The sequence below is a fragment of the Ursus americanus genome, chromosome 21 (assembly GCF_024610735.1).
Source record: "Ursus americanus isolate L20-20 chromosome 21, mUrsAme1.1.p, whole genome shotgun sequence".
Lineage (NCBI taxonomy): Eukaryota > Metazoa > Chordata > Mammalia > Carnivora > Ursidae > Ursus > Ursus americanus.
The window spans coordinates 42,035,670-42,146,096 of NC_142147.1; the positions used below are offsets into that span (position 1 = coordinate 42,035,670).

General features: G+C 40.3%; 3 protein-coding genes across 10 annotated transcripts; 2 read left to right on the forward strand and 1 right to left on the reverse strand.

Moving 5' to 3' along the window:
* The first annotated feature begins 1,186 nt into the window (after nucleotides 1-1,186).
* On the forward strand, nucleotides 1,187-25,283 carry ZFP82 (ZFP82 zinc finger protein). Its single transcript, XM_045805248.2, has 5 exons — nucleotides 1,187-1,307; nucleotides 7,824-7,908; nucleotides 9,225-9,351; nucleotides 10,610-10,702; nucleotides 22,263-25,283. The coding sequence occupies exons 2-5, from the start codon at nucleotides 7,900-7,902 to the stop codon at nucleotides 23,618-23,620; spliced, it is 1,587 nt and encodes a 528-aa protein (XP_045661204.1). The 5' UTR covers nucleotides 1,187-1,307; nucleotides 7,824-7,899; the 3' UTR covers nucleotides 23,621-25,283.
* Nucleotides 25,284-46,717: 21,434 nt separating this feature from the next.
* Nucleotides 46,718-66,526, forward strand: ZFP14 (ZFP14 zinc finger protein). 6 transcript variants are annotated; one of them, XM_045805242.2, is made up of 6 exons: nucleotides 46,718-46,745; nucleotides 51,753-51,839; nucleotides 53,834-53,912; nucleotides 55,110-55,236; nucleotides 56,347-56,445; nucleotides 61,169-66,526. In XM_045805242.2, exons 3-6 carry the CDS (start codon nucleotides 53,883-53,885, stop codon nucleotides 62,533-62,535), a joined length of 1,623 nt encoding a protein of 540 aa, XP_045661198.1. In that variant the 5' UTR covers nucleotides 46,718-46,745; nucleotides 51,753-51,839; nucleotides 53,834-53,882; the 3' UTR covers nucleotides 62,536-66,526. The 6 variants fall into 6 exon arrangements, with proteins under 6 accessions (XP_045661198.1, XP_045661200.1, XP_045661202.1 ...); XM_045805244.2 differs by having other exon boundaries at nucleotides 56,350-56,445; XM_045805243.2 differs by lacking the exon at nucleotides 46,718-46,745 and adding an exon at nucleotides 48,773-49,413.
* A 9,265-nt stretch (nucleotides 66,527-75,791) lies between these two features.
* Nucleotides 75,792-98,463, reverse strand: LOC123797379 (uncharacterized). Of its 3 annotated transcripts, none has more exons than XM_045805239.2 (5): nucleotides 97,928-98,463; nucleotides 96,567-96,615; nucleotides 88,632-88,755; nucleotides 87,994-88,089; nucleotides 75,792-82,875 (listed from the first exon to the last, which is right to left on the reverse strand). In XM_045805239.2, exons 2-5 carry the CDS (start codon nucleotides 96,573-96,575, stop codon nucleotides 81,437-81,439), a joined length of 1,668 nt encoding a protein of 555 aa, XP_045661195.1. In that variant the 5' UTR covers nucleotides 96,576-96,615; nucleotides 97,928-98,463; the 3' UTR covers nucleotides 75,792-81,436. The 3 variants fall into 3 exon arrangements, with proteins under 3 accessions (XP_045661195.1, XP_087727217.1, XP_045661194.1); XM_087871091.1 differs by lacking the exon at nucleotides 97,928-98,463 and adding an exon at nucleotides 97,866-97,918; XM_045805238.2 differs by lacking the exon at nucleotides 97,928-98,463 and adding an exon at nucleotides 97,753-97,903.
* Nucleotides 98,464-110,427: the final 11,964 nt, after the last annotated feature.

A 110,427-nucleotide genomic window follows, 5' to 3' on the forward strand; every position in this document is an offset into this window, starting at 1 on the left:
CCTTAGTCCTGGGTTGTCTGCTCTAGCCATACCGCTTCTCTTTTCTGTAAAGATCTATTTTCTTGGGCGCTTGCGTGGCTCAGTTAGTTAAGGCTTGCCTTCAGCTCAGGTCATGATCTCAAGTTCCTCAGATCCAGTCCCACATCAGGCTCCCTGCTCAGGAAGGAGTCTGCTTCTCCCTTTCCCTCTGCCCACCCCCCTGCTCCTTCTCTCTCTCTCAAATAAATAAATAAAATCTTTTTTTTAAAAAAAAGTTTTTTCTTAGCCTAGGTCTTATTAAATCTTCCCAACAAAGTCCCCTTAACACTAAAAGGAACAGCGTACTCTACTAATCTGGAGAAGCAGCATATAAATTACTCCTTGACAGGAATTTCCTTTGAAATCTTATTTTAAAAGTTATGCTTATTTACATTCTTCTCCATAATAAACTTGTGATTAAATGTAAATACATAATTCTCCAGAAAAATCAGGGTGGTGTTTTTTGGGGTTTTTTTGGGTTTTTTTTCCCACCAAATCCTTCAGTAAAGGTGATGCTCCTTGAAGATGCAACATTCATCTCTCTATTTCAGGACTGAGGAGAGTGAGTATCCTGGTCACATCCAATCAACCTACCTCGTCACACACACCAGAAACACACACTCTTGCCACAAAAGCAGCGCAAACTGAGTGACTCCTATCCACGGTCTGTAGCGAAGGTCTAGGGGGAAAAAAAAAACAACTATCAAAACCGCGCCACCTAAATGTTCAATTACAGACGCGTTCACAGAAACTGTCAAACCCATCATCTCACAGGCTACCACCACATTCTCGGTCCTACACAGTCTGACACACAATTCCAGTCAAAATCTCCTTCAGAAACCACATTCCTGTCCGCGAAGTAGCACCTCTCAAACACAAACCCGCCACACCCAATACAAAAATCGCACCCAGAACCACTCCAAAGACAGACACACAGAGCCATCCGAAGTAGGTCCTACGTAGAGTCACGTTAATGCACATCCCTCTTTAGTTCGCCCGTCGTTCGCCCGCGCGGCGCTCCTGACCTGCGGGGACTCCTCGGGACAAAGGGCTGGGAGCCCCGCCCCCGCTGAAGGCCGCCCAGACCTCCGCCCCGCTCAGCTAGCGGGCGGGTTAGATGCTTGGCTCCCTGGGGCTGGCCGCGCCGGCGCACTCTGTATCGACAGAGCAAGCTCCCAGCAGCCTCTGCGCGCGGCCCGTTAAGCCCCGGGGGCTGTGTATGGACTTGCAGGTTCCGTCCTATTCTCGCTAACGCGGAGCAACACCGTGAGGCAGGCGCGGCACCTCAGGTGAGCAGTCTTGGTTCGCAGCGTTGGTTCCGGCCATCCGTAGGAAAGGTGTTGCGGGCTGGGATTAGGAGAGGGAAGGGAAGCACTGCAGCACCGCAGAGCGTTGCGAACCGCTCACCTCAGGCCCGAGTGTGCGTGAGAACGGCGGTGGTGTAGTTATGTATCTGGGTGACTGTGGGCGTGACGGGGCCCGGGTGTGACATCAGGACTATGTGCAGTTTTGAGGTCGGGACTAATGGGTGATGGCGTTTGTGTGACTGCATTGGGTACGGAGCCTGGACTGTGTGACTCCGACCCTAGCGTCACGGCTGAATCTTCTGCCCTCCAGCCGCTCGCGCCCCCTCCGACCCTCCTCCCCCCAGTCGGATATCTGAGCGCCAGAGAAAAGACTCCCAGCAAAAAGCCTCAGATCCCATCTTGGGAAAGAATGTTAGAACTGAATGTGCCTCCCAGGCTGGCTCCTGGGAGTAACCCCACTGCACTACAGCGTCGGACGCGCGCGCAAACGCAGGCACTAGCACACACACAGCTCTCAGAGGTCCAACTGCAGGTTTCAGAACCACGGAGTTTTCCTCCAAGAAACTGCTCTGAGGTCCGATTCCCGTCCCCCACATCCGTGACCCTGGCCTTTCTTTAATACTAGGAAGGGTCAATAATATTCTCCCTCTTACTCGGTTTATGTGTGGGTGGTTGGTGGGGACAGATGGGGTCGTGGTGTGCCCTAATTTAGCCAGGCTGGGCTGGGCTCCAAGAAAGGCCTGTTGTCCTTAGATTCCCTTCTTCCTCAGTCTTGTCAAACTCTAAGGAAAGGGCTCTGAGAAGGAGGAATGAATTGCTCTTGCCCATTTTAAAAAGTCAAGGTCAAGGGAGTGGGTATTTCCTATTATAATGTGAAATGCATTTTTATTTTTTAGGACATAGGGAGATTTGCTTCCTTCTCCTTAAATGCTCTGTCCACTTAACACTTAGGTTGCCTATCAAGTGCTTATATGCACATATCCGTATGACAGATACTTCCCATTGCTTATATGAGTTTTTTGTTTGTTTTGTTTTTGTTTTAATGTGTAAATCTCTTAGAACAGGGCGCCTGGGTGGCTAGTCAGTTAGGCATCTGCCTTCGGCTGGGGTCGTGATTCCGGAGTCCTGGGGTCATGATTCCGGAGTCCTGGGATCGAGCCGCGGATCGGGCTCCCTGCTCATTGGGGAGCCTGCTTCTCCTGCTTCCTCTGCCTCCTGCTCTCCTTATTTGTGCGCTGTCAAATAAATAAAAATCTTTAAAAAAAAAATCTTAGAACAGCTCCTGATACTTGATAAGTACTTAATAAACATTAGCTATTTATTATGTAATCTGGGGCAATTCCCCATCCACCTTCAATAGATCAGGAAAAATGGAAATACCAAGCTAATTGTGATGGGCATTTCCGAGTTAAAAAAAAAAAAAAGCTGCTCAAGTGGTCTAAAACAGAAATACCTTTTTTAAAAAGATTATATATATATATATATATATATATATTTGATAGAGAGAGAGCCCAAGCAGGAGGAGCGGCAGGCAGAGGCAGAAGGAGAAGCAGGCTCCCCGCTGAGCAGGGAGCCAGATGCCAGCTCCATCCTGGGATCATGACCTGAGCTGAAGGCAGATGGTTAACCGACTGAGCCACCCAGGCGCCCCTACAACAGAAATTCTTACTCAGAGGTAATTTAAATCCATTTGGGGCTTTCAGAGAACCAGAAACCCCTTGAAATTGTATTTAAATTGTTGTAGATACTTGTTAATATGCCATTTTTCTGGGGAGGAAATCCATAATTTAATGAGATTATCAAACATGATCCTAAAAAGATTTAGATCCACTGGCCTAGAATCAAAGACTGTAATATCTGAGAATGTTCTTTGAGATAACAAAATTAGTGTCTAACAATGGGAAATTATTAAATAAGTCACACTCCATCTATGTGATGCAATTTTATGTCATTAAACATGTGAATCCTGAGAAGGAAAAAAAAGTAAATGATAAATTTTAAGCAAAGTCATATTTTTGAGCAAGATGACTCAGGAAAATTTTAATTTTGTATGAATCCCTTTTAGTAAACCAGGGATTTGTAAGACATTCTGCAAGAATTATATCTAATGTGAAACTTTAATTAGTTATGCAGTGGAGAAAGGCAGAGATAAAGCCTCTATTGTGTACCAAATCCTGTTCTGTCTGCTATGGTATATTCTTATTAAATTTAAGAATGCTGCTTACGTTGATTGTGTTCAGTCACAGAAGAAAGTGAAGGCAGCTGATTGTTTTGGTGAATAACTATTTTGATGTTTGTTTTTCCAAATCTTTTTTCTGTGCGCTTGTGTACATTTGTTTCTTTTGTAAAATAGAATCACAAAGATTGATTATTTAAGGAGATAAAGACTCTCCAACACTTTGAAAAGAAATCCAGTACAGTCAGAAGATTTATTACATTGCTATCTGTACAGAGTAAAGAAGAGTACAATGTTCCCCTCTAATTTGAAAAACTTGTACAAACTTTTAAAGACTAGGATTATGAAAACATTTACTAGGGTAACAAATTATCAAGTAAGATATCTTTTCAGAATCAGAGACTTTTTTTTTTTTTAAGTGATTCAAGGTTGCTCCTAAGTGGAGATTTATAATAACGGGGGGGAGAAAGTGGAAGTAACGATAAATATTCAGACATGTTACACAGAAGAACTTGATCAAATGTTTTTAATGTGTTCAGAATGATACCTTATTAGATCAAATTTCCTGAGTTTTATGATGCCAAATGTTGTCTCTTTGGAGCTGCTAGGAATGGGGAGCAAAAGGGGACTTGCTCTACTTTTGGTTTTTTATGAATCTTTTTTGCTAATATTATTAAGAAGAAGTACATTCTCAAACTTAGTTCTAAAATTTAGTGATGTAAGAAACAGTGGTCCTGAAAATCTCAAAAAAGTTTACTATAAGAAGAGGGTGCCTGGGTGGTTCAGTTGGTTAAGCTCTGACTCTTGGTTTTGGCTCAGGTCATCATCTCAGTGTCATGAGATCGAGCCTCACACTGGGCTCATGCTCAGCACAGAGTCTACTTGAGATTCTTTTCTCTACTCTCTCCCATCCCCTCTGCTCCTCCCCCTGCTCTCATTCTCTCTCTTTCTAAAATAAATAGGTAAATAAAATCTTTAAAAAAAAAAAAACTTTAGAAAGGGCATCCTAGTATTAAAAAATTATTAAAGATAATTTATCAAAGAATTAAAGTTTTTTATTCAAGATACTTTTTTAGTACATGGACTATGGGGCATGTAATGTTTTCATTTTATTCATTGCTTATAATAAGGTATTTTAAGTGCTTTATATGTATTATGTTACTTAACTTTCATAACAACTTTATAAAGTAGATACTGCTATTCTCCAGTTTATCTATAAGGAAACAGTGGCACTGAAAACTAACATGTCTGAAATCTCCTAGTTGATAACTGTCAAACCTTAGATTCATATCCTGGATCCTGACAACAAAGCCTGTGTTCTTCATACATGAGAGTCAGTCACCTCCCAACATTGTGGATATTCTTTTTAGTCTGCCTTCTGTACTTGGCAATTTATCATGGATATTTTCTTTCATGAATTAATATGAACTAGTACCGTCATTGTCAATAATTGTGCAATATGCTATCATATTGTGGAACCTATTTTATTTAGCTGGTTGTCTTACTGTTAGGTACGCTGACTTTTGGTTATAAAATATTCTTTGATGAACTTCCTTGCATATATCTCTTTGTGTACTTTTATAAAAATTTTCTAAGGATAAATTCCTAGAAATCGAATTTCTAGGTTGAATTATCAGACATTTTATAAAGTATTCATAATATGCCTGATCCCATGCTAGTACTTGGGGAATCTAGAGTGACTAAAATGACATGGTTGTGATTCTTAAGTTGCTTATTATCTATCAAGGTAGATAACCTTTAGAGAAATAAGACTAAGTATAATATCTGAAGAAGTCAGATAGCACATCTTGGGAGTTCCTGTGAAGAGACATTATCTAATTATAGCAAACACTGTCAGGCTGTGCCAAAAAATAACCAAATCTAGAGGATTTCTGTGTAGGTAAATGGATTTTATGTAATAAGTATTATGCCTTATGGTTTTTATTCTCATGATGTTGATGCAAAATGAGACCAACAGGACAAGAAGATTCAGCAGCTCTTTGGAGGGCATCATAGCTAAAATGACTGGTTCAGAAGCAACATAAATGTATCAGTCAAGAAGTTAAGAAAGACAGCAGCAGTGAAACAAAGCATTAGTTGGGGATGTTTAACCATTCTGTCTAGGCAAAACTCTGACATACATGAACAAACTTACAAATCATAGAGTTGGACAGATATTGGGAACTAGGAGAAAAAAATACAGCAGTTTTTTTCGTCCAAGCTTAAGAGATGACTGCTTTAGAAGTGAGTTTCTTTCACCTATTTGAAGAAAAGCTTCCTATTTACAAAGTTTTAAAAATATATTTCAAGAGTATATATTGGCACATAAAGTTATAAAGTAAATATAAGCAAAAAGAAGAAAATTAAGACCATGATGGGGAAATGAACAATCTTTGCAGATTTTTTTCTGTTGATGCCTCTTAGTGCCTATTTTTGTTGATATATATGAATACTTTACAAATGTATTCATAATGTTCATTTTATTTTTCTGAAGACTACATATCTTGAATATTTTGTATGTCCTTATATATTTTTAAAAGCTTAGCATTTAGTGATTACTAGGCGCATACAAAATATATATGTGTGTATATATATGTGTGTATATATATATGTGTATATATATACACATATAGGTCTTTTTGCCCTGCTATAACAGTATCACAGGTCTCACAACTGTTATTACCTACATTCTCCATTCAGCAACATGTAGTAAACATATTTCCATCTTTCCAATTAAAGATCTATATGATCATTTTTTAAGTGACAAGCTTTTTCACTTGTACTTTATAATTTATTTAATCTGTTTCCTACTGCAGGATATTTAGGTTCTTTCCAGCTTTTTTTCCATTATGATTAATGTCTGTCAGCACACTCTTATATCTTGTGCGCATATTCAGAGTAGAATTAATCCCCACAGCAGAATTTCTGAGTCAGAAGATGTGCATGGTTCAAATGCTGTTTGGACATACTTTTAAATTTACACAGTCTGCAGGTTAGAATATTTGTTTCCTTACAAACTTGTTAATATGGGTATCAGTACTCTTAAAGCGAGATTTAATGTCTTTGGGGGTTTCATGTGTTATTTCTGCTTTTTTAATGAGTCATGCATGCTCATGGAACAAGAGATTCTGGGTAACAGAAACAAGAATTAGAGTTGATTGAGAGCTGACTTTGGTTAGAAAAATAAGGATTACAAATTTAGCTTTGCCACTTAACTGAATTTCTGCAAGTGGTTTTACTTCTTTTAGTGTGAATATTCTAATTATCTATCACATAGATAATTATTATACTACATAGCAATCCTGAAGATCCACTTAATGTATATAAAATACCCATCCTATGAGAGTCTTTGATAAATAGATATGTGTTGTCTACCTGTTGAAAGCATGTATCCACATCTTTTCAGCCTAGGTTATAAGAAAGAATGGCAGGCGCGCCTGGGTGGCTCAGTCGTTAAGCGTCTGCCTTCGGCTCAGGGCGTGATCCCGGAGTTCTGGGATCGAGCCCCGCATCAGGCTCCTCCGCTGGGAGCCGGCTTCTTCCTCTCCCACTCCCCCTGCCTGTGTTCCCTCTCTCACTGGCTGTCTCTCTCTCTGTCAAATACATAAATAAAATCTAAAAAAAAAGAAAAGAAAGAAAGAAAGAAAGAAAGAAAGAAAGAAAGAAAGAAAGAAAGAAAGAAAGAAAAAGAGAAAGAAAGAAAGAAAGAAAGAAAGAAAGAAAGAAAGAAAGAAAGGCAAATAAGGTATGCAGGAAAGCAGTGCGGTTGATTCAGACTGAAAAGAGTGATGAGCCCAGAAGATTCTGGAAGTTATTGTCCTGGCTGCAGGCTGGCAGGCCAGCAGGGCTGCCAGTGCAGCAGTTTGACAGTGGTTAGTGACTGCCAGGGTTGGTTCTAATGAATTTCTCTCTTTGTATCAGATGAATCCAAGCACGTCTATGAGGCTTTGAAAGATATTCTTGTTTAGATGATGTGGCCCTTTAGCAGTCCTGGAATTTATTTTTTATTTTCTAAGACTTTATTTTTTTAAGTAATCTGTGCATATAATGTGGGGCTCAAACTTAAAACCAGAGATCAAGAGTTGCACACTCTACTGACTGAGCCAGCCAGGAGCCCCTAGCCCTGGAATTTCTGAGGAGGGATGTGATTTGTCCAGACTCCCTCAAATCTCCTTCAGTGTGTGTGTGTGTGTGTGTGTGTGTGTGTGTGTGTGTGTGTGTGTGTTGGGAAGGTCAAGGGAGGGGAAAGAACATATGGACTCCAGCCATTTTGGGAGTTCTGAGGCCTGTCTGATCTCATGACCTCCTTTTCCTCTCCCTAGCTCTGGCCTCTGTGAACTCTGCTTCTCCAGACAACTATACCCAAGGAGGACTGACCAGTTCTTGAATTTCTAAACCATGGCCCATGTAAGTTACTGTTTCTTTCTCCTTCTGAAAATACTTTCATGTTAATGTCCTATGAACATTTTTTTTTATCCTGAAACTTCCTACCTGTCAGAGCCTAGGAATCTTCTCCCAGTCCTCCAAATCCAGTGAGGGATGATGCTATTTAGTACAACACCTATCCTATGAGTCCTCTTTCCCCCAGTCATTATTCATGTACTCATTGAAAAAAATTGTTCAGCATCTCCTATATGTGCTCAGTCTTCTGCTAAGAGCTGTAATGGCGAAGTGAAATCACTCGAGGGAGATGTTTGGCCATCTCTTGTGAGTTGATGAAAGAGGATGGGCCCATTTCGCTACTCATGGGGAAACTGGTTGTTTCTGGATTTGAGTTTTCCAAGTATGTAAGATAAGATTTGCTGTTGGTTCGCCTCAGCCTCAATATATGGTGAAATCTCATGTTTTTTAACACTTTTAGGACTGGGCAGAGATGTTGAGTCTTGCATGCAGAGAGATCAAGGATCTCTGGGAATCCCTAAGAGTTGTACACTAGGAACAGGGTTCCATTTGTAGTTGGACAGGATATGCTGCTCTAGAATGATAACTTTGTGATTCTGGGTCACCAGTATCAAGGATCTACGTCCATATCCTCTAAGTCAGGAACAAGACATGCATACAGTGAAGGATGGAAAATGATAACAAGTAGGAAGATCATGCAGATATATAAGTAGTTGTGGACTTTCAGAACTGAGGAGTACCTTAAATATTGTGTATAGACCAAAATGGAAGAATGATTAAGTCATATATATCCCTCACATAGACTATTATACAATTTTTTTAAAGTTCATTAAAGAATCTGTCATAAATGGAAAAATGCTTACAATATGATCTGATTCAATGATGAATTTGGAAGAACTCCTTTAACTGCATTCAGATCCTTTTCTAACAAATATTGTAAGAAAACTTTTTAAAAATCTGTTCTTTAAGGGGAAAGGGTGGAAGAACTCACATTTCTTAAGAATTTATGAGAAGACATATAACAGGCAGAGGCTTATCTACAATATTTTATTTAATTGGAAAACTGATTTTTTTCTTTCCCAGACATGTTTGGATGATCAAGATATGCCAGAGTATTCAAGAGGCTGCACCTGTAGCAACAGGATTCTTCAAGAGCACATAGGCATGCTGCTTCAGGCACACTCATTTCCTAACTCACTATCTTAAAGGCTTCTCATCTAAGCCTTTTTGTTTTCCATAGGGTCCATTTCCTGCAGTATCTCTTCCATCTTAAAAACAAATTTTCTTTAATTTCAAATGTATTATATGGTTTGTCATTGCAGGGATCAGTAATGTTCAATGATGTGTCCATAGTCTTCTCTCAGGAGGAGTGGGAATATCTGGACTTGGAACAGAGGGACTTGTACAGAGATGTAATGTTGGAGAATTACAGCAACTTGGTCTCACTGGGTAAGGTTATCTGCCTCTAGTAACTTAGACCTGTTTGCCGTAATATCTGCTTTTTTTTTTGGAAATTTCAGGAATATCTTTCAAGAAACAAATTTCTGCTCCCTGTTCTCAGTAAATGGTTTGAGCTTTCTTTCTTTGGAAGTGAATACCTTCAGTTAAGCATATTCATCTTCCTCATCCTTAGGTGGGCTTCAGGCCTTCCTTAATGATGAAAAAGGGCTGGATTTGAATATGGCCTTACTTGTGTCAAAGAAATCAGGTTTCACTTGGTGTGTGAACTCAGAATTGCTATAGGTGTTTTATTCGTTGGTATACATGTAAGGAAAATAGCTAGACCCTGGATATCGGTTTTTCGTCTATCAAAAGAACACATAATATTTGCAGTGATAAGTTGGATCAACAGGAATTATTTATAATTCAAGAGAACTCATTCCTTTTGTTAATAAACTTACTCACTTTTACCTGCTTTTATGATTGAAAGTTAAAAATCCAAAAACTTTGCACTTAACATTGTGTGAATATCCTAAGAAATAACAATAACTGCTTCTGGAAGCTTTTTGTTTTCCTCTCAGCAAAATAACAATGACAATAAATAATAGCTAATAAAATACATTCAACCCTTGAACAACATAGGGGTTAGGGACACAACCCCCTATGTAGTCAAAAAGCTGCATGTAACTTTTGACTCCCCCAAAACTTAACTACTAATAGCTTACTGATAACATAAACAGCTGATTAACACATATTTTGTATGTTATATGTATTATACTGTATTCCTACAATAAAGTGAGCTAGAAAAGAGAAAATGTAAAAAAAAATCCACATATATGTGTATCCATGCAGTTCGGTCTTGCATAGTTCAAGGGTCAACTTTATACATAGTGCTGAGTACATATTCTAGGCAATGTTTAGATATGGATATATGTTAATATAACTGTCACAACAATTGTGTATGATAGGTGCTATTACTCGTCTTACAATTGGGATGTGGCAGACACAGGATTTGAACTCAGGCAGTCTGTGCTCTCAACCACTGTTCCTCTCAAGAAGGATTACTTGTATGAATATAAATTAATCTATTTATTATGTAACCTTAATGTGAATATTTTTTAACCATCTTGCCCTTCTTTGTTCTAAAGGCTTTATCAATTACCATCTGACCTATAGTTAATTAAAAATTTAACCAAGACTGAATCAAAGTAATTTTGAATTTATTTTTTATTTCCATATTACCTTACATTTCTTTGCTTCTAACCAGGATGCTTCATTTCTAAGCCAGATGTGATTTCCTTATTGGAGCAAGGAAAAGAGCCCTGGAAAGTTGTGAGGAAAGGAAGGAGGCAATATCCAGGTGAGTGAGAGCCAATGGAGCAGGGGGAAGTCATCACAGAGGAAACCACCCAACTAGTTAGGGAAGAGGCACATTCTCCTGATATTGCTGAGAAAGTCCTCTTTAAAGGTCCAAGGCCTGGGGCACCTGGCTGGCTCAGCTGGTGAAGCGTGCAAATCTTGATCTTGGATTTGTAAGTTCAAGCCCCACATTGGATATAGAGATTATTTAAAAATAAAATCTTTGTTTTAAAGATTTTATTTATTTGAGAGAGAGAGAGAGAGAGTGTGTGTGCGCACAAGGGGGGTGAGGGGCAGAGGGAGAAAGAGACTCCCTGCTGAGCAGGGAGCTCGAAGGGGGGAGAGGATCAATCCCAGGACTCCCCGATCATGACCTTAACTGACTGAGCCACCCAGATGCCCTTAAAAAAAAATTAAAAATAAAGGTCCAAGGCCTAATGAGAAAAGGTCTAAGACCTGAGGAGCAAATAAAGGTCTTAGTTAGGGATACAAATAAAACTATTTCTTTATCCCATTTACCATTCTTGTTGTTATTTCAAATTTTCCTCCCCTTTGAAGGGGGCATGGGTGGAGAGGTGCTCTCTTTCCTTATCAACAACCATTCTATATATCTTTTTTGATTTAGCTGCTTTCTTTTGGATTTATAAATAGTACATAAATATATTGACTGACTGACTTATCTACCTATCTCTGATCTGGCCTATCAATATAGTGGTAAACAAAACCAATGAAGTCTCTGTCCCCATGGAATTTACCTTGTAATAAGAGACACATAGTAATTATAAAAAAAATAGAAAATATAATTTCAGGTAATTGAGTTCTATGAAGTAAAATAAGGGAAGAGAAAATGGTGTGGGATGAAAGGCTATTTTAGGTATGGTCTGAAAAACCTTTTTTTGGGAAATAAAAGACTATAAAGAAAAATATGCTTGACATTGTATAATACATGTTTTATCAGCAAAGTTTCATGTGAATTACTCTAGAAAATAGATCCTTAGATCACAGAATATCATTCTTTGCTTTTTTCCACGTGTATATATATATATATATATTTTTTTTTTTTTTTTCATATCAGAAAGAAACATGACTGTAATAGACTATAGGGAGAATGATCCCTTGGTTTAGCTTCTACCTCTGTGCTATTTTCATCTCTCTTTGAACATCTTCCTAAAAAAAGATCCTAGGGGCACCTGGGTGGCTCAGTCAGTTACGCGTCTGACTCTTGATTCTCACTCAGGTCTGGATCTCAGGATTGTGAGTTTAAGCTCCACGCTGGGCTCCATGCTGAGCATAAAGCCTACTTAAAAAAATAATTCCTCAAAATTCTCTATATAGAGACATATGTTGTCATTTTGTATTTTGCTCTCTGTACATACAGGTCTGGCTGAGGAGACTCATTTTAGGCTAATAGTTCTTGTTTTCTAACAGGGCCATTTCAGTGCCCACACTGTCTATAATGTTATATCTTCTGACTCACTTTCTACCACAGGAAGGAAAAACACACTTTTTGTCCCAATCCTAACTTACTTTCTTTTTTACATTTAGGTAATTAAATGACATTTACTCTTTTTTTGGGGGTGGGGGTTATGCCTACTTCTTTTTTTTTTTTCTTTTTTAATGATTTTTTATTATATTATGTTAGTCACCATACAGTACATCCCCGGTTTCCGATGTAAGGCTCGATGATTCATCAGTTGCGTATAACACCCAGTGCACCATGCAATACGTGCCCTCCTTACTACCCATCACCGGTCTATCCCATTCCCCCACCCCCCTCCCCTCTGAGGCCCTCAGTTTGTTTCTCATAGTCCATAGTCTCTCATGCTTCATTCCCGCTTCTGATTACCCCCCCTTTCTTTATCACTTTTTTCCCCTACTGATCATCCTAGTTCTTATGTTCCATAGATGAGAGAAATCATATGATAGTTATCTTTCTCTGCTTGACTTATTTCACTAAGCATTATCTCCTCCAGTGCCGTCCATTTGCAGCAAATGTTGAGAATTCATTCTTTCTGATAGCTGAGTAATATTCCATTGTATATATGGACCACAACTTCTTAATCCAGTCATCTGTTGAAGGGCATCTCGGCTCCTTCCACGATTTAGCTATTGTGGACATTGCTGCTATGAACATTGGGGTGCATATGGCCCTTCTCTTCACTACGTCTGTATCTTTGGGGTAAACACCCAGTAGCGCAATGGCTGGATCATAGGGTAGCTCAATTTTTAACTTTTTAAGGGACCTCCACAGTGTTTTCCAGAGTGGCTGTACCAACTTGCATTCCCACCAACAATATAGGAGGGATCCCCTTTCTCCACATTCTCTCCAACAATTGTCTCTGGCCTTGTCTATTTTTGCCATTCTAACTGGCGTGAGGTGGTATCTCAGTGTGGTTTTGATTTGAATTTCCCTGATGGCTAATGATTTTGAACATTTTTTCATGTGTCTGTTAGCCATTTGTATGTCTTCATTGTAAAAGTGTCTGTTCATATCTTCTGCCCATTTTTTGATGTGTTTATTTGTTTCTCGTGTATTGAGTTTGAGAAGTTCTTTGTAGATCTTGGATACCAGTCCTTTATCTGTAGTGTCATTTGCAAATATTTTCTCCCATTCTGTGGGCTGCCTCTTAGTTTTTTTGACTGTTTCCTTGGCTGTGCAGAAGCTTTTTATCTTGATGAAGCCCCACAAGTTCATTTTATCTTTTGTTTCTCTTGCCTTTGGGGATGTGTCATGAAAAAGGTTGCTTTGGCCGATGTCGTAGAGGTTGCTGCCTATGTTCTCCTCTAGAATTTTGATGGATTCCTGTCTCACATCGAGGTCTTTCATCCATTCGGAGTTTATTTGTGTGTATGGTGTGAGAGAGTGGTCAAGTTTCATTCTTTTGCATGTAGCTATCCGATTTTCCCAGCACCATTTATTGAAGAGACTGTCTTTTTCCACCGGATGTTTTTTCCTGCTTTATCAAAGATTAGTTGCCCAAAGAGCCGAGGGTCCATTTCTGGGTTCTCTATTCTGTTCCACTGGTCTGTGTGTCTGTTTTTGTGCCAGTACCATGCTGTCTTTGTGATCACAGCTTTGTAGTACAGCTCGAAATCCAGCATTGTGATGCCCCCATCTTTGCTTTTCCTTTTCAACAGTTCCTTGGAGATTCGGGGCCTTTTCTGTTTCCATACAAATTTAAGGATTATTTGTTCCAGTCTTTTGAAAAATGTCCTCGGTATTTTGATCGGGATAGCATTGAAAGTGTAGATTGCTCTGGGTAGCATGGACATTTTAACTATGTTGATTCTTCTGATCCATGAGCATGGAATATCTTTCCATCTTTTTATGTCTTCCTCAATGTCTTTCAAGAGTGATTTATAGTTTCTAGAATATAGGTCCTTTACGTCTCTGGTTAAGTTAATTCCAAGGTAACATATGGTTTTTGGTGCTATTGTAAATGGGATGGATTCCCTAATTTCTCTTTCTTTGGTCTTGTTATTCGTGTATAGAAATGCAACTGATTTCTGAGCATTGATTTTGTATCCCGCCACGTTACTGAATTGCTCTATAACTTCTAATAGTTTGGGAGTGGCTTCTTTTGGGTTTTCCATATAGAGTATCATGTCATCTGCGAAGAGAGAGACATTTTGACTTCTTCTTTGCCAATTTGGATACCTTTGATCCCTTTTTGTCGTCTGATTGCTGTTGCAAGGACTTCTAGTACTATGTTGAATAATAGTGGTGAGAGTGGGCATCCTTGTCGTGTTCCTGATCTTAAGGGAAAGGCTTCCAGCTTTTCCCCATTGAGAATAATATTTGCAGTAGGCTTTTCATAGATGGCTTTTATGAGATTGAGAAATGTACCCTCTATTCCTACACTCTGAAGGGTTTTAATCAGGAAAGGATGCTGTATTTTGTCAAATGCTTTTTCGGCATCGATTGAGAGGATCATATGGTTCCTGAGTCTTTTCTTGTTGATATGATGTATCACACTGATAGATTTGCGAATATTGAACCACGCTTGCATCCCAGGTATGAATCCCACTTGATCATGATGGATAATCTTTTTAATGTACTGTTGGATTCTATTAGCAAGTATCTTGTTGAGGATTTTGGCGTCCATATTCATTAGGGAAATCGGTCTGTAATTCTCCTTTTTGAGGGGGTCTTTGCCTGGTTTGGGGATCAAGGTAATATTGGCCTCATAGAATGAATTTGGTAGCTTTCCTTCATTTCTATTTTTTGAAATAGCTTTAGGAGAATAGGTATTATTTCTTCTTTGAATGTTTGGTAGAATTCCCCAGGTAAACCGTCCGGGCCTGGAGTTTTGTTATTTGGAAGGTTGTTTATCACTGACTCAATCTCTTCATAATTAATTGGCCTGTTTAAGAAATCAATTTCTTCCTGTTTCAATCTTGGTAGTTTATAGGTTTCCAGGAAGGATTCCATCTCTTCCAGATTGCTTAGTTTATTGGCATATAGCTGTTGATAAAAATTTCTAATAATCCTTCCAATTTCAATGGTGTTGGTCGTGACCTCTCCTTTTTCATTCATAATTTTAATAATCTGGGTCCTTTCTCTTTTCTTTTGGATGAGTGTTGCCAGTGGTCTGTCAATTTTATTGATTCTCTCAAAGAACCAGCTTCTAGTCCTATTGATCTGCTCTACTGTACTTCTGGTTTCTGATTGATTGATTTCTGCTCTCATTTTGATCAACTGCTTCCTCATGCGTGGATTAGGCCTGTTCCTCTGTTGCTGTTCTAGCTTCTTGAGGTGAGAATATAAAAACTGCATTTTAGATTTTTCTGTTCTTTTGAGTGAGGTTTGGATGGCTATGTATTTCCCCCTTAGGACTGCCTTTGCAGTATCCCATAGGTTTTGGACCGTTGTGTTTTCATTCTCGTTGGTCTCCATAAATTGTTTAAGTTGATTTTTGATTTCCTGGTTTATCGAGTCATTCGTGAGCAGGATGGTTCTTAGTCTCCAAGTGTTTGAGTTTCTTCCAAATTTTTCCTTGTGGTTGAGTTCCAATTTCAGAGCGTTGTGGTCTGAGAATATGCAGGGGATAATTTCAATCTTTTGGTATCGGTTGAGACCTGTTTTGTGTCCCAGAACATGGTCTATTCTTGAGAATGTTCCATGGGCATTAGAATAGAATGAGTATTCTTTGGTTTTGGGGTGTAGTGTTCTATATATATCTATGAGGTCCAACTCGTCGAGTATGGCATTCAAAGCCTTTGATTCTTTGCTTAGTTTTTGCCAGGGTGTTCTGTCTATTTCTGATAGTGGAATGTTGAGGTCCCCTACTATTAATGTATTTTTATCTATATGTGTCTTTATTCTGGTTAAGAGTTGGCTTGTGTATATTGCTGCTCCCCTGTTGGGGGCATATATATTTATAATTGTCATATCCACTTGTTGAATACTTCAAGAATAATATAGTGCCCTTCTGCGTCTCTATCTATAGTCTCTAGTTTAAAATCCAATCTATCTGATATGAGAATTGCTACCCCAGCTTTCTTTTGAGGTCCATTTGTATGAAAGATGGTACTCCATCCCCTTACTCTCAGTCTGAATGCATCTTTGGGTTCGAAATGAGTCTCTTGTAGACAGCAAATGGATGGGTCATTTCTTTTTATCCAATCTGCAACCCTGTGGCGTTTATGGGATCATTTAAACCATTTACATTGACTCTAAGAACTGAGAGATAGAATTTTAATGATGCCATGTTGCCAGTAAAGTCTTTGTTTGTATTGGTTGTGACTTTCTTTTCTGTATCACTCTTGGGGCCTTTTTACCTTTATAGAACCCCCCTTAATATCTCCTGTAGGGCTGGTTTTGTGGTTACGAAATTGGTTAATGACCTGTGATTCTGAAATATCTTTATTTCTCCATCAATTCTGAATGATAGCCTTGCTGGATAAAGGATCCTTGGCTGCATGTTTTTCTCTGAAAGAGCTTTAAAAATGCCCCCCCAACTCTTTCTCTCATTCCAGGTCTGTGTAGACAGGTCTGACGTAATTCTGATGCCTTTGCCTTGGTATGTGAGAAATTTCTTTGCCCTGGCTGCTTTCAATACTGTATCCTTGGATCTAATATTTGCGAATTGCACTATGATGTGACGTGGCGTAGGTCTGTCATGGTTGAGCTTGGGAGGGGTCCTCTCTGCCTCTTGGACACAAATGTTTGTTTCCCTCACTAGATTAGGGAAGTTTTCAGCTACAATTTGTTCAAATATCTCTTCTAGACCTCTGTTTTTCTCCACCCCCTCGGGGATGCCGATGATTCTGACATTGGATCGTTTCATTGAGTCAGTAATCTCCCGTAACCTACATTCGTGGGCTTGGATTTTTTTTAAGACCAGCTTCTATTTTCGTTTTTTCCTCTATTAACGCATCCTCCAATTCACTAATACGTTCCTCTGTTTCGGTGACCTTGGCCCGTCAGAGCCTCTAGTTTTGCCTGCATTTGGCTCATAGAATTTTTAATTTCTGTCAGATTCGCTCTCATTTCTGTCCTTAGGGATTCTATATGCTCAGTAACCTTTTCGTTAATACTTTTTTCAATTCTACTCATCATTTTGACCATCGTTACTCTGAATTCCATTTCTGATAATTTGGTTACATCGATATCCATTATTTCTGTGGCAGAGGCCACAGACTCACTGTCTTTTCTTTGCTGGGGCGGGGGGGGGCTTCTCCCTCTTGTCATTCTGATGAGGAGAGGTTGCGGGGTTGTCCAGAGCCCAAATTATTGACTGGGTCCCAGGCCATGCCACTTGTTTTATAGGGATCTTGGGGATGTGGGCTTCTTCTTTAAAGATTTTATTTATTTATATGTGGCAGAGAGGCAACCAGCGAAAGAGGGAACACAAGCAGGGGAGTGGGAAAGGAAGAAGCAGGCTCCCAGCGGAGAAGCCCAATGAGGGACTCCTTTCCTGAACGCCGGGATCACGACCTAAGCCGAAGATAGGCGCTCAATGACTGCGCCACCCAGGCGCCCCGGATTGTGGGCTTCTTGATTTTTCAGCCTGCCTTCTGTATTCTGGGGGAGGGGCCTGCCGCGCCGATAGTCAGGCAACCCTGTTTGGGTAGAATCTCTGTGTCCTCTGCGAGGGGGGTGGGGATGGGCACGCTGTGAGCCGGTATTTCCAGGCTTTTGTTCTCTGGCGGCTTTCCCTGGCGGTTTGCTGTGCCTCTTCTGAGAGTCAGAGCAGCAGCAGCTGAATTTCAGCCTCTGTCACAGAACAGAGGGATTGAGGCCCGTTCTCCACTGGTGTTCTGGCCACTTTAACTCCCTTACTGTTGGTGCTGCTCAACCCTGCAGCGTCCCAGGATGTGCGCACCACACCCGGCATCCCAGCCCTCACTTCCAGGGCCGGCGTGTCTCTGTCCTTTTTTTTCTAATGCCGTCAGCTGCCAGCCGCCAGCAGCCCCTGTGCGCTCCCGGATCTCCGGGTCTCAGTCTATTTCCGGTGAGCACACCGGGATTCCGGAGTTCCATGAGAAGCCTGGTGGCGCGCGCTCCCCGCTCAGGGTCTCAGTCTGCTGTTTGGCGGGTGCCGTCTGGGAGTCCGCCCGCTCCCCCCCCGTGCAGGTGGTACCGCTTCCTGGTGCCCGAACGCGGCGGCTCCCTCCCCCTTCCGTTTATCTTCCGATATCTGTGCGCGGTTTCACGGCTCCCCGCTTCGTACCTCAATACTCAGCGCTGGAGATGTTCATTTGTAGAGATCCAGATGTATCTTCCTGCGTCTCAGGCTGATTCCGTGGTTGTTTAAGCTGGTCTGGTACCTATCCAGCTCCACTCGGGACCGGCTGAAAAAGGGGTCCCCTACTCCTCCGCCATCTTAACTCCTCCCCAACTTTTACCACTCTTAATGCTGAAAAAACAATGAAATGCAGAGGTTCCAAATGAATAAGATAATATCAGTTTAATCAGGAAATATTTAGCCAAAATGACAACTGTTGACTCAAAGTTAGACATCTTAAACAAGATCATTTTTTTCTTTCATTTTCTTTCTTCCTTTGTTTCCTTCTTCCTTTAAGTAATTTTTAGTGAAGTATAACATGCATACAAATGAGGGAAGTCTTTTTGAGGAGGTGATATTTGAGGAGAGATATGAAGGCTCAAGCCATGTGATTCTCTAGGGCAAGAGCCCTCTGAGCCAATAGAAGAGACCTAAGGAGGAAGTTAGCTTTGCATGTTTGAGGAGTAAAAAGAAGGCTCAGGTCATGGTCTCAGGGTCTTGACATCAAGCCCGGCTTCCCATCCCGCTCAGCAGGGAATCTTCTTCTCTCCCTCTCCCTCTGCCCCTCTCCAGGCTCTCTCTCTCTCCCTAAAATAAATAAATAGGGGCGTCTGGGTGGCTCAGTCAGTTAAGCGTCTGCCTTCAGCTTGGGTTGTCTTGGGATCCTGGGATCAAGCCCTGCATCTGGCTCCCTGCTCAGCTGGGGGTCTGCTTTGCCCTCTCCCTTTGAGGCTCCTCCCCTGCCTGTGCTCTCTCTCTGTTGCTCTTTCTCAAATAAATAAATAAATTCTTTAAAAAATCTTTTAAAAAATGTTGATTTATTTTAATAGATTTCTCCATATTGGATCACTCTAAAATTCTTTGAATAAACAACACTGGGTCTTTCAATGTGCTATTTTATTAGATGTTTCGAATTTTTATATCAGTTTTCAGAAAATTGGTATATAGTTTTCTTTTTATGAGTGATCTTTATTTAGTACAATATTACTCTATGAAAATAGTTTGGAGGTCCTCCTTTTTCTTAGTTCTCAGTCTAAATAGAATTTGGATGGCCTGTTCTTTAAAGCTTCTTTCCTAGGAGAAGGAGATGGTAAGCCTGACCACATTCTGTATTTCCTCTATGGAAATGAATGTTTAAACATTGTATCTCTTCTGTGGCCAGTTTTGGTAAATTATATTTTCCTAGAAAATTATTCATTTTAGCTATGTTTTAAAATTTTTTGGCAAAGTAATCTTTTTTTCAGCTGTCCTCTGTATTCATGGTTATTTTCACTTTGCCATTTCTTATTTGTGTGCTTTCTTGCTGTTTTCCTTATATTAACTAATGCTTTATCTGTTTTACTGATTTTTTTAAAAGAATGTTTTTGTTTTATGTATTCTTTTTTTCTGTTTTCTGACTAATTCTGCATTTATATTGATTAATTTCTTCTGCTTTGCTTTAGTTTACTTTATTCTTTTTTTGATTTCTTTGGTTTTTAGTTAATTTTTTCTCTCGTGTTTATTGCTGTAAATATTTAAGTTTTTAAACTTTCTTCTGAGGACTATGCTTAGATTTTGTAGATACTAATTTAACGTGGATTTTAAAATTATTATTACTTCTGTTTTCTAAAAAACAAAAATACTGCTTTGGAATTTATTTCCCTATTGATCTAAAAGTTATTTAATATACTCTTCTATAATTTCAAGTGGATTTACTTTTGGATTTTTAAAATTTTATTATTTCCAGCTTTATTAGAAGATATCTATATTATTTCAACCTTTTTATACAGGCCATATAATAATTGAAAACATCCTCCTTTTTCTCTCTCAAACATAACTCATTCAGCACTTAAATGTTTCTCTGGCTATTTCTCCTACTGGTTTACCATCTTCTCTCTAAATCCAGCATGACCTTTGTTAGCAAATTCTTCACACTCAAGTGACTGCAAGACCCTTTGACCCTATTAGTGAGTTCCTTACATATCGCATCTTTTTTTTTGCTGAAAATTTCATAAGAACTTCAGTAAAGTATAAACATGTTTTGCTATATGGAAAATCACTGGCACACATTTCTAGGAAATATAGGAATGGCCTTGCCTCTTAAGGAATGGAAAAGAGACCTGAGCAAGATGAGGGAACAAAACCAGTTGAGCGGTATAAAATGGATGAGTAATAGAATTCTCTTAAAGAGAGATTAACGAATAGAACTCCTTAGTACTTTTATTGTGATGTGGAGACAAAGAAAAAGTAGCTCATAGTTATATGAAGATAGATAAGGGGTTTAAGCAATGACAGGATATATAAGAGTATATAACCACCATTTTCCATTTATATATTTAGCTGGACTAGCTTGGATGAATAAAGGGAATATTTAATCATTGTTGTAATATGTGAGAGATTCGAGACAGAAATATATTCAGAATAAGTATATAACCGTGGAAATTAAATGAGTGAAACTCATTTTGTGCTATGCATGTATTATTTTTCTTAAAAAGATTTTATTGAGAGAGAGAGAGAGCACAAGCAGGGGGAGGGGCAGAAGGAGAAGGAGAAGCAGACTCCTCACTGAGCAGGGAGCCCAACATGGGGCTCCATCCCAGGCAAGACCTAATCCAAAGGCAGATGCTTAACCCTTAACCCACTGAGCCACCCAGGCACCCCTGCATGTATTATTTAATGGAGAGTAAAGTAGAGATTGTTTCTGCCATTGAAGAGGTCTAGGGGTAAGGAAAGGAGAGCAACACTTGGAAACATTTATAAATATATAATTTCAACACACACATATGTTGATATGTAATACATATATAAGAACATAGGTTTAGATACTGACAGCAGAGTCAGCCTTAAAGGAAGTGACTTTTAACCTAAGACCTCAGGATGAGAAGTAGCCAGCAGTGCAAAGAACCCAAGCAGAAGATCTGAGGGGATAGAGCAGACTGAGATGATGTGTTATAGGTAAGCAAAGGCCTTTTAACCACAGCAAGTTTTAGTTTAGTCTAAGAATAAAGAGAAATTATTGAAAAAAAAAAGTTAAGTATGAATTCTTTTTTTTTTTTTAAAGATTTTATTTATTTATTTGACAGAGATAGAGACAGCCAGCGAGAGAGGGAACACAAGCAGGGGAAGTGGGAGAGGAAGAAGCAGGCTCATAGCGGAGGAGCCTGATGTGGGGCTCGATCCCATAATGCCGGGATCACGCCCTGAGCCGAAGGCAGACGCTTAACCGCTGTGCCACCGAGGCGCCCCTTAAGTATGAATTCTTAACCTTTCATCTCCATCAGAATTGTGTGAAGAATATTAAATATGGGACTGGCCAGGACTGTAGAATCTGATCCATGTAGTTTAGGTGGTATTTAAACCTCAGTATTTAGGGGCACGTAGGTGGCTCAGTCAGTCAAGAGTCCAACTCTTGGTTTCAGTTCAGGTCATGATCTTGGAGTCATGGGATCAAGCCCCTGGTCAAGCTCTGTGCTCAGAGGGGAGTCTGCTTGGGATTCTCTCTCTCCCTCTTCCCCTGCTTGAGCGTGTGTGTGTGTGTGTGTGTGCGCTCTCTCTCACATAGATCTTTAAAAAATAAATAAACATCAATATTTATAACAATTTCCCTTTGATTCCACTCTGCATCTCAATTTGAGACCCAGTGCCTTAAAATATTTACTAATCACCAATCTCACTTTCTTAACATGAACTTTCATTTTTCCTGGTGTTACCTTATGTTTTTTTTTTTTCAAATTGTATAACTGACTTTTAGAATTTCATTGAGTTTTACTTTAGTTGTCTTATTTCTACTGTAGAAATTTTACTTCTTTTATAAAAAGGAAATCATATATTTGCTCTCTTACTTTCTTTTAGACTTAGAGACCAGGTATGAGACCAAGAAGTTCTCTTTGGAAAATGACATTTATGAAATAAACTCACCCCAGTGGAAGATAATGGAAAGAATTAAAAAACATGGCCTTAAGGGCCTAATTTTAAAAAGTGATTGGGAGTCCAAAAGAAAATTTGAAGGACAGGAGGAATATTTCAGTCAAATAAAGACTGCATCTCAAAAAGTGTCCTCCTACCAAAAACGCACATCTGTAACTCCACATCAGAGAATTCATTTTGTGGAGAAACCCTATGAATGTAAAGAATGTGGGAAAACCTTTAGAGTACGCCAGCAGCTTACTTTCCATCACAGAATTCATACTGGTGAAAAACCTTATGAATGCAAGGAATGCGGCATGGCCTTTAGACAGACTGCACATCTTACTCGACATCAGAGACTTCATTCTGGTGAAAAGCTCTATGAATGTAAGGAATGTGGAGAATCTTTCATATGTGGCCCAGACCTCAGAGTACATCAGAAAATTCATATTGGTGAGAAGCCCTATGAATGTAAAGAATGTGGGAAGGCCTTCAGAGTACGCGGACAACTTACTCTCCATCAGAGGATTCATACTGGTGAGAAACCCTATGTATGTACAGAATGTGGAAAGGCCTTTAGACAGTATGCACATCTTACTCGACATCAGAAGCTTAATATTGCCGACAAACTCTATGAATGTAAAGAATGTGGGAAGGCCTTTTTGTGTGGCTCTGGCCTTAGAGTACATCACAAACTTCATACTGGTGAGAAACCCTATGAATGTAAGGAATGTGGGAAGGCATTTAGAGTAAGACAACAACTAACACTCCATCAGAGAATTCATACTGGTGAGAAACCCTATGAATGTAAGGAATGTGGAAAGACCTTTAGTCGTGGCTATCATCTTATTCTTCATCACAGAATTCACACTGGTGAGAAACCTTACGAATGTAAGGAATGTTGGAAGGCCTTTAGTCGTTATTCACAACTTATTTCACACCAAAGTATCCATATTGGCGTTAAACCCTATGACTGCAAGGAATGCGGGAAGGCCTTTAGGTTACTCTCACAACTTACACAACATCAGAGTATTCATATTGGTGAGAAGCCCTATAAATGTAAGGAATGTGGGAAGGCCTTTAGATTGCGCCAAAAACTTACTCTACATCAGAGTATTCATACTGGTGAAAAACCTTTTGAATGTAAGGAATGTAGGAAGGCTTTTAGGCTTAATTCATCCCTTATTCAGCATCTGAGGATTCATTCTGGTGAGAAACCCTATGAATGTAAGGAATGTAAGAAGGCCTTTAGACAACATTCACACCTTACCCATCATCTGAAAATTCATAATGTGAAAATATAAGATAGTTTTTCAATCCTGTGTTGTAGAACACTCTATGAATGTAGTAATTAATCCCTTTTGCTTCCTTCATACAGGCAACTGACTTGGCATGAGAGGTTTTATATCATTAAAAGAATATGTTAATTTAATGTATTCCACCAGCACTTAAACCTGATAAACTTCACATTTATTCTAAAAATTAATTCTGTCAATGTAACATGTGGGAGACACTTATCATCTCTTTCCTGTCCCTTTCCTATTTGTATTATGTTGATAAGATGTTTAACTGCTCTGTGCTATTATTTTTTCATTTATAAAATGGTAATATAATACTGTGGCAGAATAAAGATTGCTGTAAATTCTTTGACATTTCTCCCCCACCGTCAAGAGCTGGAATCTACAACCCTTCCCCCTGAGGCTGGGCACACTGTGACTGCTTTGACTAGTAAAAGTACTGCTGTGTCAGTTTCTGGATCCAGCCTTTACTGGTAGATTTTACTTCATCTCTTGAAATGTTCTCTTAAGCTTAGGCCCTAAATTATGTTAAAATGTCTGGGCTGGTCTGCTGAAGAGACCACATGGAGAAGCCCTAAGACTACACAGAAAGGAAGAGCACCCTTTTTAGCCCAGTCTTCCAAACATGCCTACCAAGACACCAGACATTTGAGTAAAATAGTGTTGGATCCTTCAGACAAGCCAGCAACTGAATGCCAGACAGACTTCAGTTGATGCCATATAAAACAGACGAATCTACCAACTGAGCCTCTGCCCAAATTCCTGACCCATAAGATCATGAGATATAATAAAATGATTGTTTTAAGCCACTAAATTTGTTTTATTATTATTAATATTACTCCTTTGAAAATTCATATGAAAGACTATGGGTGCAACAAATACAGAAATGCCTTCCACCAACACTTACACTTATTGAACCTCAGGTAACTTACTCTTTAAAACAGTGGAAGTGAGAAATTCGTTTTCAATTTGTTCATTAAAAAAGTAGATATTCTGGGGCACCTGGGTGGCTCAGGCTCAGGTCATGATCCCAGGCTCCTGGGATTGAGCCCCATGCCAGGCTCCTTGCTTAGTGGGGAGTCTGTTCTCCCTCTCACTCTGCCTGCCACTCCCCCTGCTTGTGCTCTCTCTCTTTCTGTCAAATAAATAAATCTTAAAAAAAAAAAAAAAAAAACATATTCTGCGGCACCTGGGTGGCTTAGTCTGTTAAGTGTCTGACTTCAGCTCAGTTTCATGATCCCAGAGACCTGGGATCGAGTTCCACATCGGGCTCCAGAGCAGGGAGCCTGCTTCTCCCTCTGCCTCTCTCCCTCTCTCATGAATAAATAAAATCTTAAAAAAAAAAAAAAAGCAGATATTCTAAATCTACATTATCTGGCCCAGGTCTAAATTTAATTTAAAATTAATAAAGAGTAATGTAAAAAGAAACTATTTGGAAATTAAAAATCACTTGTATAACTCCTGTGTTGATTTTTTAAAATACATTGTAGTCTTTTTATGCTCAGATTATCCTCTTTGGCCAGTGGGAACCCCTCAAATTGGTTCCTGTGTCCTTTTGTCATGACCGCTGTAGCCTTGATAGCTTCCTTTTTTCCTGACCAAATGCACTGGTCAGGTATGAAGCATATTAGCGCACTTACTGATAAATAAAAGGGAAAATTGGAGCATTTATTTTGTCTTTCCTTTATTACCTATATTTTAAGACAACCAAAAGTTGAAGAAAAGTTCTTTATTATTAGAGAAGTCTAACTAATAAAGGTCAAAGGAATGATGATTTGAAAAATCACTTTTTAATTTATGAAATAATGGATCTTGGTGGTGATATTGTTGGATGCAAAGATTATTAGGTGAAAAAGACTGATAGGAAGTTTTTAATGGAGCAGAATGACAGAACCCACTAATCTACATTAACATCTCAATACATCAGCCAGGCTGTGTGCATCTTGATGTTATGCAATGGCTAAATGTAGCATCATTTGTTAAGTGTTCTTGCCTCAAATGTTGACCCAAATATATGTTAGTCTCTAAATCTAATTACCATGTTACAGGAAACTTGGGGAATAAAGGAACAAATTAATGACATGAAGCAAACAACCAAACACAGAATATACAAAATTTCATAGAATAAATGGTCTTTTAACCAATACATGTTAAGACAAAATAAAAACAGAATGTTGCAAGTTAAAAGACTTAAGAGACCTATCCATTAAATGCAGTGTATGGAATGTATTGGGATCCTCATGTTAAAATGTACCCAGGATTTGTTTTAATCAAGTACGGTAGAATATGCAGACATGGAAATGATTGTCATGAAGGAAGAAGTTTATACTCAAAGATCTCTAAAAATAGGAGGCACAGCATGCCTACAGAGCCATGTGGGAAAGTACCCAGTTCTGTTAGGAGGCAGAAGTTAGGAGAGGGCAGAGTGTAGCACAGAGCCTTTACTGAAGTTTTCCCCAGGAATGGGTAACACTGGTGGGTACACTGAGAAAGTTTGGGATTCAATAGTTTTAATACTTTTGGTAGGCTGAATTATAGAGGTGGTCCCTAGTGGTCTGGTACCTGGCCTTGGGGTGATTTGGGCAGGAGGAATATTGGCTTGGTTTGTGAGTTTGATAAAGGAAACACTTGGGGATTTGGATTGGTTGGTTTGTAAATCAAAGGCACAATCTCAGAAGAGTTGTTTGGGGCACCTGGGTGGATCAGTCAGTTAAGCAACTGACTCTTGATTTTGGCTCAGGTCATGATCTTGGGATTGTGAGACAGCCCCTTTTCTGGCTCTGCACGGGGCATAGAGGCTGCTTAAGATTCTCTCTCTCTCCCTCTGTCCCCACCCTCACTGTCCCCACCTCCTCTCCCTTAAAACAACAACAAAAAAAAAAAAAAAACATTGTCGTCTAACTGTTGGTGGGAATGCAAGTTGGTACAGCCACTTTGGAAAACAGTGTGGAGGTTCCTCAAAAAGTTAAAAATAGAGCTACCTTATGACCCAGCAATTGCACTACTGGGTATTTACCCCAAAGATACAGATGTGGTGAAGAGAAGGGCCATATGCACCCCAATGTTCATAGCAGCATTGTCCACAATAGCTAACCTGTGGAAGGAGCCGAGATGCCCTTCAACAGACGAATGGATAAAGAAGATGTGGTTCATATATACAATGGAATATTACTCAGACATCAGAAAGAACGATTACCCAACATTTGCAGCAACACGGATGGGACTGGAGGAGATTTTGCTAAGTGAAATAAGTCAAGCAGAGAAAGACATCATATGATTTCACTCATTTGTGGAACATAAGGAATAGCAGGGAGATCGGTAGGAGAAGGAAGGCAAGAATGAAGGGGGGGTAAACAGAAGGGGGAATGAACCACAAGAGACTATGGACTGTGGGAAACAAACTGAGGGCTTCCGAGGGGAGGTGGGGGGGGGATGGGCTAGCCTGGTGATTGGTATTAAGGAGGGCATGTATTGCGTGGAGCACCGGGTGTTATACGCAAACAATGAATCATGGAACATTACATCAAAAGCTAATGATGTACTGTATGGTGACAAACATAATAAAAGATTAAAAACAAAACAAAACAAAACATTGTTGTCTAGGAATTTGCTACCCCTGGGAAGGGTAGTCTCTCCAGGATCAAGTCCCCAAATGCCAGAGCATAAGTTTACAGAAAACAAGAAAATACAGTCAATACAATCCTGATTTGGACAAATGAAAAATTTTTTAGATTGTTGTGAAAACATAAACCTTGGGGCGCCTGGGTGGCTTAGTCGTTAAGCGTCTGCCTTCGGCTCAGGGCGTGATCCTGGATCCCTGGGATCGAGCCCTGCATCAGGCTCCTCCACTGGGAGCCTGCTTCTTCCTCTCCCACTCCCCCTGCTTGTGTTCCCTCTCTTGCTGGCTGTCTTTCTCTCTGTCAAATAAATAAATAAAATCTTAAAAAAAAAAAAACATAAAACTAGAGTGCATATTACATTAAGCAATTTATTGTTCATTTTTTAGGCATGATGATGACATGGGTGTGGGGGTGTAGATGTGGATGTAAGTCTTTATACATTAGAGATCCATATTGAAGTATTCAAGTGTGAAATTACATCATGTCTATGATTTGCTTTAAAATACTTCAGAAAAAAAAGGTCGGAGGGAGGAACAGATGTAACAAGATTGGTAAATTTTGCTGGATTAGTGTCGAAGCTGGATAATGGGTACATAGAGCTCACTGCTATTCTTACTACCTATGCATGTATTTGAAATTTTCCATAATAAAGCTTAAGTTGAAACCAAATCTGAGGGGAGCCTGGGTGGCTCAGTTGTTAAGCGTCTGCCTTCAGCTCAGGGCGTGATCCCAGCTTTCTGGGATTGAGCCCCACATCAGGCTCCTCCACTGGAAGCCTGCGTCTTCCTCTCCCTCTCCCCTGCTGTGTTCCCTCTCTCTCTGGCTGTCTCTATATCTGTCAAATAAATTAAAAAATCTTAAAAAAAAATCAAATCTGAAATTTTAGACCACTTAGTGATAAATGATAATGGGATGCCTACAAATTAAAATTTGTGTGAAATCACCAAAGGTCTACATGTTAGGAAATTATTAACCAGGGTGCCTGGGTGGCTCAGTCAGTTAAGTGTCTGCCCTGGGCTCAGGATCCTGGGATCCAGCCCCAAATTGGGCTCCCTACTCAGCAAGTTGTCTGCTTCTCCCTCTGCCCCTCCTCCACTCATGCTCGCACTCACTCACTCTCTCTCTCTGAAATAAATAAAATCTTAAGAAAAAAGAAATAACCTTAATGCATTTAGAAAACTTAGATTGAGGAATTAGTGTTTGTCTTGTTTACCACTCTGTCCCTGCACTTACAGTACCTGTTGTATAACAGGCAGTTGACTTTAAAAACTGGAAAAAAACAAAAAACAAAAAACATTAGCTTGAGCCAGAAAATAATTTCTTAGTAAATTTTTTAAAAAAACTAAGCTAAATACCAGGAAGCAATTCATACAATAAAAGTAGAAATTAATGAAATAGTTAATAAAATAGAGTTTATCCAGGGATGTTCTCTTTGAAAAGGCCATTAGTATAGAAATGGCAGTTATGGAGGAAAAAAAAGATGCAGTTGCAGCTTTATATGTGAGAAAGGTAAAATAGCTACATATCAAAGAGAATTAAAAATTTTAAAATATGTATTACTATATACATATATTTCAATATGTATAAAAATATAGAGAATAAATTGTCTAGAGAAACCTAAATCATCAAAGTTGACTCAAGATACTGTACAAAACCTGAACAGATCTATAAGCAAAGGAAAATATTGTGGTTATGATTTTTAAAAATAGCATCAATAGTTTTGCAGGCAAAAAGTTTTAAAGAATAGAGAGCCTCTAACAAAATTTTTTAAAAAGATTTTATTTATTTGAGAGGGAGAGAGAGAGAGCACAAATGGGGGTAAAGGGCAGAGGGAGAGGGAGAAGCAGACCCCCGCTGAGCAGGGAGCCTGATGTGGGGCTCAATCCGAGGACCCTGAGATCATAAGCGGAACTGAAGACAGATGCTTAACTGACTGAGCCACCCAGGCGCCCCACCTCTAACAAAATTTTGCTAGATCATTTTATAAGACAAACACCCCAATTATAAAATTAAATGAGGATAGCCCCTAGAAAGCAAAATCTGTACACACAAACATTCCAAATAAAGTTCAATAAATTGAACTCAACAGTCTATTAAAACAATTATAAAACATAAAACAATTATCCAGGGACCTGATTTGTTGTGATTTAATTAGGTATCTAGATTTTAGCTTAAGCAATGTAACCATGTTGGAAAAAATGGCATTATTCACCTTAATATCTTTAAGGTTGTTTCTCTTATTCTCATTTATCTTAGCTTCATCAGCTTTTAAAAAGGAGTAAACAAAAACAGATTGAAAAGTTGGCATTAAACATAAAAATTATTACCTTCAGGGCATCTAGGTGGCTCAGTCAGTTAAATGACTGCCTTTGGCTCTGGTCATGATCCTAGTGTGCTGGGATCAAGGCCCACATCTGGCTCCTTGCTCAGCAGGAGCTTGCTTCTCCCTCTCCATTTGCCTGCTGCTCCCCCGGCTCGTACTCTCTCTATCTCTGTCAAATAAATAAATAAAATCTTTAAGAAAATTTTTAGCTTCCACAAAATAAAAATGAATATTATTATAAACCTCTGTAATGTCACCTTGGCCATACATTAAGACTTGTACTTCCGATTCCATTTTGCTCAGGTTGGGCAGATGTCATTGAATAGTAATTCATCTAGAATAACAGACCCACTCATTTCAAATTTTTAATTTGTAAACAGTACACACAATGTTTATACAAAAATGTAAATAGTACAATAAAATTAGTTTTCACCAATCAGTCAATATGTTTCTCCTGGGGCAACTGGGTGGTTTAGTTGTTAAGCGTCTGCCTTTGGCTCAGGGAGTGATCCCAGGGTCCTGGGATTAAGCCCTACATCGGGCTCCCTGTTCCACTGGGAGTCTGCTTCTTCCTCTCCCACTCCCCCTGCTTGTGTTCCCTCTCTCGCTGGCTGTCTCTCTCTCTCTCTGTCAAATAAATAAATAAAATCTTAAAAATATATATATATGTTTCTCCTGCCTGGTATCATTTTCATGTTAACAGAGTTCTTCTGGAGACAGTACATTAACTCAAAATTTCTGGAAGTCTGTTCCACAAAACATTAGTACTTTAAGATTTTTTCTTTAAGCAAACTCCACACTCAATGTAGGGCTTAAACTCACAACCCTGAGATCAAGAGTCACATGCTCTGGAGGAGGAGTTAAGATGGCGGAGGAGTAGGAGACACCTTTTTCAGCCGGTCCCCGGATTCGAGCTGGATAGGTACCAGACCAGCCTAAACAACCACGGAACCAGCCTGAGACGCAGGAAGACGCATCTGGATCTCTACAAATGAACATCTCCAGTGCTGAGTATTGAGGTACGAAGCGGGGAGCCATGAAACAGTGCACAGATATCAGAAGATAAACGGAAGGGGGAGGGAGCCGCCGCGTTCGGGTGCCGGGAAGCGGTAGCCACTTGCAGGGTGGAGCGGGCGGGGCTTGCGGACGGAACCCACAAAACAGCAGACTGAGACCGTGAGCCGGGTGCGCGCGCCACCAGGCATCTCGCAGAACACTGGAATCACGGTGCTCTCACTGGATCCAGACTGAGACCCGGAGCTTCCGGAGCGCGCGGGGCAGCTGATGGCTGGCGGCGTTAGAAACACAAAGGACAGAGACGCACCGTCCCTGGAAGTGAAGGCTGGGACGCCGGGTGTGGGGCGCACATCCCGGGACGCTGCAGGGTTGAGCAGCGCCAACAGTAACAGAGTTAAAGTGGCCAGAACATCAGTGGAGAACGGGCCGCAATCCCTCTGTTCTGTGACAGAGGCTGAAATTCGGCGCTGCTGCTCTGACTCTCAGAAGAGGCACAGCAAACCGCCAGAGAAAGCCGCCAGAGAACAAAAGCCTGGAAATACCGGCTCAGAGAGTGCCCATCCCCATCCTCCCTCGCAGGGGACACGGAGACTCTACCCAAACAGGGTTGCCCGAGTATCGGTGTGGCAGGCCCCTCCCCCAGAAGGCAGGCTGAAAAATCAAGAAGCCCACAACCCAGGCGCCTGGGTGGCGCAGTCATTGAGCGCCTGTATTCGGCTTAGGGCGTGATCCCAGCGTTCTGGAAAGGAGCCCTCATCAGGCTCCTCCGCTGGGAGCCTGCTTCTTCCTCTCCCACTCCCCTGCTTCTGTTCCCTCTCTCGCTGGTTGGCTGCCACATAAATAAATAAATAAAATCTTTAAAGAAGAAGCCCATATCCCTAAGATCCCTATAAAACAAGGGGCACGGCCTGGGACCCAGTCAATAATTTGGGCTCTGGACAACCCCGCAACCTCTCCTCATCAGAATGACAAGAGGGAGAAACCCCCCACCCCCGTCCCAGCAAAGAAAAGACAGTGAGCCTGTGGCCTCTGCCACAGAAATAATGGATATCGATGTAACCAAATTATCAGAAATGGAATTCAGAGTAACGATGGTCAAAATGATGAGTAGAATTGAAAAAAGTATTAACGAAAAGGTTACTGAGAATATAGAATCCCTAAGGACAGAAATGAGAGCGAATCTGACAGAAATTAAAAATTCTATGAGCCAAATGCAGGCAAAACTAGAGGCTCTGACGGCCAGGGTCACAGAAGCAGAGGAACGGGTTAGTGAATTGGAGGATGGGTTACTAGAGGAAAAAACCGAAATAGAAGCTGCTCTTAAAAAAATCCAAGCCCACGAATTTAGGTTACGGGAGATTACTAACTCAATGAAACGATCCACTGTTAGAATCATCGGCATACCCGAGGGGGTGGAGAAAAACAGAGGTCTAGAAGAGATATTTGAACAAATTGTAGCTGAAAACTTCCCTAATCTAGCAAGGGAAACAAACATTCGTGTCTAAGAGGCAGAGAGGACCCCTCCCAAGCTCAACCACGACAAACCTACACCACGTCAAGTCATAGTGCAATTTGCAAATATGAGATCCAAGGATACAGTATTGAAAGCGGCCAGGGCTAAGAAATTTCTCATGTACCAAGGCAAAGGCATCAGAATTACGTCTGACCTGTCTACACAGACCTGGAATGAGAGAAAGGGTTGGGGGAGCATATTTAAAGCTCTTTCAGAGAAAAACATGCAGCCAAGGATCCTTTATCCAGCAAGGCTGTCATTCAGAATTGATGGAGAAATAAAGATATTTCAGAATCGCCAGTCATTAACCAATTTCATAACCACAAAACCAGCCCTACAGGAGATATTACGGGGGGTTCTATAAAAGTAAAAAGGCCCCGGGATGCCTGGGTGGCACAGCAGTTAAGCATCTGCCTTCAGCTCAGGGCGTGATCCTGGCGTTATGGGATCGAGTCCCACATCAGGCTACTCTGCTATGAGCCTGCTTCTTCCTCTCCCACTCCCCCTGTTGTGTTCCCTCTCTCGCTGGCTATCTCTATCTCTGTCAAATAAATAAATAAAATCTTTAAAAAAAAAAAAAAGTAAAAAGGCCCCAAGAGTGATACAGAACAGAAAGTCACAGCCAATACAAACAAAGACTTTACTGGCATCATGGCATCATTAAAATTCTATCTCTCAGTACTCAGTCTTAATGTTAATGGCTTAAATGCTCCCATAAACGCCACAGGGTTGCAGATTGGATAAAAAGAATGACCCATCCATTTGCTGTCTACAAAGACTCATTTCGAACCCAAAGATGCATTCAGACTGAGAGTAAGGGGATGGAGTACCATCTTTCACGCAAATGGACCTCAAAAGAAAGCTGGGGTAGCAATTCTCATATCAGATAAACTGGATTTTAAACTACAGACTATAGTTAGAGACGCAGAAGTGCACTATATTATTCTTAAAGGAAGTATTCAACAAGTGGATATGCGAATTATAAATATATATGCCCCCAACAGGGGAGCAGCAAGATACACAAGCCAACTCTTAACCAGAATAAAGGGACATATAGATAAAAATACATTAATGGTAGGGGACCTCAACACTCCACTCTCAGAAATAGAACACCCTGGCAAAAACTAAGCAAAGAATCAAAGGCTTTGAATGCCATACTCGACGAGTTGGACCTCATAGATATATATATAAAACTACACCCCACACCAAAGAATACACATTCTATTCTAATGCCCATGGAACATTCTCAAGAATAGACCATGTTCTGGGACACAAAACAGGTCTCAGCCGATACCAAAAGATTGAAATTATCCCCTGCATATTCTCAGACCACAACGCTCTGAAATTGGAACTCAACCACAAGGAAAAATTTGGAAGAAACTCAGACACTTGGAGACTAAGAACCATCCTGCTCAGGAATGACTCGATAAACCAGGAAATCAAAAATCAAATTAAACAATATATGGAGACCAACGAGAATGAAAACACAACGGTCCAAAACCTATGGGATACTGCAAAGGCAGTCCTAAGGGGGAAATACATAGCCATCCAAGCCTCACTCAAAAGAATAGAAAAATCTAAAATGCAGTTTTTATATTCTCACCTCAAGAAGCTGGAACAGCAACAGAGGGACAGGCCTAATCCACACACGAGGAAGCAGTTGACAAAAATTAGAGCTGAAATCAATCAAGCAGAAACCAGAAGTACAGTAGAACAGATCAACAGGACTAGAAGCTGGTTCTTTGAATCAATAAAATTGACAGACCACTGGCAAGACTTATCCAAGAGAAAAGAGAAAGGACCCAGATTATTAAAATTATGAATGAAAAAGGAGAGGTCACGACCAACACCATTGAAATTGGAAGGATTATTAGAAATTTTTATCAACAGCTATATGCCAATAAACTAAGCAATCTGGAAGAGATGGAATCCTTCCTGGAAACCTATAAACTACCAAGAATGAAACAGGAAGAAATTGATTTCTTAAACAGGCCAATTAATTATGAAGAAATTGAGTCAGTGATAAACAACCTTCCAAATAACAAAACTCCAGGCCCGGACGGTTTTCCTGGGGAATTCTACCAAACATTCAAAGAAGAAATAATACCTATTCTCCCAAAGCTATTTCAAAAAATAGAAACAGAAGGAAAGCTACCAAACTCATTCTTTGAGGCCAATATTACCTTGATCCCCAAACCAGGCAAAGACCCCCTCAAAAAGGAGAATTACAGACCGATTTCCCTAATGAATATGGACGCCAAAATCCTCAACAAGATACTTGCTAATAGAATCCAACAGTACATTAAAAGGATTATCCATCATGATCAAGTGGGATTCATACCTGGGATGCAAGCGTGGTTCAATATTCGCAAATCAATCAGCGTGATACATCATATCAACAAGAAAAGACTCAGGAACCATATGATCCTCTCAATGGATGCCGAAAAAGCATTTGACAAAATACAGCATCCTTTCCTGATTAAAACCCTTCAGAGTGTAGGAATAGAGGGTACATTTCTCAATCTCATAAAAGCCATCTATGAAAAGCCTACGGCAAATATTATTCTCAATGGGGAAAAGCTGGAAGCCTTTCCCTTAAGATCAGGAACACGACAAGGATGCCCACTCTCGCCACTATTATTCAACATAGTACTAGAAGTCCTTGCAACAGCAATCAGACGACAAAAAGGGATCAAAAGTATCCAAACTGGCAAAGAAGAAGTCAAACTGTCTCTCTTCGCAGATGACATGATACTCTATATGGAAAACCCAAAAGAAGCCACTCCCAAACTATTAGAAGTTATAGAGCAATTCAGTAACGTGGCAGGATACAAAATCAATGCTCAGAAATCAGTTGCGTTTCTGTACATGAATAACGAGAACGAAGAAAGAGAAATTAGGGAATCCATCCCATTTACAATAGCACCAAAAACCATACGTTACCTTGGAATTAACTTAACCAGAGACATAAAGGACCTATATTCTAGAAACTATAAATCACTCTTGAAAGACATTGAGGAAGACACAAAAAAATGGAAAGATATTCCATGCTCATGGATCGGAAGAATTAACATAGTTAAAATGTCCATGCTACCCAGAGCAATCTACACTTTCAATGCTATACCGATCAAAATACCGAGGACATTTTCAAAGAGCTAGAACAAATAGTCCTTAAATTTGTATGGAAACAGAAAAGGCCCTGAATCACGAAGGAACTGTTGAAAAGGAAAAACAAAGCTGGGGGCATCACAATGCTGGATTTCGAGCTGTACTACAAAGCTGTGATCACAAAGACAGCATGGTACTGGCACAAAAACAGACACATAGACCAATGGAACAGAATAGAGAGCCCAGAAATGGACCCTCGGTTCTTTGGGCAACTAATCTTTGATAAAGCAGGAAAAAACATCCGGTGGGAAAAAGACAGTCTCTTCAATAAATGGTGCTGGGAAAATTGGACAGCTACATGCAAAAGAATGAAACTTGACCACTATTTCACACCATACACAAAAATAAACTCCAAATGGATGAAAGACCTCGAGGTGAGACAGGAATCCATCAAAATTCTAGAGGAGAACATAGGCAGCAACCTCTACGACATCAGCCAAAGCAACCTTTTTCATGACACATCCCCAAAGGCAAGAGAAACAAAAGATAAAATGAATTTATGGGACTTCATCAAGATTAAAAGTTTCTGCACAGCCAAGGAAACAGTCAGAAAAACTAAGAGGCAGCCCACGGAATGGGAGAAGATATTTGCAAATGACACTACAGATAAAGGACTGGTATCCAAGATCTACAAAGAACTTCTCAAACTCAATACAGGAGAAACAAATAAACAAATCAAAAAAATGGGCAGAAGATATGAACAGACACTTTTCCAATGAAAACATACAAATGGCTAACAGACACATGAAAAAATGTTCAAAATCATTAGCCATCAAGGAAATTCAAATCAAAACCACACTGAGATACCACCTCACGCCAGTTAGAATGGCAAAAATAGACAAGGCAAGAAACAACAATCGTTGGAGGGGATGTGGAGAAAGGGGATCCCTCCTACATTGTTGGTGGGAATGCAAGTTGGTACAGCCACTCTGGAAAACAGTGTGGAGGTCCCTTAAAAAATTAAAAATTGAGCTACCCTATGATCCAGCCATTGCACTACTGGGTGTTTACCCCAAAGATACAGACGTAGTGAAGAGAAGGGCCATATGCACCCTTATGTTCATAGCAGGAATGTCCACAATAGCTAAATTGTGGAAGGAGCCGAGATGCCCTTCAACAGATGAATGGATTAAGAAGTTGTGGTCCATATATACAATGGAATATTACTCAGCAATCAGAAATAACGAGTTCTCAACATTTGCTACAACATGGACGGCACTGGAGGAGATAATGCTAAGTGAAATAAGTCAAGCAGAGAAAGACAACTATCATATGATTTCTCTCATCTATGGAACATAAGAACTAGGATGCTCGGTAGTGGAAGAAAGGGATAAAGAAAGGGGGGGTAATCAGAAGGGGGAATGAAACATGAGAGACTATGGACTATGAGAAACAAACTGAGGGCCTCAGAGGGGAGGCGGGTGGGGGAATGGGATAGACTGGTTATGGGTAGTAAGGAGGGCATGTGTTGCATGGTGCACTGGGTGTTATACACAACTAATGAATCATCGAGCCTTACATCGGAAACCGGGGATGTACTGTATGGTGACTAACATAATATAATAAAAAATCATTAAAAAAAAAAGAGTCACATGCTCTACCAACTGAGCCTGGCAGGTGCCCCAAAACACTAGTACTTTAATGATAATGGAAGAAAATAATTTTGTGGTCAAACAAGCATGGAAGCTCTGTATACTATATTTCTGGCAGGGAAAATTCACATCAAGTGCCTAAGAAGAGACTATCAAAAAAAAATGTTTCATTTTATCTAACCCACTGTATCTTAGACTTTACCATATAGAACTCCTATTCTGAATACCTACTGCAGATGTGATTCTCCTTTGACAGATGTTGCCATAACCAGAAGGAGTGGCTTCAAGGATGGAAATGTCAGCATTATGACAGGTGTATGGTTATCTGTAAGGCAAGGAAAGCAATTTAAATTATGCTATGCAGTCAGCTGCTTGCTTTTTTTTTAAATTTAAAACGGTACTTTTCAATAGACTAGAAACCCCCTAGCCCTTAATTTTTTATATAAATATACCATATGTATTTAGGTCTTTTACCGATCAATATTTAGACTATATATAATTTCTTGCTGAAAAATATTGCATATCTGTGTTTCTTGCTATCTATAACAAAAGTTTCTCTACATATTTATCAAAAAGTGGGATTGCTCAGTCATAGATTATATTCATGTTCAACTCATTAGAGATAATTGTGGTAGAACTGGAGAACATCATTGTGGTGCCAATCTCCAACCCCTTAACCAATGCAGTGTTATTTCCTTTTTTTTTTTTAATAATAATGATTTTTTATTATATTATGTTAGTCACTATACAGTACATCCCCGGTTTTCGATGTAAGGCTCGATGATTCATTAGTTGTGTATAACACCCAGTGCACCATGCAATATGTGCCCTCCTTTCTACCCATCACCGGTCTATCCCATTCCCCCACCCCCCTCCCCTCTGTAGCCCTCAGTTTGTTTCTCATAGTCCATAGTCTCTCATGTTTCATTCCCGCTTCTGATTACCCCCCTTTCTTTATCCCTTTCTTCCCCTACTGATCATTCTAGTTCTTATGTTCCATAGATGAGAGAAATCATATGATAGTTGTCTTTCTCTGCTTGACTTATTTCACTAAGCATTATCTCCTCCAGTGCCGTCCAAGTTGTAGCAAATGTTGAGAACTCGTTATTTCTGATTGCTGAGTAATATTCCATTGTATATATGGACCACAACTTCTTAATCCATTCATCTGTTGAAGGGCATCTCGGCTCCTTCCACGATTTAGCTATTGTGGACATTGCTGCTATGAACATTGGGGTGCATATGGCCCTTCTCTTCACTACGTCTGTATCTTTGGGGTAAACACCCAGTAGTGCAATGGCTGGATCATAGGGTAGCTCAATTTTTAACTTTTTAAGGGACCTCCACACTGTTTTCCAGAGTGGCTGTACCAACTTGCATTCCCACCAACAATGTAGGAGGGATCCCCTTTCTCCACATCCTCTCCAACAATTGTTGTTTCTTGCCTTGTCTATTTTTGCCATTCTAACTGGCGTAAGGTGGTATCTCAGTGTGCTTTTGATTTGAATTTCCTTGATGGCTAATGATTTTGAACATTTTTTCATGTGTCTGTTAGCCATTTGTATGTCTTCATTGGAAAAGTGTCTGTTCATATCTTCTGCCCATTTTTTGATTTGTTCATTTGTTTCTCGTGTATTGAGTTTGAGAAGTTCTTTGTAGATCCTGGATACCAGTCCTTTATCTGTAGTGTCATTTGCAAATATCTTCTCCCATTCCGTGGGCTGCCTCTTAGTTTTTCTGACTGTTTCCTTGGCTGTGCAGAAACTTTTAATCTTGATGAAGTCCCATAAATTCATTTTATCTTTTGTTTCTCTTGCCTTTGGGGATGTGTCATGAAAAAGGTTGCTTTGGCTGATGTCGTAGAGGTTGCTGCCTATGTTCTCCTCTAGAATTTTGATGGATTCCTGTCTCACCTCGAGGTCTTTCATCCATTTGGAGTTTATTTTTGTGTATGGTGTGAGATAGTGGTCAAGTTTCATTCTTTTGCATGTAGCTGTCCAATTTTCCTAGCACCATTTATTGAAGAGACTGTCTTTTTCCCACCGGATGTTTTTTCCTGCTTTATCAAAGATTAGTTGCCCAAAGAGCTGAGGGTCCATTTCTGGGCTCTCTATTCTGTTCCATTGGTCTATGTGTCTGTTTTTGTGCCAGTACCATGCTGTCTTTGTGATCACAGCTTTGTAGTACAGCTCGAAATCCGGCATTGCGATGCCCCCAGCTTTGTTTTTCCTTTTCAACAGTTCCTTGGAGATTCGGGGCCTTTTCTGGTTCCATACAAATTTAAGGACTATTTGTTCCAGTTCTTTGAAAAACGTTCTCGGTATTTTGATCGGGATAGCATTGAACGTGTAGATTGCTCTGGGTAGCATGGACATTTTAACTATGTTAATTCTTCCGATCCATGAGCATGGAATATCTTTCCATCTTTTTATGTCTTCCTCAATGTCTTTTAAGAGTGATTTATAGTTTCTAGAATAAAGGTCCTTTACGTCTCTGGTTACGTTAATTCCAAGGTAACGTATGGTTTTTGGTGCTATTGTAAATGGTATGGAGTCCCTAATTTCTCTTTCTTCGTTCTCGTTATTCGTGTACAGAAATGCAACTGATTTCTGAGCATTGATTTTGTATCCCGCCACGTTACTGAATTGCTCTATAACTTCTAATAGTTTGGGAGTGGCTTCTTTTGGGTTTTCCATATAGAGTATCATGTCATCTGCGAAGAGAGACATTTTGACTTCTTCTTTGCCGATTTGAATACCTTTGATCCCTTTTTGTTGTCTGATTGCTGTTGCAAGGACTTCTAGTACTATGTTGAATAATAGTGGCGAGAGTGGGCATCCTTGTCGTGTTCCTGATCTTAAGGGAAAGGCTTCCAGCTTTTCCCCATTGAGAATAATATTTGCAGTAGGCTTTTCATAGATGGCTTTTATGAGATTGAGAAATGTACCCTCTATTCCTACACTCTGAAGGGTTTTAATCAGGAAAGGATGCTGTATTTTGTCAAATGCTTTTTCGGCATCCATTGAGAGGAACATATGGTTCTTGAGTCTTTTCTGTTGATATGATGTATCACGCTGATTGATTTGCGAATATTGAACCACGCTTGCATCCCAGGTATGAATCCCACTTGATCGTGGTGGATAATCCTTTTAATGAACTGTTGGATTCTATTAGCAAGTATCTTGTTGAGGATTTTGGCATCCATATTCATTAGGGAATTCGGTCTGTAATTCTCCTTTTTGAGGGGGTCTTTGCCTGGTTTGGGGATCAAGGTTATATTGGCCTCATAGAATGAGTTTGGTAGCTTTCCTTCTGTTTCTATTTTTTGAAATAGCTTTAGGAGAATAGGTATTATTTCTTCTTTGAATGTTTGGTAGAATTCCCCAGGAAAACCGTCCGGGCCTGGAGTTTTGTTATTTGGAAGGTTGTTTATCACTGACTCAATTTCTTCATAATTAATTGGCCTGTTTAAGAAATCAATTTCTTCCTGTTTCATTCTTGGTAGTTTATAGGTTTCCAGGAAGGATTCCATCTCTTCCAGATTGCTTAGTTTATTGGCATATAGCTGTTGATAAAAATTTCTAATAATCCTTCCAATTTCAATGGTGTTGGTCGTGACCTCTCCTTTTTCATTCATAATTTTAATAATCTGGGTCCTTTCTCTTTTCTTTTGGATAAGTCTTGCCAGTGGTCTGTCAATTTTATTGATTCTCTCCAAGAACCAGCTTCTAGTCCTGTTGATCTGCTCTACTGTACTTCTGGTTTCTGCTTGATTGATTTCAGCTTTAATTTTGGTCAACTGCTTCCTTGTGCGTGGATTAGGCCTGTCCCTCTGTTGCTGTTCCAGCTTCTTGAGGTGAGAATATCAAAACTGCATTTTAGATTTTTCTATTCTTTTGAGTGAGGCTTGGATGGCTATGTATTTCCCCCTTAGGACTGCCTTTGCAGTATCCCATAGGTTTTGGACTGTTGTATTTTCATTCTCATTGGTCTCCATAAATTGTTTAATTTGATTTTTGATTTCCTGGTTTATCGAGTCATTCCTGAGCAGGATGGTTCTTAGTCTCCAAGTGTCTGAGTTTCTTCCAAATTTTTCCTTGTGGTTGAGTTCCAATTTCAGAGCGTTGTGGTCTGAGAATATGCAGGGGATAATTTCAATCTTTTGGTATTGGCTGAGACCTGTTTTGTGTCCCAGAACATGGTCTATTCTTGAAAATGTTCCATGGGCATTAGAATAGAATGAGTATTCTTTGGTTCTGGGGTGTAGTGTTCTATATATATCTAAGAGGTCCAACTCATCGAGTATGGCATTCAAAGCCTTTGATTCTTTGCTTAGTTTTTGCCAGGGTGTTCTGTCTATTTCTGAGAGTGGAGTGTTGAGATCCCCTACTATTAATGTATTTTTATCTATATGTGTCTTTATTCTGGTTAAGAGTTGGCTTGTGTATCTTGCTGCTCCCCTGTTGGGGGCATATATATTTATAATTGTCATATCCACTTGTTGAATACTTCCTTTAAGAATAATATAGTGCCCTTCTGCATCTCTAACTATAGTCTGTAGTTTAAAATCCAGTTTATCTGATATGAGAATTGCTACCCCAGCTTTCTTTTGAGGTCCATTTGCGTGAAAGATGGTACTCCATCCCCTTACTCTCAGTCTGAATGCATCTTTGGGTTTGAAATGAGTCTCTTGTAGGCAGCAAATGGATGGGTCATTTCTTTTTATCCAATCTGCAACCCTGTGGCCTTAAAGCAAGAATTTAAACCATTAATGTTCAGGGTGAGTACTGAGAGATATGCTTTTAATTCTGCCATGTTGTCAGTAAAGTCTTTGTTTGTATTGGCTGTGACTTTCTGTTTTGTATCACTCTTGGGGCCTTTTTACTTTTATAGAACCCCCCGTAATACCTCCTGAAGGGCTGGTTTCGTGGTTACGAAATTGGCTAGTGACTGTCGATTCTGAAATGTCTTTATTTCTCCATCAATTCTGAATGACAGCCTTGCTGGATAAAGGATCCTTGGCTGCATGTTTTTCTCTGAAAGAGCTTTAAAAATGCTCCCCCAACCCTTTCTCTCATTCCAGGTCTGTGTAGACAGGTCTGACGTAATTCTGATGCCTTTGCCTTGGTACGTGAGAAATTTCTTTGCCCTGGCCGCTTTCAATACTGTATCCTTGGATCTCATATTTGCGAGTTGCACTATGACGTGACGTGGTGTAGGTCTGTCATGGTTGAGCTTGGGAGGGGTCCTCTCTGCCTCTTGGAGACGAATGTTTGTGTCCCTTGCTAGATTAGGGAAGTTTTCAGCTACAATTTGTTCAAATATCTCTTCTAGACCTCTGTTTTTCTCCACCCCCTCGGGGATGCCGATGATTCTAACATTGGATCGTTTCATTGAGTCAGTAATCTCCAGTAGCCAACATTCGTGGGCGTGGATTTTTTTAAGACCATCTTCTATTTTTATTTTTTCCTCTATTAACCCATCCTCCAATTCACTAACCCTTTCCTCCGCTTTGGTGACCCTGGCCATCAGAGCCTCTAGTTTTGCCTGCATTTTGCTCATAGAATTTTTAATTTCTGTCAAATTCGCTCTCATTTCCGCCCTTAGGGATTCTATATTCTCAGTAACATTTTCCTTAATACTTTTTTCAAGTCTACTCATCATCTTGACCATTGTTACTCTGAATTCCATTTCTGATAATTTGGTTACATCCATATCCGTTACTTCTGTGGCAGAGGCCACTGACTCACTGTCTTTTCTTTGCTGGGGGGGGGGGGCTTCTCCTTCTTGTCATTCTGATGAGGAGAGGTTGCGGGGTTTCCAGAGCCCAAATTATTGACTGGGTCCCAGGCCGTGCCCCTTGTTTTATAGGGATCTTAGAGATGTGGGTTTCTTCTTTAAAGATTTTATTTATTTACTTATCTGAGAGAGGGAGACAGACAGCAAGAAGGGAACAGAAGCAGGGGAGTGGGAGAGGAAGAAGCAGGCTCCCAGCAGAAGAGCCCGATGAGGGACTCCTTTCCGGAACGCTGGGATCACGCCCTAAGCCGGAGACAGGCGCTCAATGACTGCGCCACCCAGGCGCCTCGGGTTGTGGGCTTCTTGATTTTTCAGCCTGCCTTCTGGGGGAGGGGCCTGCCGCGCCGATACTCAGGCAACCCTGTTTGGGTAGAGTCTCCGTGTCCCCTGCGAGGGGGGATGGGGATGGGCACGCTGTGAGCCGGTATTTCCAGGCTTTTGTTCTCTGGCAGCTTTCCCTGGCGGTCTGTTATGCCTCTTCTGAGAGTCAGAGCAGCAGAGGCCGGATTGTCACAGAACAGAGGGATTGCGGCCCATTCTCCACTGATGTTCTGGCCATTTTAAGTCCGTTACTGTTGGTGCTGCTCAACCCTGCAGCGTCCCGGGATGTGCGCACCAACTCGGCATCCCTGCCCTCACTTCCAGGGCCGGCGCGTCTCTGTCCTTTGTGTTTCTAATGCCGCCAGCCACCGGCCGCCCCGCACGCTCCCAGGTGTCCCGGTCTCAGTCTATGCCCGGTGAGCACACCTCGATTCCGGAGTTTCGGGAGAAGCCTGGTGGCGCGCACCAGGTTCAGGGTCTCAGTCTGCTGTTTCGCGGGTGCCGACCGCGAGTCCGCCCGCTCCCCCGTGCAGGTGGCCCGCCAACCGCCAGCCGCCCCGCGCACGCTCCGGGAGCTCCCGGTCTCAGTCTGGATCCCGTGAGCACACCGGGATTCCGGTGTTCCGGGAGATGGCTCACCGGTCTCAGTCCGCTCTCTCGCGGTTGACCTCTGTGAGTCTGCCCGCTCCCCCGTGCAGGTGGCTGCCACTTCCCGGCGCCCAAACGCGGCGGCTCCCTCCCCATTCCGTTTATCTTCCGATATCTGTGCACGGTTTACAGCTCCCCTCTTCGTACCTCAATACTCAGCGCTGGAGATGGTCATTTGTAGATGTCCAGATGCATCATCCTGCGTCTCAGGCTGATTCCGTGGTTATTTAGGCTGGTCTGGTACCTATCCAGCTCGACTCAGGGGACCGGCTGAAAAAGGGGTCCCCTACTCCTCCACCATCTTCAAAATTGTCGAGAATTGACTTTAGATGAAAATATAGTCCCAACAGGAAGGAAAGAAGAACATCAGGTATGGTCAATATGTGGGTAAATATAAAATATGTTTTCTTCTTTAAATGTTATTAATATATATGACTGTTTATGGTTTTTTGTTTTATTAAAGATTTTATTTATTTATTTGAGAGAGAGAGTACAAGCAGGGGGAGCAGCAGGCAGAGGGAGCAAGGAGCCCAATGGAAGACTTGGTCCCAGGACCCTGGGATTGTGACCTGAGCTGAAGTCAGCCGACTAGGGGCGCCTGGGTAGCGCAGTCGTTAAGCGTCTGCCTCGGCTCAGGGGGCTCAGGGCGTGATCCCGGCGTTCCGGGATGGAGTCCCACATCGGGCTCCTCCGCTGGGAGCCTGCTTCTTCCTCTCCCACTCCCCTGCTGTGTTCCCTCTCTCGCTGGCTGTCTCTCTGTCACATAAATAAATAAAATTAAAAAAAAAATGAAGCCAGACGATTAAACCAACTGAGCCACTCAGGTGCCCTATATGACTGTGTAAAGGAAAATAATGCAACACTGTATAGTGCAGTGTACGATGTATGTATGTATGACATATGATGTATGTATGAAATATGTATAACAACAGTAGGACAAAGAATAAGAAGTATAAATGAAATGATATTGTTTACAGGATTCCTGTGCTTTAAACAGAGTGATACAACATTAATTCTAAGTAAACTATGTTTAACAAGGATGCATATTTAAATCCCTACAGCAACATCTAACAAGATGCACGAAGGTATAGCTAAAGTGCCAACAGAAAAATTCAAATATATTAGAAAAAATTGATCAATTCTCCAAAAAAGACAGGAAAGAATAGTTAATAAAAAAATGTGGCAAATAGAAATCAACCAAATAGTAAATATAAATCTAACCAAATTAATAATTACATAAATAAAAATGGACTATTTCAATGAAATGCCAGAGACTGTCACACTGGATAAAAAATGTGAAACACAAATTACATGATATCTACCAGAAATGTATTTTAATATAAAATCACAGGTAGAGTTGAGGAAAAAAAAAATGGAAAAAGATATACCAGCCTAGCAGTAAGCATAAAAAAAACTAGAGCGACTATACTAATACTAGACAAAACAAGACGTTAAGATGAGACATAGAGAAATATTTCATAATAGAAGGGTCAATTCATTGGGAAGACACACAACCATAAATGGGTATATACTATATAATAGCGCTTCAAAATACATGAAGCGAAAACTGAACCAACTAAAGGGAGAAATAGATAAATCCAGAACTGTTGTTTTCATGTATCTCCTACTTCATATATATTCTATTTTCAAAATGAGAATACGATTGGCCTTGACATTTTCAAATAATTTCTAAAGTTTTATATTCTTTTTTTTTTAAGTTTTGTATTCTTGAGAGGAGAATAAATTCTTCCATCTATTAACTACTGTATCAAAACATCTGAGATGGGGAGGATGCCGCAGTGGTGGATAAATCCTGGTAGGCTTATCCCATTCCTTTCCTGAACGAACCTAGGACATGACAAATTCATTGATTACTCAGCTGAGAAAGACTTCTGAAGATACTCTTCCTAGTGTTCACTTGCCAATCCTCTTCATCAGGAAGACAAAAACATTACAAATGTACATACTTAACAGTGCTTGAAAACACTCGAAGCAAAACCTGATGGAACTAAAGGGAAAACATAAATAAACATACTTCTCTCATACCTCTAACTGCCAGATTTTTAAAAATCGGTAAGGATAAAGGACATCTGAATGACAACTCATTAGTCCCCCCTTATCCTCAGAGGACACACTTCAAGACTCTCAGGGGATGCATGGAAGGGTAGATAGTACTGAACCCCATATATACTGTTTTTTTCTATACATACATACCTATAATAAAGTTTAATTTATCAGTTAGGCACAGTAAGAGGTTAACAGAAATAATGAAATAGAACAATTAAAACAATATGCTGTATAGTGCAAAACTTTTGCAATATTTAAAAAAAGTTACGTGAATGTGTCTTTTTCCCAAAATATCTTACTGTGCCGTACTCACCCTTCTTGTGATGTGAGATGATAAAATGCCTAATAATATGAGGAAGTGAGGTGAATGATGTACACATTGTGACACAGCATTAGGCTACTATTAACCTTCTCACCAAACAAGCGGAGTTTCTGCTTGGGGATGGCAGTTGACTAGTTAACTAAAACTGAGGAAAGAGAAATGGCCAATGGGGGGAGGGGGAGAGGAATTTATCGATCACCTTAACATAACAGAATTTATAGAACAATTTGTTCACAATTGCAAGAAGGAGAAAAAAACCGAGAAGAGGAAGGAAGTTCGGAAAGAGGGAGCTCGAGCAAGCACGAACGACTTTTCTGCGTCGTCCGTTACCGGTTCTGCTATGGTTTGCGGATATTTTTATTGAGTACTTGATGTATATCCACGTCCTACTTGGGCAGACATGCTGAGAACTTGCTGTGTGCCTAGTATGTAGTATTATGTGTTTGCTGGTGTCAAGACTTCTTTCTAAGACATATCAGGGCTTCTTCAGCGACAAACACGACGCCAAACTCCCAGAACGCGCTTCCTTCAGTCCTGGGAATCCTTGAAGGCCCTCCCTTGTAACCCACTCAAGCCCAAAGGCCTCCCAGAGCTCTCCTCAGCGCAAGCGAGCACCCGCGCTTGCGCACTCCGCGCACCGATTTGGGGCGGGGCCGGGCCCTCCCTACCGAAGACTACATTTCCCACAAGCCTCTGCTCCTAGTTTCCTTCCGGCTCTCTGGCTGGTGTCTGCTCGGAGAGGTGAGTTGGTCGCGTGCATTGAGGAAATGGGCGCGGGGGTGGCGCGGGGGCGGCGCGGGCCTTTCTGTGAACCGGGTTGCACTGACTGTGGAATTTGTGACGCTTACTGGGCATCGGGTGCCCTGAGGCGTCCTTTCCCTTTCCGCTTAAGGGCTGCACATATCCGTCGGCCCAGAATGGCTCCGAGTTAGATGTATGAACCCCGGAGTGAAGGCCCCCAACAAAAAGACGCAGTCTCGAGAACTGCAGTTCTCAGAACCACAGCTTAATCAGAGCTCCCCACGTTAGGAAACTACCATGACTTCGGAGACAGATTCCAGACCTGGCCTTTGTACCCGGCCTTTCTCTGAGACGAGGAAGGCTGAGGTTTACCCCGGACTCCCTCTTAGTTCCATCGGGTTATGTGCGTGGTGGATGGTGGGAGCAAGTGTGATAGCGGGGGTGTGTTCTGAGTTAGCCAGGCCGGGCTGAGTTCCAAGAAAGGCTCGGTGCCTCAAGATTCCCGTCTCTTTTCCCCAATCCTGCTGATCTTTAGGAAGGAGAGAGAAAGGAGGAGATAACCATTGGTATGTCTATTATCTTCTTTGTTCCGTGAAATGTAACTTTTATTTTTCTGGACATGGAAACATTTGCATCTCCTGGGAAAGAATGAAAATCAGTACGGACTGAAAAGAGAAAAAGCAGCCCTTGCGTTGATCAAGGCTGGGAGAGAAGAGACAGATAAAGCCAGCTACAAAATTAATAGGAAGTATTAGTTCATGCAGCAGTTGTAAAATGCTGTAACAGCTCCCTCTTTGAGAGATTAACAGTGATGCTCCAGACTCGTTTTGCCATTTTTTATTTTATTACTGGAGATACCCAATTGCTAAACTACCCTCCCTTTAAGATAACACTTCATCTCCAGTTAATCCCTGCCTTTCCTAGTCTCACCTCGGAAACTGCAACCATTCTGGAATTGTTCCCTGCTTCCCATACATCCTTCAAAATCCTTCATTTGGAACTCAACCCTTTACAAAAGAGCTTTTCTTCTCCTCCTCCATTGCATTCCAACCCTTCCTGTGGAATTTCCTCCCTCTCTTGAGTCAATAAATTTGATTTTGTTGGACTATACAGGCTTGTTCCAGGTAGTCTTTAGCTTTTAGGCTTTAACGCGGGAAATACCCTATCTATAGACCTGGTGCTTTGCTGTTCTTTCCCGGTGAATGATAGGGGTGTTGAGGTTACCTCCTGCCTCCTCTCCAGTGCTGAACATTTGGCAATCATCTGATTCCTTCTGTGAGCTGTTTCTTTCTAATCATTTAAGTGGCTTGCAAGTAAACCTCCTGAAGGGAGGCCAACTGCAGAGCTTTATTCTAGGCTTTGATTTGTTGAGAGGATTACAGTTTAGTTGGAATCGTAAGGCTAGGTGTCTTTGATCTTCACGACTGCCCTGAATTCAAAAGCAGGCAAAGGTAGGAGATAGTTTGGTGACAGGGTTTTCTGCTTTTGAGGCTTTAAGGAATTGTAACGTGACAGGGTTTTTAATGGAGAGGTCTGTGTTAACAAGGGAAGGGAATGGAAGATGTTAGTTGAAATTTGAGAAATGGTTTGAAGTTTTTGATAGCATGAGTAGTCAGGTCATATATTTATGTGCTCTTGTGAGAGGCAGTTTAGTTATGGAGCTAAATTACCACTGTTCTAGTCCTAAAACTTCCACTTAGAGCTGGGTGAAATTGGGGTAATTTATTTCATCTCTTTGTGCCACAGTTGTTTCATCTGTGAGAGGATAATGATAGAAACTGCTATATAGGATTGCTATGAATAGGTGAATTAATATATATATATATGTATATATATTATATAATATATATATGTGTGTATATATAATATATATATTATATATAATATATATAAAATAATATATATATTATTATATATAATATATATTAATATATATGTGTGTATATATATATATAAAGTGTATATATATATATATATATATACACAAAGTCCTCAGAGAATGTTTGGCACATAATAAGTGCTCAGTAGATTTAATTGTTACTATTATGTTGTAATTCCATCTTTTTTCTCATCACCCAGATCCAAAAATTGTGAGGATTTTCCCACATTGGCTTCAACCATCCACGAACCCCCTTTTGTAAATTGTTGTTAATCAGGAGGAATAGCTTATCAATATGGAGTTTGAAATTTATTAGCTAGCATTATAAGAGCAAGGCTGAGAAGCTTGAATTTTTTATGGAAAAAGAGTATGTAGTATTCTTCATCTTCAGTGATATAACTGACTTCTATTTAACATTTATTTGCTATTTTAAGTGCTTTATTATGTGTGATGTCTTATTTAATCCTCATAATAACCTTTTGAGTTAGAATCTATAATTATCACCATTTTTTTATGGGAGTGACTAAGGCTGAGAAGTTAAGTAACATGTCCAAGATCACAGTTAATAACTGTCAGAGCTAAGATTTGTTTCCTGAAAGTGTCACACCAAAGCCTGTATCAGTAATTAATTATAACAGTATACCAAGTCTCATCATTATGTATGCTTAAAAAAAAATTCTTCCTGCCTTACTCAGTAACCTTTCATGATGGAAGGAAGAGATATTAATCTGATGACAGCAAGTACTATCACGTTATGTCCAGATTATACTGAAGCTGTGCAGTCTGGAGGTAATGAATTTCATACAGTAAGATTTACGTCTCACAGGTTTTTTGCGTGGGTGTGTTTTTTAAAATTTTGTTTTAATTCCAGTATCGTTAACAATGTCTCATGGTTTTTATTTTAATGATGTTTTACCCAAAGTCAGATTAGTAAGACAAGGAGATCCAATAGCCCTTGGAGGCTTCATAGGCATCTTAGCACAGAGCATTGACTCAGAAATAAAATAAATTTATTTCTCAGTAAGATTGAAAGGAAGCAGCCATGAGACTGCCATTGTTACTTAAAAGGCATCATTCAGGGATTTTTTTTTTACCATTCTTTACTAGATAGAACAACATACATGGGCAAATTCAATCATAGACTTGGCTCATGAATTAGAAGTTTAAGTAAATAAAAAAGAAAAAGAAAAGTCACTTGGGGCACCTGGGTGGCTCAGTCAGTTAAGCATTTCCCTTAGGCTTGGGTCATAATCCCAGGGTCCTGGGATTGAGCCCCATGTCAAGCGCTCTGCTCAGCGGGGAGCCTGCTTCTCCCTCTCTCTCCCTCTGCCTGCTGCTCCAGCTGCTTGTGCTCTTGCTCTCTGTCAAATAAATAAATAAAATCTTAAAAAAAAAAAAGTCACTCAGGAAAAACAACAGCTGTTCTTAGAGTATCCTGGGCTTTTTTCTCTGTTCAACAAGAAGACTTAATGAAAACTTTGAAATGGGGAAATTTTTGCCTTATTTGGAGTAGTTGTGTACGTTAGGTTCACACTGTGTTTAATATGGTGGTGAGTGTCGCTGCTATTGTAAACATGTCCTTCTAGGCTTACTTTTTTTTTTCTGTCACAAGAATTTAATGCCACACATGTTGGGATTGATTGATATTTTTATTTAATTGATTTTTTTTTAAGTAGCCTCCACACCTAGTGTGGAGCCCAACTAGGGGCTCAAACTCATGACCCTGAGATCAAGACCTGAGCTAAGATCAAGAGTCTGACGCTTAACCAACTGAGTCCCCCAGGTGCCCCATGGGATTTTTTTTTTTTTTTTAAACACACTGGCTTCACCCATTTCATCAAAATTAGGGCAGTGTCATCACTTTTTAATATGTGCCTGGTTTTCAGTGGTATAGATGCAGTACTATTTAATTATTTCCCCAATTAGATTCTTTTCAGCTTTTATTCATTGTAAACCATACCTGTCAGTATACCTCTGCAGACATCTTTATATACATGTGCAAATAGTTCCTTTAGTCTTAGCAGTGGAGTTCTGGGAACTGGTTCACAGGATTTACGGGTTGTAACACCAGATATAATTTGGACTAACACAGTGTCCATTTCCTCATGACTTTACTAATCTGAGATATCATCAGTCTTTTAGACCTCACAGTCCCATCACTGTAGAGGGTAATTTTTGTGTGTGTTCTACACACATCTCCTTAATTAGTAGTGAGGCTTAGTATCTTTTGAAAGGTTCTTTTCCTTCCTCCCTCCCTTCCTTCCTTCCTTCCTTCCTTCCTTCCTTCCTTCCTTCCTTCCTTCCTTCCTTCCTTTCTCGAATTGCCCTTACTCAGGTTTCTCCCAGTGAAGTAGAAATCTAGTCTTCAGAGGCAAAAACCAAAGTGGAAAGATGACTTTTTAGTTAGAGAAATGTGAACTCAGAACAAAGCTTTGCCACTTAATAACTGAATTTGGGCAAATGATTTCACCCCTGAGCATTGGTTTCCTGATCCACTGAGAGATGAGAAGAAATACATAGCAGAGCAGTGCTGAGGGTCATGGGGTGATGTACACAAAGCACCCATCATGTAACAGTTCTCCGTGAATGTTGTTAACTAACTGCAGTAGTCATGGTATGAGAGGGGGGAGGTGCAAAGGTTGTCACCGTGTGAGAGGTCCTGATTGGAAAGCAGAGTAGTGAGTTGTTCGGGCTGGGAAAAGGCCAGTGGCAGCAGCTGCCAGGCTCAGCCTGTGTGGTTTTCAGGCTTCATATTTAGGAAGCTCAGGCAGGATCCTGGGAGCTCAAGAGGCTATATATGGGTGGTATGGCCCTTTCTCAGCCCTGAAAAGTTGTACTGGAGGGAGGAGTCCAATGCCAGGACCAGATCTGCATTACCAGGTGGGGAATCCTCCGAAGTATTCAGGCTTCTATACCAAATCCGTTATTGTTCAGCTGGATTTTCTCAGGGCTTGGATTTCCTCAGACTTCTTAGAGTCTCCTCTAGTTGTTGTGAGTATGGGATCAGGGTGGGTATAGTGGCGGAGAATAGTTAGGAAGTGGGAAGGGTAAAGAAAAAAACACATTAACATAAGTCATTTTGGGATCTCTGAGTTACATTTGGTTTCATGGCCTCTTTTTTCTTCCAGATCTGGCTTATCTGGGCTCTACAGTTCTCCAACAGGGAAACCTTGAAAAGGACTGACCAGTTCTTGCGTTTCAAAACCATGGCCCATGTAAGTTGATGTTCTTTTGTCCTTTTTGAAATAGTGTTGATCTCTAGGTCATGTGTACATACTCTTTCCTTACCCTGAAACTTCTTATTTAACAGAACTCCTCCCAAGAACTTGCTTTAGTTACTCTCGGTCCTGTGAGGGTTGGAGACAAAGAGCCCAGTGTCCTTTCTACATGCCCTTCCCTCTTCCCAACTAATGTGGACTGTCTTCTAGCTCCAAAATCTGACAAGAGCCATGAGGGAGGAAAAGTGAAATGCCTTGAGAAAAATGCCGGCATTCTCTGCAGAATGTCTCCTTGTTAACATTTTCCAGTAGAACAGCTTTTGATTTTAATATTTAAACTTCAGAGAAAGTACATTTCTCTGAAACAGTGATTTTTAGTCTGGTTTTATGTAGGAAAAATTTGTGTCCCCAGTTTGAAAAAGAGTTTGAAGAACTCTTTTCAAAGTTTTTATTGACATGTAGCATACATAGAGAAAAGTCCATAAGTCCTAAGTGTGTAACTGAATGAATTTTCATAAATTGAGCACATCTGTGCTATCAGCATTCAGGTCAAGAAAGAGAATATTGCTAATGCCTTAGATGCCCCCCTTTCAGTCACTCCCTGTCCACCCAGGCCAGATATAACCACTATCCTGACTTCTTTTTTTTTTTTTTTTAAGATTTTATTTTATTTATATGAGAGAGAGCTCATGAGTTCAGGGAGGGGTGGAGGGAGAAGCAGACTCCTTGCTGAGCAGGGAAGCCCAGCGCAGGGCTCGATCCCAGGACCCCAGGATCATGACCTTAGCCGAAGGCAGCTGCTTAACCAACTGAACCACCCACGTGCCCCCACTATCCTGACTTCTACCATCATAAATGAATTTTGCCTATTTTTAGAACTTTATATAAGTGAAATTGTATACTTCAGTACAACCTTTTTTAACAAAAAATAATGTGCAGGAGAGTCTCGTTCTATTTCACATTGCTAGACTATCAGAACCATCTGCAGATGTTTTGAGATGCATGCAGATATCATTAAAGAGGATGTATCTGGTGCTGCTGATGAGAATGGAGTTATCAGAGCATCACACTGAGTGCGAATCATAACTGAGTGTTACGTTCTTGTTGAAATGCATTTTCATAGTGCTGTTAACGTGTAGCTCTTGTGTAGTATAAAATGAGTTTCTAAAAAGTTGGGGAAGTATTGATGTTGTGGGGAAAGACACAAAGCAAGTGAGAAAAGTGAATTCAGTAAAAGAGACAATGAAAATATTAAAGCTAAAGATACGTGTGCAGTAACTCACCCATGTGTACTGTAAGTCTATACTGGAGGGAGCTGTGAAGCTATTTGGAGGCTTGAAATTGTGGAGTTCTTTGCTTTAAAATGATGGGAAAATAGGTACCTGTTTAATAATGAAGTATTAGAATGTCTGATATTCAGGAATGGGTTATTGATATTAAGTGGGAGATCCTTGTTTTGAAAACTTTCCTTGAAGATCTGTAGTTTGATGAAAGAGAGAATTTGGTCCTATTTGACTGTCTGGAGGTCCTCTTTGACTGCCTGGAAAACTCCAGACTTCTTTGCAGACGTGAGTTTTCCAAGTACATAAGATGAGATTTAGTGTTGGCTCGTCTCAGTCTCTGTATGTGTTGAGATCTTATGATACATATGTAAGGCTTTTAGGATTGGGTGGATTGGGTAGGGATATAATTGGGGCCTTATATTGTGAGGCCTAAAATTTCATACGCTGACTTGATATCTTTGTCAGGGCTCCAATATCCTAATCATGAGTTCCCCTGCTCTTGCCAGATACACTCCCCATCCACCAGAAAAGACTCCCACCTGGCTAGCTTTCCTATCAGACAGATGACCTAAACCCCTCCTGGTCCTCACTCTAAAGGGTTTCACCTGCCTGTCGGCCCACAGAATTATTCAAACCAACCAGTCACATCCTCCTGAGGGAATCAGGGACACCTTACCCTCCTTTTACTACAAAGCCTGCCTCCCACAGACCCTGCTTGTTCACTCCATTCCTGAGTGCAACCCCTGTGTGGCCCTGCATGACGTGTGGTGTTCTCCTCCCCTGGGCTGTGAGTATACATGTCTAATAAATGCTGTCAGTCTCATCTGTCCAGTGTCAGGAATTGAGCCACCTCATACTATTTAGGGCAAGGGATCGCTCCCTCACCAGTGGGGTGATTAGGAGGTTATCAGAACAGAAATGCAAAGAGATCTCTCTCTTGAATCATCTCCAGCAAACCCTGAGAGAAGAATACCAGGAGCAAAGTCCATTGCGTAATTTTACAGGATGTACTGGTTTAGAGCAAGGTTTCTCAGCCTTGGGACTATTAATACTTTGAGCCAGAGAATCTTTTATTGTGGGGACTTGTCCTCTGCATTGCAGGATGTCTAACAGTATCCCTGGCCTTTACCAATTAGATGCCTGTAACACTCACACCCCCTCCCCCCAGTGGTAACAACAAAAATTGTCTCCATACATGGCCAAATGTTTTCTGGGGAGTAAAATCACTCCTTATTGAAAACCACTGGTCCAGAGTGATGTCATCATGGTTCAGTACCCTCTAACTCTGGAATGAGGAAGGGTATTCAGTGAGGGATGATGGATGATAAAGACTAAGAAGGTCAACCAGATGCATAAGGAATAGAAAATGTAGACTGTGAGAGCTGAGGAAGATTTTTGAAATTGAATTGAATTAAAATATCTAAATAGGAAAAGAAAAAGACTGAATCGAATATATATAAAAAATGTGGACTACCATGTAGCAGTTTTTGTAAAGTTGACTAAAGAAGTGGTCTTTATAGGGAAAATGTTTATAAGAAAATCTGACTTTATGGTGAACTTGAGTCTATTTCCTTAAAAAAGATATTGTAGTACATTTAGGAGAAGTTTTTATCAGTATTTTTTCACGATCATTAAAGGGAAAAGAAGGTGGAGGGTGCTTCCCATGAATTTGTGGTGGAGACACATAGCTTGTAGAAGGCTTGTGTGTATGGTCTCATTTAATTGGGACTCTTTTTGGTTATTTTATTCATTTTCAGATATTTTTGGGTAAAAAATTAATCTTATCTGCAGCCACAAGACTATTCAAGACACATAGAACTCTGCTTCAGTGACACTAATTTCTTACTGTCCTGACTCATAAGCCCTACCCCATTTATTTGTTATGTGGCGTCTTCTCTGCATTACAGTCCTCGATCTCCTCCCTTTTCATTTAAAAAATATTTCACGTATTTTCGCAGGTAATACATGAGTTTTATTTTTGCAGGGTTCAGTGACATTCAGGGACGTGGCCATAGACTTCTCACAGGAAGAATGGGAATTCCTGGACTCAGCTCAAAGGGACTTATATAGGGATGTGATGTGGGAGAATTATAGCAATTTCATCTCACTAGGTAAGGCTATCTATCCCAAATTGTGTTGCCTTTCTCTACTGTCAATTTCAGGAAAATGTTTTGAGAAACTAGATAAATTTTTTCTCTCTATTCCAAAGGAATGGTTTTAGCTTCATTAGGTTGGAAATAGGCTCCTTCATCACTTGCATCTGGCTCTGTCCTTCTGAGTTTCTTCAGGCTCTGTAATTTACTTGTTTCACTGGTATCCCAGGGCTGGGCTTGAATTCTGGGTTGCTTACAACAGAAGCATTGTCCAAGAAATGAGATTTTACATTATATTTGAGCCCAGAATTGATGCAGGTACTTAACACTCCTTTCTATTCCACCTGCAAGGAGAGTACCGAAACACAGGGGTTTTGAGTCTTTCTAAAATCAGGGGAGCCTATAGAACTTACACAGTAGGAAATGGCTCCACAAGGTTTATTTAAAACTAAAGTAAACACATTCTGTTTCCTATAATAGACATATTCAGTTCTACCTGCTTTGTGGTTGAAATTTAAAATCCGAGAACTTTGCATTTAACATTGAATGAGTAATCCTAGAAAGAATCAGAAGACATCTCAGGAAGACACTCTCCTGTCAGCAAATTGATAACAATAAAAATAGCTAATACACACACACATATATATGTATATAAATAAATAAATTATATATATATATAAAAACTTCATATATTTGTACTTAGATACTATTCTGAACATTGTGCGTTATTAAGTAATTCTCAAACTCTATAGAAATATGCTATGATTATCCTCATTTCAGATGAGAAAACTTAGGAATAAGAGGTTAATAATTGGCTGAGGTAACACAGCAACAAAGGCAGGGTTTAAACTCAGGCAGTCTGGATGCAGATTCTGTGTGCTCCACCAGTACACAAGACTGCCTCTCAATAGAGCTTGTATGAGTTTAAATTATATTAAGACCTTTTCTTAACCATCTGTTCCTTGTGCTTCTGAAGTTACCCTATAATATGAGTGCCCTTCAGCTCCCTTGCATTCCTTTGCTCTTAGGCTTTGTAAAGTATCATTTTGATCTGTAGTTAATTATAAACTTAACCAAATTTGAACCTGACTTTTATTCTTATGATTTCATGTTGCATTATCTTTTAAGCAGAACCTTCCATTTCTAAACCAGATGTAATTACCTTATTGGATGAAGGGAAGGAGCCTTGGATGGTTGTGAGGGAAGGGACCAGAAGACACTACTCTGGTGAGTGAGGGCTGAGCAGGATGGGGAATTAATTAATGCAGGTAATTAGCCAAGCCTGTTAGCCTTAAGATGTTGTTGGAAATCTCTCTTCAAAAGCCCGTGACTTGTGGAGGAAAGGGCTGAGACCTGGGAAGCAAATTAAAATCTTTTAAACCTGGACACCAATTGCATGTTGACCTTGATTACAACCCTCCGTTTTTCTCATTTTTTTCCTCCTACTTCAAAGAGAGGAGCTGTTCTCAGTGGAAGAAAAAAAGATGACAATAAACATAAGAGCTGAAATCAACAAGATAGAAAAAATAGAGAAAATTAATAAAGCCAAAAGTTGATTTCTTGAAAAGATCAACAAAGTTGGTAAACACCTAGCTTGACTCATCAAGAAAAAAAAAGACAACAATTGCTAATACTAGGAATGAAAGAGTAACTGGGTTATCACTTCACACCCTATAGCCATTAAAAGAATAATGAGAGAATACCATGAGTAATTTTCTGCCAATAAGTTGGACATCTTAAATGAAATGGGAAAACTTGAAAAACACAATTACCAGAACTGACACAAGATAAAAAAGGAAAATATGAATAACCTTATATCTATCAAAATAATTGAATTCATTATCAGAAATCTTTCCACAGAGAAAACACCAGGTTCAAATGGCTTCACTGGTGAATTCTATTAAGTATTTAAGGAAGAACTAGCAGCAGTGTTACACAAGTTCCTTCATAAAAGGAAAGAACAGCTCCCAACTCATTTTCCGGGAATAGTGTCACTTGTATACTATGTCCTGACAAATTACTAAAGGAAAAAAAAATGACAGGCTCCGTATCCTTCATGAACATAGATGTAAAATCCTTGTGAAAATATTAGTAAATTAAATCCAGCAATAAAAATGATGATCAAGTAGGGTTTATTAATCCCTGTCATTCACAGTATTAACAGGAATAAGAGAAGCCATGTGATTGTGTCCATAGATGTAGAAATAGCATATGACAAAATTCAACATCTATTCATGATAAAGTTTTCAGGAAACCAGAAATTGAAGGGGAACTTCCTCAAAAAATACTGCTTAAAAAAAAAATCATAAACTTCATCATACTTGATTGAAGAGTTTTCCCCCTAAGATTGGGAACAAGGCAAGAGTGCACACTCTTCCCATATCTATTTAACATTGTAGTGAAGGTCCTAGCATTGCAATATGGCAAGAAAAATAAGAGACAAAAATCAAAAAGCAAGAAGTTAAACTCTGTTTGGAGATGGCGTGATTGTGTAGATAGAAAATCCTAAGGAATCAAAACAGCAACCACTCAAAGTAATAAATGAAGATCACAGTAAGATTACAGGATACAGAGTTAATATATAAAAATCAATTGTGTTTTTATATACTAGAAGTGGAAAAAATAAGAAATTTAAAGTAAAGTAAATTAAGTCAATTAAAATTAAAGCAAATTAAGTCCATCTACATTAGTGTCAAAAAACAAAAATACTAAGGAATAAATTTAACAAAATGTGCAAGACCTCCATACAAAAAATCATGGAACATTGCCAAGAGAAATTGAAGACCCTAAATAAATGGAAAGAGACTGTTTTGGGGATGGTGATGTTTGGGGATGCTGATGTTCAACTTAGCATTTCTAAGGTAATCTTGGAAAAGGAAGAATATATTATAGGACTTAGACTACATGACTTCAAGATACTTCAAGATTCATTATAAAACTACAGTAATCAGGGGCTCCCGTGTGGCTCAGGTGGTTAAGTGACTGCCTTTGGCTTGGGTCATGCTCCTGGGGTCCTGGGACCAAGCCCTGCATCAGGCTCCCTGGAGCCTGCTTCTCCCTCTCCCCTCTGCCTGCAGCTCCCTCTGCTTGTGCTCTCTCTTTGTCAAATAAATAAATAAAATCTTTAAAAAAATAAAAGTAAAACTACAGTAATCAAGGGGCACCTGGGTGGCTCAGTATGTTGAGTGTCCAACTCTTCGTTTCAGCTCAGGTCATGATCTCAGGGTCATGAGAGCGAGCCCTGCATCAGGCTCCAGACTTGGTGGGGAGTCTGCTTGAGATTCTCTCTCTCTCTCCCTCCCTTTCACATTATCTCTCTAATAAATCGTGATCTTGGGGTTGTGGGGTGTAGAAATTACTAAAAATAATAAAAAAATAAACTTTAAAATATGAAAGCTAAATTTAAAGCTTTTAGAGGAAAACTAGGAGAATTTCTTGCTTTGAATATTATACTATGGTTATGTAAGATGTTAACATTGAGAAGGGCTGGGTGAAGGTTGCATAAGACTTTCCTGTATATTTCTCTGCAACCTTGTAGGAATCTACAGTTTTTTCAAAATAAAAGTAAACAAAACTGTCCTACATTATATGGGTGGTGGGTAAGAAATTTGAACAGAGAGGGCCTACTCTTTTTATGATCAGTGACTGTAATTCATTTATATGTAAATCTGTGTCAGTCAGTTTGAGCGGCCATAACAAAATACCATAGCTTGGGTGACTTACACAACAGAAATTTGTTTTCCTATAGTTCTGGAGAGTGGAAGTCTGAGATTAGCATTTGGGAGCTCTGATGAGGGCTCTCTTCCTGGCTTGATCTTCCCTTCTCACATTGTCCTCACATGGCAGAGAGGGAGAGGGAGAGGAGGAGAAGAGAGAGAGAAAGAGACCTTTTATAAGACCACCAGTCCTATTGGATTAGGAGCCTTATGACTTCATTTAACCTTAATTATCTTCTAGAAGCACTGTTGGCGAATACAGTCAGTGTGGGTGGTCAGGGCTTCAATGTATAATTTTGGGGGGACACAATTCAGTCCATAGCAGTATCTATCTGTATAGGATCCAGTTTCTTTCTGGCTTCTATTTTGATTAGTTTATATGCCTTTTGTTGCCTAAAAATGTATTCATTCATTGAGTGTCCAGTCTGAACCATGCACTGTGCTAGACACCAGTGGAACAATTGTGAACAAGAGTGGTAGGTTCCAGCAGTCATATTTACATTTTAATAGGAATAAGGACATTAAGTAAACAAGTAAATGAATAAATAATATTAGGTGGTGACGAGTATTATTAAGTGAGAAGAGCGAGTGAATAGAAATTGGCAGGTATAGACACATTTGTTTTAGGGTGGTTAGGGCTTTTTAAGGAGGTAATATTTGAGTAGAGACGTGAAGAAAGAGCTCAAGTTATAGGAATATCTAAAGCCAGAGCAGTCCTGATAGAATAGCAAATGCAAAGGCCTTGGGTCAGGAGATCGAAGTTTTGTGTATTTGAGGTACAGCAAGGCGGCCAGGATGATGAGGATGATTATTCAAAGGTAAGGCACGTGACTTTTTAGTGTGATAGAAAGCCATTAGAAACTTTTGAGCAGGGGAATTACATAAGCTGATTTGTCATATAATTATCCCTCTATGGAGAAGAGATTGAATTAGGGGTAAGATGGGAAGAAGGAAGACCAGTTAGGAGGTTATTTCTTTAGTCCCGGTTGAAGATGATGGTGGTTTTGGTTGGAATAGTAGTGATGGGAAGTAATTAGATTCATGGTAGATTTGCCCACTACATGCTGGTTTGCTCCTCTGTCTGGACACTTTCCTCACCTTACTTGGATTTCAACAGCCTGCCTGAGCAGCTTATTATCTATGTTCAGTTATTTATATTTGATTCTAATTATAAAGAGAAATCATTAAAAACATTTAAGTAGAGAGACTCAGATATTGATCAGCATCAGAATCATTTGCTGGAGAATTTAAATAAGTACAAAACAAAAACATGCCCAGGACTTAATCCTGTAGATTATGTTTCAGTCAGTTAAAAATACCTCTGTAGTTTTAAGAAGTCTTCAGGTGCTCTTCTCACTGATGTAACTTGTTTCCCTAATCACCAGCCTTATCTCCAGTCCTGGACTCCATTCTCTGTTTCCTTTGCTTTTTTTTTTTTTTTTTTAATGTATGAGGATAGTCTGTTCCATAATACAATTAATAACTGCAATACAAATAAGCTTAATAGCGATATGGAATAGGGAATGATAGCACTATAATGTGAGAGTTTGTTGGTTTACAGGTCATTTTCCTACCTGAATGAAGCCAGAATAAAAGTAAACTTAAAACATTCAACAGGAAAGGGAAACCATTCAACTTGATGCTTTATTGTTGGTTGCCCTTTCACCTCCATATGAAAAAAAGTAATAATAAGTATCTGCATCCAGGACTCCCTCCCCAGAGGTAGACGCCATCAAGCTTGCATGGCTTCTAGCAGGAGACAGGTTGCATTTTACCCTGTTCCCACCTTAATGGTAGTCTTGCTGGCTCAGGGCTTTTTTTTTTTCATTGCAGCGTCTCAGCACCTAAAATCTAGCATTTCCACTTTTTTTGTGTGCACATTTTAGTATCCATGAAATGGCCTTCAGCCATGTTGAACTGCCTCTTGAGTTATCTCTTGAAATATCAATTATTGTATTTGTTGGTGTTCTGCCAATAAAGTTGGATAGGTTTGAGTGGTCTCCTCCCCCCTGTTGTCTTCATAAACTCTTATTTTTTTGGTATGTAATTTTGCAGGAGATAAGGGGTTTTTTTAGGTACAATACATGGTATTGTAGCAGAAACGCCTGTTTTAGAGGTACCTAATCCATTCACTTATAATAGACATTATTTTAGGTGTCTTTTACTTCTCTATAGAAGTTTTCTTTTTTCTGTCACAGGAAAATAGTGTGTGTTTGCCTTCTGTTTTCTTTCAGATTTGGAGTCCAGATACAGGACCAATACTTTATCTCCAGAAAAGGACATTTATGAAATATATTCATTCCAGTGGGAGATAATGGAAAGAATTAAAAGCTGTAGTCTTCAGGACTCCATTTTTAGAAATGATTGGGAATGCAAAGGCAAGATTGAGGGGCAAAAGGAACCACAAGAGGGATATTTTGGGCAAGTGAAAATCACTTCTGAAAAAATGACCACTTACAAAAAGCATAATTTTCTTGCTGAATATCAGAGAGTTCATAATGGAGAAAAGTTGTATGAATGTAAGGAATGTAGGAAGACCTTTATTCGTCGCTCAACACTCAGTCAGCACCTGAGAATTCATACTGGTGAGAAACCTTATAAATGTAAGGAATGTGGGCAGGCATTTAGACAGCGTGCACACCTTATTCGACATCACAAACTTCATACTGGCGAGAAGCCCTATGAATGTAAGGAATGTGGGAAGGCCTTTACAGTGCTCCAAGAACTTACTCAACATCAGAGACTTCATACCGGTGAAAAGCCCTATGAATGTAAGGAGTGTGGAAAGGCCTTCAGAGTGCATCAGCAACTTGCTCGACATCAGAGAATTCATACTGGTGAGAAACCCTATGAATGTAAGGCATGTGGGAAGACCTTTAGGCAGTGTACACACCTTACTCGACATCAGAGACTTCATACCGCTGAGAAGCTCTATGAATGTAAGGAATGTGGGAAAGCCTTTGTATGTGGTCCAGACCTTAGAGTGCATCAGAAAATTCATTTTGGTGAGAAACCTTATGAATGTAAGGAATGTGGAAAGGCTTTTAGAATATGCCAACAACTTACTGTTCATCAGAGTATTCATACTGGTGAGAAACCCTATGAATGTAAGGAATGTGGGAAGACTTTTAGACTCAGGCAACAACTTGTTCGCCATCAGAGAATCCATACTCGTGAGAAACCCTATGAATGTATGGAATGCTGGAAGACCTTTAGTAGTTACTCACAACTTATTTCACATCAGAGCATTCATATTGGTGAGAGACCTTATGAATGTGAAGAATGTGGGAAGGCCTTTAGATTGCTCTCACAACTTACCCAACATCAGAGTATTCATACTGGCGAGAAACCTTATGAATGTAAGGAATGTAGAAAACCTTTTAGACTGCTCTCACAGCTTACTCAGCATCAGAGTATTCATACTGGTGAGAAACCTTATGAATGTAAGGAATGTGGGAAGGCTTTTAGACTTTATTCATTCCTTACTCAACACCAGAGAATACATACTGGGGAGAAACCCTACAAATGTAAGGAATGTAAGAAGGCCTTTAGACAACATTCACACCTTACTCAACATCAGAAAATTCATAATGGGGTTTAATACAAGAAAGCCTTCAATTGTACATTATGTTGCAGAATATCTGAAAATTCATTTTTTTGAAAGTTGCTTCATGCTTCAACTAAGCATAAGAAATTTTATATTATTGAAAAAAATATGTTGCTTTAAAAGCCTTCTGTCATCATTCAGACATTGTTTATCTTCAGCAAATTCATATGAGGGAATAATATAATGAATGTAGGAAAATCTTTAGCCTTATCTATCATTATCTCCATTTCACTCCTTTGTTACCAGTGTGTTATTGGACAAGGTACTTAAACTTCTGTGCCTCATTTTGCTCACTTGTAAAATGGTGATAGTAGTACCTATGTATATTAGTTATTTATTGCTGTGTAATAAATTACCACAAATTTAGTAGCTTAAAATAATACACATTATCTCACAATTTCTATGGGTCAGGTGTCTGGGCATAACTTTGTTGGGTCCTCTGCTTCAGAGTCTCTCACAAAGCTAAACTAAAGGTTTCAGCCAGGTTTGGGTCTCATCTAAAGGCTCAACAGGGGAAGGGATCCATTTCCAACCTCACATGGTTGTTGGCTGTCCCCAACAGTTTCTAGTTGGCTGAAGGCTGACCTTAGTTCCTTGCCACATGGGCTTCTTCAGCGTAACTGCTTATTAAGTGTGCAAGCCAAGAATGCAGTAGAGTCTACTAACATCATAGAAGCTATAAACCTGTGTGATCTAATCACCAAAATAACACCTGTTTATTAGTCACCTTTGCTGTCTTCTGGTTAGAAGCAAGTTACTGGGTCACCCCACACTCAAGTGTAGAGGATTACACAAGAGTATGAATACTAGGGTGTAGGGACCATTTCAGAGTCAAGCCTGCCACACTGTGTAATAGGATTATCTTAAGGATTAAGTAGTTAATGCTTGGGAAAATAGCACCCACATAGCATGTTTTCTGTAAATATTATCTACAATTGTTGTCATTAGTGTTAGTGAATTCATATGACAGGAATTTACTCTAGAAGTAATAAATGTAGAAATGCCTCATGTCACTGCTCAGCACTTACTAAACTTAAGATAATTTATTCCAGATAAAATCTAGGAGGTTATATTGAATGTGAGAAGTTCATCATTTGAGTTGCATCAGTCATTTCAGGCTGAAAAGAAACTTTACAGATTTCATGAAGGTGAGGTTAAGAGTACAACTGTTGAAGAATCAGAAAAATGTGAAATTATTTTCCTATAATAAATTCCAAAAAATAAATGTTTTATAATCCCTATTGTCTGACCACTGTTAAAGATTAAAAACATCAAAAAGATGGCAGAAAGGAATCTAACCAGTTGGAAATTTAAATGTGTGTGTGTGTGTGTTTGTGTGTGTGTATTTTTTTTGTAAAATTCATATAAAAGAAAGATCATTCCATTACTGGCAGTATATGGTTTGATGTTTAAATTGCCCCATCTTCAACCAGTGGAAGTTAGGTCTTTTGACATGACCCCACTAGTAGTTTGATAGTTTACTTGGTTACAGCTGCACAGTTTGGTCAGCAATGGAAGATGCTTGGGCACAACTCATTCTAAAAATTGATAAGGGAAAAAATAAGCATTTATTTTCCTTTTTTCCCTGAACCAAGTTTCAGGGCCACCAAAAGTTACTCAAATTAAAAGGTTTTTGTTTTGTTTTGCTTTTAAAATATCAGTAAATACAGAAAGAATGATAGGATTAGAAAGATCACCATTTTCTAGTTCCCTAATGGAATAATGGGTCCAGAAAATGATCTTTGGTGGATATTAAAACCATTGCGTGAAATATTTCATAGAACTTTACAGTGGATTTATCAAGCTGACCACCTCTGAGCCCTTTGATCAATTTTAACCTCTATGAAAGTGGGACTCTCAGACAATATCCACATCCTGATAAAATGCAATAGGAAATACCACTGCCTACAAAGCCTTATTGCCAAAATAGCTGAAGGAAACAAATCTTTGAATCAAACTCTTTAAAAACGAGAATTTGGGGGAATAGATGAACAAAGTAAATGGCACCACAAGGAAGTAGCCAAGCAGATCCAGAATGTGTAAAATTCTACGAAACAAGTGACCTGATTTCTTCAACAAATGAGCGGCATGAAAAAGAAAAGGGGAAGGACAACAGTTAACAGATTAAGAGACTTAAGAGACCTATCAACTGAATTCAGCATGTGGGCATTGCTTGGACCTAGTTTGAACAAAATGTAAAAAGACATTTGGGGGACAGTGGGGAAAATGTGGACATGCACTGAGTATTAGATGATATTTAGAAATACTAATTTTGTTAGGGATGATAATATCACTGTGGTTATTAAAAGATAAAAGGTTCTATGTGTTAGAGATACATACTTATATATTTAAGGAATGGTAAAGATACCAGATTTGCATTAGAATACTCCAGCAAAAGAAAAAGAATTGGCCAGGAGAGCTGGGAAGTAGATTGGCAAAATGTTGATAATTACTGATGCAGGGTGATTTGTTTTGGGGGGTTCATTGTTCTAATATTTCTACTTTTTTATGTGTTTGAAAGTTTCAGAAATAAAATGTTTAAAATCAAAACTGAAATTTATAGACTACTTAGAAATGATTGTTAATGAGATGTGTGCACCTAAACTTGTCAGATGTCCCCCAAAGTTCTGTTCAGTGAGAAATTCATCCCCTTTAATGCATTAAGGAAATTTCATTTGTGCACCCAGTCTTCATCATCTTCACTTTATCCACAGCAGTCAACACAGGGCCTGTCACATAAATAAGTGTGTTAAGGGAGTGAATACTTACGTCAAGAAACCAGAAACAGAACAGAATAAAACCTACAAAAGAGAAACAAAACACAACTGAAAATAGAAATTAAGGACTAGACAGTAGTAGATTTAATCCAGTGTTAATAATGATGAGATTTTGGAAGACCTAATCAAGAAAAAGAAAATGAAAGATAATGCACTTAGAACATGGACAGTAATAAAGGTGACATAGCTACAGATTATCCAGAAAATTTTGTTTTAGTTACAACACAATACTATGTATAAGTGCTCTATGTATTCCAATACCTAAAATATAAAGCGGTTATTTTTTTTTTCTGTAGGAATATGTTATGACAATTGACTCAAATAGCCCAACAAGCAAATGTGTGTGTGTGTGTATGAACTCCCCGCTTAAGAAAAAAATCTGATAATTGTACAGGTGAAAGCTTTAATAAATAGATAATCCTTCACCAAATTCTACCAATTCATTCTGCACAGATAAAATAATCTTGATACAAACCTGAATGAAGATAGCTCCCAAAAAGCAAAATCTAGACCAGCTTCATTTATGAAGATTCTATTCGTCTTAATTCTAAATAAGGTATATTTAAAATTTATTACAAAATCAGTCTTCACTCAGAGATCCATGTGTTTGCCTTTCCCAAGTCTCAGATATCTCCAGAAGACCTGTGTTTGTAACAGAGTGTAAGGCCTTAACCCAATGTTCTCTACAAACTTGTTTTGGGGTATTCTAGTCCTTGATGATATTTGGGGGGAAAAAAAGATTTCTCAGGAAAATGTGTAAATGCAGCAAAGCATTTGCTTGTGGGGAAATCCAAGTACACATCCTCAGCTTGTCAAAAGATACAGGAAAGAGATTTTTATTTAACATGGTGTATCTCAAACTTCATTGTGGAATTCTCATTCCCAGTATCTCTTGCCATCTTTAGAGTGTGAACCACTTTGATAGATGCTTCCATGACCACAATGACTGTCTTCAAGAGCATCATTTCAGACATATGGTGAGTGATTGTGTTGGCAGGGGGTGAGGAAAGGCACTTTTCTTTGCAACTCATGTCATATTCTGAAAGCTTCCTGCTTGAATCTTGAGGCCTAGTACTTTTCTATAGAATGTAAAAGATTCTAGCTTGGTCCTTGATATGTATATATTAAATATGCTTAAATATTCTGTTAAATAGTGATTAGGACATAAACGATTTTTCATTATAATAAAAATGCTATATTGAATATCATTTTGTGTATTTTCTGACTTCTTTGAAGAGTTAAGAATCTAAGGTGCATATCTAGAAGTCTCTGTACATACTCTCCACTTTACATGTTGCCAGATGGTTGCTCCATCACTGCTGTACTGACTGAGCCAGCCAGGTGCCCCATTATTGTACATTAAGACACAAAGATGTCAGGGGCGCCTGGGTGGCTCAGTCAGTTAAGCATCTGACTCTTGGTTTCAGCTCCCTAATTTTTTGTGTGGCTCTCTATTGAAACAGGTCTTAAGGTCATATCTCAACTATGGAAAAGATGTTCCTCCTCTCTAAAAATCTTGTCTTATGTCATATTTTTAAAAACAATAGGTTCTTCTAGCTTTCCATTATTCAGATGTATTGTCCTTCAGACTTCTACCTCTTCAGTATCCCAATGTAACTCACGACTTCTCTGCTGTAACCAATACATTCAGACTCTGGGCCCTGTTTGCTTTTTTGAGGTAAGTACTGACATGCAACAAAAACCTTCAGTCTTACTTATTAGATATTTCAAGAAGATGATACAAGAGTGGCCAATATGCGCACAAAAGGATGCTCAACATCATTAGTTATCATGGAAATGCCAATTAAAACCACAATGGGGGGGGGCTGGGTGGCTTAGTGGTTAAGCATCTGACTCTTGGTTTCACCTCAAGTCCTGATCTCATGGGGCATGAGATCCAGTGCCATGTCAGGCTCCGAGCTCAGTCGGGAGTCTGCTTGAAGATTCTCTCCCTCCACCGCCCCCCACCCCACACATGCATGCATGTGCTATTTCTCTCTCTCTCAAATAAATAAATCTTTAAAAAATAAAAAGCCACAATGAGGAGCACCTGGCCCAGTCAGTAGTGCGTCTGACTCTTGATCTCAGGGTCATGAGTTCAAGCCCCATATTGGGCATGTAGCCTATTAAAAAAAAAAAAAAAAACCCACACTGAGACCCTGTAACTCAAGCAATAGCTAAAATTAGAAAGATTGACAATACAGGCTGAGGGTGGGGGAGGGGGAAAAAGATTGACAATAACAAAGTGTTGGTGAGAATATGGAGTAACTAGTACTCTCCAGTACTGTTTGTGGGGTTGTAAAATGAAATGATCTCTGTTGAAGACAGTTTAAACATAACAACTACCTGGGGAATTCCACTTCTGGGAATATACCCAAAAGAAAACCATACGTCCAAAGCACTCTAAATGAAAGAGCCATACACAAATGAATAATACTGTATGATTCCTTTTTGTGAAATTCCAGAAAATGCAAGCTAATCTACAGTGACAGAAAGCAGATCCTGGTTGTCTGCGACCAGGTGTGGTGGGAGAGGTTAACTATAAAGGGCCATGAGGAACTTTCTCAAGCAATGGAAATGTTCTGCATCGTACTTGTCATGGTAGTTACATGGGTATCACCTTTCCAAATTCAACTGTACCCTAAGTGTAATTTATTGTATATGAATTAAATCAATAAAGCTGATAAAATGACATCAAGCTGTACACTTCAGATTTATGCTGTTTGGATGCCTGGGTGGCTCAGTCGGTTAAGTGTCCAACTCTTGGCTTTGGTTCAGGTCCTGATCTCAGGGTCATGAGATGGAGCCCCATCTGGGGCTCTGCTCATTGAGGAATCTGCTTGGGTTTCTCTCCCTCTGCCCCTTCCCCCACTCATGCACACTCTCTTTCCCTCTCTCTTTCTCTGAAATAAATCTTTTTAAAAAAAGGTTTATGCTTTTTATACAGTTGAGAAAGAGAAAAGCTTCCGCTGGCATGTAAGAGCTAGCCTGGTACTGTCAACGAGATCTTATTATGAGTTCACATAACATCAAAGGCAGATAGGCAACTCTGTGACCTCGGTGGATCAAGACAAAAGCAAGATCACCCTGAAATCATATTTAAATACAGATAAAACATGAACATTATTCAAGCCCCAAAATGCTAAACACTCCTGGGTACTATGAATGACCACTACTTTTTTATCAATCACAGTTTTAGCCTTCCTTTAGTCTACCCTCCTTACGGATGAGATTAAGATAGGCAGTTACAGAATTGCCTGATTCCTGACAACATCCAATCCAGAACAAAGCCCCACTTCCTTAAGCCTTCTCTAAATCAATAAACACAACCCAATGTTCTGTGTTCCCCTTTGCTGCAATGAGCAGTAAATCCAACTTGTTTGATTACAAGGAATGTTCCTGGGGGTATTTGGCTGGGAGACACTGACACATTTTACTATATAATACCTCAATAAAAATGTTAGCATGGAAATAAGCAGGGTATTTTTTAGGGTTCATGTTTTGGGGGAAAAACGTTTTGAACTGACTGACCACAAGCTAATGTGGATTTAACACTAAGAAAGTTGTTCATTTATTCACTTAAAGCCTTAAGATCACCTGTGACAATGTCCTTTAGTTCAGTCAGTGAAAACAGGGAATAACTACTTAACTACTTTCCATTTTTGCTGTAAGTCATTATAACAGATTGTTTCAGGCTGAACAGTCAGTCCTTTATTCTCTTTAAAAATTCACCAATTCCCTTAATATAATGTTTCTTCATGCCTGAGTTCTGAAAGAACTCTAAAGATCCTCCCCATCCCAGAAAGCTACCAGGCTCTGTCATAGTGCATTGTGGTTTACAAATGAAAGCAAAACCCATTGTACTAAATAGGCAAATTAGCACAAGTGATATTTCTTTCTTTCTCTTTCTTTCTTTCTTTCTTTTCTTTCTTTCTTTCTTTCTTTCTTTCTTTCTTTCTTTCTTTCTTTCTTTCTCTTTCTTTCTTTTTCTTTTCTTTCTTTCTTTCTTTTTCTTTCACATTCATAGAAGTGATGAATGAGTCATCTCAGGAATCTCCCTAGTTCAATGAACAATGTATTATATAGATGTCAACTGCACTTCAATTTAAAAAGAACATATTACACATTTATAATAGCCAAAAACTGGAAACAAAAGAGGTAAATGGGTAAATAACTGGGAGGTGAAAATCAATGTAATTATTATAGTATCCACCCAGTTTTCTATGTTGTCACTTAAAATTTTAATATGGCCTATCATGTCAATTATTCCTCTTATAGTTTCACTTTTTTTAAAAAGATTTTATTTTTAAGTAATCTCTACACTCAATGTGAGGCTTGAATTTACAGCCCTAAGGTCAAGAGTTGCATGTGCTACCGACTGAGCCAGTGAGGTGCCCCTTTAACAGTTTCACTTTGGTTCAGTTTCATCCACTAGCTTACCTCTTCCATTGGAGTAGGGCATTATCTTGAATTTTTCCTGGATCCTTTTCATATAACTGAATGAAAGACAAGGACTAGGAGTTGGGGGTGGGAGTAGGGAATAAACTGCAATGTAATCAGATTAGTATATCTCCTTGGAAAGGGCTGAACTGCCCTGTGATTAAAATAGTAAAGTCCTGGGGCACCTGGGTGGCTCAGATGGTTGAGCGTCTGCCTTTGGCTCAGGTCATGATCCCAGGACCCTGGGATTGAGCCCAACGTCTGACTCCTGGCTCAGCGGGGAGTCTGCTTCTCCCTCTCCCTCTGCCGCTCCCCCCTCTTTCTGTATCTCTCTGTCTCAAATGAATAAATAAAAGCTTTAAAAACAAAACAAAACAAAAATAGTAAAGTCCTGGGCCACTGTAATTGTGTGAGTGGTAGATGGGGAGAGAAAGCCCTTTTGCCTTAGTACATGTGTATTAATGTTAAGTAAGAACTAATATTAAATGACCCAACTTACCTTTATACTAAAAAAATTAAATTTTTTCTCTTACCTAACAGTTTGTTTTCATTCCTTCATTCCTAACCACAGAATAGTATGTCCTTTAAAAGAGTATAAAACTTATAAAAAATATTAAGAAGGAGAAATCAATCGTATTGCAACTAAACGATTACAACCTTTTATTACTTTCTAATTTGGGGCCATTATCATAAATGTCAGGCATTCACAGCACTGAAATTTTAGTTTTTTCTTATCTGGTGCTGTGGCAAAATAATTGCCACAGTATGACACAATATTGATTTTCCATAATTTTGGAAGTGAAAATTTTATTTATTTTTTATTTATTTTTTTAATTACAAACTGGAGTTTATTTATTTATTTCTATGATGATTTTTTATTATATTATGTTAGTCACCATACAGTACATCCCCAGTTTCCGATGTAAGGCTCGATGATTCATTAGTTGTGTATAACACCCAGTGCACCATGCAATATGTGCCCTCCTTACTACCCATCGCCGGCCTATCCCATTCCCCCACCCCCCTCCCCTCTGAGGCCCTCAGTTTGTTTCTCATAGTCCATAGTCTCTCATGTTTCATTCCCGCTTCTGATTACCCCCCCTTTCTTTATCCCTTTCTTCCCCTACTGATCATTCTGGTTCTTATGTTCCATAGATGAGAGAAATCATATGATAGTTGTCTTTCTCTGCTTGACTTATTTCACTTAGCATTATCTCCTCCAGTGCCGTCCATGTTGTAGCAAATGTTGAGAACTCGTTCTTTCTGATTGCTGAGTAATATTCCATTGTATATATGGACCACAACTTCTTAATCCAGTCATCTGTTGAAGGGCATCTCGGCTCCTTCCACGATTTAGCTATTGTGGACATTGCTGCTATGAACATTGGGGTGCATATGGCCCTTCTCTTCACTACGTCTGTATCTTTGGGGTAAACACCCAGTAGTGCAATGGCTGGATCATACGGTAGCTCAATTTTTAACTTTTTAAGGGACCTCCACAGTGTTTTCCAGAGTGGCTGTACCAACTTGCATTCCCACCAACAATGTAGGAGGGATCCCCTTTCTTCACATCCTCTCCAACAATTGTTGTTTCTTGCCTTGTCTATTTTTGCCATTCTAACTGGCGTAAGGTGGTATCTCAGTGTGTTTTGATTTGAATTTCCTTGATGGCTAATGATTTTGAACATTTTTTCATGTGTCTGTTAGCCATTTGTATGTCTTCATTGGAAAAGTGTCTGTTCATATCTTCTGCCCATTTTTTGATTTGTTTCTCGTGTATTGAGTTTGAGAAGTTCTTTGTAGATCTTGGATACCAGTCCTTTATCTGTAGTGTCATTTGCAAATATATTCTCCCATTCCGTGGGCTGCCTCTTAGTTTTTCTGACTGTTTTCTTGGCTGTGCAGAAACTTTTAATCTTGATGAAGTCCCATAAATTCATTTTATCTTTTGTTTCTCTTGCCTTTGGGGATGTATCATGAAAAAGGTTGCTTTGGCTGATGTCGTAGAGGTTGCTGCCTATGTTCTCCTCTAGAATTTTGATGGATTCCTGTCTCACATCGAGGTCTTTCATCCATTTGGAGTTTATTTTTGTGTATGGTGTGAGATAGTGGTCAAGTTTCATTCTTTTGCACGTAGCTGTCCAATTTTCCCAGCACCATTTATTGAAGAGACTGTCTTTTTCCCACCGGATGTTTTTTCCTGCTTTATCAAATATTAGTTGCCCAAAGACCTGAGGGTCCATTTCTGGGCTCTCTATTCTGTTCCATTGGTCTATGTGTCTGTTTTTGTGCCAGTACCATGCTGTCTTTGTGATCACAGCTTTGTAGTACAGCTCGAAATCCAGCATTGTGATGCCCCCAGCTTTGTTTTTCCTTTTCAACAGTTCCTTGGAGATTCGGGGTCTTTTCTGGTTCCATACAAGTTTAAGGACTATTTGTTCCAGTTCTTTGAAAAATGTCCTCGGTATTTTGATCGGGATAGCATTGAAAATGTAGATTGCTCTGGGTAGCATGGACATTTTAACTATGTTAATTCTTCCGATCCATGAGCATGGAATATTTTTCCATCTTTTTATGTCTTCCTCAATGTCTTTCAAGAGTGATTTGTAGTTTCTAGAATATAGGTCCTTTACGTCTCTGGTTAAGTTAATTCCAAGGTAATGTATGGTTTTTGGTGCTATTGTAAATGGGATGGATTCCCTAATTTCTCTTTCTTCGTTCTCGTTATTCATGTACAGAAATGCAACTGATTTCTGAGCATTGATTTTGTATCTCGCCACGTTACTGAATTGCTCTATAACTTCTAATAGTTTGGGAGTGGCTTCTTTTGGGTTTTCCATATAGAGTATCATGTCATCTGCGAAGAGAGACATTTTGACTTCTTCTTTGTCAATTTGAATACCTTTGATCCCTTTTTGTTGTCTGATTGCTGTTGCAAGGACATCTAGTACTATGTTGAATAATAGTGGCGAGAGTGGGCATCCTTGTCGTGTTCCTGATCTTAAGGGAAAGGCTTCCAGCTTTTCCCCATTAAGAATAATATTTGCAGTAGGCTTTTCATAATGGCTTTTATGGGATTGAGAAATGTACCTTCTATTCCTACACTCTGAAGGGTTTTAATCAGGAAAGGATGCTGTATTTTGTCAAATGCTTTTTCGGCATCGATTGAGAGGATCATATGGTTCTTGAGTCTTTTCTTGTTGATATGATGTATCACGCTGATTGATTTGTGAATATTGAACCACGCTTGCATCCCAGGTATGAATCCCACTTGATTGTGGTGGATAATCCTTTTAATGAACTGTTGGATTCTATTAGCAAGTATCTTGTTGAGGATTTTGGTGTCCATATTCATTAGGGAAATCGTTCTGTAATTCTCCTTTTTGAGGGGGTCTTTGCCTGGTTTGGGGATCAAGGTAATATTGGCCTCATAGAATGAGTTTGGTAGCTTTCCTTCTGTTTCTATTTTTTGAAATAGCTTTAGGAGAATAGGTATTATTTCTTCTTTGAATGTTTGGTAGAATTCCCCAGGAAAGCCGTCCGGGCCTGGAGTTTTGTTATTTGGAAGGTTGTTTATCACTGACTCAATTTCTTCATAATTAATTGGCCTGTTTAAAAAATCAATTTCTTCCTGTTTCAATCTTGGTAGTTTATAGGTTTCCAGGAAGGATTCCATCTCTTCCAGATTGCTTAGTTTATTGGCATATAGCTGTTGATAAAAATTTCTAATAATCCTTCCAATTTCAATGGTGTTGGTCGTGACCTCTCCTTTTTCATTCATAATTTTAATAATCTGGGTCCTTTCTCTTTTCTTTTGGATAAGTCTTGCCAGTGGCCTGTCAATTTTATTGATTCTCTCAAAGAACCAGCTTCTAGTCCTGTTGATCTGCTCTACTGTACTTCTGGTTTCTGATTGATTGATTTCAGCTCTAATTTTGGTCAACTGCTTCCTCGTGCATGGATTAGGCCTGTCCCTCTGTTGCTGTTCCAGCTTCTTGAGGTGAGAATATCAAAACTGCATTTTAGATTTTTCTATTCTTTTGAGTGAGGCATGGATGGCTATGTATTTCCCCCTTAGTACTGCCTTTGCAGTATCCCATAGGTTTTGGACTGTTGTATTTTCATTCTCATTGGTCTCCATAAATTGTTTAATTTGATTTTTGATTTCCTGGTTTATCGAGTCATTCCTGAGCAGGATGGTTCTTGGTCTCCAAGTGTTTGAGTTTCTTCTGAATTTTTCCATGTGGTTGAGTTCCAATTTCAGAGCGTTGTGGTCTGAGAATATGCAGGGGATAATTTCAATCTTTTGGTATCGGCTGAGACCTGTTTGTGTCCCAGAACATGGTCTATTCTTGAGAATGTTCCATGGGCATTAGAATAGAATGAGTATTCTTTAGTTCTGGGGTGTAGTGTTCTATATATATCTGTGAGGTCCAACTCGTCGAGTATGGCATTCAAAGCCTTTGATTCTTTGCTTAGTTTTTGCCAGGGTGTTCTGTCTATTTCTGAGAGTGGAGTGTTCAGGTCCCCTACTCTTAATGTATTTTTATCTATATGTCTCTTTATTCTGGTTAAGAGTTGGCTTGTGTATCTTGCTGCTCCCCTGTTGGGGGCATATATATTTATAATTGTCATATCCACTTGTTGAATACTTCCTTTAAGAATAATATAGTGCCCTTCTGTGTCTCTAACTATAGTCTGTAGTTTAAAATCCAGTTTAACTGATATGAGAATTGCTACCCCAGCTTTCTTTTGAGGTCCATTTGCGTGAAAGATGGTACTCCATCCCCTTACTCTCAGTCTGAATGCATCTTTGGGTTCGAAATGAGTCTCTTGTAGGCAGCAAATGGATGGGTCATTTCTTTTTATCCAATCTGCAACCCTGTGGCGTTTGAAACCAGAATTTAAACCATTAATATTAAGACTGAGTACTGAGAGATATGCTTTTAATGCTGCCATGTTGTCAGTAAAGTCTTTGTTTGTATTGGCTGTGACTTTCTGTTTTGTATCACTCTTGGGGCCTTTTTACTTTTATAGAACCCCCCGTAATACCTCCTGAAGGGCTGGTTTCGTGGTTACGAAATTGGCTAGTGACTGTCGATTCTGAAATGTCTTTATTTCTCCATCAATTCTGAATGACAGCCTTGCTGGATAAAGGATCCTTGGCTGCATGTTTTTCTCTGAAAGAGCTTTAAAAATGCTCCCCCAACCCTTTCTCTCATTCCAGGTCTGTGTAGACAGGTCTGACGTAATTCTGATGCCTTTGCCTTGGTACGTGAGAAATTTCTTTGCCCTGGCCGCTTTCAATACTGTATCCTTGGATCTCATATTTGCGAATGCACTATGACGTGATGTGGCGTAGGTTTGTTGTGGTTGAGCTTGGGAGGGGTCCTCTCTGCCTCTTGGACATGAATGTTTGTGTCCCTTGCTAGATTAGGGAAGTTTTCAGCTACAATTTGTTCAAATATCTCTTCTAGACCTCTGTTTTTCTCCACCCCTTCGGGGATGCCGATGATTCTAACATTGGATCGTTTCGTTGAGTCAGTAATCTCCGGTAGCCAACATTCGTGGGCGTGGATTTTTTTAAGACCATCTTCTATTTTCATTTTTTCCTCTATTAACCCATCCTCCAATTCACTAACCCTTTCCTCTGCTTTGGTGACCCTGGCCGTTAGAGCCTCTAATTTTGCCTGCATTTGGCTCATAGAATTTTTAATTTCTGTCAAATTCGCTCTCATTTCCGCCCTTAGGGATTCTATATTCTCAGTAACATTTTCCTTAATACTTTTTTCAAGTCTACTCATCATCTTGACCATTGTTACTCTGAATTCCATTTCTGATAATTTGGTTACATCCATATCCGTTACTTCTGTGGCAGAGGCCACTGACTCACTGTCTTTTCTTTGCTGGGGGGGGGGGCTTCTCCTTCTTGTCATTCTGATGAGGAGAGGTTGCGGGGTTGTCCAGAGCCCAAATTATTGACTGGGTCCCAGGCCGTGCCCCTTGTTTTACAGGGATCTTAGAGATGTGGCCTTCTTCTTTAAGGATTTTATTTATTTACTTATCTGAGAGAGGGAGACAGACAGCAAGAACGGGAACAGAAGCAGGGGAGTGGGAGAGGAAGAAGCAGGCTCCCAGCGGAGGAGCCCGATGAGGGACTCCTTTCCGGAACGCCGGGATCACGCCCTAAGCCGGAGACAGGCGCTCAATGACTGCGCCACCCAGGTGCCTCGGGTTGTGGGCTTCTTGATTTTTCAGCCTGCCTTCTGTGTTCCGGGGGAGGGGCCTGCCGCGCCGATACTCAGGCAACCCTGTTTGGGTAGAGTCTCCGTGTCCCCTGCGAGGGGGGATGGGGATGGGCACTCTCTGGGCCGGTATTTCCAGGCTTTTGTTCTCTGGCGGCTTTCCCTGGCGGCCGGCTATGCCTCTTCTGAGAGTCAGAGCAGCAGAGGCCGGATTGTCACAGAACAGAGGGATTGCGGCCCGTTCTCCACTGATGTTCTGGCCACTTTAACTCCGTTACTGTTGGTGCTGCTCAACCCTGCAGCATCCCAGGATGTGCGCCCCACACCCTGCGTCCCTGACCTTACTTCCAGGGCCGGCGCGTCTCTGTCCTTTGTGTTTCTAATGCCGCCATCCACCGGCCACCCCGCACGCTCCCGGGTCTCCCGGTCTCAGTCTATGCCCGGTGAGCACACCGCGATTCCGGAGTTTCGGGAGAAGCCTGGTGGCGCGCGCACCCGGTTCAGGGTCTCAGTCTGCTGTTTCGCGGGTGCCGACTCTGAGTCCGCCCGCTCCTCCCTCCCCCGTGCAGGTGGCCCGCCAGCCGCCAGCCGCCCCGTGCGCGCTCCCGGAGCTCCCGGTCTCAGTCTGGATCCCGTGAGCACACCAGGATTCCGGTGTTCCGGGAGATGCCTGGTGGCGCGCGTTCACGGCTCACCGGTCTCAGTCCGCTCTCTCGCTGGTGCCCTCCGTGAGTCCGCCCGCTCCCTCGTGCAGGTGGCTGCTGCTTCCCGGCGCCCAAACGCGGCGGCTCCCTCCCCCTTCCGTTTATCTTCTGATATCTGTGTTCCCGGCGCCCAAACGCGGCAGCTCCCTCCCCCTTCCGTTTATCTTCTGATATCTGTGCGCGGTTTTAGGGCTCCCCTCTTGGTACCTCAATACTCAGCGCTGGAGATGTTCATTTGTAGAGATCCAGATGTATCTTCCTGCGTCTCAGGCTGATTCCGTGGTTATTTAGGCTGGTCTGGTACCTATCCAGCTCGACTCAGGGGACCGGCTGAAAAAGGGGTTCCCTAATCCTCCGCCATCTTAACTCCTCTCTTCGGGAGTCTGCTTCTTACCCCCTGCTAGTGCTCTTGCGCACTCCCTCTCAAACCAAAGGAAAAAAAAAAAAAGAGTGCATGACCTTCAGACTGAGCTGGTCAAGCGCCCCAATAGGTTTTTAAAAAATCTTTACAATATATCCCTGTTTTTTGGTAAAACATGTTATATAAAATTAGAAAATAACTTTCAAGTTTTGAAAAGAGAAATACATATACATGGGCAAAAACTGTAGGAGAATCATCTAACATTTGGTATAACTGAAAAAATGTTAGAAATTATAATGAACTTGTGGGACTTCATCAAGATAAAAAGCTTCTTCACAGCCAAGGAAACAGTCACAAAAACTAAGAGGCAGCCCACGGAATGGGAGAACATATTTGCAAATGACACTACAGATAAAAGACTGGTATCCAAGATCTACAAAGAACTTCTCAAACTCAATACGCGAGAAACAAATAAACAAATCAAAAAATGGGCAGAAGATATAAACACTTTTCCAATGAAGACATACAAATGGCTAACAGACACATGAAAAAATGTTCAAAACCATTAGCCGTCAGGGAAATTCAAATCAAAACCACATTGAGATACCACCTTACGCCAGTTAGAATGGCAAAAATTGACAAGGCAAGAAACAACAAGTGTTAGAAAGGATGTGGAGAAAGGGGATCCCTCTTACACTGTTGATGGGAATGCAATTGGTACAGCCACTTTGGAAAACAGTGTGGCAGTCCCTTAAAAAGTTAAAAATTGAGCTACCCTATGATCCAGCCATTGCACTACTGGGTATTTACCCCAAAGATACAGACGTAGTGAAGAGAAGGGCCATATGCATCCCAATGTTCATAGCAGCATTGTACACAATAGCTAAATCGTGGAAGGAGCCGAGATGCCCTTCAACAGACGAATGGATTAAGATGTGGTCCATATATACAATGGAATATTACTCAGCCATCAGAAAGAACGATTTCTCAACATTTGTAGCAACATGGACGGGACTGGAGGAGATCATGCTAAGTAAAATAAGTCAAGCAGAGAAAGACAATTATCATATGGTTTCACTCATTTATGGAACATAAGAAACAGCAGAGAGATCGGTAGGAGAGGAAGGGAAGAATGAAGGGGGGGTAAAGAGAAGGGGGAATGAACCATGAGAGACTATGGACTCTGGGAAACAAACTGAGGGCTTCAGAGGGGAGGGGGTGGAGGACTGGGATAGGCCGGTGATGGATATTAAGGAGGGCACATATTGCATGGAGCACTGGGTGTTATATGCAAATAATGAATCATGGAACATTACATCAAAAACTAAGGATGTACTGTATGGTGAGTAACACAATAAAAAATTATTATATGAAAAAAAAAATTATAATGAAACCAGTACCATGATCATGCCTAATCTTGCCTACCTTTATTAATCCTTCAATTCCTCCTAAGGGCATATAACTTTTCCTCTTAGGACAGTATGTACAACTTTCAAACAAACTTATGAAATAATTATGCCAGTGCAGATAAGATTTAGCAATCATTTCCACCCTTTAAAAAAATGCTTAGGGGCGCCTGCCTGGCTCAGTGGGCAGAGTATGCAACTCGATTTCAGCATCTTGAGTTCAAGCCCCACATTGGGCATAGAGCTTACTTAAAAAAATAAAAATTAAAAAAAAGCTTGAATTTTTATTTAAATTGTCCTCCAATGGGCTGACATTTTCTATGATCTATTTAATTTGCCACATAATACATGTTTACATTAAACTTATTTGAAGTATGTATCATTTGCTGAAGTGTGAGGCTAAAGTGGAATCCACTGGATGGTGATTATTCCAAATTTGTCTGCAGCCCATGAGGTAGGATTAAGTGGATAACTGCAGTGACTTCACAACAGTTAAGTACACATATGCTATAACAGTTTCTCATTTACTACTTTCCATGGGAAATTGTTATTTTAGGGTCCAGTTTTCAATATGTAAACACTACCTTTATGCATTACATTAAAAAACGATTGGACAGGTAATGAACCATTTTATTCTGTACCCAAACAAAACAAAACAACAACAAAAACACCCAAAACCCTATTTTCTTCAATAGGCCGCTAGATTTGACTTGCTATTTTAATTGGAATATTCTTATACCGTAAGTACAGATTATTTTTATAGCTGATTTGGATGTTGTCCTTCTCCAAATTTCTTAAAACGGTTATGCTATCCTCATAGCTGTGACTCTTTGTATCCTGGAGACTTAGAAGATTTTATCTGTTAGATATTCTGATACTACAGGAATCCTGTATACCTCTTCTTTATTGGTTCTTAACTTTATTCAGGAAAACACTCTTTCAGGATTTCAGCCATGCTTTAAAGAGCTGAATATAAACAGACACACAATACAATGCTGAATGTAAAAAAACATTTCCTATGTCTTACTAAATCAAAGTAGAATCTATGTATACACATAAAATACTTAAGAAAATAATGCTTTTCCATTTCAGATATAGTATAAAAAGCTGAATATAAACTCTTCCTCATCTTACTAAATTAAAGGTGAATAAATATGAATATATACATACAAAAATATTTTTTCCAGGACTCAGGTCTGTCATAAAAAATTGACTATAAACTTAAAACAGATATGCATGAAGTTTCTTATTTTACTCAAAATCCAGGGACAGGGCAGCTCTGCATCGTTTCATCAGTTCAACAATGTCAAGGACGCAGGTAATTCCAATCTATCCCCTGTGCCAATCTCAGCCTCTCACCCCTCTGGCAGCAAAACAGCCACAATCCCAGGTATCACATAGACATGCATCCTGTATATAAGAGGACTATTTCCTCCTATTTTGTTAGGAAAGGAAATTTAACCTAAAGTGTACTTGCAGACTTTTGCTCAGATCTTGTATGGCTAGGACTGTTTTACATATATGCCCTGATGCAAAGCAAACTAGGAGAGCAAGACCTAGACTTTAGATGGGCAGCAGGCAGTCCTGGCAAAGGGAGAATGGCTAACACCAATGGATAAGCAACCAACAGTGCCTGCCGCACAATATTGTCGTATTTCTTTAAAACTCTTTTTGTAGTTACATTTCCTCTCATTCATGATGCCTGAGGGCTTTTTCCCCCCATCTCAGTAAGTTTTCAAAGTTTTTTGTTTTGTTTTGGGCTTTGTTCTTAATTTGTTAAGAGCTTTTCTACACACTAGAGTCAAATGGCTTATTCATTCACTCTCTCATTCCTCAGATTTCAACAAGTGTTTACAGGGAACCTATTAGAACAGGCAGTGCATCGAGTACAGTGAACTGACAATGAATCGTGCCCATTAACTGTCCGCATTTTCTACACATACTAAAAAAAGTTAATTTTCCCAAGGATAGCTCTGTTGCATCCTGTAACTTTCAACATGGAGTTGTCATTCACTCCAAATTGCAACTTGCTTTGATTTCCTTTCCCCGAGCGAGGCAAGAGGGCAAGGTGAATGAAAGCTTCAGTTTTCAATTTTTCTCCAGAAGGAATTACCTGACATTCAATAAAGAGATGATGTAAGATGGCCCTATAGTCATGGCACACATAAGGCCTTCCTCTCATATGATCTCTATCCACAAATATGAAAATAAATAAAAAGCAGCTCTTACTTAACACACTTTCAATATGAGCCAGACAGTATTCGATGGGACATAATCTAATTATTTAATCTTCACAATGCTAACAAGATGGTGTTACTATTACTAATTTATAAGTGAGAAAGTTTAGACCTACTTAGGTAATTTGCCCTATAAGGCAAGTAAAGACTGAGCATTGGTTAAAGCCTTTTCCACTCTGCTTAAGTTCAGGTTAATTTCAGAGGATGAGCTTGCAAATATTCAATTAAGATTTGAGCAGGATGGAAGAGTAACATTACTGTAGCCTTCCTCAAGTATGAATTACAAGATGAATAATTTGTTAGCTAAAGCAAACTGGTCTCCTATATGTAAGACATCTATATTACAGATCCTCTGATTTCCCACAGGGCAAATGATCCTGACGTTGAGAACCATTTGTATGACTGTCTCTGACACATTCACTGCCTTCCAAAGCCTTCCCACTTCCCTTACATTCTTGGAATTTTTTCGCTTTTATATCAATTGAACCCTGATATCTAATAAATTTTGAAACATAGAAACTTCCCAATCCCTAACATTTATAAAGTATCTCAGCAGTAACACATGTCGAATAATTTCTGGCCCTCAAATAAAGGCCCTGTATCCACAGCGTGAGCTCCAATATTATCTTCAAAGGCTTTCCCACATTCTTTAAAATCACAGGGTGTTTTGTGTTTTACTAGTATGACTTTGCAGATGTTAATACGTTGAGCCTTCCCACATGACTTCACTCACTCCTCTTTCCTGTATGAATTCTTTGATGTTTACTAAGGTGTGAGCCACGAATAAAGGCCTTCCCACATTGCTTACATTTATAAGGTTTCTCACCAGTATGAATTTTCAGGTGTCGATTAAGTTCTGAGCCACGACCAAAGGCCTTCCCGCATTCCTTACACTTATAGGGCTTTTCACCACTATGACTTCTCTCATGATGAGTAAGTTCTGACTTTCGAATAAAAGCCTTTCCACATTCCTTACATTTATGGGGTCTCTCACCAGTGTGAACTTTTTGATGTCGAATAAGTTCTGTGCTACAAGTAAAGGCCATTTTACATTCCTTACATTTATAAGGTTTCTCACCAGTGTGAGCTCTCTGATGTCGAGTAAGTTCTGAGCCACGACGAAAGGCCTTCCCACATTCCTTACATTTATATGGTTTCTCACCAGTATGAACACTCTGATGTCGAATAAGATGTGAATCAGAGATAAAAGCTTTCCCACATTCTTTACATTTATGGGGTTTCTCACCAGTATGGATTCTTTGATGTAGACTCAGTTGTGAGGCACAGCTATATACCTTCCCACATTCCTTACATTCATAGCGTCTTTCACCAGTATGAATTATCTGATGAAGACTTAGTTGTGTATCGTAACGGAAAGCTTTCCCACATTCTTTACATTTATGGGGTTTCTCACCAGTATGGATTCTCTGATGTCGAAGAAGGTGTGAGGGACGGGTAAAGGCTTTCCCACATTCCTTACATTCATAGTATTTCTCATCAGTATGAATTCTCTGATGTAAATTAAGCTGTGAGGTAGATGGAAAGGCCTTCCCACACTCCTTACATTTATAGGGTTTCTCACCTATGTGGATCTTTTGATGTTTACTAAGTTGTGAGTTAGAATGAAAGGCTTTCCCACATTCCTTACATTTATGAGGTTTCTCACTAGTATTAATGCTCTGAGGTTTAGTTTCAGAGCCATGGATAAAGGCACATTTCCTATTTTCTTTACTTTTTTTGCTTTCATGAATTCTCTGATGCTTAATCAAGTCTGACCTACTACTAAAGGCTTTCCCACATTCTCCACATTTACAGTCTTTTTCCTTATTATGACCTATTTCATGTTGAATATTGTGTGATTGGCACCTGAAAGCTTCCTTACATCCCTTGCATTCGTAGGTTTTCACTCTGGGATGAACTATCTGAGGCACTCTATGAACTGTGCACTGAATAGAAGTGGACCTTTCTTCAGAGGTTATTACGGCTTGTCTGAAATGTCCCTCCTCTTGTCTCTCCAAGTGGCATTTGATTTCTCTGTTATTTCTGACCCTAGTGCACTCAAGGTCAGAGCTCGTGAGTCTTTTTATCTCCAGGTGCAATGATTTAATTTCATAACTGTGCTCCTTTGGAAATAAATTCTTGGTTTCTCTTCTGGACTCCCAATCTGTAAGGTAACGAGAAAGAAAACTGGAGGTATTTTCATGTGGCAGGAGAAAGGAAAGTTCTAAGGTAGAAATGACAAACTAAAAATAGTGAATAATTTAAATAGCTCTTAACGCAGCACTGAAATTTTGGGGGAAAAAAAAGCCCAGGGTAGGGGGTGGGAGAAGGAGATGAGAATAGAGAAAATGAGGGGAGCTCATAAAGGAAGTAGTTCTTCACCTCTGGTGAAAATCAGAATCAGCTGAGGAACATTACCAATATGATGTCCAGGAACCATCTAAGACCAACTAAATGAGAATCTAAAGGAGCAGGACATTACATTTCACAGCAAGTCCTCTCATCTCTAGCTTCAAAATATATCCAGACCTTGACTACTTCTCTCTACCATATCTCTACCACCTTGTCCAAAGCCATCTCTCACCAAGGTTAACACACTTTAACAGATCTCCATACTTTCCCTATTGCTCTCCTAATACCCCATACCTAACACAGTAGCCAGAGTGTTCTTGTTAAGTTAGATTAGGCCTTTCTTCTGCCTCAAGTCTCCACTGGACTTCCCTCTTATGCAGAGTAAAAGTCAAAGTCCTTATGTGGCCTACAAAACGCTCCCTGAACCTGTCTCACACTACCCTCTTTCTGACTCTGCTCCAGCTCCCTGACCAACTGGATGTTCTTCAAACTTGTGAAGCACATTTCTCAGAATCTCTGCCTCTTCCCTAAGATAGCAATATGGCTTGTTCAAGTACTTTATTCTGACCTCTATTCAAACATGAGACCACTCTTTATAAAACAGGCCCCTTATTACTCTACTTATTGTATTTTTTAGCAGTGCGCTTATCATCACATATCATTTTATCTATTTCCCCAACATTATTTTTAAAAATTTTTAATATATATTTTTAAAGATTTATTTATTTGACAGAGAGAGAGAGAGAAAGAAAGAGAGAGAGAGACAGAACAAGCAGGGGAAGCAGCAGAGGGAGAAGCAAGGTCTATACAATGCCTGGTAAAATGATGTTGGCATTTTATGCTGTATGGGAAGTTCCAGACATCAGATGTCAGAGATGCTGTTATTTTAAATATTTTGGAAAAACAATCTGGTAGAAAAGGAAAAATATAAAAAGCATGGATTTGAACCATATATTTGGACCTTAAAGGAATGCTCAAATCAAAAAGTAACATCCATCAAGGATGTTCCCATTGCTCCCATCCTGCACAATCACTCCTCAGAGCTATAGAATCATTCCTCTAAATCGATCTTCAGACTCTCTGCTTTCCCCACTCTGTGGTCTCATTCTAGCCCAAGGCCAAATCACCTGGACTTCCCAAACAGACTCCTAGCAAGTTTCACCACTTTCACTCATGAATCCTCTGATTCAATATCTACAGGACAGCCAGAGAGAGGTCTTAGAAATCCAATCCAATCATGTTCCTATCTTGTTTAAACCTTCAATGGCTGCCAAGTGTCCTTAAAAAAAAAAAAATCCAAACTCCTAGACTTGGTGAGAAGGCCCTGCATGCCATGGACCTCCATTCAGGTCTTCCAGTACACCCACCCATGACTTTATCTCCTTGGGGCCTTAAATGAATACCTTCCTGCACCCTCTACAGCATTCCCACCATACTGCCTAGATCCTACTACTTCTCCTTCCAGCTTCATATCATTTGTCATGATCTGAAAAGTCTTACCAGTCTGGTAATATTGCCCCTAATATTCTCTCACAGCAGTCCCTTACCTATAACCATCTCCTCTAAAAAGACCCTCATTTCTCTGGCCATTGTACAGGCCAGGTTCCTAAAAAAGAAAACTTGCAGGGTTATAAGTGTTAGGGATTTAAATCAGCATACTTCTTGACCCTAGCTACTTCCTAGGTTATTCGTTGTTACCTTTTATTTCCTTCCAGTGTTTGTAGCATCCTTTTTATACAATCAAAACAGCACTGACTCTAATAGTTATGTATCTGGCTTTATTCGTCTGAGCATTATAGCACAGTTTCAAAAATAGTTTACAAAAAATATCTAAAATGTTGAAGGTTCTGTATCTCAATTGTGGTAGTAGTTATATAAATCTACACATACCGTAAAATTTCATATTAATATACACCAAAATACATATAAATAAAAATAAATGAGTGTATGTGAAAATCGGTGAAATCTGAATAAGGTCTACTTATAGTTTCATCACTACTATTGTGCCAACATCAATTTCCTGGTTTTGACAGTGTACTAGGATTAGGTAAGATGTTATTGTTAGGGAAAGCTGAGTGAAGGGTACGAGGGAACTCTCTGTATTATTTTTGTAACTCCTTTGAATCTTAAATTATTTCAAAATAAAAAGCTAAAAAGAAATGGTAACAGTTATAATCATGTATGTACCTAATAAAAAAGCCGCAAAGTACATGAAGCAAAAACAGAAATGAAGAGGGGCGCCTGGGTGGCGCAGTCGTTAAGCGTCTGCCTTCGGCTCAGGGCGTGATCCCGGCGTTCTGGGATCGAGCCCCACATCAGGCTCCTCTGCTGGGAGCCTGCTTCTTCCTCTCCCACTCCCCCTGCTTGTGTTCCCTCTCTCGCTGGCTGTCTCTCTCAAATAAATAAATAAAATCTTTAAAAAAAAAAAAAACAGAAATGAAGAAAAAAACAGACAATTCAACAAATTGAAGACTTTAATGCTCTACTTTCAATAATGGATAGATCAACTAGCCAGAAGATCAACAAGAAAACAGAAAACAATGTGCTCTTAAATAACTGATGGGTCAAGGAAGAAATCATAAGAGAAATTAAAAATGCTTCGAGTCGATGTGAGACAGAAATCCATCAAAATTCTAGAGGAGAACATAGGCAACAACCTCTACGACATCGGCCAAAGCAACCTTTTTCATGACACATCCCCAAAGGCAAGAGAAACAAAAGATAAAATGAACTTATGGGACTTCATCAAGATTAAAAGTTTCTGCACAGCCAAGGAAACAGTCAGAAAAACTAGGAGGCAGCCCACGGAATGGGAGAAGATATTTGCAAATGACACTACAGATAAAGGACTGGTATCCAAGATCTACAAAGAACTTCTCAAACTCAATACACGAGAAATAAATAAACAAATCAAAAAATGGGCAGAAGATATGAACAGACACTTTTCCAATGAAGACATACAAATGGCTAACAGACACATGAAAAAATGTTCAAAATCATTAGCCATCAAGGAAATTCAAATCAAAACCACACTGAGATACCACCTTACGCCAGTTAGAATGGCAAAAATAGACAAGGCAAGAAACAACAATTGTTGGAGAGGATGTGAAGAAAGGGGATCCCTCCTACATTGTTGGTGGGAATGCAAGTTGGTACAGCCACTCTGGAAAACACTGTGGAGGTCCCTTAAAAAGTTAAAAATTGAGCTACCCTATGATCCAGCCATTGCACTACTGGGTATTTACCCCAAAGATACAGACGTAGTGAAGAGAAGGGCCATATGCACCCCAATGTTCATAGCAGCAATGTCCACAATAGCTAAATTGTGGAAGGAGCCGAGATGCCCTTCAACAGATGACTGGATTAAGAAGTTGTGGTCCATATATACAATGGAATATTACTCAGCAATCAGAAAGAACGAGTTCTCAACATTTGCTACAACATGGACAGCACTGGAGGAGATAATGCTAAGTGAAATAAGTCAAGCAGAGAAAGACAACTATCATATGATTTCTCTCATCTATGGAACATAAGAACTAGGATGATCGGTAGGGGAAGAAAGGGATAAAGAAAGGGGGGGTAATCAGAAGGGGGAATGAAACATGAGAGACTATGGACTATGAGAAACAAACTGAGGACTTCAGAGGGGAGGGGGGTGGGGGAATGGGATAGACCGGTGATGGGTAGTAAGGAGGGCACGTAACGCATGGTGCACTGGGTGTTATACACAACTAATGAATCATCGAGCCTTACATCGGAAACCGGGGATGTACTGTATGGTGACTAACATAATATAATAAAAAATCATTAAAAAAAAAAATGCTTCGAGTTGGGTGAGAGGAAAACTTAACATACCAAAACTTATGGGATACAGTTAAAACAGATCCTAAAGGGAAATCTATAGCTTAAAATGCCTATATTAAAAAAACAACAACCCCCCCCCCCCAAAACCGAGGAAGGATCTCAAATCAGATTATGGAACTAGATAAAGAACAAAGTAAACTCAAAGATACCAGAAGGAATAAAATAACGAAGATTAGAGGGTAGATGAACAAAATAGAAAAAGAACAGGGAAATCAACATAACTCTAAGTTGGTTCTTTGAAAAAGATCAACAAAACTGGCAAACCTTTAGCTGGATTGACCAAGAGAGAAAAAAGAAAGAAGACAAATACTAGTATCAGGAATGAAAGAGAGATATCACTACCAACCTTACAGAAATAAAGGGCTAGGGCTGGGTGTGGGGAGTGCCTGCTTATGGGTATGGGGTTTCATTTTGGGGGTGATGAAAATGTTCTAAAATTAGATTGTTGTCACAGTTGCAAAACTCTGTGACTATATTAAAAACCACTGAATAGTACACTTTAAGTGAATTTTAGGATATGTGATTTCTATCTCAATAGAGCTAGCTGCTTTAAAAAGTCAGGACAGGGGCGCCTGGGTAGCATAGCGGTTAAGCGTCTGCCTTCGGCTCAGGGCGTGATCCTGGCATTATGGGATCGAGCCCCACATCAGGCTCCTCCGCTATGAGCCTGCTTCTCCCACTCCCCCTGCTTGTGTTACCTCTCTTGCTGGCTGTCTCTATCTCTGTCGCATAAATAAATAAAATCTTAAAATAAATAAATAAATAAATAAATAAAAAATAAAAAGTCAGGACAAAATTGGACAAAGTGCCAGGAAAATGGTTGTCTCATGGGAAGAAGGAAAAGTGCTTCCTTCCTGAAATCAGAAGCAAATATGAGGAAGGGTAGCAACAGTGCTAAGTGGAGTGAAAATCTGAGGCCTCATGCTGATACATCCTTCCTTTTTTCTCCAGATCTCAGACCTTTTCAGCAAGCTTTCCTAGTAATAGCTCAGATGTACTGCCTTCTCACTGGCCCCCTGGGTGACTACCTGCCACGGTCTTCCTCACAGGAGTCACCATCACTCACCTGGGCAACATTCTTTTGTTTCCTGACTCTTAACCATCCAGGGCTCCTTTCCCTGCTCCAATAAGGAGATCACATCTGGCTTAGAATCAGAAAGTCCTGCTCAAAAAAAAAAAAAAGGGACAAAGTTATGTTTATGTGTACCAGAATTAAAATCAACCCATGATTATCAAGAAAGAGTAAGGAGGTTAAGGGTCAATGGAAGGGGTGAAGGGCAGAAGAACCAAAAAAAAAAAAAAAAAAAGTGTCCAATGGAGCAGCCAATTCTTTTTTTTTTTTTCTAAGCACATTTTTTTTTTTTTGGACAGAGATAGAGACAGCCAGGGAGAGAGGTAACACAAGCAGGGGGAGTGGTAGAAGAAGAAGCAGGCTCATAGTGGAGGAGCCTGATGTGGGGCTCGATCCCATAATGCTGGGATCACGCCCTGAGCTGAAGGCAGACGCTTAACGACTGCGCCACCCAGGCGCCCCGGAGCAGCCAATTCTAACTTCATAAGGGATAATCCCTTCTTTGGGAAGCAACAAGAATCATTAATTCATTAATTCAGCCAGCCATTTGAGAAGCACTCATGAGAAATTCATAACGAAGAACATAAAATTCCAGAAGGCCAATTCTGAATTTTGGGGGGCACATAACTTACCCAGTGAGATGAGGTTGTTATAATTCTCCAACATTACATCTCGGTACAAAGCCTTCTGAGCAGAGTGCAAGCATTCCCACTCCTTTTGAGAGAAGTAAATGGCCACATCTTTGAACTTGAAGCCCTGGAACCACAGATCAATACACTATTTGTGAAACTGATAGGCAAAATCTTTCCAGTGGAATTAAAAAAAAGGAAGAAAGCAATTGCTTTCAATGTTGAGAAAACAGGCTGTGCTGGGCCCTTTAACACGGATGGTTCAGTGTGCAAACAAGAGTGATCACAGCACACCATTCTTGGTGCACACACATCATGCTTAAGCATGCCTGTAGCTGGAGGAGTAACCTCTTGGACTCTATCCTCTTCCATTATCCTCCCAGGTCTGGGAATAACCAAAGTTCAGACAACTGGTGCTTCCCAATTAAGTAAAACTATACACGCAAGCATATAACACATTTTATGTTCACCATACAACACCTGTGACTATCTCCCTTTTCATTCTCCCCATAAAGAAATATTTTAAAAACTCTGAATCATTCAAAAATATAAAATATCTATATCTGAAAATAGGATTTGAATAGAACTTGGTGATTTATAACTTATGATTTAATAATTTCTTAAAAACACATGCCTGCAAATATGCTAGAATATTAAAGCCTGATCACTTTTCCATGTAACCAAAAATTCTAAAATAGACATCGTTTTTACTGGCTGTATGGTTACCCATCTTCTATACTCTATGTTCTTATTTTGGGGTATGAGGTTGCACAAGTTCTCTAAAGTTATTTTGCACTATGAGTCTTTTCTCAACAATTTATATATCTGGCTGTAAGGTTCCTATTCCTATAAATTGTCCCTAACTCTACTCTCCTGGTTTCTGATCTGCCAGAACTGATGGGAGGAAGATCCAGACTCATACTGATGTGACCCAAGATGAACATATACTACAAGTGTGTCTCTCTCTCTGTCTCTCACACACACAGACACACACACACACACAGAGTCTTCTTTCTTGATTTGAGGGAGGGTAACAAAACTTTGCCTGCCCTGAACCCCAGAGAATCCACCTGTATATGATGTATTTAGAGGAAACAACTTTCCCAACTAATCTGAGTCCAGAAGGGCCTGTTCTGACTTGCCCCGGGCAGATCCTTGTTCTGCAACCTGGAAGACACAGAGCTCCTCAGCCATGGAGGCATCTCAAAGACATGGTAGAGCTGCCAGGCCCAGGAGCACAAGATACTTGGGCAGGCCCAGCCCTGGACACAGTTTCTGCAACAGAGGTCTCCAGCCTCTCCCTGGCCTAACAGACTCAGTGTATCAGGTACCTCCTTAGCTTTGTTCCCATATCCCAGAACTGGAGCCTTTAAGACCCCAACTGAAACCTCTTTTCAACAAAGACCCTGTCCAGAATCACCACTACTGAGCCAGACAACCCACCAGGACCAGTAGGTCTTAAGTAGCCTTGGCAAAGCTCAACCCCCTGGATGCCAGTTGCAATGGCCTTAAAAGAAACCACGAATTCTCAGAATCTTTGTGGCCAACATGTTCTGGTTCCCAATCAAGATCACAAGTTCTCTAAACTTGGCTTTCCAGCCTGACATTACTCCCTCTCACTGCTACCCCTAGCCTTATTGCTGATAGTCAGTGTTCACTGCATCTCAAGTACAATTATTGCACATTAAGCACTTTAAGTTTCTGGTGACTTACATGTATGAATCCTCAGGGAAAGCCCATGAATCCTAACTCAAAGGAAACTTTAGCTCACATAAGTGAAGTCATTTACTCAAATCTGCAGTTAGCAGTGGGCATTGCTGGGTTCTGAATCTAGATATCTCCAACTCTGTAGCTGATAGTCTTTCACTTCTGGCTCTTAACAGATGCAGCTGGGGATTTCTGAAGATCCTTTAAAAAAAAAATCCTGTACAGGGCTCTTCACTTAGAGGAATAGAAAATGCTTGGTCTGCTCTGTGTGTCACTACAGAGCACGGCATTCTCTGAGGGGAAATCAAAGGTAGAAGGGAAAGGGAGGAAAGAAGCAGTTCTGAACTGCAAACAAAATTCCTTTATCTGAAAATATCAAAATTCCCCATGACTCTGGCTCTGTGTGGACACTTGAGGACATGATGATTTAGATCCAGCACCTGCCCTTAAAAAGCGCAGAATCAGGAAGGAAAAACAGAAAAGCACAGACAATCACAGGACATCAAGCTCTGCGGGGGACTGGTTACCATGACCAAATCACCAGCTGAAAAATAATGTTCTAAATATTAAAAACATTTTGGGATGCAAGATGATCTGGCAAAGAAGGAAAGTAATCTTCAGAAGATAAAATTGAGTCAAACTGAGAACCAACAGGAGTGTGCTGAGCCGCTGACACTTATTTTACCAGAAAACTTCTGCTGAGCCAAGACGACCATGAGCTTTGACATTCAAAGAGTGGGGGGAGAGGAGACCAAGCCTATATAGCTGGTCAAGATGGGAGTCTAAATGGTTCTGTACTGCAAAGACTTGGGACCTCTAGGACCATGCCCACAACATAAAGAAAGAGTAGAAGCAATACTCTCAGTCGTAGATGCTACAAGGAAAATGGCTTGACTTGAATCCTGGCAGTTGGTGGAAGAAAAACATTTTCCCCTGAGGAATTATAACCACAAGTGAGCCCTCCCACGGTCTGTGGCTCATATGCACATTACTGAGATGAATCTATAAAACTTTCCATTTATAAACCTACTTTAAGGTGGCTCTGGTTTGGCAGTGCTCTTGGCAGAAGCAAACACAGACCTTCAACCAGGCCTCAAGAATGCATAAATAGAATTTCAAGGAAAATGACCCAAATGTCAAAAATAATAAAACAGAACAACATTGTGAACATACTAAATGCCACCAAATTGTACACTATAAAATGGTTAATTGTATGTTATGCGAACTTCACCTAAATAAAAAACATGCACAGAGGCATAATTCCATGATCAGAGAGTCAGGAAAATCAATCATGTAATTGTTTCAAATTTCCATTAGATTTTAAACTTTCCACAATAAAAATAAAATGTTAGGGGGAAAATGTCACACTTGCACAGATTCATTTATTACATAGATAATGACAAAGAATATAAAACAGATATATTACAAAAAAGAGGTAAGATGGTGAGAAACAAAACCACAAAAATGACAGGTAGTCTTTAAAAAAGACTTTGTCAGGGAGAGTTTGTGCGCGCGAGCATGCATGCGCACACAAGTGCACACAAGCAGGGGGAAGTGTCAAGGGGAGGGAGTAGGAGACTCCGTGCTGATGTGGCACTCGATCCCAAGACCCTGGGATCGTGACCTGAGCCCAAAGCAGGCTCTTAACTGACTGAGCCACCTAGGCACCCCAAATGACAGGTAGAGTTAAAAGGAAAAAATACTTCTAGAACAAAAAAACCTAGTATTTAAAATTAAGTCATACAATGGCTCGAATAAAGTATCTCCAAAGAGAAAAATTACTGGACTACAGATATAAAAAGAGATTATTCAGAATGCTATCAAAAAGGACAACATGGGAAAGCATGAGAGAAGGCAAGAAGATAACGTGAGAAGGTTTAACAGATATCTAACCAGAGTTCTGGAAGGAAAAAGAAGAACTGAGAAAAGGCAGTAACTGAAGACCTAATCGGGGCACCTAGCTGGCTCAGTTGGTAGAGAATGTGACTCTTGAACTTGGGATCGTGAGTTCAAGCCCCATGCTGGACACAGAGTTTGATTAAAAAAAAAAAAAAAAAACAGAAAGAAAGAAAAAGACTTCATGGCTGAGAAATTTTTAGAACTAGCAAAAGAAAGCATTATTCAGAAGCCCAGTGAGTATCAAGAAGAATAAATAAAAAGAAACCCTAGACAATTATATCAAAACTGCAGAGCACTAAAAACGAAGAGAATATGTTAGAAGCAATTTGAGATTAAAGACAATTATCTATATAGAAACACCAGTCTGACTGACAGATGATTATTCAATAGCAACAATATAAACCAGAAGACAGCAGACTATCTCAGTCAACTGAGAGAAAATTATCTTCCACAAATGGGGGCAAATCAAGACATTTTCAAAAAACCCAAAACCCCCAGAAACTCATTAAAGTATGTACTTCCATCTGAAGGAACGTGATCCCAAGGTAGAGGGTTTAAGATATAAGAATAATGAACAAAGAAAGTGGTAAATATGTGGATAACGAAGCTAACATCGAAAATTATAAAATAAAACTGTTTTATGGGTTAAAAAAGGTAGAATTAAAACATCTGACAACAGTGTAAGCTGTTTAATCAATTAGATTATCCTAGTTCCTTACGCTACTCAGCAAGAACATAAAGATGTTCTTTAGTTTTGGACACTGGTAAGTTAAAATACGTTAAAATTTCTAAAGTAACCACTAAATAATTGAAACTAGCTTATAACTTTCAAACTCACAGAGGGGTGAAATGAGATTAGAACAATATGGAAGAGGTAGAATAAAAAGCACAAACTAAGCCAATAGTGATACTTTCAATTATATCAGCAATTTTTAAAAAAAGACTATTTTTAAATAATTTCTACATCCAACATGGGGCTTGAACTTACAACCCCAATGTCAAGAATCATGTGCTCCACTGACTGAGCCAGCTGGATGTCCCTATATCAACAATTAGTATTAATGGGCTGAATGATCTCATTAAAAGATAAAGATCAAAAACCAAAGCCCAGATATATGCTATTTATAAAAGACACATCCAAAACATAAATATCCAGAAAGACTGGAGGTAAAAGGTGAAAATATAACTTGTATACACCCCTAATAAAAAATAAATACATATTATATATAGATACACACGTACACATAAATAAAATGAAGAACAAAATTATGACAAATCCTCATTATGAGAGAATACATCACTTGAAATAATTGATAGGCACAACAGTCAAAATCAGGAAAAATAGAAATTATTTAAATTACAAAATAACAAAATTAACAAACTTGATTTAATGGCCACATATAGAATAATGCATCTTATTCAAATAACATTCTTCTCAACCATATCTGGAGGATTCAGAAAAACTGATCACATTGGGTCTTAACACAAGACAATCATTTTGCATGAACTCCTACTAATAAAAAGATGCACATTAATAGGATTGTCTGGCGGGGGGCGGGGGGGAAGCTAGCAAATGGAACAGAAAGGTCTTGAATGACAGGTCTTCCCTGGCAGGACTAGAGACATCCTTACCGCTTTATTCTAATACTAGGATTGGTGCTCCAGTAAATATAGAATGTGCTTTATAGTAAATATATAACGAACATGAGAGAGTTGGAGTTTGTCCTGAAAGTAAGAGGGATTCACTCAATAAAGGAAGTGACATGACTGGACTATTTTACTGGCAAGGAGTAAAAGTAGAGCCAGGGAGCCCAATTAGAGAACAATGCACTATCCATCCCTACACAAAGGTCTTATCTGGCACGCAGACAGTGGAGTGAGGTTATAAGGCATGAGATCAGGGAAAAGGAAAGAGACAGAAGCAACGGGACTGAGACCAGGAGGTAGGAGTTAGGGGAACTCCAGGTTGCCAGTTTAAGCACACATTCAGGTGAATTTCCATCACTATCACATTCTCCAAACCCTGTATAATGAACACATTATATAGAGGAAGTTATGAGGAAGCCCATGGTCACACAGCAAAAATAGGGTAAGACTACCATTTCTCTAATAGTACATAGCTTCCCATTAAGAGAGAAAGGGGGCGCCTGGATGGGTCAGTAGGTTAAGCGGCTGCATTCGGCTCAGGTCGTGATCCCAGCGTTCTGGGATCAAGTCTGACATCAGGCTCCCTGCTCCGTGGGGAGCCTGCTTCTCCCTCTCCCTCTGCCTGCCTCTCCCCCTGCTTGTGCTCACATACTCTCTCACTATCTGTCAAATAAATAAAATCTTTATTAAAAAAAAGAAAAAAGACAGCGAAATGACAGTCTACCACGCTGAGGAGAGGAGGAAATAGAGGAAGAAATGGACAGTTGTCAAGGGTTAGGGCAAGGGAAGCTGGAGTTCCTCCCTTACCAAAATGTGCTAAGAATGGATGGGGAGGATGTAGTTTTTCCTCTGAGAATCTGAGGAAGGTTCTGACCAGGATGGGAATAGGAAGACAGACTCAACAAGTTTTTATAGAATTCAGGAGAAAAGTCAGAGAAAGGAAGAAATAGATTAATCTAGAATACAATGAGTATTTTACTAGTCTTTTGAGAGAAAGGAACCCTTAAGAACTGACCGGCCAGGATTAATGAAGAACCACACTCAGACACATCCAAGGAAAACACCCTGAACATACCACAAATATTATGCCATTCTTTAAAATTGACTGGTCCAAAGTCATAGAAAAGTCTAAATAAATACCCCAAATTAGGAATTTTATAGCCAACACTTGCTGATCATGTATCTCACACCAGATGCTTGAAGACTGATTTGTATGGGCAAAAGACAAAGTACTTTAGGAAAATATGAATGACTTTTTTTTTTTTTTTTAGATTTTATTTATTTATTTACTTGGCACAAACAGGGAGAGGGGCAGAAGGATGGGAGAGAATCTCAAGCGGACTCTGTGCTAAGTGCAGAGCCTGACAAAGGGCTCCACCCCACAACCCTGAGATCATGACCTGAGCTGAAATCAGGAATCAGGCACTTAACCAACTGAGTCACCCAGACACCCCTGAATGACTTTTCTGTATTTGTATTAGGGATGGCCATGACATAAAGGAAGAAAACATTTTCTGAAAACTCTGAATCTAAAACACATACAAAATAGATTAACTGTGAAAAAATATTTTTAAAACAACTTATAAATGACAGAATATGCTTAACGTATATACTTCTTCAACATAAACCAAAGAAGATAACACTTTTTGACAAGTAAGCAAAAGTAGAGGGATCCCAGTCGTACTACTTGTTAACTGTGTAAGTTTAGAGTGACTTAATAGAATCTATTTCCTCATCTATCAACTTAGAATAATACCATATTTCATCAATTCTGAGGTACCACTGATTGTAAAGCCATCATTACTTTATACACCAGGAAAGAAAAAAATGCCATCAACGAAACTAGGACTTGTCAAGAATTGTAAAACCAGTCCTGATCAGAGAAGTTAAAATGTGAAGGAAAAAAAATGCATAACAGAACTGAAGAAATACAGTCATACCTGTGTCACAGGGTTATTAATGTGGATTCAACATGGTAACACATGTAAAGAACTTGAAACTACAAGCGGCTTAAAGTAAACACTCAATAAGTTGGTTGCTTCTATCAGTAGCATGATCCCATTCTGAAAACAAAATTACATACCTATACATATGTACAGACAAAATTTGAAAATATTAATCCTGATTATCTCTAGATGGTGGGGCCATGGGTGACAGCCTTTCTTAACTTTCTCAAGTTCTGAAATTTTTGTAAAAATTGCATATTACTTAAGTCATTAAAAAAGAGAGCAATTGGGCTATTTCTATCTTGGGGGGAAAAAGTATGTAGAACTGAAGGGGGCAGGCAGGCCTTCCAGGCTGTTAGAAATTTGGAAGCAAATAGGCTATTGCATGTGTCTCTGAAGCAGTCCAAGAAGAAACTAGTGGGACTGAAGCGAGTAACCTCATTCTGTTCTTTAACTTCCCTGCCAAATCAGTGAGGCACATCTGTCACAACTATTCTGGGAATGAATAAAATCCAGGGAAATGGAAATTCTAGATTGATGAGACAATGTATGCAAAACAGACAGCCCTGGTTTAGACTCCTGTCTGGTTTAGGAAAACTGTTCCATAAATTTGGTTTTCTTCTCTCTTACCCTTTTCCCAAATCACTATTGTAAATCTTTTGGACAGAATCCTGAAACAAAATATTGTTTTGAAAACCAGGAAGGCCCTTCCAAGAAAAGAGTACAGAATACAACTTACCGCCGCCATGACTTTGATGTACAGTGGTTTTTCTCTCCTCTTCTGGATTCTTAGAGAATGAAAAAGATGGAAAAGGGTCAAGAAACTATGAGATAACAGACTCTTCCGGGAACTCAGAGGAGTCCAAGTCAGAGCAAACCCTGGCTCCACTCCAGGCACCGAGAGTGACCTAAAGCCAAAGAAGCCAGTAACCCTACCCCCACTCCTATCATCACACAAAGCAGGCGACCTTTGGGGCCCAGATGGGAGTCAGGAGAGAACCCCAGACTGTGGCCTCATTCCTCCATAGGAGCCTGACTGGGTTCTTCCACTCCCTGTATATTACACTGAGCCCAGATTTTTGGCTCTACAACACAACCTACGCGGACCCATCAGTCAAAATCCCACACTCCTGTCCTTTAAAACCGGGGGCACTGCTATGGGCCTGGATCCCCCGAGGCCTCAGGGTAAAAGCACAGGAAGGTGGAAGGAAGGGCCCACAGGCCCAAGCTCTAGAAAACCCCGGGACACCAGAAATAGCCCCGGAGAGGAGGCCATTCACCGCGCTGAAGAGAGAGTGGCGGTTTCCGTTGTCAGTTTCGGCTGGGATCCAGAATCCAACGGGGGCTAAGAAGGCTCAAAAACGCAGGCGGGGTCTGAGACTGCTCCAGAACCCATCCACTCACTGACCCCGCTCAACGTTGACCAAGAAAGTAAAAGGGAGACGCCTTTCCCGTTTTAGCTCCAAAAAGCAGAGTCGGCGACGGGGCCGGCCACATGGGGTTTTCACACTGGGTGGTAGGGGCCGGCCACATGGGGTTTTCACACTGGGTGGTAGGGAGCCTCTCTTAGTGTACTAACCACCCCCCGTCGGCACTGGTCGCCGAGCAACGGAGGTCGGGCGCACAATCCCCGGCCGGGAGTATCGCACGGACTTTCTGTCCAGGCAGGAGGTCATACAGCAACGACACTTCTGATCTCCAGACACTGCCAGCCACCTCCAGGGACAACATGAAACCATTCGCCCACCCCGTGCAGATGAGCGGCTGATACCACCCTACCCCGAGTGAAGAGTAGAGACCTGGACATTCCCCAACCTCCCCGACGTCCTTTACTTTTCGAGCGTGAAAACGCAGCCTAGAAATGCCCAACAGCCACCCACATGTAAGACTCCAGACAGACCCCGGCCCCATCCGGAGCCCCTCACCGAGCACTTCTCGCGGGTCCTCCCACTCCAGTCTGGTCGAATCCGCCCCAAACCAGTGAGTCAGGCCGCCCGCAACGCCCAGACCCGTTGCGCCCGAACTCCCGCCAACCCACCCCGGCCAGCCAACTTTGGCCGGAAGTGCAAATGCCGCAGAGCCCTCAGGAAAATGTAGTACCGGTGAGGAAAAATCCAGCCAGAGCCTGGCCGGCACAAGTCTTCTCCGTCCAGTGTCGCGTCGTGTTCCTAGCCTTCAGTGAAGGCCAGTACTGACGGCCCAGCCTAGCCTGAGCATCCTGAGGACCTGGGCGAACCGACAGGTCCAAGCAGCAAGAGTCGGCTGCTGAGGTTGGGGGTTCGGGGGGAGTTGTGGACCGTAGAGGCTTCTGGGAAATGTAGCCCGCAGCGGCGGAAAGGGTGGGCTGGTCCGCCGCCAGCACAACCCAAGTCCTCAAAGTTAACCCGTGCGCAGTAGTCCTCGCTGCAAACCGCGAAATGTCCAGAGGCTTCTAGCAACAGTAGTTAAAGGCCGGGAAGCAAACAGTTCAGAGTCCTCTCCAGAAGGAGCCACGGTCTGAGAGCGGGACCAGGAACGATCCTTCCCGGTCGAGTGTGGGTTGAGAATTCATTCCCCTGTCTCCGGCGCCACCAGAAAGTGCAGTAGCCCCGTAGTCGGTACTGCTGTAGGGTAGCAACCCGGCGTCCCGACTTTTCAACCCAATTCGGGCGGGGTCACAGGGACGCCAGGTAAGGGCCCATCCTCGAGGCTTTTGGGAAATGTAGTCTAAGCCTAACGGGTTGGGAATGTGGCGGAGGAGAACGTGAATGAAGGGTGGTAGTCTTGAACTCAGGATTCAGGGGTCTGAGAAGGCCACGGGGAAGCAGGAGGGTAAGTCGAGGTCCCTAGTAGAAATCATGGAATACCAATATTGAACTCTATGTGCCATGTATTAGTGTTTCCAAACTTTTTCTAAGTACATAAATACAGATAGAAATGCAGATGTAAGGTCTTTGGAAATTTACACTAACACTTGTTAACAGTAGTTAATTGCTAGGATGTGTAATTGTGATTTTTTTTAACTTTAAGAGTATTCCTTTCTATTTTGGCCATTATCATGTCCTTATAAGACATTACTTACTGCATTTTGTTAAATATAAAATGAATAGACCCTGAAATTGATGAACTAGAAAACAAAAAGTGGGCCAGATTTTTTAAATGAACAGTTTGGTTCTAAAAGATAAATGAGGGGCGTCTGGGTGGTTCAGTCAGTTATGTGTCTGCCTTTGGATCAGGTCATGATCCCAGGGTCCTGGGATCCAGCCCCACTTGGGCTCCCTGCTCAAAGGCACCTGTTTCTCCCTATCTCTCTCTCCCTGCTGCTCCCCTGCTTGTGCTCTCTCTCTCCCTGTCAAATAAATAAATTAAATCTTTAGAAAAAGGTAAATGAAACGCAATATTCATAAACAATAACAAAATAAAAATTAAAACATGAACATTAGGAATGGGAAAGTTTAAACCATAAACATAGGATTTAAAAGAATTTTGAGGCTATTACGAGCAACTCCATAACCACGGTAGAGGTAATTGTAGATTTTCCAGTAAAACTGAAATTACTACTTTCTACTAAGAAGTAGAAAACCTGAACAGAATAGCTGTAATAAAATTTAAATATTTCTTAAAAACTGTACTGTTAAAAAGGTACCAGATGGTTATAGTTAATTTTTAGCTACTTTTTGAATAATGATTTTTCAGTTTATTCAGATCCTGGAAAAAGCTGGCGTGCTTTTTTTTTTTTTAAGATTTTATTTATTTATTTTAGAGAGAGTCCGCGAGCGTGAGTGAGGGGAGGGGAAAAGGGAGTGAAAGAGAGAGAATTCCAAGCAGGCTCCACACTTAGTGCAATGCCAGGCTTGATCACAGGACCCTGAGATCATGACCTGAGCGGAAATCAAGAGTCGGTTGCTGAACCAACTGAGCCACCCAGATGCCCCAAGATGGAATGCTTTCTAATTAATTTTGTCTAAATAGCAAAAATCTGATAAAGACAGGCCAAAAGAAGAGTATTGATTAGTTTCATCTGGGTTAAAAGATAAACTGAGGCACTCTAAAATTTTCAAAAATTTATTTCAGCATACATCGATTTGAATCAGGCAGCATCAAACTGAAAGTGTTAGGAGCGCCCCACCAACAGGAGCTATTGGAGAGGTTTTTATAGAGAAGACCCTGTAGCAAAGCAAGGAAATTATTTGATTAGCTATAACCTAAGCTGTTGCCTTGTTTGGCAAAGTTGGCTTTTTTGTTATTAACTGTTCTTAAGTTTTATTTTCTCTGATTAGGGTGCATTGATTTTGGGTTAGGTTTTCGTTTGCTTTGGTAGGCTACCAAGACATTAAAACTACTTCAGTCTAAGGGCAACCTTGTTTAATTACTTTAACATTTGTGATTATAGATGCAAAAATTCCAAATAAAAGGCTGATATCGACATGTACTATAAAATTAGTACAGGGATTATGTCAACAGATTTCCTAATGTTGGAAGAACAATAAAAGCATACAAAATGTATTGTATGAACAAATTAAAGAAGAAAAAAATATACATATCAATCAATGCCAATAAGATAATGTGGTAGACAGAATTATGTCCCCACTCAAGATGTCCCAAGTCCTAATCCCCAGAATCGTGAATGACTATGTTATCTTACATGGCAAAAGAGACTTCGCAGATACACTTAAACAAAGGGTTTTTTGAAATGAGAAAGCTATTCTGGATTACCTGAGTAGACCCAATATAATCACAAGGCTCCTTAGAGAGGAAGGCAGGAGCGTCAGAGCCAGAAAAGAACTGTGAAGACAGAAGGAGAACTTGGAATGATGTGCAACGAAGATGGAGTGCACCTGCACCATGAGCCAAGGATTACAGGCAGCTTCTAGAAGCTAGAAAAAGCAAGGAAATAGATTCTCCCCTAGAGTCTATAGAAGAAATGCAGCTCTGCCAACAATTTGATTTTAGCCCATTAGATCCACTTCAGACTTGTGACCCCAATCTCTGGGTGAGGAAATCTTCCCTCAGAGCTGGAGAATGGACTGATGTGTCAGTCATCAGAAAGCCATGTTCTTGATAAAATAGTCCATCTGCCTTCCTAAGATACACCCCCTCCTGCCCCAATCAGGATATTCTGCATTCCTTCTCCTGAAAGTTCTTTTACAGAAACAGGTTGAGGAACTGGTTCCCTAGTTCTCGTGTGCTGGTGAGGTCTTTGGATACATTCACAAGCAGCTCAGTTCCCTCCCACATTTACTTCTCCCATATGATAGAGTGCATTCACCTAATAGGTGCATTATCTTCAACTGTTTATTTGAAAAATTTCAAATTACCGGAAGCATTTAAAGAATAGTACATAGGATTCTTATACATGCCTATCCCCTGGATGCACCAATTGTTAACAACTTACCACTTTTGATAATCTCTCTCTCTCTCTACCATTTGAAAATAAATTCAAGCATCATGATACTTCACTACTAAATATGTCAGCATATATCTCCTAAAAACAAGAAAAAATTTTTCTTTTTTTAAATATTTTTAAAATTATGTTAGTCATCATACAGTACATCCCTAGTTTTTGATGTAAAGTTCGATGATTCATTAGTTGTGTATAACACCCAGTGCACCATGCAATACATGCCCTACTTACTACCCATCACCAGCCTATCCCATTCCCCCACCCCCTCCCCTCTGTAGCCCACAGTTTGTTTCTCATAGTCCGTAGTCTCTCATGCTTCATTCCCCTTCTGATTACCCCCCTTTCTTTATCCCTTTCTTCTCCTACCGATTTTCCTAGTTCCTATGTTCCATAGATGAGAGAAACCATATGATAATTGTCTTTCTCTGCTTGACTTATTTCACATAGCATTATCTCCTCCAGTGCCGTCCATGTTGCAGCAAATTTTGAGAAATCGTTCTTTTTGATAGCTGAATAATATTCCATTGTATATATGGACCACAGCTTCTTATCCAGTCATCTGTTGAAGGGCATCTCGGTTCCTTCCACGATTTAGCTATTGTGGACAGAGCTGCTATGAACATTGGGGTGCATATGGCCCTTCTCTTCACTACGTCTGTATCTTTGGGGTAAATACCCAGTAGTGCAATGGCTAGGTCATAGGGTAGCTCAATTTTTAACTTTTTAAGGGACCTCCACACTGTTTTCCAGAGTGGCTGTACCAACTTGCATTCCCACTAACAATGTAGGAGGGATCCCCTTTCTCCACATCCTCTCCAGCAATTGTTGTTTCTTGCCTTGTCAATTTTGCCATTCTAACTGGCGTAAGTTGGTATCTTAGTGTGGTTTTGATTTGAATTTCCCTGATGGCTAATGATTTTGAACATTTTTTCATGTGTCTGTTAGCCATTTGTATGTCTTCATTGGAAAAGTGTCTGTTCATATCTTCTGCCCATTTTTTGATGTGTTTATTTGTTTCTCGTGTATTGAGTTTGAGAAGTTCTCTGTAGATCTTGGATCCAGTCTTTTATTTGTAGGATCATTTGCAAATATATTCACTCATTCCGTGGGCTGCTTCTTAGTTTTTTTGACTGTTTCCTTGGCTCTGCAGAAGCTTTTTATCTTGATGAAGTCCCACAAGTTCATTTTATCTTTCGTTTCTCTTGCCTTTGGAGATGTGTCATGAAAAAGGTTGCTGTGGCTGATGTCGTAGAGGTTACTGCCTATGTTCTCCTCTACGATTTTGATGGATTCCTGTCTCACACTCGAGGTCTTTCATCCATTTGGAGTGTATCTTTGTGTATGGTGTGAGAGAGTGGTCAAGTTTCATTCTTTTGCATGTAGCTGTCCAATTCTCCCAGCACCATTTATTGAAGAGACTGTCTTTTTTCCACTGGATGTTTTCCCACTGGATGCTTTGTCAAAAATTAGTTGCCCAGAGAGCTGAGGGTCCATTTCTGGGTTCTCTATTCTGTTCCATTGGTCTATGTGTGTGTTTTTGTGCCAGTACCATGCTGTCTTTGTGATCACAGCTTTGTAGTACAGCTCGAAATCCAGCATTGTGATGCCCCCAGCTTTGTTTTTCCTTTTCAACAGTTCCTTGGAGATTCGGGGCCTTTTCTGGTTCCATACCAATTTAAGGACTATTTGTTCCAGTTCTTTGAAAAATGTCCTCGGTATTCTGATTGGGATAGCATTGAAAGTGTAGATTGCTCTGGGTAGCATGGACATTTTAACTATGTGAATTCTTCCGATCCATGAGCATGGAATATTTTTACATCTTTTTGTGTCTTCCTCAATGTCTTTTAAGAGTGATTTATAGTTTCTAGAATATAGATCCTTTACGTCTCCGGTTAAGTTAATTCCAAGGTAACGTATGGTTTTTGGTGCTATTATAAATGGGATGGATTCTGTACTTTCTCTTTCTTCAGTCTCATTATTTGTGTATAGAAATGCAACTGATTGGGAGGAGTTAAGATGGCGGAGGAGTAGGGGACCCCTTTTTCAGCCGGTCCCCTGAGTCGAGCTGGATAGGTACCAGACCAGCCTAAATAACCACGGAATCAGCCTGAGACACAGGATGATGCATCTGGATCTCTACAAATGAACATCTCCAGCGCTGAGTATTGAGTTACGAAGAGGGGAGCTGTAAACCGTGCACAGATATTGGAAGATAAACGGAAGGGGGAGGGAGCCGCTGCGTTTGGGCGCCGGGAAGCGGCAGCCACCTGCACGGGGGAGCGGGCGGACTCACAGAGGGCACCCGCGAGAGAGCGGACTGAGACCGGTGAGCCGTGAACGCGCGCGCCACCAGGCATCTCCCGGAACACCGGAATCCCGGTGTGCTCACGGGATCCAGACTGAGACCGGGAACTCCCGGAGCGCGCGTGGGGCGGCTGGCGGCTGGCGGGCCACCTGCACGGGGGAGCGGGCGGACTCGCGGTCGGCACCCGCGAAACAGCAGACTGAGACCCTGAACCGGGTGTGCGCGCCACCAGGCTTCTCACAAAAATTCCGGAATCGAGGTGTGCTCACCGGGCATAGACTGAGACCGGGAGACCCGGGAGCGCGCGGGGCGGCCGGTGGCTGGCGGCATTAGAAACACAAAGGACAGAGACGGGGTGGCCGGTGTCTGGAGGCTTTAGAAACACAAAGGACAGAGACGAGCCGGCCCTGGAAGTGAGGGCAGGGACGCCGAGTTGGTGCGCACATCCCGGGACGCTGCAGGGTTGAGCAGCACCAACAGTAATAGAGTTAAAGTGGCCAGAACATCAGTGGAGAACGGGCCGCAATCCCTCTGTTCTGTGACAAGGCAGCCTCTGCTGCTCTGACTCTCAGAAGAGGCATAGCCGGCCGCCAGGGAAAGCCGCCAGAGAACAAAAGCCTGGAAATACCGGCTCAGAGAGTGCCCATCCCCATCCTCCCTTGCAGGGGACACGGAGACTCTACCCAAACAGGGTTGCCTGAGTATCGGCGCGGCAGGCCCCTCCCCCAGAACACAGAAGGCAGGCTGAAAAATCAAGAAGCCCACAACCCGAGGCGCCTGGGTGGCGCAGTCATTGAGCGCCTGTCTCCGGCTTAGGGCGTGATCCCAGCGTTCCGGAATGGAGTCCCTCATTGGGCTCCTCCGCTGGGAGCCTGCTTCTTCCTCTCTCACTCCCCTGCTTCTGTTCCGTTCTTGCTGACTGTCTGTCTCCCTCTCTTAGATAAGTAAATAAATAAAATCTTTAAAGAAGAAGCCCATATCTCTAATATCCCTATAAAACAAGGGGCACGTCCTGGGACCCAGTCAATAATTTTGGGCTCTGGACAACCCCGCAACCTCTCTTCATCAGAATGACAAGAAGGAGAAGCCCCCCCCAGCAAAGAAAAGACAGTGTGTCAGTGGCCTCTGCCACAGAAGTAACGGATATGGATGTAACCAAATTATCAGAAATGGAATTCAGAGTAACAATGGTCAAGATAATGAGTAGACTTGAAAAAAAGTATTCAGGAAAATATTACTGAGAATATAGAATCCCTAAGGGCGGAAATGAGAGCGAATTTGACAGAAATTAAAAATTCTATGAGCCAAATGCAGGCAAAACTAGAGGCTCTGATGGCCAGGGTCACCGAAGCGGAGGAAAGGGTTAGTGAATTGGAGGATGGGTTACTAGAGGAAAAAATGAAAATAGAAGATGGTCTTAAAAAAATCCACGCCCACGAATGTTGGCTACGGGAGATTACTGACTCAACGAAACGATCCAATGTTAGAATCATCGGCATCCCCGAGGGGGTGGAGAAAAACAGAGGTCTAGAAGAGATATTTGAACAAATTGTAGCTGAAAACTTCCCTAATCTAGCAAGGGAAACAAAAATTCGTGTCCAAGAGGCAGAGAGGACCCCTCCCAAGCTCAACCATGACAGACCTACACCTCGTCACGTCATAGTGCATTTCGAAAATATGAGATCCAAGGATACAGTATTGAAAGCGGCCAGGGCAAAGAAATTTCTCACGTACCAAGGCAAAGGCATCAGAATTACGTCAGACCTGTCTACACAGACCTGGAATGAGAAAAAGGGTTGGGGGAGCATTTTTAAAGCTCTTTCAGAGAAAAACATGCAGCCAAGGATCCTTTATCCAGCAAGGCTGTCATTCAGAATTGATGGAGAAATAAAGACATTTCAGAATCGACAGTCACTAGCCAATTTCGTAACCACGAAACCAGCCCTACAGGAGGTATCACGGGGGGTTCTATAAAAGTAAAAAGGCCCCAAGAGTGATACAAAACAGAAAGTCACAGCCAATACAAACAAAGACTTTACTGACAACATGGCAGAATTAAAAGCATATCTCTCAGTACTCAGCCTTAACATTAATGGTTTAAATTCTTGCTTTAAGGCCACAGGGTTGCAGATTGGATAAAAAGAAATGACCCATCCATTTGCTGTCTACAAGAGACTCATTTCGAGCCCAAAGATGCATTCAGACTGAGAGTAAGGGGATGGAGTACCATCTTTCACGCAAATGGACCTCAAAAGAAAGCTGGGGTAGCAATTCTCATATCAGATAAATTGGATTTTAAACTACAGACTATAGTTAGAGATGCAGAAGGGCACTATATTATTCTTAAAGGAAGTATTCAACAAGTGGATATGACAATTATAAATATATATGCCCCCAACAGGGGAGCAGCAAGATACACAAGCCAACTCTTAACCAGAATAAAGAGACATATAGATAAAAATACATTAAGAGTAGGGGACCTGAACACTCCACTCTCAGAAATAGACAGAACACCCTGGCAAAAACTAAGCAAAGAATCAAAGGCTTTGAATGCCATACTCGACGAGTTGGACCTCTTAGATATATATAGAACACTACACCCCAGAACTAAAGAATACTCATTCTATTCTAATGCCCATGGAACATTTTCAAGAATAGACCATGTTCTGGGACACAAAACAGGTCTCAGCCGATACCAAAAGATTGAAATTATCCCCTGCATATTCTCAGACCACAACGCTCTGAAATTGGAACTCAACCACAAGGAAAAATTTGGAAGAAACTCAAACACTTGGAGACCAAGAACCATCCTGCTCACAAATGACTCGATAAACCAGGAAATCAAAAATCAAATTAAACAATTTATGGAGACCAATGAGAATGAAAATACAACAGTCCAAAACCTATGGGATACTGCAAAGGCAGTACTAAGGGGGAAATACATAGCCATCCAAGCCTCACTCAAAAGAATAGAAAAATCTAAAATGCAGTTTTGATATTCTCACCTCAAGAAGCTGGAACAGCAACAGAGGGACAGGCCTAATCCATGCACGAGGAAGCAGTTGACCAAAATTAGAGCTGAAATCAATCAATCAGAAACCAGAAGTACAGTAGAGCAGATCAACAGGACTAGAAGCTGGTTCTTGGAGAGAATCAATAAAATTGACAGGCCACTGGCAAGACTTATCCAAAAGAAAAGAGAAAGGACCCAGATTATTAAAATTATGAATGAAAAAGGAGAGGTCACGACCAACACCATTGAAATTGGAAGGATTATTAGAAATTTTTATCAACAGCTATATGCCAATAAACTAAGCAATCTGGAAGAGATGGAATCCTTCCTGGAAACCTATAAACTACCAAGATTGAAACAGGAAGAAATTGATTTCTTAAACAGGCCAATTAATTATGAAGAAATTGAGTCAGTGATAAACAACCTTCCAAATAACAAAACTCCAGGCCCGGACGGTTTTCCTGGGGAATTCTACCAAACATTCAAAGAAGAAATAATACCTATTCTCCTAAAGCTATTACAAAAAATAGAAACAGAAGGAAAGCTACCAAACTCATTCTATGAGGCCAATATTACCTTGATCCCCAAACCAGGCAAAGACCCCCTCAAAAAGGAGAATTACAGACCGATTTCCCTAATGAATATGGACGCCAAAATCCTCAACAAGATACTTGCTAATAGAATCCAACAGTTCATTAAAAGGATTATCCACCACGATCAAGTGGGATACATACCTGGGATGCAAGCGTGGTTCAATATTCGCAAATCAATCAGCATGATACATCATATCAACAAGAAAAGACTCAAGAACCATATGATCCTCTCAATCGATGCCGAAAAAGCATTTGACAAAATACAGCATCCTTTCCTGATTAAAACCCTTCAGAGTGTAGGAATAGAAGGTACATTTCTCAATCTCATAAAAACCATCTATGAAAAGCCTACTTCAAATATTATTCTCAATGGGGAAAAGCTGGAAGCCTTTCCCTTAAGATCAGGAACACGACAAGGATGCCCACTCTCGCCACTATTATTCAACATAGTACTAGAAGTCCTTGCAACAGCAATCAGACAACAAAAAGGGATCAAAGGTATTCAAATCGGCAAAGAAGAAGTCAAAATGTCTCTTCGCAGACGATATGATACTCTATATGGAAAACCCAAAAGAAGCCACTCCCAAACTATTAGAAGTTATAGAGCAATTCAGTAACGTGGCGGGATACAAAATCAATGCTCAGAAATCAGTTGCTTTTCTGTACACGAATAACGAGAACGAAGAAAGAGAAATCAGGGAATCCATCCCATTTACAATAGCACCAAAAACCATACGTGACCGTGGAATTAACTTAACCAGAGACGTAAAGGACCTTTATTCTAGAAACTATAAATCACTCTTAAAAGACATTGAGGAAGACATAAAAAGATGGAAAGATATTCCATGCTCATGGATCGGAAGAATTAACATAGTTAAAATGTCCATGCTACCCAGAGCAATCTACACTTTCAATGCTATCCCGATCAAAATACTGAGAACCTTTTTCAAAGAACTGGAACAAATAGTCCTTAAATTTGTATGGAACCAGAAAAGACCCCGAATCTCCAAGGAACTGTTGAAAAGGAAAAACAAAGCTGGTGGCATCACAATGCCGGATTTCGAGCTGTACTACAAAGCTGTGATCACAAAGACAGCATGGTACTGGCACAGAAACAGACACATAGACCAATAGAACAGAATAGAGAGCCCAGAAATGGACCCTCAGCTCTTTGGGCAACTAATATTTGATAAAGCAGGAAAAAACATCCGGTGGGAAAAAGACAGTCTCTTCAATAAATGGTGCTGGGAAAATTGGACAGCTACATGCAAAAGAATGAAACTTGACCACTCTCTCACACCATACACAAAAATAAACTCCAAATGGATGAAAGACCTCGATGTGAGACAGGAATCCATCAAAATTCTAGAGGAGAACATAGGCAGCAACCTCTACGACATCAGCCAAAGCAACCTTTTTCATGATACATCCCCAAAGGCAAGAGAAACAAAAGACAAAATGAATTTATGGGACTTCATCAAGATTAAAAGTTTCTGCACAGCCAAGGAAACAGTCAGAAAAACTAAGAGGCAGCCCACGGAATGGGAGAATATATTTGCAAATGACACTACAGATAAAGGACTGGTATCCAAGATCTACAAAGAACTTCTCAAACTCAATACGCGAGAAACAAATAAACAAATCAAAAAATGGGCAGAAGATATGAACAGACACTTTTCCAATGAAGACATACAAATGGCTAACAGACACATGAAAAAATGTTCAAAATCATTAGCCATCAAGGAAATTCAAATCAAAACCACACTGAGATACCACCTTACGCCAGTTAGAATGGCAAAAATAGACAAGGCAAGAAACAACAATTGTTGGAGAGGATGTGGAGAAAGGGGATCCCTCCTACATTGTTAGTGGGAATGCAAGTTGGTACAGCCACTCTGGAAAACCGTGTGGAGGTCCCTTAAAAAGTTAAAAATTGAGCTACCCTATGATCCAGCCATTGCACTACTGGGTGTTTACCCCAAAGATACAGACGTAGTGAAGAGAAGGGCCATATGCACCCCAATGTTCATAGCAGCAATGTCCACAATAGCTAAATCGTGGAAGGAGCTGAGATGCCCTGCAACAGATGACTGGATTAAGAAGTTGTGGTCCATATATACAATGGAATATTACTCAGCAATCAGAAAGAATGAGTTCTCAACATTTGCTACAACATGGACGGCACTGGAGGAGATAATGCTTAGTGAAATAAGTCAAGCAGAGAAAGACAACTATCATATGATTTCTCTCATCTATGGAACATAAGAACTAGAATGATCAGTAGGGGAAGAAAGGGATAAAGAAAGGGGGGGTAATCAGAAGGGGGAATGAAACATGAGAGACTATGGACTATGAGAAACAAACTGAGGGCTACAGAGGGGAGGGGGTGGGGGAATGGGATAGGCTGGTGATGGGTAGTAAGGAGGGCACATATTGCATGGTGCACTGGGTGTTATACACAACTAATGAATCATGGAGCCTTACATCGAAAACCGGGGATGTAATGTATGGTGACTAACATAATATAATAAAAAATCATTATTAAAAAAAAAAAAGAAATGCAACTGATTTCTGAGCATTGATTTTGTATCCCGCCACATTACTGAATTGTTCTATAACTTCTAGTAGTTTGGGGCTGGATTCTTTTGGGTTTTCCATATAGAGTACCATGTCATCTGCGAAGAGAGACAGTTTGACTTCTTCCTTGCCGATTTGGATACCTTTTATCCCTTTTTGTTTTTGATTGCTGTTGCAAAGACTTCTAGTAATATGTTGAAAAATAATGGCGAGAGTGGGCATCCTTGTGTTCCTGATCTTAAGGGAAAGGCTTCCAGCTTTTCCCCATTGAGAATGATATTTGCTGTAGGCTTTTCATAGATGGTTTTTATGAGATTGAGGAATGTACTCTCTATCCGTACACTCTGCAGGGTTTTAATCAGGAAAGGATGCTGTATTTTGTCAAATGCTTTTTCTGTATCTATTGAGAGGATCATATGATTTTTGGCTTTTTTCTTGCTGATAAAATTTATGACACTGATAGATTTACGAATGTTGAACCACGCTTGCATCCCAGGGATGAATCCCACTTGGTCATGATGGATAATCCTTTTAATGTACTGTTGGATCCTATTAGCTAGGATCTTGTTGAGAATTTTGGCATCCATATTCTCCAGGGATAGAGGTTTGTAATTCTCCTTTTTTTTTTTTTTTAAGATTTTATTTATTTATTTGACAGAGATAGAGACAGCCAGCGAGAGAGGGAACACAAGCAGGGGGAGTGAGAGAGGAAGAGCAGGCTCCCAGCAG

What these genes read in the sequence shown, in the direction of transcription:
- ZFP82 (XM_045805248.2), top strand. An exon ending in CAGCAACTTGGTCTCACTGG is followed by an intron (nt 9,352 to 10,609) that starts GTAAGGTTATCT and finishes GCTTCTAACCAG; the next exon opens with GATGCTTCATTTCTAAGCCA. An exon ending in AGGAAGGAGGCAATATCCAG is followed by an intron (nt 10,703 to 22,262) that starts GTGAGTGAGAGC and finishes ACTTTCTTTTAG; the next exon opens with ACTTAGAGACCAGGTATGAG.
- ZFP14 (XM_045805242.2), top strand. Translation starts at nt 53,883, where the DNA reads ATGACGTGTGGTGTTCTCCTCCCCTGGGCT. An exon ending in GTGTTCTCCTCCCCTGGGCT is followed by an intron (nt 53,913 to 55,109) that starts GTGAGTATACAT and finishes TTATTTTTGCAG; the next exon opens with GGTTCAGTGACATTCAGGGA. An exon ending in TAGCAATTTCATCTCACTAG is followed by an intron (nt 55,237 to 56,346) that starts GTAAGGCTATCT and finishes TTATCTTTTAAG; the next exon opens with CAGAACCTTCCATTTCTAAA.
- LOC123797379 (XM_045805239.2), bottom strand. An exon ending in TAACAACCTCATCTCACTGG is followed by an intron (nt 88,090 to 88,631) that starts GTAAGTTATGTG and finishes TTTTTTGAGCAG; the next exon opens with GACTTTCTGATTCTAAGCCA. An exon ending in AACAAAAGAATGTTGCCCAG is followed by an intron (nt 82,876 to 87,993) that starts GTGAGTGATGGT and finishes GTTACCTTACAG; the next exon opens with ATTGGGAGTCCAGAAGAGAA.